General features: G+C 32.4%; 4 protein-coding genes across 4 annotated transcripts; all 4 read right to left on the bottom strand.

Annotated features, from left to right (window-relative positions):
* Positions 1–28,902: 28,902 nt before the first annotated feature.
* Positions 28,903–58,020, bottom strand: LOC143058555 (low-density lipoprotein receptor-related protein 1B-like). The gene is made up of 8 exons (XM_076232050.1): positions 57,845–58,020; positions 40,986–41,582; positions 39,337–39,540; positions 36,291–36,501; positions 35,398–35,586; positions 32,146–32,293; positions 30,691–30,790; positions 28,903–29,107 (listed from the first exon to the last, which is right to left on the bottom strand). The coding sequence occupies exons 2-8, from the start codon at positions 41,509–41,511 to the stop codon at positions 28,968–28,970; spliced, it is 1,518 nt and encodes a 505-aa protein (XP_076088165.1). The 5' UTR covers positions 41,512–41,582; positions 57,845–58,020; the 3' UTR covers positions 28,903–28,967.
* Positions 58,021–60,664: 2,644 nt separating this feature from the next.
* Positions 60,665–68,984, bottom strand: LOC143059671 (perlucin-like). Its single transcript, XM_076233209.1, has 5 exons — positions 68,904–68,984; positions 67,462–67,544; positions 65,399–65,489; positions 61,341–61,572; positions 60,665–60,803 (listed from the first exon to the last, which is right to left on the bottom strand). Exons 1-5 carry the CDS (start codon positions 68,956–68,958, stop codon positions 60,749–60,751), a joined length of 516 nt encoding a protein of 171 aa, XP_076089324.1. The 5' UTR covers positions 68,959–68,984; the 3' UTR covers positions 60,665–60,748.
* Positions 68,985–78,626: 9,642 nt separating this feature from the next.
* LOC143059670 (tRNA wybutosine-synthesizing protein 5-like) lies at positions 78,627–96,403 on the bottom strand. The gene is made up of 7 exons (XM_076233208.1): positions 96,251–96,403; positions 84,504–84,661; positions 83,740–83,809; positions 81,863–82,045; positions 80,680–80,767; positions 80,048–80,164; positions 78,627–78,914 (listed from the first exon to the last, which is right to left on the bottom strand). The coding sequence occupies exons 1-7, from the start codon at positions 96,344–96,346 to the stop codon at positions 78,655–78,657; spliced, it is 972 nt and encodes a 323-aa protein (XP_076089323.1). The 5' UTR covers positions 96,347–96,403; the 3' UTR covers positions 78,627–78,654.
* Positions 96,404–103,241: 6,838 nt separating this feature from the next.
* Positions 103,242–137,055, bottom strand: LOC143059799 (uncharacterized). The gene is made up of 22 exons (XM_076233358.1): positions 136,925–137,055; positions 133,325–133,381; positions 132,725–132,760; positions 128,931–128,981; positions 128,106–128,153; positions 127,349–127,420; positions 126,427–126,507; positions 125,303–125,347; positions 124,374–124,400; positions 123,629–123,676; positions 123,334–123,423; positions 122,620–122,694; positions 122,153–122,188; positions 121,087–121,137; positions 118,379–118,441; positions 117,448–117,549; positions 115,428–115,475; positions 114,451–114,498; positions 113,995–114,057; positions 106,614–106,703; positions 104,893–105,037; positions 103,242–103,453 (listed from the first exon to the last, which is right to left on the bottom strand). The coding sequence occupies exons 1-22, from the start codon at positions 136,929–136,931 to the stop codon at positions 103,270–103,272; spliced, it is 1,467 nt and encodes a 488-aa protein (XP_076089473.1). The 5' UTR covers positions 136,932–137,055; the 3' UTR covers positions 103,242–103,269.
* Between the last annotated feature and the right edge of the window lie 7,124 nt (positions 137,056–144,179).

The raw sequence follows: 144,179 nt of genomic DNA, 5'->3' as shown, positions 1-144,179 counted from the left end.
CCATGATGCGAACAGTCATCTGAAGATTAATTTTGAAATACCTGACATTGTAAAGTTCGACTACAGTAAAAGTTGAAAAATGCATTTTTTGTACAAAAAACACTACATTTTGTTATTGAAATTGTGGTTGCCAATGTTATCATAAACTATGTTTCAATAATATCCTACACATATTTTATTATATTTCATCCAAGAAAAGAGGCTGATTTTTCAAGTTTTAAAAAATCAAGGTGCTGCAATATTTTTTTCCATGTGTATATATAATACAGCCGTGCGTAAGATGGGTCCATTAGGGTTGTTAACTAAGCGTCTTTTTGAAATAAGTCACTAGCCTATTGCAAATAAGCAGTCGATGCTCAACATAAGAATACAACGACTCGCAACTATGTGAGTTAAAGAACATAGGTTGTTAACTATGCACTATATAACCGACTTCATCTAGTCAGCCGTTTAACAAACCTCATCTTCACAAAAGTACAAATCGGTCTAGGTGTCTCTATAGAAAAGTTTGTTAAACGGATAAAATATTTCGACGTAAATTCGAGAAACGATGCTTGATCGTTGTTCGTTTGAGTGAAACTTGGATTACAGTTCTGTTTCAACAGAATAAAGAATTCACGTTTATTCTTCGCATCATTTATGTTTTACTTGCCAATATGACTAAGTGCCGCCCAAGACCAAGAAGTTGTGATGATCCAGGTTGCTTTTCATTCCATATTCAAGTCAAGCATTTTCATAAAACTATGGACGGAAAAGATTACCGAATTCAACAACAAAGAGATCAAAGTACTATGTATAATACACTGCGTTGATGTCTACTCTATCGATCACGTAAGATTTGAGGAAACTCGAGTTTTTCTCGATCACTGAGATCATACCATGATGGGGAAGATGAACTAATACTTTAAAGCCAAATATATTCGCACTTGCGTGATTGGTACTTTAGATGATCTCTTAACCAACAAAAACACCACCAAACAGAGACCGACTTAGGACATGTGGCCGCAACTTATAAGAAATATGAAAGATAATAAGGTGAAGTGTAACTTGTATGCAGACATACTAATTATACAGCAGGGTCAGTTCCGCGTGATTACCAATTCCAGAATTTTAACAATGAGGAAAAACAGGGTTCCCGAACTTCTGAATACCGCGTATCGCATCTATAATCGTATAATTGGGGTGATGTAAATGATCTCTTGGAGGAATGGAAAGGTATTCTCAGTCATTTATTTCTTGGTTCAAACAATAAGACATGGAGTCACAACCTCTATTTTCAAACACAAAGGTTCGTGGTTCCATCTCCGTTTCTGGGAGACAATTTCAGGGACCAAATTTTCGGCTCATCATTCACACCATTTGCGAGTATTATCTTCTGGAACAACGATAGTCTGTCGGAAGGATACGCGACTGATCACGTGTTAAAAGAGAGCCATACCACTTGCACGTAAAAGACAACTTGTTAGCTTCAAAAAAAGAGCAGGCTAATGGCGCTACAAGGCAGCACTCGCACAATAAAAGTAGAAAGGGGTATGATTACTAGTAATTTAACTCATAATAACTTGTTTCCGAAATAACTATGATTAAACTAACATCTCTAGAAGGTCTATATTCTTGATGATTCTCCAAGACTGTAAAGGTTATGAGAATGTAAAGGTTACTACTTGTAACCAATGATTCAGCGGTTTTCTCTGATAAATCAGAGTAACTACTATGAATATATGCTGCATTCTATTAAACAAGAGATGTCGACGTGCATCAATTTAATTTGCGTGCATGCCGGTGCTATTGAGAGGAGTGACTTGCGGGTACACATTGTCTGTAGGTGAAATTATGATATGTATTCTTAAAAAAAACGATAGTATTGACGGGTAAGTTATAACTAGATGATTGTGAGGATTGAATAAAAAAAATATAATTTGACGGATTTCTTAATCTTAACGAACATTTACGGATTTGTTTGCTAAATCTCTTCCACCACCTTTTTATAAGAGGAATCTTCTGCAATTTTATCATGATGACCTATATAAATGTCATTTTTTGTGAGTATGAATCTAAAATTTCTCAATTTTTATATCGAAACTATCCAGTTATGTATCCAAAATTCTTCTAAAGTCTTGTAAGTGCTCGTTCATTTCCGGAACAAATGGCTTTTAGCTTTGTATTACTTTTCCTTTCTTAAAATAGAAATAAAGGACTTCTTAACTATGTGAGAGATGTATTAATCATAGAAAGATGTCAAAGTGACGTGACATTACATTGAGTGCGGCACATAGTAAACGCCATGTGTGTGGTATTTACGAGAGGTATGAGTATGATGCAACGTATTACCCTCAATTTTTAAGGTTTCAATATCTACTCTAGTTTGTCTCAACACATCTCACTCCGTGAATCTATTCAATTTCTCTTTCTTGTTCTTCTTGTTTTGCTTACCAAACATTCATCACCTGGATCTCAGCTGCCGTTTTATTTTCGTGAAGTTAACAAATCAATGGTTCTGCATGTTTAAATTTGTGGTCATACTTGTCCAGCTTGTTCATTATTTTATTTTCACGTTCTTTTATTGCTGCATCATATTTTATTTGCATCCATTTTATATCCGTTTCATACGTGCTTTTGAATGAACCAACATTTCATTACAGAATCCGAAATGGCCCTCAGAGGTTTCAGGATGGTGATATTGTGGTAATTCATGTTCCAGTATCTGAAGAAACTATTCTTGATCGTCCTTTTTATCAATGACCCTTTCTGTTGTTACTTTCCCTGAAAAGTATTATTCAAGTTGGATGGCCGTTTCCGATGGATTTGGGCTCTTTTTGGTGAGTCGTCCAAGTTCGTCCCAAAGATGTCCCATTGGCGATAATCTGAAGACAATACTGACCACGGCAACACTCGAATGCGATTATTCTCCAAAATTCATTAAAATGTGTTTACAACGGGCGTTTTCTATTTAAAATGTAGTTTAACGATGCCTTCGGAGAAACGGGAGAACTAGTGGAGCCAGAATTTCGTTCCTATACCCTTTTGCATTTAGGTTTCCTTCACTAATGGTCAGATCGGGGCGTTCCTGGTAGGTTATCCATCCCATACCATTAATTCGCCACCCTAAAGCCAATTTGTTTCCTGTACGCACGCATCAAAAAGCATGCCTTGTACCTGCGGCAGACCATGTCTCTGCCATCGATAAATGTCAAGTTGAATTTCGATTCAGCGGTAAAAAGGATTAGTCTCCATGTAAGTCTATGTCATCGAATCCGTACCCTCTCCATTCAACTCGCGACATCCTTCGATTCTGCGTAAGGATAGATCAGTTCAACGAACGACGAGCTCTTAGGCTGCCCAGATGAAGTCGGTTACAAACTGTTTGCGCATATAGCCTATTTCTGTTTCTTCCATGAGTTTCTCCAAATCGATTACGGAGATAAATAATGCGGATTTGCCAATCTTCACATAACTTCGTTTCATTTGAGTTGAAACCTCGGGGACGTTAAAATGTTGTACCAGTATCTCTAACACGAGTCTTTATCGCCTTTCAAAGTCATTCTAGAGACATTAAATAGTGCTCGATACATTTAATGATCAAAAGGACAACTCAGTTCCATCTCTATAAAGGTAAATGGTTGAAAAAATGCGTATTTGTTTGAAATCGGAAAATGGCGTAAAGTTATCTTCGAATTTAAAAGAAAATACTAAATGATCATAAATAGATTATTCAGGTCATTAGTTTTAATCGTGAAAATATTACAAACTAATATATTAAATATATTTTACTTAAAAAGCAAAGTAATGTTTCTTTTTTTATATATACACATGGAAAAAAGTATTGCAAAATATTGATTTTTTAAAACTTGAATAATCAGCCTTTATTTTGGATGGAATATGATAAAATATTTGTAAAATAATATTGAAACATAGTTTATGAAAACATTGGCATTTTAACGAACAAAAAATGTTTGAAAAAAAAATATTTATCTAACCACAATTCTAAAAACAAAATGAGGTGTTTTTTTGTACAAAAAACTGCATTTTACAACTTTTACTGTAGTCGAACTTTACAATGTCAGACATTTCAAAATTAATCTTAAGATGATTGTTCACATCATGGTTAATCGTTATACGCCAAAGAAATAGCACTTTGTGCGCAGTCTCCATTTAAACGGTCAACCGCCACTTAACGTCTTATGATTTCTGCCATAAATCGACTAATGTGTTGCTTAGGTAGCAGCAACCATTTCTGATGAAGGGCATTGTTTATTTCATCACGTGTTTGGACTGGGGTGTCCTTTTGTGCAAATTACGCCCAATAGTGTCCCATACATCCTTGATATGGTTCAAATCCGGGCTATGATTGGACCAAGGAAAATAAACAGAATTCCATTTGAACAATGGATCTTCCTCCACGATGCTTATTTCCAATTTTGGCGAGCTCTGCACTACATTGGATACGGATAACTGTGTGTCTGTTCGTAAGCAAACGTCCCTGAAATGGTCTTATCGCACAATAACCAGAAGGAATGATTCAATCTCGAACAATTATTGTTAAAAGGCACCTGTATGCCCACCCCTCTCTTTTCAGGATTGTATTGTATGCAATGGGTTTCTTTCTGACTAAGCTTCATCATGCTTGATTTTCCCTAGCAGGTGGCATAGGGGGTCTTTTTGGCCTCGGATAGTCTTTTATATCGTGTATTGCCTGATTTTTATTCTCTAAACGACTAATAGTGGGAAAGTGATGACCGACAATACGTACAGTTGTCACAGCGACATTCCTGCCTCTCTCATGCTGATAATCTACCATCTTGCTGCGGTTAAGAGTTGTGGAGGACCTATTTCAAGGTGTCAATCACATAACTTTATAAACTTGGTTATTTAAAGTGTTGAAAACAATGAGGATGAAACACATGTTTTGCTGTGTACGGGTACAGTAGCTGCATGTGCAGATAAGAACTTATCGAGTCGATAATTATTGATCAAACTCAGGTGATATTTAAATAGTGTTTAACTAGTTCTATTTTAACAAATTATATCATAAAAAAATAAAGAGTGTTTTTTTAATTTCAATTCCAATTTGGTTATATACCAGTTGGCAATCGCACTAAAGTTTTTTTTATCTTCGTCGTTTTCTTTTCGACATACCCTTGAAAAAGAAAATCAGCCAGTAATCAGCATTTTTTTATCAGTATTTACATAACACATTTTACAAAATACTTTTTTCCATGTGTATACATGTACATCTATTTTTATCAGACAACACCCGCACGTGGACGAGGGTACTTATACCGTCTTTAAGGTTGTGGCGCTTGTATTGTCATTGATAAAGTTAACTGGTCTGTATGTAGTTTTACTATCATACTTTTTTAACAATGCAGTATTCTTTGCTGATTTTGGTTATCTGGTACAAAACCTCCGATATGAAAAAAACTTTTGAAAGAATAAAAAGTAGACTGTCTTTTAAGTATGTAAGTGTATATAGAACTTTAGGTTATATACCAGCTGGTATTCGCACTAAAGTTCTTTCATCTTCGTCGTTTTCTTTTCGAAATACCCTTGAAAAAGAAAATCAGCCAGTAATCAGCATTCTTTTTATCAGTATTTACATAACACATTTTACAAACTCTTTTATCATGTTATTCGGATGGGGAAATTATGACTTTATATAACAAGATTTTGAAAATTAGTTTTTACTGACTCTGATATGTTGGTTTTTTTTTTTTTTTTGGTTTTCGCGTTCTTGTCTGACAGTTGAGTTTTTATTTTTTTTTAATTCCTTTCGACAAAATTGAACATAGCGCCTTTTGAAGTCTTTCGCAAACGATACGCCTGTTTTCCCTTCACATGACATTCATTGATATATTGTAGACTAAATAAATATAAAATTAAAATACTGGTATCTTTGATGAGTTAAAACTTAAAATGCAACCTCTGAGTCGATGCCACTGCTGGTAAAGATTTATTTCCCCGAGGGTATCACCATCCCAGTAGTTGGCACTTGTGTGTTGACTTGGCTTATCATTAATATAATCTTATAAATTAACACCGCTTTGAATTTTTGAAAAAAACTAAGGTTTTTCTACACCAGGAATAAACTGTCTTACCTGTATTTGGCAAAACTGCTAGGAATGTTTGGTTCTCAATGATCTTCAACTTCGTCCTTTATTTTGGCCTTTCAACCATTATTTTGATTCGAGCGTCACTAATGAGTCTTTTGTAGACGAAACGCGCGTCTGGTATTGAGGATGAGTTTTTTTTGTTATGCCGCTGCTGGGTGACCCCCCTAATTTTTTGACATTTTGTTCAAATTTTCAGGTCTAGTTTCAGATTTATGAACATAGTGCCCTTCGATACCTAGCGGAAAAGAAGCGCATGTTTCTCCTCTACAAGACCTTTATAGTCATACCCCGTGGCACTCCTCATTATTTTTCTCTAGAAGCCCTGGAATAGGCCGACCCCCCTAATTTTTTGACATTTTCTTCAAATTTTGAGCTCTTGTTTCAGATTTTTGAACCTAGCGCCCTTCGATACCTAGCGCAAAAGAAGCGCCTGTTTCTCCTCTACAAGACCTATATAGTCATACTCCGTGACACCCCTCATTATTTTTCTCTAGAACTCCTGGAATAGGCCGACCCCCCTATTTTTTTGACATTCTTTTCAAATTTTGAGCTCTAGTTTCAGATTTTTGAACATAGCGCCCTTCGATACCTAGCGCAAAAGAAGAGCCTGTTTCTCCTCTACAAGACCTATATAGTCATTCTCCATGACACCCCTCATTATTTTTCTCTAGAAGCCCTGGAATAGGCCGACCCCCCTAATTTTTTGACATTTTTTTCAAATTTTGAGCTCTAGTTTCAGATTTTTGAACATAGCGCCCTTCGATACCTAGCGCAAAAGAAGCGCCTGTTTCTCTTCTACAAGACCTATATAGTGATACCCCGTGACACCCCTCATTATTTTTCTCTAGAAGTCCTAGAATAGGCCGACCCCCCAAATTTTTGACATTTTTTTCGAATTTTGAGCTCTAGTTTCAGATTTTTTAACATAGCGCCCTTCGATACCTAGCTCAAAAGAAGCGCCTGTTTCTCTTCTACAAGACCTATATAGTAATACCCCGTGACACCCCTCATTATTTTTCTCTAGAAGTCCTAGAATAGGCCAACCCCCCTATTTTTTTGACATTGTTTTCAAATTTTGAGCTCTAGTTTCAGATTTTTGAACATAGCGCCCTTCGATACCTAGCTCAAAAGAAGCGCCTGTTTCTCCTCTACAAGACCTATATAGTCATACCCCGTGACACCCCTCATTATTTTTCTCTAGAACTCCTGGAATAGGCCGACCCTACCCCCATTTTTTTTAACTTTTTTCGAATTTTGAGCTCTAGTTTCAGATTTTTGAACATACCGCCCTTCGATACCTAGCGCAAAAGAAGCGCCTGTTTCTCCTCTACAAGACCTATATAGTCATACCCCGTGACACCCCTCATTATTTTTCTCTAGAAGTCCTAGAATAGGCCGACCCCCCTAATTTTTTGACATTTTTTTCAAATTTTGAGCTCTAGTTTCAGATTTTTGAACATAGCGCCCTTCGATACCTAGCGCAAAAGAAGCGCCTGTTTCTCCTCTACAAGACCTATATAGTCATACCCCGTGACACCCCTCATTATTTTTCTCTAGAACTCCTGGAATAGCCGACCCTACCCCCATTTTTTGGACATTTATTTCGAATTTTGAGCTCTAGTTTTAGATTTTTGAACATAGCCCCCTTCGATACCTAGTGCAAAAGAAGCGCCTGTTTCTCTTCTACAAGACCTATATAGTGATACCCCGTGACACCCCTCATTATTTTTCTCTAGAAGTCCTAGAATAGGCCGACCCCCCTAATTTTTTGACATTTTTTTCAAATTTTGAGCTCTAGTTTCAGATTTTTGAACAAAGCGCCCTTCGATACCTAGCGCAAAAGAAGCGCCTGTTTCTCCTCTACAAGACCTATATAGTCATTCCCCGTGACACCCCTCATTATTTTTCTCGAGAAGTCCTAGAATAGGCCGACCCCCCTAATTTTTTGACATTTTTTTCAAATTTTGAGCTCTAGTTTCAGATTTTTGAACATAACGACCTTCGATACCTAGCGCAAAAGAAGCGCCTGTTTCTCTTCTACAAGACCTATATGGTCATTCTCCGTGACACCTCTCATTATTTTTCTAGAGATGCCCTGGAATAGGCCGACCCCCCTAATTTTTTGACATTTTTTTCAAATTTTGAGCTCTAGTTTCAGATTTTTGAACATAGCGCCCTTCGATACCTAGTGCAAAAGAAGCGCCTGTTTCTTTTCTACAAGACCTATATAGTGATACCCCGTGACACCCCTCATTATTTTTCTCTAGAAGTCCTAGAATAGGCCGACCTCCCTAATTTTTTGACATTTTTTTCGAATTTTGAGCTCTAGTTTCAGATTTTTGAACATAGCGCCCTTCGATACCTAGCGCAAAAGAAGCGCCTGTTTCTCTTCTACAAGACCTATATAGTCATACCCCGTGACACCCCTAATTATTTTTCTCTAGAACTCCTGGAATAAGCCGACCCTACCCCCATTTTTTGGACATTTTTTTCGAATTTTGAGCTCTAGTTTCAGATTTTTGAACATAGCGCCCTTCGATACTTAGTGCAAAAGAAGCGCCTGTTTCTCCTCTACAAGACATATATAGTCATACCCCGTGACACCCTCATTATTTTTCTCTAGAAGTCCTAGAATAGGCCGACCCCCCTAATTTTTTGACATTTTTTTCAAATTTTGAGCTCTAGTTTCAGATTTTTGAACATAGCACCCTTCGATACCTAGCGCAAAAGAAGCGCCTGTTTCTCCTCTACAACACCTATATAGTCATTCCCCGTGACACCCCTCATTATTTTTCTCTAGAAGCCCTGGAATAGGCCGACCCTCCTAATTTTTTGACATTTTTTTCAAATTTTGAGCTCTAGATTAAACAATGACATAAAAGGTGCTATATTTTACAGGGTAGGACTACTGTTACATACGTTCTAAATTGAAGAGGGTGCATAGGTGGCCCTACACCTACAAATACTCCGTTGATAGATGCATAGTTATTGTGGTACTGAATATTAGCCTAAAAAGTTATGCGACTTGTTAAATCAATAGATTGGATAAAAACCATTTCAAAATTGAGTTTAAATTGCTATATTTTAACTGATTTTCTGCCTTTTTAAATATTTTTTTATTTAACGGCCGTTGTTGTCTTATTCTGTTTTTTGGTTTCTCGATATATCTCCTTATTGTTCGCTGGCTTATTGTTCGCTAGCTATTGTTCGCTAGCTTCTGCCTGGTGATTGTTATAGTGTTTCTATAAATTTATTTTGGAAACTGCCTTTTTTATTATTGTCAGTGTAACATAATTCATCACAAAAGTCTATAAATGGAGGTTGGATATCGGCAATTATCAGATTACTTTTTTTTTAATCAAAAAGTAAAATTCTACATTATTTACAAAATTCATTTTCTGTCTAATTTCCTAATTTATTTTATTTTATTTTTTGTTGTGATATTGTGGCTTAACATATCTGCAGATTAATCATAATATCTCCAAATGATATTATTATGACAGTTGCCTAAAATACAAGAAGCCCTAATGTTAATATGCACATTTGTAAAATGATATTGAAAGTTTGAATATTGATTTTTGTCGTATATTTGTGAATGAAAGAATTTTTATATATAAAAGTATAACATGTATAGATAATCCGGTGTTCTACACATCAATATTGTAAAATTTCTTCCGCTTGCCACAATGTGAATCTTCAGCGAATGGGCGCAGCGAACAAGCTAAAAAAGCTTCACATTGTGTCAAGCGGCTGATATTTTACGATATCTATACGAAGAAAATCCGACTATCTGTTTATCATTCTATTTCTGGTCTTTTTCCCCTTCCCTGAGACGGGTTTACGCTGACCGAAAGCAAGCTTGATAATGCTCAGACATTGTGACGTCGCTGATAACTTCTCCTCAGTCATTTTGACGTTCCTGATAATGTATGATCTTGTCTAACACCCGTGATACAAGAATTACAGAGTGTCTGAGCAAATATATAGGCATTGGGAAAAACAATAAGTTTTAATATAGAACTAAATGGGCATACTATTGGTTTTGTCATACCTTCTTTTCATTCCTAGGTGAGTGTTTGATAATATAGTAAAAGTTCCAATAACTATCAAAAGTAAAAGCTATCTGAGCACTTCAAAAGTTTCAAATGTAATTATTATATATTCACTGCTGTTTGGGTTAGTTTTTACTTCTAATTTATTTATTTTTTATTTGTTTTGTGGGGAGGGGATTGGAGCTTGAATACCGAATTGATTGTATCAAGAACATTTTGAAAAAATAGCAGACTGATGCCACTACAATTCAGCACTCGCACCCGCAAAGTGGAAAGGAATTAATATAAGTTGCAATACCTTATTTCCCAATCCACTATGAATAAATATGTTTAACTAAGAACGTTTTCTGATTCGATAATTTTTTTCAAGATATACATAAAACAAAGGGAAAGCATCGTTAACTCATTCAATGTAAGGCAAGTATTTCCCGCCACATTGACCCTCGGCATTTCTGTTATTGGAGTGACATTTCTTCTCAGTTTGCTTCATTTTTTCCATTATATTTTGTTGGTCTATTAATTATTTCTTTACGTTGGCGACTAATTGATTGTTATTTGCCGATTTTTGTTCCATGATTCTTGAGTTTTTTCCCTCAACACTGCTTTCCTTTCGTTAGTACTGAATGCATACAAAAACGTTTTATCTACCGTTCAACTTCAAACAAATCTTTTGTTTAACAAGAAACACATAAAACAACTTATTAAAGTGCCAAATCATACTCATTATGGGTAGCTGTCTAAACATACAAGAAATCTTACATTAGCAATATAAATGCCAGCATACACAATTTCAATGTCCCATGGTACTCCCTGAATACTCTCATAGTGAACGTTCATCTGTAAATATACATAACGTAAAGAAAACACATTCAACTCAGATAAAGCCATTCCAACCCCAATGGTATAGAAGATACTTACCAGCACGTTGTGAATTTAGCAATATGAAATCACTTTCTGACTGATTTAGATAGTTAAATTTTTTGTCAGATGTTTTGAAACGAGTTTGCTTTTTGTTGTAGTTCAGTGATTCTGTTGTTCCTTTGTTTTTCTCTTATAGTTGGTGTGTTTTCCTCGGTTTTATTTTGTTATGCGGATTTGTTTTTGCTTAATCGAATTATGACTATTGAACAGTGGTATACTGATGTTGCCTTAGTTGAACCATGCTACATTTTCTAAATCTATACGAAATCTATTTTGAAATGCTCGCTGGTGACATTTTAAAGCTACAGATAAAAATAAAAATGTTCCACCGATTTTTATTTGTACTCATTTCCAATATTTTAGAATTGTTTTTGTTTTTGAATTTGACATTCACTTAATATGAAATTTAAAAAGGATCCCAATTTTGTTTGAACAATTTTGGGTTTTGTTTATTATAAAAACTGAAAAACTGGTTCTTAATTTCAAGCGTCATAAAGGCTGTTCTGTCTTTTCATTTTAAACGTTTTTAAATACATGTACACTCATGCCTTATTTTCTTATTAATTCAATACGTGGTTACAATTGCCCTTATTACTACTTGATTTATTTCATTTGACTGGGTTGGGTTTTACCCGCATGCTAGTTATAGACCTATAAACAGGTGTTTTTGGATAAACTCATTTTAGTTGACTATGCGGTATGGGCTTTGCTCATTGTTGAAGGCTGTACGGTGACCTATAGTTGTTAATGTATGTGTCATTTTTGTCTCTTGTGGACAGTTGTCTCATTGGCAATCATACCACATCTTTTTTTTTTATATCATCAATGAATTGTCGATTTATGGTCATTGAGCCGGTTAAAATATGTAAACACTATATGTGTATTCGTAAAATAAATATTTGAGACATAGTCGTTTATTTTCTTATAAAGCGGAGTTTAAAAACATTTAAAAAAAATAACAGTTTATAATTTGTGGATATAAAAGTAAAACAGCACTTGCATAATCTCTATGTGTTGTTATTCTATAATGTTTCGGTGACACTGATAGGCGATTAGAATTCAGTAATAGTCATGACGACTATCATCTTTATCACACACATGATAAAATATACTGTCCTTATGCAAATTGAAATGTTAGCTCCGCCCAATCAGTTGAAAACACGTCCTTGTGCAAATTGAAATGTTAGCTCCGCCCAATCAGTTGAAAACACATTGGTAATACTTACATCATTTATAACATAAGCGTAGTATTCCATGATGGAATCAATTGCTGCCATGTTCCTTTCAGTTTCAGTATTCCCAGTACTTTGGTTATACCAGCTATAATATAGAACTTGTGTTATTGTGTGTAATGTTTTGTTACTCTGTAAGAAAATAAAGTTTACTCGTGTCGAACGGGACACCAAAGTAGTGCATACGCTTTATAAGGCAATATTATGAATTTTGCATTTAGTATTTTGTTCATAATTGTCTTGCACAATCATGAACATATAAAGATAATTTTAATTGAAAAACAACCCTTAATAGATATGTCCAAAATCAGATGGATTCACTTTTGCAGAGTACATCTTTTTACATAAACACTTTATTTCGAACTGTTCATTATTGAAAATTTCCCCGCAAAGTAAAATCTTCAACTAAAAAATTCTGCAAGATATTTTTTATTCAATTCTATCATGTTTTATAATCAGCGTACAAAAATTGTAAAGGGGTACTAGCTGTCAAATTCATGTTAACTGATTTGACTCAAGTTCTGATATTTGATTTATAAAAATGTTTATTCAAACTATAAAAAGTCTAAAATATACAATAAACATGAACAGGATAATACGTAGCTTCGTTTATTGTTCGCAATCTAATTAACTGTCGAGTTGACTTCTATAGTTATACGATGACCATATTAGCGATGTAAACATAAATATAGATGTAAAAAGATTATGCGCACTTGTGCTATTGGATTTTTCTAGCTCTGTTTAATTTCATATTATAGATTAAAAATAAAATCACTAAAATATTGAAATCAGAGGAAAATCAATTCGGAAAGTCCATAATCACATGGCAAAATCAAATAACAAAACGCATCAAAAACGAATGGACAAGAACTGTCATATTCCTGACTTGGTACAGGCATTTTCAAATGTAGAAAATGGTGGAATGAACCTGGTTTTATAGCTAGCTAAACCTCTCACTTGTATGACAGTCGTATCACATTCCATTATATTGTCACCGATGCGTGAACAAAACAAACAGACACAAAAAGTATATGTTTATTATCGATTTTACCTGTATAAGAATGTTTTTTTTTTGTGGATCGAATCAGTAATTCAAATGATATACATTTGTTTCACTTTCAATGTTGACATTCTTTTCCTTTAAATAACTTTACACAACGTCATATAATTCACGTGTTATCCATCTCTAGGTAAGGGGTTAAATTGGATTTCACATGAATCCGGATTCAATTAGGTCGAATTGTTCACTTGCAAGTGAACAATTCGTCATCAATTTTCTTAGGTTATTTCGACAAAATTTGACCATACTGGCTGCTAGAAGGGAATAATTATTTCACTTTCATCAATGATTTAACAAAAAAAAAACATATATTAGTTTTTTTTATATTATTCGCAGCTAGTGCCCCTTTAAGACTCATCTTAGAAATGTCAAAATGAACACATAACACGAGTCTAGCATACAATTTAATCTCATATTGCTAAAGTTTTCTTTAAATTATTGAAAATCAAGAGTTTGAATAATAACCAAAAAATCATATCTTAAATGTTTTTATCTATACGTTTTTTAGATACATAGGGGTAGTGTGGGGTATTTATGCAAACTTTTTCATTTTGCTTCTGCAAAAATATGCTTGTTTCTATGTCAGTAAAGAGTAAAATAAGTCAAAAGCCGAACTCCAATGAAATTTCAAAACGGAAAGTCCGTTTCCAAAAATCAAAATCAAAAGCTGAAACAGATCAAACGAACTGATAACAACTGTCATATTCCTGACTTTTATTTTCTTCTGTAGAACTTGATAATTAAACCTAGTTTTATAGCTAGCTAAACTTCTCACTTGTGTGACAGTCACCGAAAGTTCCATTATATTGACACCAATGTGTGAACAAAACAAACATGATAGGTACAAATTAAAAAATATCATTCTTGCGTATAAATTCAAAAATGAAAACTCAATAAAAAGTCGTTTGCGGTGATACCTTTATTTTGTACTTGCGTTTTTGGGAACATGCGGAAAACGAACAAAATATATAGTGGCCTAGTTAGAAAAATGCTTCTCCTTTAATTTAGGAATATGTAATAGTAATAAAAGTTCCAGCGTTTGTGTCTTGTATACATTTTACAATAATTGGTCCTCAACGATCTTAAACTTAGTACTTTATATGAACTTTTTAACAACTTATCGAGCGTCACTGATAAGTCTTTTGAAAATGAACAACATTTGAATCCTGGAAACTCGTATCTGGCGTACAAAAGATCAATCATTGTATTGAAGAAAGGTTATATATATTTCCTTTTAATTTAAATGAAATGGAGACTAAAACTTTCTATTTATGTCAATAGTACAATTATAATAAAAAAAGTACTTACTATTCATAAATCTCGAAATCGATACAGAGCAGGAGTTCTACTTTGTAATGTGTTGTTGCAATAGGGTTACTGCCCACAGCTGTTCTTGATCTCTTTTTATCTTGTAATAACACATCTTCTGAAATATATAAATGCAGACTTTTATCATTATGCTATAAAAAATGTGATACAGGTTAAACAGTTTATATATTAGATCAGTCTTTTATTAGTTGGTTTCTTACAAATCATATTTAAAATGAACTCATCATATATGCCATGATTAAAAATGTGTACGCCAAACGAAAAATCCGTCAACAAAACACATCAGTGACGTAGAGAAAAAAAAGGCAAGAATGCCACATAAAGTAGTAAGTTGAAGTGCATGGAAGACCATAGAAGATTGAAGATTAAGGATGGTCACAGTGGTTCATTTTTGAAAATCATTGTAAAAATGAAAATTATTTTTTTCGCACTTTTACACGTTGTCTATTTTGTTACTTAAGTATTGTTCATGTTACAACATACCTGGAATTTTACGAGCATCGTTTCCAAAATCAAAAACCTGTTCCTCCTGAGGTATAAGGTGGTGATTTTCTGCATCTGATAGATTTCCTACAGATCTTGGTTTAATCACATGATGCTGTCCGTTTAAAAAGATTCGTCCATTCTAAAATATTGCATAAATATAGCACCTTAAAGGAAAAGGACTAGGTGCAATGAGGACTTTATTCAACCAAAATTTGAACTTGATTTCAAAGGGATTGCCAATAATGTCTGTTTTTAAGTTGAGGTCATGCAACATTAGTTCGACTCATGATGTCACAATAAATGGTGTTAAATTGTGTAACAATGGTGTAACAAGTGTTGTGAAAAATGCATGGATTTGTCGCAATTTTCCTAGATATATTAAGAACACTTCAAAGTTTCTAGTTGACCACAATTTATGTGTATATGGCCAATATCTTTTGAGTAAATATGTGTGTGGTACCCGTACTAAGTCTTATGTGTGTTCAATATTCAAATGAATAATTTCGATAAGGCCACCAAACTGACCCAACATCTAGCTAAAATCTAAATAAGAATTTAATGATAATTATCGCAATGAATCATAATTAAATGACTTTTGTTGATCATTTACGTTCGAACGTTCTATTCATAACGTCACAAAAACCTTTTATTAAAATTTTCAACGAATGTTCTTTGAAAACGATTGAACTTTATTTATTTTCTGACAGAAAACATAGAGTGTATGCGTCTACAAAAAAGACTTTTTCACAAAATGTTTGTTACGGCATTTTATACATCTGCCTTGACTATATTTTCAGTTTATCGACGCCAGCGCTAAATGTGTCCTATGCCTTAGCTTTGTGTAAATCCGGACGATTGTCAATTTTCGCAAATGTCTCTTATTTTTGAATTATTTGAAACACATTTTGATAATAATAATAATAATAATAGTAAAAATTTCCATAGCGCCCTATATAACAATAAAATCACTCTAAGGCGCTTTACATATATATATATACATGATAAAAATATATTAAGTTAACCACAAAACAAAATGAAATAAAAAATGTTATGTTTAAAAGAACTAAAAACGTATATATGAAAGATATATGAACATAAATAATTATATTGATAGAAAAATAATAGAATTAAAATCAATAATAAGTACAAAAAAAAATAAAAAAAAAATAAAAATTAAAACATAGAAAGCGAAAATATATTAAAAATTTAGCAGAAAGATTATAATAAATAATTGAAATGGTCATGAAAACTTTTGCTAGAATAAAAATTGTACGAAGAAAACAAAAGAACAAAAATCACAGCACATTTTCAAATAAAAGGAATAAGAATTAAGATAACAGCTTATTAAACGCAAGTCTGTAAAAATATGTCTTCAATTGTTTTTTAAAACACTGAACAGATTTAGAGTGACGAATTTGTACAGGTAGATTGTTCCATAGGGTAGCGGCAGCACGATTAAATTGTCTTTCACCGTACGTTTTTGATAAAAACTATTTTAGAGGGTTGTTGCTCACAAGGAAGCTATTAAACCAAGAGTTCCAAAGGTGAAGTTGAAATCATCCCTTCGTAAATTTTACGGACGCCATCACGAGTTGGTTGACCGTTAAGAAATAACCGTTTCACAAATGATATCGGATATGTTCCTTACGTCGTTACTACAATCCCCTTCCCTTTCATGAATGTGACCTACCGAATTAGACTATTTACTGGATTTGTTATCACATAAGCAACACGACGGGTGCCATATGTGGAGCAGGATCTACTTACCCTTCCGGAGCACCTGTGATCACCGCTAGTTTTTGGTGAGGTTCGTGTTGTTTATTCTTTAGTTTTCTATGTTGTGTCATGTTTGTTTGTTTGTCTTTATCATTTTTAGCCATGGCGTTGTCAGTTTATTTTAGATTTCTGAGTTTGACTGTCACTTTGGTATCTTTCGTCACTCTTTTAATTTTCTTCAATGTCTCTTTATCACATTAAAGTATTTTTTCATCTTCATAATAGTGCCTTCATATGGTCCATTCTGAACATAATACTTTGTCATTTGTTTGTGGAACATTTATCATCTTGCATCTTTGGACAGTAAAATCTTCAAGAATTTTGATAATGCTTAAACGGTCTTTCAGTATGAACTTTGTAGATATTTAACGACCAAATATAAGCCAATACTACCCGACCGTGTAACACCTCTTATTCTTATGTCCTTTGTCGAAGAAAAAAAACAGTTTTTGATTTTTACTAAGAATGGAAAACTTTCTTGAGACGCCTGTGCAAAACGGTGCAGTTTGAGCAGGTTCAGGTAGCACACATACTACCATAACTTACCAATATATATTGACATTGGTCTTGAAACTCATTTTCTTTACACTGTACACCGATAGAGGCCAAATGGTTTACATCTGTATAAAATACTACTTCCTGAAGAAAAACGCAAACATAAAACATTAAAAAAAGTTGTAATATGATTGCAAATGAGACAACTCATCGCAAGGGACCAAATGATACAGAAATTTTCAATTACTAAATGTCACCGTACGACCTTCAACATTGAGCAAATTTCATACCGAAAAAAAACTCCCGAAATGACAAACGTAAAACAATTCAAACAAGAAAACTAACGACCAGAAACATGTACAAAATAATGAACGAAAAACCAAAACGATATACAGAACAAACGAAAACCACTAAATAACAGGCTCCTGACTTGGAACAGACACATAAAGAATGTGGCAGAGTTTAACATGTTTCTTAAACAAAACAAAAGTGAAATAAACTCGAATGAATTCGACCTGTTTGATGGCCATATTGTGCATTTGAAAGGTTTTTGTCGTGTATATATATGGTGAAACTTGAAGTCCCTGTATTTGGCAAAACTTTTAGGAATTTTTGGTCTTTAATGCACTTCATCTACTAACTTTATTTGGCCTTTTTAACTTTTTTTCATTCGAACGTCACTGGTGATTCTTTTGTAAATGAAACGTTCATCTTGCGAAAATATACAAAATTTCAATCCTGGTATCTATGATGAGTTTAGAATCATATTCAAAACAGTGTAGTTGTGGCCATTGATTGACAACCTTAAATTATCCCATTGACTGGGGCAGATTAGGTGAACGTGTTTCTGTAACGACAACTGCTCACTACTTACTTATTACAGAATTTAAACTGTGGGGTCACCAAAGGTTCTTAACGCCTTTAATTTTAAAATAGTTCGAAAAATTAATCAGGAATAATCGTGTTATTCCTGATTAAATTTTCTAATTTCTTTATTTAGTTGAGAACCTTTTGTGACCCCACAGTGTAAGTGCCTTTAACAAGTACATAGTGAGCAGCGGTTGTTACAGACAAACATTCACATAATCTGCCCCAGTCAATGGGATAATTTAAGGTTGTCAATCAATGGCCACAGCTACACTGTTTTGAATATGATTCTATTAACATGTCAATCGCACAAACGTTATGAAATCAACAGTCATATTCGCACAAATGTATGTCGGTCAAATAAACATAAACTCTTAATCAAAATAAAACAATAATAAACTTTTCCTTATCATGGATAAATCTTTGGTCATAATGTAACACGATAAGAAAATGACAGGACATTATGCAATAAATATAATTGTTCGTAAATTAAAATTATAAAGAATTATAAAAACATGCTCTCATTCATGCAAAACTTTTACTCAATATTTCAAAATTTCATTAGTACTTCATAATGAAAATGGAACTATTAAAGAGATGTTAATTGCACTTACTTTTTCAGGTCTTGCTGCTTGCTTGACGATGAAACCATTCTCGTACATGTATAATGGCACTGATGTTTTCACGTTTTGTTTTTTTAAGTTTAATTGAAACTTTTGATCTTTTAAACCTAAACTGAATTTTAAGTCGGACTTGAAAATATTTGTGTCTCTTCTCTCTCGTCTATTTACACTTGCTTCGTCTATATATTGAATAGATACTGATTCTGAAATAAAAAACAAAACTGTGCAAGTATCTTCTTAACTTTGACAAAGAATTGTCTAAAATCAAATTTTACCGGAATGAATTGCATTGTTAGTTTAGTTTACATCAAGAAAGACAGAAGAAAAGCAAAAGATACCCAAGAAACATTCAAACCCATAAGTCGACTTACAACGCCATTGCTAAAAAACGAAAAAGACTAACAGGCAAACAAAAGTACTCAAAACACAGAATAGAAAATAAAAGACTGCTCAACACATAAACTGGTGTTGATTTCAGGTGCTTCGGAAGGGTAAGCCTGTTCCACATGCGTCGTTTTGCTCATGTTAGAAAAAAAAGGTAAAAAGTCAATTACAAACTTGATGTTGAAGAAAGGCAGACAGCAAATAATCAAATGTTAAAATACTGCTACAACTAAACAGAAACCAACTTTATAACTTTAAAATGTGAAACAAGAGGTTATCTTTCATAGAATGCATAAACTGATAGCACTGGTTATTGAAGGAGATTTCTTGTACAGTACATCAGCAATAGAATGAATCATTTAAAGCACGTTAGCACATTTTGTCCTAGCTTGGCGTAATTTATACCATTGCTTCGGTTGTAATCACGTGACAACTCCGTCTGCACTGTGCCCAGCGACCTATACTGACTGACTTTAAAAACGCAACATTCATTTTGTTGATTTTTGTTTACTAAATCATGTTTGATTCTCATACAAGTACTTTTCATGCTTGTCATACTTCTTTCTCTTTTGAAAAAATTAACATCTGACTTATCTGTGGTTATTGAACATACCGGATTTTTGAAGTCGCACGAATTTCTTAAAGCGAAATTTGGAACCAATAAAAGATTTTTTCAGTTTTGTTTTGCTTCATGAAATAGTTCTTTTAATCTTTGGCCACACTTAAATCAGTTTAAAAATGTTTCATCTCCATATTGCCAAGACTGGGGAATAAAAATCTGAATCAGCCCATATGAAAACTGCGAACAGAAAAAACGTGACATTTTACAACCATAAATTTTGACTTCAGAAACTCGTTTTATTGTCCTTCCGACAATGATATAGGTAGACGGGAAATATTGCTGACCATCGATGACCAGATTAACATGTAGTGACAATGCAACGTCAAAATAATTTGATTATGCAACGTCATTTGCGATTCGTGTTTACAGCCGCAACGTCAACTGCTAATCACATTAACGAATGTCATTGCGCACAGATTCATGCCATAAATGTATCCCAAAAACTAAACTGCTCAAGAATCGACTGAAGAAAAACATCTGCAGCTCAAAGTTTAAACCGCATAATTGCCAAAACCTATTGTAATGGATGGAACAAAGGCAACAGTAGAAGGTGTAAAACAGAACCCAAAACATGTCAAACAGAATTGGTTGACCTTTCTGACAATAATTATGGCGTTTTTACAGGCAGTCATAGCTTTTGACGGTTGTAAATTCATTCAAATACTTAAAAAGAATAGTGTGTCTAACGTCGGTCAGTATATTATATCAAAATGTGATCATACAAAGATAGTTAAAGCACATGTAAGTTCGTTGTTTAACGTTAAAATCATTCTTACGTGAAATTAATATACGTTAAAATGTATCTACACAGATTTCAATCAAATCTGGTTTCCCTTAAATCTGTGTTACCGTAATCTCGTACAACCTTTATAACTTTTTAACTTAGAAACAATCAATATATCACATCTCTTTTAAAAGATCTATACATTCATGTTTTAAGAAAACATATTGGTATGTCCATAAAATTATTCTGAATTCTGAAATAATACTATACACATGGAAAAAAGTATTGCAACACCTTGGTTTTTCAAAAATTGAAAAATCAGCCTCTTTTTTTGGATGATATATAATAAGATATTTGTATAATATTATTGAAACATAGTTTATGATAACATTGGCATTGAAACGAACAAAAAATGTTTAAAAAAAAAAAGATTTATATAACCACAATTTTAATAACAAAATGAAGTGTTTTTTGTACAAAAAAATGCATTTTACAACTTTGACTGTAGTCGAACTTTACAATGTCAGACATTTCAAAATTAATCTTCAGATGACTGTTCACATCATGGTTGATCGTTACACGCCAAAGAATTAGTACTTTGTGCGCAGCCTCCATTCAAACGGATAACCGCATCTTAACGTCTTCTGATTCCTGCCAAAAATCGACTAATTTGTTGCTAAGGTAGCAGCAACCATTTCTGATGAAGGGCATTGTTTATTTCATGATGTGTTTGAACTGGGGTGTCCTTTCGCGCACTTCCCGCCCAATAGTGTCCCATATATGCTCGATATGGTTCAAATCTGGGCTACGATCCGTCCACGGAAGATGACCCGAATTCCATTGGAACAATGAATCTTCCTCCATGATGCTAATTTTCAATTTTAGCGAGCTCTGCACTACATTAGATACGGAAAACTGTGTGTCTGTTCGTGAACAAAGGTCTCCGAAATGGTCTTATCGCACGATAACCAGTAGCGATGAGTCAATCTCGAACAGTTCTTGTTAAAAGGTCCCTGTATGCCAAACACTCTCTTTTTTGGATTGTATTGTATGCAAGGGGTTTCCTTCTGACCAACCTTTTTTATGCTTGATTTTCCCTAGCAAATGGTATAGAGGGTCTTCTTTATTTCGGAAGGTCTTTAACATCGTTTAGTGCCATTTTTAATTCTCAAAACGACTTCTAGTGGAATGGTGATGACCAACAATACGTGCAGTTATTACAGCGACCTCCTGCTTCACTCATGCTGATAATCTGTCATCTTGCTGCAGTTAAGAGTTGTCGATGATCCATTACAAGGTGTCAATCACATAACTTTAAAATTTTGGTTATTTAAAGTGTTGAAAACAATGAGGATGAAAACACCTGTTTTGCTGTTTACGGGTACAGTAGCTGCATGTGCAGATAAAAACTTACCGAGTCGATATTTATTGATTAAACTCAGGTGATACTTAAATAATGTTTAAGTAGTTCTATTTTACCAAATTATATCACAAAAAAATAAAAAGTGTTTTTTTAATTTTAATTTCAATTTGGTGTTGCAATACTTTTTTCCATGTGTATATATTAAAAGATGAAGCCAAAAGGAATATATGTGTGAAGTAACTCATTGTTTTCTAAATTTGAACCAAACTAATGCCTATATTTAAAGCTATATGATGCTTTAAATTTAAAAACAAATTATGAATACATAACATTTTACACTTACTGGAAAAGAGTAAAATTTCAAAATTGTTATTAAAACTTTTTGATACCAAAATACCATAAATAGGTTTAAGAAGATCTGGTATGATTGACAATGAGACAACTCTCCCTCTAAGTCACAATTTATAAAAGTAAACCATTGAAGGTCAAAGAACGATCTTCAAAACGGAGCCTTGGTTCACATTGAACAGCAAGTTATGAAGGGCCCCAAAATAACTAGTGTGAAACCATTCAAACGGTAAAGCAACTTTTATTTGTACTGCCTGACCCAAAAAACTGATCAATGGTGCTCGAATTATTATATCTTTTAGGGGCAAAGAAAGTTCGAAGTTCGCGAACATTTTTAACCCAAAATTCTAAAAACAAAATCCAAATACATCTAAAGTAATCTATTCATAGAAGACAATTATTAGTATTTCGAAATATTTTACGTTTTGTTAACATAAAGTTAGAATAATTAAAATTTCAGTTTAACTCTGTCTCATCTTGGGTTATTTTGTGTGAAATCACCGTTTCATCCTGTTTCTTAATCTACTTAATTGCAGCTACGACGTGAAATATCATCATTAATCATCATAATCAATTTATACCCGGATTCGAAAATCAAATCCTCTTTGAAAATCGTCGATATTTAAAAAAACCAATAACGCTATTCTACAAGTTTTTGATTTAAATAAGTGGGTTTTAGTTTGTTACGATTAACTTCAAAGAATTGGAAAGAAATTACAAATTACAAAAATATGGCCATCTTTGTCTGATTTTATTTCAAGGTGCGAATCCTTGTACGTGTGTGCTTTAAGATAGGCAAAAATAACTAATCGTGTCTTAATTCACTTATTTAAATGTCATAATTTGTTTTTATCGCACCTTATAATGGAGTTCAATGGTATATGTCTCTTAATTTCAGATAAATGTCGTTATAAAAATTGTTATTACAATATACATATATTGATGTATAAGTTAGACTTCCTCTCGATATTGATTCATCATAATTAAAAACGAACTTTTCTGAACTAAATTCCGTTACTCCACCATTTTCTACATAAGAAAACGTCTGTACCAAGTCAGGAATATGACAGTTGTTACCAATCAAAGACAAACTGCCAAATATTCAGATTTAATTTTCTGTAATAGGAAGGAACTCTGTTACCAGTTTCAATCTCACATTGCTTATTGAAAATATGGACATTCAGTTTAAAGTGACTTATAGGTCCAACGGGCCGGGTGTAATTTAAATTAACTTTTGTATTACTATTATGTAATATTATTATTATCTTCTTTCTTAATAGCTTACTTACTGTTACCTATTCTTTTGATGGGTTTAAGCTTTTGATTTAGCCATTTGACTAGGGACTTTCCATTTTGAATCTTCCTCAGAGTTCGGTATTTTTGTGATTTTGCTGTTATGCAACTATTTAACTTGTATGCATGTATTTTTACTTGAATGGAGTGTTGTCTCATTAGCACTCATACCACATCTTCCTATATCTATATATCGCATGTATCTTTGTTTTAAAGAGTTAATTTATATGTGACATTTCTCTCCAAAACTTATAAAAAGAGAGTATTAAGTCCCAGGATTTTTTTAACTTGCTAAAATTAAAGCGAAATGAATAAATAAAAAGAAATAATATATTAGACAAACAATACGTAATGTCATGTGATGTCATGATTACGTTAGAATATGTGCACATTTCAGGAGAAGAAAGTTGTAAAATGTGGGATTTAATTATATAGTTTTCCCTCCATAATCTTGTGGAAAACATGTACTGCTGCCTTATACCAACAAAATAATTTCTAATAATTTTTTTTCTATGATAGATTCTACTATTGCATCATGTGTATACCAGATTTTTACTTTCGATACATTAAGATTACGTTATATAACATTATAAATCTGCCAAGATTATACAAATGTATATCGTACAGGATACAACGGTTTCTCTGTGACGTCACCAGTGGGTCCTTTAAACATAGGAATCAGTTATCTAACAAATGACGCATGTTGTCATTCCATGCACTCATTTTAATTGAGCATTTCTAAAACAAATTAAAGCGATAAAAGTATACCTTAAAGAACAAATCTCCAAAGAACCAAATGAATTAATGTGGATTTGAACCGATGATAGTAAGATTCTTTAAAAATACAAATTCTGATCTTTTTAAGTACAAGCCGGGCAACAAAGTAATTATTTAAATATAAATACCAAGTTCAATATTCATACAAAACGAATGCATCCGAATTATGAATAAATTAAGGCAACAATAGTAAATCGAAGTTTAACTTTAGTTATTCGACTAGGAAGATACATTCCAAGGTAACAAATAGAAACAAGTGAAAACACATAAATACCAAAAAAACTAAATTTGGTGCGTAAACACGGATATCTTCTTCTGTTATACATAAATTACCCAAGAAAACATGTCGCAAATAAGGAAATAACGATAATTTTATAAAAGAACTAGATCGTGTTTTTGATGATTTGCGTATGGTTTGTCAATTAATAATTATCAATTAATAAAGCTTAGTATCATAGACAACATGATCAAAGTTTTATAGAAAATCACAACGACCATAAGAGCTACCTTCCCGTATTTATAAAAGAACGAAAAAGAAAAATGAAAACAGAAAAGAAAGCACACTTAACTTTTCTAAAATAAATAAAAATAGACATTGAGAAAAATAGCATCGTAACAAACAAATATCCCAATAACTAACGTATACAATATTGGCGGCTTTTCGTAAAATCTATATAATCGTCGAACTGTTAGGTACAATCTTGTTCCTCACCCAGGGAATTTATTTAGTCTTGTTTCGAACTCTAAACTATTGTATTGATGTTAAACCTAAAAATAACAACAGTGTGATATTCCTGACTTTTTTTACCACAAAAGTATTAATATAAATGTCAATTCAAAACAGATGAATATGAAAATGAGTCAAGTAATATAAAACAAAAACAAATCATAAAAGAACAATTCCTTAACTTGTTTGTTTTAAAAGATGGTATCATTGATAAACACAGAGTGTGACATATCATGTGTAATATATAGAATATATTTTTGTTTTAATATTAACTTTATCACGGTAAAATATCAAGTGAGCCCGAAAGTTTGTTACATTGTGTGCATCACTATTCAATGAATGTGTATGTAGATAGATGTTTTTGTGTTCTGTTAAGTTGTTCCTTTTAGAACTGTTATACGATAATCCACCATTTTCTACATTTGAAAACGCCTGTACCAAGTCAGGAATAAAACAGTTCTTGTCCTTTCGTTTTTGATGCGTTTTGTTATTTGATTTTGCCATGTGATTATGGACTTTCCGAATTGACTTTCATCTAAGTTAAGTATTTTTGTGCTTTTACTTTTTTCAACCTATTTGTATTAAAGGGGCACTAGCTACGAGATATATAAAAAAATCTAAAGTCTGATTTTTTTTGTTCAATCAATAATGAAAGTGAAATAGTGAAATAACAATTCACTTTTTTTAAGCCAAAAAGGTTAAATTTTGTCAAATTACGTTAAGAAACATTGATAATTAGTTATTCACTTGCAAGTGAATGAGTGGACCTTTTTTAATCCGTATTCATGTGAACTTCAATTTAACCCCTCGCTAGAGATTGACAACGCATGCATTGTATTACTCAATTTATTTCCCTTGATTGGGCGGAGTTTATCCAGTTCGCTCATAATAAACCAGTCCATCTATAGATAGGTGTTTTAGGATACACTCATCAATGCATTGTCCAGTCATTCTTTTGTAAATTCCTTTAACGTCATTAATAGGTGATTAGAAATCAGTAATAACTATAACGGCAATCATCGTAATCACACACATTTTCAAACCGACTGTCGTCATGGAAATTAATACGTAAGCTCCGCCCGATTAGTTGAAATAACATTGGTAATACGTGTGCTGGTTATTTAGAGAAAAAGGATGTCAACAATGAAAGTGAAACTACGGTAAATCATTTGATTACTAATTCGATGCACGTAAAATCATTCTTATACGGTTAAAAGCAATGAGAAACATCTTTTTTTAATCTATAAAATAAAATCAAACAGACCTATAAAAATCCAATTGCTCGTGTTGGTTTAATCTATTCATATCTTTATTTATGTTTACATCGCTAAAATGGTCATCTGAGATCAAATCGATAGTTAATTAGATGGCCTCTGGACTAAATTACACACGAAACGAACCTATATATTATCTACCCCATGCTCTGTAAACTGTTAATTTTAGACCTTTGATAGTTTGGATAAATGATTTACATTGTTATAAATCCAATATGAGAATTTGAGTCAAATCGGTGACCATGAATTTGACAGCTAGTGCCCCTTTAATTATAATCAAGATAAAATAAATAACTATTTATACATAGAATGAAATTCAAAACAGTGTAGCTGTGGCCATTGATTGACACATTAAAATCATCCATTGACTGGGACAATTTAGGTGAACGTTTGTATGTAACGACCAATGCTCACTATGTACTTTTTAAAGACACTTAAACTATGGGGTCACCAAAGGTTCTCAACACTTAAATAAAGTAATTCGAAATATTAATCAGAAAAAAACACGATATTTTGATTTATATCAATTATATAAATCAAAACACAAAGGTTATTCCTGATTAATTTATAATTAAAGGCGTTAAGAAACCTTTGGTGACCCCACAGTTTAAATGTCTATCGTAGGTACGTCGTGAACAGTGGTCGTTACAGACAAACGTTCACGTAAATTGTCCCAGTCAATGGATGATTTTAGTGTGTCAATCAATGGCCACAGCTACACTGTTTTGAATTTCATTCTATATATTATCATCAGACACTGCAGTTGTATATTATCTTTGAATGAAATATAAAATAATTTCTATACAGGGCTATTTTCATTAAAAAACATATTATCTTCAGAAACTGCAATTGTACACTTACATTGAATTAAATATGAAATTAATTCATAAACAGGGCTATTTTCATAAAACTAAAAAATATATACACATTTTTATAAGCATTTGAAATCTTATATTTAAAACAAATAATTATTTTTTGTAATGGAATTGAAAAAGTTCAAAGATTACATGATAACGCAAATAAGATACATCCTGTCAGTACATACCTTGTCGATCTATACCAGTATCTTTCGTCAAATTTATTGAGATACAACAATGTATCCAAGTCAAGAATATCTGAACCAATTGTAGTCTCATTTTTTTCTTTTGGAAGTGTAAACCAATACGAGTATATTCTCACTTTTAATTTTATCAAATTGAAGCTTGATGTTCAAATCCCATGATTTTATAACGTCAAACGTTAGGGTTTTAATGATGCATATTTATATCCATGATCGATTTCATCATAACTGAAAGGGATGTTTTTCTTTTAACAAATATATTATATTGAGTCGTTTAACATTTTTCGTTGTTAAATCTTTTTAAAAGCTTTTTTTATCAAATGTAACAAGATTTTATCTTTTAATCATACTTAGTATTTGAAGTGGTGAAATTAATTAAGAAAAAAAACGCATTTCCATGGAGGTAAGTAAAATTTATTTTTTATTGCATTACTTATATGAATTATGGAAGTTATTAAAAATAACACGAAAAAAGGTACGACCAAGTACGTGTCGTCATAATAAGTTACGGTTTAAGCATAAATTGTTTTCGTTACATTCCAAATTTATAAATAATTCAACAACGTCGTATATATTTTTAATGCGTTACCAAAGAGGGACGAAAGATACCAAAGGGACAGTCAAACTCATAAATCGAAAACAACGCCAAGGCTAAAAATGAAAAAGACAAACAGGCAAACAATAGTACACACAACATAGAAAACTGAAGAATACGCAACACGAACCCCGATTAAAAACTAGGGTTGATCTCAGGTGCGCCGGTAGGGTAAGCAGATCCTGCTCCACATGTGGCACCCGTCGTGTTGCTTATGTTATAAAAATTCCGGTAAATAGTCTAATTCAGTAGGTCACATTCATTAACGGGAAGGGTATTGTTATTACGACGTAAGGAACATATCCGATATCATTTGTGAAACTGTTATTCCATAACGGTCAACCAACTCGTGATTGCGTCCGTAAAATTTACGAAGGGATGATTTCAACTTCCACCAAATGTCGCAACATGGAAATATGACAACAACATTTTACTTGCTAAGAGTTATCTGTCTCATTTTAACCCTTACTATTGAAAAGGCATTTAATTTTGATTAGAATATTCTTAGGCTTTTGTAAACTTTGAAATTAGTTTTTAGGATATAAAAGAAGTAACAAATATGATGGATACACTTGTAATATAATAGGCGTTCGTACAATCTTAGTGTCGAATTCGTTTAGCGATAATTGAGCTTCATTCCTTTATATATCTGTAACGTTCCGTCCTTTTGAAAAACACCATAAAATATTACAAAAATCGAGACAACACCCAAGGGTTCAAATCCAAAGATTGTACTCACCAAAAGGAATCAAATAATTTCGGGAATGACAAAGAAATAAAATAATCATGTTTAGAACTTTATTTTGTACAATATCAAAAATAAAAACTGTGTTGATATTTGGTAAACTTTCAACGAAAACAAATAATTAGCAGCAAAGTAACTGTTAAAATCGGTAGGCAGTTTCCATAGGAAACACAAGCTCCGTTTCGTTTGCTCGATTTCTCCAGTTTCTTCGATTTTTCCAGTCTTATGGTATAATGCGATTTGCCTGAAATCAGTTAAGTTAAATTAGCATTAAAAAAAAACATCAGTGTACATGTACAAATACACTGTAATATAAATTAAAGTGGGAAGTATAATTTTTCGATATCGTCTAGAATACAAACCTCTTTCAGTCGTTCTTTCCCAAATTCATGTATTTGGTTTTCATGTTACATTTGTTATTCTCGTGGTGTTTTGTCTGATGATTGGTCTGTTTCTGTGTGTGTTGCGTTTCGATGTTGTGTCGTTGTTCTCCTCTTATATTTAATGCGTTTCGCTCGGTTTTGGTTTGTTACCCCGATTTTGTTTTTTGTCCATGGATTTATGAGTTTTGAACAGCGGTATACTACTGTTGCCTTTATCTTTCGGTTATTTTTTTCGTGTTTTTTTTTTTTTTTTTCCTTTTGTTTTTTAATGCTTTTCAGCTTATTATTTGATGTGGTCTTTCAACTGTTTTGATTCGAGCTTTACTGATGAGTCAGATGTAGAAAAAAACGCGTATATGTCATCCGAATATAAGCCTTGTATATTTGATGAGTGTTTACCTTATTCGAAACCCCCACTGGAAGTCCAGCGTATTCATCAGAACTCGTTATCTGTGTTCTAGTAAAAATAATTTATTTTGAGGTGTTTTAATTGAAATTGATCAAAATTTAATACCTGCCACGGAACTGCCAGCAAAGATTATTAATTATTTCAAGCTTACGATTGAAATCGTGAAAAAATAACGTGTATGTGTACTTATTTGTAATTTTTGGGATTGCACATGACGGTGTGAATAAAAGTCTACTCATATAAATATATCAATTTGGAAGTGTTTGTTGGGTTATTTCAACATAATGCTATTGTGCTGTGTGTCAAAAATGGACAGTGTGCCATCTAAATGGGAAAACACGAGAAACAGGACAATGTTTTAAATTCTAAAATTAGAATAGTAAATATAACAGAAAAGAGTGTTTAAATTTGGAAAAAATAGTTTCAGAGAAGAAGTTTAAAATGGAATGTTATGTCGCCATTTTTGCCATCCGAACAATATAAAACACACTATCTAGCATATGAAATACAGCGAGGTTTTCAAACTTTCAGAAGTATGAACAGTACCACGGAATTTTCCTGTACTTTGAAAAAGTATATATATTATACAGAAAGTTAGGTTCCAACAACCACCCACAGGTTACCTACCTTAGAAAATAGGGTCATTATTTCAAATGGCTCGTTTGATCATATAACTTATGTATGTAAAATTAGAATAGTAAATATAACAGAAAAGAGTGTTTCAATTTGGAAAAATAGATATTATAAAGAAACTTAGGTTCCAACAACCACCCACAGGTTATCTACCTTAGAAAATAGGGTCATTATTTTAAATGGCTCTTTTGATCTTATAACTTATATATGTATATATTCCTACGCGTTTCTGATTAAGGTAAATTAAGAAAAATACTCTCAACGTTAAGTTTTATTAAAGTGCTTATTCATTTTAATGTCTTATAAACAAATATTTTTTTCCGATAATTGTTGTATAATGCATTGCATGACGTACATGTATATATTTTTTTAACAGTTTACGTAAAATATATGCAGTTATACCTTTTTGTTGAACATCCTTATGAAATACTTTCAGGTCTGTAGCAGGTGATTCAATCAATGATTCTATAAATGAGGGTTTCTTCCCGTTCTTTAAATCAATCTGTAATAAAAACGTGCAGGAGAAAGGTGTATTTAATAATATGTTATATTATTATTTAAATGCGTTTGACAGGACAAACACTATTTTGTTCCTTTTAATGTAGCAAACATGTAAAATCCTATATATTATATACGACTGATTATCAGTAACTTTAAATCATCGCAAATCCGTTAAGGGAACTTTAACTATCTTAATTGCTGACCATACTAAAAGAGGGACGAAAGATACCAAAGGGACAACCAAACTCATGAATCTAAAACAAACTGACAACGCCATGGGTAAAAATGAAAAAGACAAACAAACAACAGCACACATGACACAACATAGAAAACTAAAGAATAAACAACACGAACCCCACCAAAAATTTAGGGGTGATCTCGGGTGTTCCGGGAGGGTATAAAATATATACTAATAAGAATAAGAGTGCATTACTTCTGAATCATTCATACATAAGTAAAAAAGAAGCTTTACATAAAATATATGAATCGACAAGACATAAAAACCCAACTATTGTACATTATTCAATATCATACATTTTTTTGTACAATAACAGACAATAAACTTAATATGTACTGATTTAACGAAAAGATGAAGAAAATTCCTAAATCGTGAAATATCATAGGGCTGATCCACAACGACGCCATATGTAATTCACCAAACAACAAAATTCACTCAATAAATGTAAACTTAACGAAATAAGTAAGGACAACTGTGGGATGAAAAGGCATAATGACAAACAATTTAAATTCATTTTGATTGAGCTGGGCGACGCAAGAAACGAAAAAAAACAACACAATATGCTTTGATATAAATATAACGTAAGGATCAATGAAGCCCTAACTGCGTCCGCCATAGTTTTGAAGAAACCTTATTATTTACAACTCTTTGAATAGATATAATTTGACTGTCCATGTTCATTACCGTTGTAAAGTTCCAACAATTATAGCGGAAAAATAAAAACGCGCATTATCTGAATACAGATATAACGTGAACAGAAAACGCGTCATATACATATATGTGTATATAATTAAATTAGATGTATGTTTCATTATAATACTTTATTCTGATTGGCCAACTGCACATCACATGTTATTCCTTTAACAATTGCATCACTCAATAAAAATTTTCATTCATGATAACACGTGGTCACACAATAAAGTGCACAGGTGAATTAAAATAAAAATAATTATATAAAATTCGTGTTATATGATCATAGCTAAAAAATGTAATTATAAGTATTGAATGCTTCATAGGGTTGTAAAAGCGTTGACCGTGCACTTCATACAAAATGTACTTCGGTCAATGCTTTTACACCCTAATGACAAAAAGAAGCATTCAATTCTTAAATAATATACCTTGCCTATAGACTTTGTGTCCCGATCAGACCAGAACAGATTTGTTTTATACACCGATAAAGCCAATGGTTCTCCAAGATAATTTGGATTAGTAACTAAAATTTGGAAGTTTTGGCCATCATAATCAGTACATTGGAGAGACTCGGATCTGTAAATAAACATAAAAGTTAATATACAATAGGAAAATAATACATCTATTTTTATTTCGAAATATTATGGTCGGCTCCATTGAAAAACAACAAGATTTAAAATATTTCTAACGAACAAATATCTACTAAACAACACGATGTATAAATTAACGAATTGATATGTCTACACTTGAAACATAAAGATACATAAAAGCACAATTATCCCAACATTTATCAATAAAACGCCTATTCAGACCAAAAAGAAATATTTGACGAACAAATCCTAAATTAGCTAGCATTTTAAATTATACTAATAAATGTAAAAAGTTGAATTTGATTTACTACAGTGTCTTTACCTGTTAACAATTTGTTTTGACAGATTTTGAATATTTGCTGTAAATGCTCCTACAAAGATCTAATGTATTTAATAATATATTCTTTCATCGTTATTTTTTTACTTATATTTCTAAATTTAGGCATTTTGTAAAATGACTGAATTTTTAGGCAATTTATAAAATTCCTAAACTTAACATGCATTATACAAAAGACTAAAAATATCTAGTCATTTTGTAAATTTTTGCTGTTTGTTTGCTTCAGTCTCACATATGTCATGAATTTGAAGACTTGAATATTTGTATGGGTTATTTCTGTAGGGGATTGACTCGGTTAAAGGACAGAAATGTCGACTGCAGCTTGCAATTGAAATGAATGTATTTTAGATAGGGACAGAAACTTCCACATGCAGAAAACCCATGAATAAAAATAATAAAATTCTTAACGTGCAGAAAGTGCTGCATTTAACTTAAATATGGCAATATATTTAATGTTCCCTTTCAGAAATATTGAGAATTTTAAATTGGTACATCCACATCGAAACAAACCCCCCTCTACAGTATTCATGTGGTGTCGCCATACAAGACTGTGTTTTATTGTGATGCAAATATATGGATAGGATACATTTTTCAATCAAGATATGAAGTGGAGAAAACTGAATTTTGTTAAAGATTGTAAATTTGTTTTTATTTTTTTTTTTTTTTTTTAAAGACAACATTAGTATACCGTTGTTCGAAACCCATAAATCAATAGAAAAAAACAAATCCGGGTTACAAACTAAAACTGAGAGAAATAGCAGTTGAAATCATAACATTGTTGATAAAATAAAGTTAATGACCCGGGTTCAAATTATTATTGATAATTTATGTCTTGTTTTAATAGGTTGTTTTATATAAAAGTTTTTTGAAATTTTTTGTTTCATATCAAAGTACAAATGTACTTAATTTTTTTTTTTAAATATCAAAGTACAAATGTATTTAATTTTTTTCTTAAATATCAAAGTAAATTTTTTTTAAATTATTTGAAGCAAAATAGAAAAATATATTTTAGATATTATTTTCCATTTCAATACCATCCCCTAATATAGGTGATCATAGGTCTTAGTTTAGATAAGAGTACAATTCCAATTGTCGCTGCGTGCAATTAAGTGATGTAACATGTTTTGCTGTATAATGTGTGTTGAAAAAAAAAAATTTAAACTATCGTCAAACAGGAACGGCTGCAATAGAGTATGAATTGCTAACCCGCTATGCCTTTATCAAGCAGCAGATCTTCAGATTCTTTCTTTGAATGGTTATAAGACGTGCTTCGGCTGTTTGCGATGCAGATAGATTATAATTGTAAAATATACCAGTTTAAATGCATTTTTCATTGGTTTAACGTAATTATTTTTTTTTATTATTCACATTTTCCCTACAATGTTAATGTACCATGGCAAAGGGCAGTTACTCTCTGTTAAGAATTGGAACCATGAAAAAAAAATACCACAAATCTAATTGGGTAATGGATTACAAAATGTAAACGATCCTGGTAAACGTATCGATCCTTTAAATAAACTTGTTCTATAAGGTTACCAATTCAACACTGTAATTAGATCATTGAATATTGTTTTATTGGTATTAATATTGATTTAATTATCAGTAAATTAAAAGCAAACTAAACATATAAGTGGTATATACTTCTACACATTCATTGATCTGAATCTGACGATATCTGTATCTTGACATTACACAAACTCATGTTTTTCTCTGACTGTTTATGACGTCTTTACACTAAATCCATTGGATGTTGGAACGGTATGTACTAATTGATAATTTAGTCTTTGATGCATGGCTTTTTTAATTAGTTTTTAGTGGCTTTGAACTAGCTTTTAGTAACTGCGATTACTCTCAGGTCTGTATTTAGTGTCTTTTTGTTGCTGGGATATACAAGTACCCGGGCTTCTTCCACTATGTGTAGTATTTGTATTTGTATCCATCTAATGATTTAAGCCTTTTTCAACGGAGTTTTAAATTTCGTTCTTATGTTGTACTGTTAGGGGAGGGTTGAGATCTCGCTAAAATAATTAACCCCGCCACTTCCTGTATGCATGTGCCTATCCAAAGTCAGGAAACTGTGATTCAGTGGTTGTCGTTTGTTGATTTGTTACATATTTGTTTTTGGTTCATTTTTTGTATATAAATTAGACCGTTATTTTTCTCGTTTGAATTGTTTTATATTGTCATTTTGGGGCCTTTTATAGCTGGCTATGCTCATTGTTGAAGGCCGTACGTTGCCCTTTATTTGATAATTTCTGTCATTTGGACTCTTGTGGAGATCGAGTCGTCTCATTGGCAATCATACCACATCTTCTTTTTTATATTCTATATAAATACAAAAAAAAACAACATATTTAAAAAAAAAAAAAAACAGAAGTGAAATTAAAATCACTGCATGTTCTATTTAATCGCATTTTGTGAACCATTTGGAATACATAGAATGAACTGCACGTTAAAGTCTGTTACGAATCCTGTCTTTTCAGTAATACTCATGAAAATCCTATTGTGAAAGATAACCAGTTAAGTGTTGGAGAATATTTGGCTACAATTTGATTAAAACAGGTCGATATATCGATTCATGATTGAAATTCAACTTCATCAAAATCTACCTCAACCAAAACCTTTGACCAGAAATGTGACAGATGGACGAGCAGATGAACAAACGGACGAACGAACGAACGAACGGACGCACAGATCAGAAAATAAAATGCTCATAAATGGGGCATTGAAAATATCTACAGACATGTTCTTACCGAGCATCGGTCCAGTAAATTTTGTGTGCTTTCATATCTAATGTAAGGCCTTTGGGTCGACCCATGTTGTGTAACTCGTCCTTGGAAATGTTAAATATTGTAGATCTTTCATTATTCTTTAGATTGAATCGTTCTATACAAGCACCTGGAGCATAGAGGTCACCTTCAGAATCTATCCAAAACAAATACCTAAAACATATACGTGGAGAAAAGTTTTTAGTTTTGTTAATAAAACAAGACGCTTCCAAGAACCTGTGTCACTCGCCTAGGTTGTGATTATCTTTAATAATGGACTATTTCTAACATCGTGAACTAAAATAACATTTCTAACATTTTTTTCTTTAGTTTGTAACCAAAACACACAAAAAAACAGTGACAAATTATCATTTAAGGCAATCACATCTAAATAGAGTCAACTATCAATTTCGTAATTAAATTACTTTATTATAGTTCTTGTGTTGCTGATCGTTTTTGCTGTTTAAAGTGGTCATCTATCTTTTATAGATTTCAAGATAGTATTTTAAATGCCGCATGACCCTATGTTTTAATGTTGAAAAATATATGGCTACATATACACATGATACATGTTTACTTTCATGAATGTTATATGAAAGCTTCTAATTTCTAAAGATAAATCAGATATGAATTTTATTCAAGAGATCAGCATAAAAGTCAATATGAGATTTTTTAACTAAATTTACTCCTAGAACAATAGTCTATCTCGTTTGCAGTAATTAACTTTTTGCGGAATAAGTCAGTTTCATTTTGTTTTCTATCTTTCTTCTTTACCATGATCATTATCATTTTAGAGAAATTTTCCAATCTCTTTAAATCATATAGAATTAAACTGATGTGTTCCAAATAACGTTAATGTGAAGCGTGTGTAACCTTACCCTGCTATTGGGTCTATAACGAGGAATTTAGGAACTTTCCTCACATCACTAAATGTATATATAACTGTTGGGTCGCTGCCATCTAATTTTGATGCCTTCAGACTTGCTGGATAAGACTCTAACCATAATAGATGCCGAGTTATCCAATCAACGGTTATACTCTCAACATTTGCTGGACTCGCGTCTACTATCTCTCGTATATCTCGAAATACTGTTAATTAAAAATATACTTTTAAACAGAATTTTAAGTGTGAAACTGATATGTTTAATTAGTAGGACACTATAACAGTATCGTTTAATGTCAATATAATACATTAAAGATTCAAAAATTCTTTTTTACCACACGTCTCTTTCAAATATATCTATTAAAGTGAGGCAAAGAGCAGGATCTGCTATATAGGTCCCTAAAGCTGTGGCGATGCAGGTAAACAAAACAGTTTAAATGTATAGATGACTATGCGGTATGGGTTTTGCTCATTGTTGAAGGCCGTACGGTGACCTATACTTATTAATTTCTGTGTCATTTTGGTCTCTTCTGGAGAGTTGCAATTATACCACATCTTCTTTTTTATATGGAATATTTTTTCTACTTAGATTAACTTTAAAGTGTATTGGTTAAGTGTTGGAATATATCAATTGGTAAACACATTAGCAGCACTTCAATAAATGTTTCATCGTCACAGTATGTATATTTCGGGGCTCGCAAGTGATAAATTTAAATGCAATTATATCCACTTATTCCACCCGGATGTTTGTTTCTTTCTGCAAATTGTAACTTAGGGAAAGTCAGATGAATGATGAGTGATGCATGCTGGGGTTTTATAGACACTATCGTGGTTTGACTGACCGCTATAGAGTATCTATGTCGCAGATGACCACTGATATTACAGTCCCAAATGTAGTAGCTACAATTGTGTCTTTTTATTATATCGCCGAATGTGACTTATGAACGAAGTTTGAGTTCGAATAATCAACGCTCTGGGTGTCGCTAGAGGTGCAGGATCGACATCTTACCCTTCAACAACAACCCGATGTTTTTATGTTTTTATTTGATTGGGTTTGTATTTTAATAGATTTTGTTAGGGGGTCGTCAGTTTTCTGTTTTCTGTGTAGTATTTTGTAGACTGTTGTTGGTCTTTTCGTGTTGAATTTTTACATTGTTTTGTCTTTTTCTTTTTTTCTCGATTTATGACCTTTTAATAATTTTGCCCTTTCGTCTCTTTTTTATCCCGACAGTGCCCCAGGATCACTCCATTTGCCTTTTTGTGTGTGAGACTTTGGAGATTGATATGTTAAATATGCGTATACATTGATTTATGTGATGCTAAACTGCTAAAATGTGGATAGACATTTTTGAGGTCATTTCGAATATAAAATGTCGAATTTAAAAATTTAATCTGAAGATTGAGATACGTTATTCTGGATTTCAAACTCCGAATCATAAATTATCTTTTTGGGCTGGTGCAGTGTCCACCGTCTTCAGTGGATCAATTGCTGCCTTTAAATAATTGTTATTATAATAAGCAGTTGTAGGGGATTGGGTTTTTTTTTTCTATTGAAGTCAATACGTTTTACTTTCTTAAAAAAAATCTATCATTTATTATAAAAAAAAAATTCTATTGATAACATTACCAGTATTTGTTAAATATATTACATGTTATAGACGACATTTGCGGTATTCAATCTGGAGAAGTTGATGAAATGTGTTAATTTAGCTTTGAGCAAGCTAGTAATTTTAAAATATTAAGACGGTAACGAAGGTGCAGAATGTACTTTTAATATATTTGATAAGATCAATTTAATTTATTTTCATAAAAAATATTTTAAAAAGTTTTGAAACTATCTTTCCATAGAGATATAATCAATCATCTCCTGCATGTTTGAAAGTAGTAATTAACTGACTTCAAAAAGATGGAATGCACTTCATCAAATTTCTTTTTTGTATCCAATTATTTTTCTAAGTGGTATTATTTTTTTGCAACTAATTTATCTCAATTGCAATGGTAGTCTGCACGTGTCTGCACGTGCATGCAGCGAATGCCTTTGGTATTAATGACGTTTGTCGTAAATTGAGCGAAAAGTAATTTATCAAGACGTTCCGTGTGTAGTCTCTTTAGCGGTATGGACGTGTTAATAGATATACTATTATCTCAGTCATGCTGGGTATTCTCTATATTAATGAACGCTCAAACACTTCATAAAACATCACAGCATTTCTTTTTATCATTTATATATATATCACTTTTTAATTTTGATATGAAAAAAAAATCTTCTTATTTTTATTTCCAATAACCTTAACCTTGGAATGGATCTTGAATGTAAGAATTTAAAATAAACGTATGTATTTCAAAAAGTAACAATGTTTTACTGCCTTCATGTAAAAAGATGTTGCTTCGGGTTTTATGTGACTGTTACGTTAAATCGGCTTAATGTTTCGGGTTATTTTAAATAATTTCAATTTATTATGATTTAAAAATCCTTTGCATATATACTGGTTTAAAAGGCCCTTTAATAGCCTCAATTCTGGTTCAGTACTTACTGCTTCAAAAAGGAGGTTTGGCAAGGAGGCCAGAAACGCTATTTTGCCACCCGTTTATTTTATTGACTATTTTATGTATTATGTCTGTTTAGTTCACGCATCATTGTAAATATAACGGAATTAATTGAGACTGTCAGCAAAGTGAGAGGTTAAGCGCTTTAAAACCAGGTTTAAACCATCATTTTCTACATTTGAAAATGCCTGTACCAAGTCAGGAATATGACAGTTCTTGTCCGGCATTCGTTTTTGGTGTGTTTTGTCATTTGATTTTGCAATGTGATTATGGACTTTCCGATTGGATTTTCCTCTGAGTTCAGTATTTTTGTGATTTTACTTTTTAGACGATTTCCTACTTTTAGCATCAAAGGAATAAAAGCAAACACGACACAACTTGATACAGTGATGACGATAACCTTAACTACATTTGGTCAAATGAGATATTTTAAATGGTTATCCAACTTTGACAGTGGAAACGAGATAATGACAATGGGTCAGTATAAACCTTACCGTCTAAAGTTAGTGAAGCTCTTTGTATTCTGCCGTCGCCCTCCTCTGCCCAAAATATTAACTTTTCTTTGTAATAAAAATCAATGGATGCTCCTTGTTCTAACCCTGTGTGTAATGGGATCGTATCCCGTATCGGTATGTCATACAGTAAAATCTGATGCCATGTTGATAACAGCAATATTATAGGTTCACTGAAGGTAGTATCTGTAAATAGGAATATTTATACTTACAATTCAAATTCAAATATTTATTGTCATATAAACTCTGAACAATAAGTTTGTGAAAACTTATATCAACATACACAAAATACATTTAACAAACAAAACCATTTTGAAAAATATAACTTTTTTTGTATAAGGCTGAGAAACTGGGGAAGAACGAGGTTCTACCGAGCCCTTTCCCAGTTTTGCGCAGAGTACAAAAAAGTTTATATTTTTATGACATTGACCTAATATTGTATATAATATTTTGCAGACATTTAACCTAATATTGTCCATTTATGAACTTCTGATTGTTGAGAAAGTGTTCCATGATGAAATTGACATTATACAAAATATAACTATGTTACTATATTTAGAAAATAAACACAACTAGTTGCAGTATAAAACAAAATTATTTACATAGAAAAGATATTGTGACATTAGCAATCACGATGAGCTGCAAGAGAACTTTTACCGTTCTTTGTAGAATTACGAACCTTAACTCCATGATGCAAATAGGTAAACTAGAGATCTGACTATAATTTATTGTACACATAGCTGTTAAATATATTGTTATAGTTTGATTAACAGCTAGAATCAAAGTTCAACAGCAAGGAAAAACAAAATTTCATATTGGTTTCTTACAAAGTTTAAACTTTTGAGATGCTTAGGTCTAACCTTATACAACTCAGCCAACAACTTCTTAAGAGCTAACTAAAGTCTAACCTTAAACACCTTACCTACAACATCTTCTTAAGACCTAACTAAAGTCTAACCTTAAACAACTCACCTCCAACAACTTCTTAAGAGCTAACTAAAGTCTAACCTTAAACAACTCACCTCCAACAACTTCTTAAGAGCTAACTAAAGTCTAACCTTAAACACCTTACCTACAACAACTTCTTAAGAGCTAACTAAAGTCTAACCTTAAACAACTCACCTCCAACAACTTCTTAAGAGCTAACTAAAGTCTAACCTTAAACACCTTACCTACAACATCTTCTTAAGAGCTAACTAAAGTCTAACCTTAAACACCTTACCTACAACAACTTCTTAAGAGCTAACTAAAGTCTAACCTTAAACACCTTACCTACAACAACTTCTTAAGAGCTAAATCTGACCTTAAACAACTCACATACAACAACTTCTTTAGAGATAAGTCTGACCTTAAACAACTAACATCCAACAACTTCTTAAGAGCTAATTAAGTCTGACCTTAAAAACAACAACTTTTTTAGAGATAAGTTTAACCTTAAACAACTCACCTCCAACAACTTCGTAAGAGCTAACTAAAGTCTAACCTTAAACAACTCACCTACAACAACTTCTTAAGAACTAACTAAAGTCTAACCTTAAACAACTCACCTACAACAACGTCTTTAGAGATAAGTTTAACTTTAAACAACTCACATACAACAGCTTCATAAGAGCTAAGTTAAAACAACTCACCTACAACAATTTCTTTAGAATCAACATCTTTGTAAGAAAATAACAGGTCAGTGGAATCAAATCCGGTGTCATTAGATTCTTTCAATGGTATACACAGATTTTCCATGTCCTCTTCCGTCGGTTTTTCTGCAAACTTGCTACATTCCAAATTTTCTGGCCACTTGTATCCATACGATAGCATACGCTTTTCACACTTAGTTTTAGTATCCATACACAGATCTCTGCATGGCAGTATAAATTTATCCAGATCGTTGCAAATTGGAACGTACAATGAACATAAAAACTTTTGTAGATTTTCACTGCATTCTATCTGTATCAAAGGATCGAAATGGTTTAATAGTTTATCTATGCTGTCTTGGTTACGATGGTTAAGTGAGTTTGGTAACTTTGTATAGTTATACGGCATACTTTTACAAAACTTCACTGTGATAAGTTCACAATTGTCCGAAACTGACCTTCCCAGAGTCAAATGTAGAAACGTAACAAAGATACAAAGTAACAGTATTGGTTCATCGTAGTATAACATCTTCCTGCATTTCAAATAAACATCATCACTGTCTTCGCTGCTGATTAACAAATTATTCTTTTCATCTAGATCTGTAATATTAGATACATTAACACGTAAAACGTAAGACACAGTCACAAGAAAAATGATTAAGGAATCCTCAACCGAATGAATAGTTAATATCAGATCAGTATACCATGTTATCCAATTAATGTTTCTCTGTAGAAATTAATGTATGGAACTTTTTAACACTAAATATAACTCAGCTTATGACTTGATGGTTAGATATAGCTAACTTTCCTATTGAACAGCAATTTATTAATTTTGAAAACCTTAATGTCTGAATTTTGTACGCCGTCTATTCCATTTTGACTACATTTGCATTGATCAATAGTTATACGTCTGCATGATTACAATGTACCAATACCAATATCACAAATCTACATCAGATGATAGAACATGAAAGAGCGGAGAGAGCCAACAGCGACAACTTCCGCTTTAGTTATATGCTGTCTGTTTTCGCAATTGTGCACGAATTCACTGGTACTTTTGGTTTTCGATTCGTTAAAGATTGAAGTGGGATGAAGGTTTCATTTATTGCTTAAGTAATTAATTTTATATCAAAAGTTAATCACTGTGTGATAATTGGCCGCATGCCACCATGAATTAAAATCATCTTCTGTAAAACTCATTTTATGTGGGTTTACTTTAGCTTGATTGATCGTTGGGTGTCCCCTTTTTATAAGAAAGTGCAAACGTTGTATCATCAAAAATAATTCTCGCTGATGGCATAAACATTATAAGCGCATTGCCAAAATATGTAAAGAACTTAGAATTACATGCGAATACTTTCACATATATTTTTTTAAATCAATATACCATTCATTGACTATCAATCAGCATTATTTTTATGGAATTTCACAAATTATATAGGACATAATGAAATACTAGTATACAATTATATCGTAACGACAGTTGTATCATACACATTTGAGAAATTTTTTATAAAGCAGTGTACCATATTAACCTACTAGTATATTTTCTCGTTTGAATTGTTTTACACTGTCATTTCGGTGCCTTTTATAGCTGACTATGCGGTTTGGGCTTTGCTCATTGTTGAAGGCCGTTAGGTGACATATAGTTGTTAATTTCTGTGTCATTTTGAATGGTCTCTTGTGGAGAGTTGTCTCATTGGTAATCTTACCACATCTTTTCTTAATAGTATATGCCTTTCTGACACAATATTTTATGAAATTCATATTAAACACTTTTGTGATTAAATAACTGTTTATTATAGCATGTTAATTCGAACGTTACTGATGAGCTTTTTGGGGTTTGAAATGCGCGTCTGGTCCTGATATATATAATGGGTTTATTTACAGCATAAACATGGTACAATGAGAAAACTGGAGACCAAGACTATCGTCTTTTCAAATTAACTTTGAATGCTTGAGTTGAAAAGCAAGAGTAAAAGAAAAAGAGTATAAATGAACAAATTTTTAAAGGCTGAAATAATCGTGTAAATGTCTTCTTTTAAATGATTAAATGGGCTTTTGTGTGACCCATCTCGTAAAAATCCGGTGATCACAATCCGCATGGATGTCCTTAAAATAAACTATTATCTGAATTTATATGTTAAACACGTGCTCAATTTCCATGCTTTTTTGTTGATTTTTTGTCGATTGTTGACAAACAGGTGACAATCGTTAAACTTTAGCTTCAAAACACGAACTTTAATAACCTGCCATATTTTCACAACAACACTGACCGATTGAAAAAAAAATTGACGATTATACGAAATTTACACGAAAAAAAATGATAAATTCGTGCACAGAAGACTAAGTTTATGATGTTTGTATGCATTGGTTCAAGAATTGGAAGAACATTATTTTTCACCGGTCACTCGTTTCTTATGACTTTAAATCTTTCTTTTGAATATATTCACTTATTAAAAGTCGGCGAAGACTTGTACTAGTTACTTTTCACAGGGCGAAATGAACGTGACTATGTACTCGAACAATCAAAATGAACGTATATATATATATATATCATGTTGTTTTTCGTTTCTTGCCTTGTACACAAATCAGGCCGTTAATTCTTTTTGTGTTTTTGGTCTTTGTATTTCTGTATAACTATTGTTAATATAACATAAAGCCTGTTTCATACAAATCATATCACAATTTTGAAAAATTTCAGTCAGGCAGTAAAGAAATAGAACCAGCATTTTATACTGAAAATAGTTTCAAAAGTTTATAAATCTCTCAAAAAAATACTTTGATGCTCATACATTTACGAGAAATGTAATAATCATTATAATTTGAAAATAAGAAGATTCTGCATGATTTCCAATGAGATAAAGATTTACCCATAGACGCAAAAAAAAACACTACAGACCGAAGGACAAGGACGATAAAACAACATCTGAGCATCGTAAAGCCTATAACAATAACCAAAAACACATAACATCTGAGCACCGTAAGGCCTATAACAATAACCAAAAACACATATCTTGTAGTAACTGTAGATAACTGCATGCAGGCTATAATGCATAGTGTCCGTAAGCTATTCTTAAGTTGTTGGGTTTTTTTAAAACTTTTGCCGATATGAATTATTGAATAATAAAAGAATAAAAGAAAATCCGAAAAATCACGAATATTCAGGTGTATCATTCTTTTCATCTCAAAAGGTAGAAAAAAATAAACAAGCACTTTAAACATGACATATTTCTTTGGAATTGAGATATACCTTAAAGGCTGAAACTATAATGGAATAGAGCATGGAAATAAGGAATGTGTCAACACAACAATAACCTGACCAAAGGGCATGCAGAATGAAATCAGCTCCACCTGGAGGCGGACTTTTGTAGACCCCTAAACAATAATGCATACCAATTCAGCAAAAAAGACACCTCACTAACTATGGTATATAATAATCAAAAATATACAAATGAATAAAAAAAAATAAAAAAAAATAAACACACAAGACAATCAAGGATAGAGGTACCTTGGGATTGGGCGCATTAATTCTGTGTGGTTTAACCTGTTGTGTGTCTCAGCTCTTCTCTATACCTCTAGACAATGTTGAATAAGCAAACACATATTATTTGCACAGTAAAACTCAGTTTAGAAAACATTTATTTGTCAGTCTATGGAAGAAGCGAATCGATAAAAACTTTTCGTATATCACATAGCGATATTGTCTAATATCAATTGTAAATATGCAGATGTTCCATGCGCAAAATGTTGTTTTCGGCAACGAAAAATTAAGAAAATACTAACTTTATAACTTATTGTTCAAATATAAACAACAATTGAGTCTAAATATACCTTCAGAAGTTAGTTAGAAGCAAACGTTTATGTCCGTGTAAAATTTGAAGTGCTGTTTTTTCTTATAAACATAAATATGCAAATGCTATTAGTTCTAATGTCAATGCGATACTTTTAAAATATCATAGCGGAATTTGAAGTGCTGTGTTTTTTTTATAAATATAAATATGCAAATGCTATTTAATTTAGTTCTAATGTCAATGCGATACTTTTAAAATATCATAGCGGTGTTTTTGTTATATCAATATTAGTACTTATTAGTATTAATATTTGACTGTTGTACCCATATTTTGATAATTTTACCTATTATGTCAGTTTTGTTAACGCATCGTTGTAAATATGACAGAATTTTATGAGACTGGCATACACGTGAAAGGTTTAGCGCTATAAAACCAGGTTCAATCCACAATTATTAAAATTTGAAAAATGCCAGTACCGATAACAATGTCGTAATCAAATAACTAAGTATTAAAATATATATCATATATATAACATTTAGCAAATTTTATAATGAACGCACCGAAATAATATATATCTGATTATGCTCGCAACGCACGCATGGAAGACTTTCTTTATTAATAACTTTTACAATGAAACTATTTTGTCACAAAGATGAATCATACACTCTATAATGGTTTACTTGAAACAAATTATTACTTTGATGGAAAGTTGTCTCATTTGAACTCATGCACCATCTTCTTATATCTATAAATCTTTTAAATTTCCCCTTATGAATAACTGCTTTCAAGTCCTCCAAAAACGGTCTTTTGAGTGCTGAATCTTTTGTAAAGTGCAATATGAACTAGCACACTTCTATGTTAATAATAAATACATTTTCTGTTTGACAAGATTTTTGATTTTCGTTGTATCTGAAGTTGTTCAATTTATAGTCTGAGGCTACTCAGTTGGTATCTTCAAAGTTTAGTTCGGGACATCAGCGTTTGTACATTTTAATTTGTTTGAAATATTTATTTTACCCTTTGAATATTCATTGTAATTTGGAGCTGTATTGGATTGGATTGTTTGAATGAATGTTTTTCTTTTCTTTTAAGGAATGATAGTTTTTATAGGCTATAGCAGTGTGACCTCAAGGGCGGGTCCAGCCGTTTTCAAAAGGGGGTTTGGATATTATTATTTGATATAATAAAATATAGCAGTATCTTTCACTTATAGGTGATTTTGACTTAACAAACAATTGAATTCATCTCAATTGCATTCCACTAAATTTGCTACATGATATTGTTTTAATGTGTGCATCTACAAATGATAAATCGTGCATTTATGTTTCATTTATTCAACAATTCAATTTTACACCTTGCTTGTTATTACATAAAATAATTCATGGAAATTATACAGCAGACGTATGTCGTGTTGTCACCCTGTTTTAAGAAGAGTCATTAGTTTATACCGAGAAATCTGCCTTTCTTCGTACAAATGGTGACATTCGTCTGAAATTTCCCACAATACAACTCGTTGATATAAGACAATATCGCTCGTTGATATAAGAAAAGTTTATATCGATTCGCTTCTTCTATAGACTGTTTATGTACGAATACCATCAAAATCATAATACTACTCTTCTTGTAGGTACAATCATCATCCGAAAAGGATCACTTTTTTAAATACAAACCTGAGAATTAGTCTGCATTATTACATTAAGTAATTGAGTATTCTAGACACAAATTGTACATGCGATGAATATATGCATGGCATCGCTAAGTCCTTTTAAGTCAAAATTGACCCCACTGTCAATCAATTAAGCTATTAAGATGTAATGGACTGTGTTTGACATCTTAATAATAGAAAGTTACAAAGAGTGTGAGGCTCCATTATTGATTGGCTATGTATATGAAGAATTGAAATTGACTGACGGCAGATATTTCTACAGGAGACAAGTAACGAATATCTAATCCAGATAACGTTGTTTTCGTATAGCTTTTAACCCCCCTCTTACATTCAAAAGTTGATATATTACTACATGTACGTTTATAACCAACATAGCAGCAAATCACATAAACTACCAAAAATAGTATCCAAAACTTGTGTTTGAACGAGGTTTTTGTATCTAATTGATCATAGCACACGTGCAAAAAGTGAAAATCAAACTCGATAGGAACATCTGTAAGACATAATCTCTCTAAAGTTTATTAAGCTATTACCATTAAAAAAAAAAATACAATACAACTGCACGTACTGATCTTTAATGTAATCATATAATACATTTTCAATTGTAAACTAAACGTTTTGTATTCTTTTTCAAACTCTCAATGGTAATGGATAAGAGCATATTGTGCTTTGGTTTTATGGCTTATCTTCATATTGGTTTGCTATACTGGTTTTTGGATAAGATAAAAAAAAAAGCTCATAGACCATTTAATCCAATCGCATGCAGACGTACAGTGGCTGCACAAAGATATTATAATAGGTTCTTTGGGGATAATTCCCTATATGAATACATTGCTATCGTTTTGGTGGAGATATGGTTATAAAATACTTGCATAACTACAAGCGTCCATTACAAATCATAAAATATCAGCAATCTTTCTTCATTGAATGTATCGATTTGATTGAAATCAAACTTATAGTTTAAGTGATAATTTACTGTCATAGAGAAACTGTGTTTAATTGATATGTTCATGTATAGAACATATTACTTTACATTTTGTAAATTAATTTATCCTCTTTTTTCACATTTTGGTTAGTACATCTCTACGTCGATCTTCTACTTATTTTGTACGAAATGCATTAAATAAATTGTTTCCTGATCGAACTATACATACAAGCTTTTTGGCTGAGTTTTATCTGATTTAACATAATTTTAGTCTCAGTGTGTCTGACTACATTGTTTTCCCATTAGAGGTGTTATATATTTCACAGTGCAGAGAATATGCGGTGCCGTGCACTATTATATTATATTGTTTGTGTTACTTAATAACGGATGTCATTTAAACATTAAATATTTTGATTTAGATAGTGAAATTATACCTATCAAAAACCTATCAAATTTTCTCTTCAGTTATGACAGTCTATATACTGGTCACCAAATAGGGTGGGTGCAGTAATAATCAATTGAAACACCTTCTCCTTCATATACCCATATGGGTTTTAACGCTTTAGCACATCGAAGGGAAATTTCTGTTCATTAGAAACAACTGATAGGGCTAAAAAAAAGCAAACACAAGAATGTGTCCGTAGTACACGGATGCCCCAATCGCACTATCATTTTATATGTTCAGTGGACCGTGAAATAGGGGTAAAATCTCTAATTTGGCATTAAAATTAGAAATATCATATCACAAGGAACATGTGTACTAAGTTTCAAGTTGATTGGACTACAACTTCATTAAAAACTACCTTAACAAAAAACGTTAACCTAAAGCGGGACGGACGAACTAACGGTACAACGGACGAACGGACGCACAGACCAGGAAAAGTAATGCCCATAAATGGGGAATAAAAATCAGCCACCTCAAATTGATATTAGCATCGGTAGTCATTGTTGTTGTTGAATTATAAATCGAATTAACACACTAGAATTTGAATGAAAAGTTCAGTAATTCGGTAAGATTTTTGAAAGTATTTACGACGGGCGACAGACGATGATGAACGCCAAGCGATGGCATGAAATTAGGATCAGCTGAGCTGAAATATATATTTTTTCTGTAAATCCATGCAATGCAAAACAAAATAGGGATAAAATACTGATGACAAATAAATCAATCAATCATTATGAATCTATCATATGTTCTGGAAGTTCAATACGGCATACACTGTATAGTAACAGCCGAATTTGTCCCCCCATATAGAATTGTTACTTAGCTTTGATGACAAATATCACACAAAACATTACAGTGAAATACATTTATAACGTTCGTTGAGCCAGTTTAAGAACCAATAACAGCTCTGCTTTTGTAGTCTAATCGAAAACCTTCTCAAAAGAAAATAATTCGAACTATGTAGATATACATGCTGAGATATTATTGAACAAAAACATACAATAGCACTAAAACAACACGGCGTGTTCTCTAAAGTCTGGCATCAACACTGTACTCTAACATACAAAATCATATTAGATATGCAATTACTTTGTAATGAAAGTGGAAATTTATCTTATCGTCGTTTAACATTTCATCTCATTCAAATATTATACAAAAAATTAATATTTATTGAAAAGCATCCAAAATTTGAGTATATTAGATAATCACGATCTCCGGGTGTTAACCGTAAGAGATGCTGATGATGATACTATAGAACGAGCAACATTTTTGTGATTAAAATTTATCGAATTTTTAGAATCGTATGCAACCAACATGTATCAATCGACAGATATAACAATTTTGATGAAGAGTTAACCATTGGATGTGCAATTATTCATATTTAAGTCTAGAATATATGATTGTTGCGAGCACTCTCAAGGCGGTACCGTACCATGTGTCTTACTTCTGTTTGTTAGTTGTTTTTAAAGGGCTTTTTGTCGATCTCATGAGTCGAGCCTTTTTTTAATTGGTATTCATACTTGTTTTATATATAATGATATAACACTATTGTCCAGGGTTAAGAAAGTGCGCAGATGCAAAAAAAAAACATGTTAAATACCGCCGCATTCTGGTCTGTAGATGTCTGTCCCTATTCCCCTCTTTAAAATGTGAAAATCTAGCCGTTTATAGTGCACAAAGCATCTTAAAACTTAAATAGTCGAGGAAAATACTCATCAATTTCTTTGAAGATGGAAAATCAGAAAACCGTAATATTTAATCAGATGGTCAACTACAGTGCATTCAATATCGATATAAGATATCATGAAGCTATAAGAACATGTAATGACTATACCTGGATACGACTCATTGAAAATGATAGAATACTGGTAATTCTTCTACCATCAAATCTATTTCGTGATGAAAATTCTTTCAATCTTTTAAATCAAACATTTATGCTCCGCAACGATTTCACTTTAATTTTCAGGATATTGATCAGAATTTCCATTTCAGTTTATTTTTGGAGTGTCCCCGCTGTGATGGTATTTTTGCTTTTGCATGTATTATGTTTATTCAATTGATAGAAATCTAGCTGAGACCCTAAAGTTGGTCTATCAAAATACTACTCAATCAACTAATATGGCTTCAAATGGTTGGTTCAGTCTTGTGTATTGGAAAGTATTTTATAGATGGGTTGGACTTAAAGACTTATCGAAATAGGAGCTGTCTATGCATCGATCCTCCCGCAGTACTTCGGCCAAACCAGTTAATATAACTGAGTTGTTTCATCCTTTGTTTCCTTAAAAATGCCCCGCAATCCTTTGAAATCTAGGTCAATTGACTTGAATTTATCTCTAACGTCAAGATGTTAGTGAAATGACTTTTAAAAGGGGCCTTTCAAAATACGTTGATTTTGACGGTCCAATTAATGCGGTCTCTAGTAACAGACAAGCTGATATTTTGTTATTATGTGGCACAGTAGTATTTTCTGGCACATCAGAGATAATGATAGCCTATTTAGAATTTTCACCACTTTCCAACACTGCAAAAAATTCTACATTCACAGTTAACTGAAATACTTTCATTTTACTATTCAGAAATGAATTTGAATGTGTATCATCACCGCTTACTTTTTTTTGCTATTCTTAAAAACCTAAGGCCACTTGTGCTTTTAGGTCTTTTATCTTGCAGTGAATACAAAATTCTCAAAAAATCTCAAAAATTACTTTCATCTGTATGTAAAATTATTTCATATTTTTCTACACCTGATTCATCCCTCAGTTTGGGAAAGTATGTTCTGTTGATACTGTATTTTTTGTCCAATCACACTGTTCAGATAAATTGACTTAGGTACACAAAAGAGCAACCTTAATTCTGGAATGCAAATACTACCGTGCTACCATTACTCGTTATCATTTTTGAAACGTTTTAGAAATGGAAACTTAATTACCACTGATACAAGCTAAAAACCTTAACTTGTAACATTTTTTCTATTTATCAATAAATTTAATACCTACTAGATTTAAAGTCTTATCTTTAAACTTGAAAATATGACATAACATAGATTCTATTCTCAAACTAGAAGAAAATTCAATTCAAAAATGCATATTAATTTTCTGAATAAATTGGCAGGAAGTCCCCCAAAATGGAAATGACCGAAGAATATTAATATTTTCTATTCTTTGATTCAAGTGAACACAGGTTATGTTTTTCTGGAGATTGATTAGAACAGCTAATTGAAAAATGTATTTATTTCATTTTATGAATGGTTATTTTTTTTTTTTTATTAATCATATTACATTGTATATATTTTTGGTTATGGGTAAGGTTTAAATTGAATATTCTTGTCCGTACTTTTGGTTTTTTTCGGTTGTATCATCTCTTCAACGTTTGTTTCGAGCATCACTAAAGACACATTATTTGCCGGTATTTTTTATTTCCACATTCATATTGAGGTTTCATGCTGAAACCTAGATGTCAATTTTTGTTTGAGGACACTTGGGGCGACTATATTTTTGCGTATTTAAATGACAGAATTTCTGACGTTGTCATAAAAAATCTAACTCAATACCATCTTTTTTACTTATTGTTAAAAGTGGCCTATAATTGGATTTCTTATTATCTCTTCATTTTAAATTTCGTGGATAGTTGTCTCATTGGCGATCATACCACATCTCTTCGTGAGAATCCCGTATAGAGAATAGTATAAACTGGTGAAACAACTAGGTTATGACTATTAGCATTATATTAACAACTTGGCAAAGGAAAAGCCAACGGGGAAATGTTAACTTTAACAAAGTCTTTAATGTCTCGCTACTAGTTGTATCTTCCAAAAAAAATAAACCACAAATAAGGCATCCCCAAAGCATCAATTTGACATCTTGAATCTCACACAATCATAACGTAGAATCAGTTCAAATTCTACATGCAGCGAGTACTAAATAGTAATAAGCAATTCGTTGGCATTCAACAATAAAAAAAAATAACGTACAGTCAACTATAAAAGGTATGACACATATGGTCCGAGACCACAATTATTTCGTAGTGCATTTCTTTTAGAACATAAATGAAAATAAAAAATATCCCACCTGCGCTTTCTCAAAGAAACTTTTACACTGTGTTGTACTACTTTTGGGACAAATTATCAAAATTATAGAAAACTTCATCGCCTCAAACTCAAAATATGGACAATTTTATCTTTAGGGCGTCTTGAAATCTTTTGACAGCTTCCGAAGTGCTATTTTTCAACCTTTTTCACCTGGACCAAATCACTACTTTCCTTTAAAATTCTGGACCCATTTTTTTACAGTGTAATTTCACCCCCCTACTTGCAATTTGAGGCATTAAACATGGAGAAATAAATTTGGAAGGGGTATAAAAATTAATGGCAAGTAACCCACTGTCAACACTAGGGACTATATTTGTGGTCTCGGACCATATAAAATGATTCAAAGGAGAAAAACAGCGGTCTTACGTATTACAATAGAATTTAAAAAAAACACAACCATGACAGACACGAACCAATTGAAATACAAAACGTTGAACTGAATTACAAGCTCCTGCCTATTGACAAGTAAATAAACAATGTGTCGGGGTTAAAAATGTTTGTCAGCATTCAAAACTCTCCGATACAAATTTGAAAAGTACAAAAATAACGCCAGACTAGCATTAAAAATATTTCTATTGATTGGAAGAGAGATCATTAATCTCCCACGTCATTTTAGAATCATGTATGTTCCGTAAAAACACTAATGTAGATACAGCGTTTTCAGTTGGCAAACTAACAAACTGGGAAACAAATGTATAAGCTAGACAAATTCAGTCAAATACATGACTCTCATAAATTTTAGGAAAGTGTAAAACTGTATATTGTTAATGAGAGAAAGACTTTAACCGCCGGGATATAAATTTGGTTGATAACTGTTTTGTAAGTATGTCTTTCACGTCATCAAATACTTAGCTAGCGCCTATTGCCAAGGTATGCAAGGTAAACTTTGTAAAGCATTAAGTTATCTGTTTTGTCTGTCTGATACGAGTAATTACCTTCATTGACAATTGAGATAAGAATTTATGTAATGTGTGCGAAATAATTAATCCTTGATCATAAATAACATAAGATGACATAGTATTTCCAGATATAATATCAACGCGAATAATACACTATAGATGCCAATAAGACAGCATACCAATAAAAAACTAGTGTCTCCACGTGAGCCCTACTTATACATACTAGACAGTAATGTCTTGTAGAATTCGTACTAGCAAAGACCTATTTTTAAAAGTTAAATACTTCTTGGGTGCCAATCTTAACATTAAAGTTTAAGAATGATTTTTATTTCGGTTTTGATCCCGGGATCTGTAACATAGAGAGCTGAAAAATTGCGCCTTTGCATAGAATCTCTAACCGTAGAGCATGCATTGTTTTCCAAAATTACACAGAAATGTTCCAACTGGTGTTTGAATCTGGGAATACTGGCAAATAAACCATCACGCAAAATAATCACCTTACGCTGGGGGCGGGTGCCAAACTTAACAGTATAGCTTGAATTTTCACTTTAGTTGATTCCGAGATCTGTAACACCGAGAGCCACCTCTCTGTCACATAGGCGAAAGTGCAGCTAATGGATGGCGGAGTATTTTGGTATATTTTGTTACGGGAAAACACTTTTTGCGAGATCTATTTCTGATGGTGGTTGTGTGAAACAAACAAGTACTTTCGGGAGAGTTTGGCTGTCATAATTGATGATTGTGTTTATATGTTGTATGTTTGCTTTTTTCTCTTATTATTAATATATTTTTTATTTTTTTTACTTGTATTGTATATGAGGGCCTCGGGGAAGATTAGTAATTGTAACTACCTGTGTTTACCCTCTTTAAATAAAGAATTTATTATTAAGTCTTTCCACTTTTCTGTGGAAAGGCTTATTGTTTTTCTTCATATGGTACTGTATAATTAAGGCGCTTTTACATTTCATCCTGCTAAAAGAGGGACGAAAGATACCAAAGGGACAGTCAAACTCATAAATCTAAAACAAACTGACAACGCCATGGCTAAAAATGAAAAAGACAAACAGAAAAACAATAGTACACACGACACAACATAGAAAACTAAAGAATCAACAACACGAACCCCACCAAAAACTAGGGGTGATCTCAGGTGCTCCGGTAGGGTAAGCAGATCCTGCTCCACATGTGGCACCCGTCGTGTTGCTTATGTGATTACAAATCCGGTAATCCGAACCGGCGAAGTAAGGCGAACCATTTTCTTTGTAAGAGTTAGCTCCCTATTCACTGTTTACCATCAGAGTGCATCTCCTTCGTAACCAAAAAGATATTGACAAAATTCTTTTTACAAATTGTTCGTTACATCCTCAGGAATTTTTGGCTAATTTGGATCGAAGCGATTGGATGAAATTTTATAGGAGTTATCTACCTTTACAGAATAAATTTGTCGGTATGTTTTTTTAACTCATAAACCGTTAACCGTATAACCCTGGAATGTTCTTATTTGAGTCCCCTGGGTCCTAACTTAGAAAATTAGGTCAAGGTCAAAGGTCAAGGTCAAGTTCTCAATGTTGACTTTTCCTTTTTTCGGCATTTTCTCCAACACCTTTAAAGATATGTATAAAAGAACAAGTGCAAAACGTTTGCTTAATTGTAATGTAGATTTGTCACATTTAGTCTGAAACAATCGTACGGCATCTTATAGGAGTTAGTGCCCCTGAAATGTGTAATTATCGTGTTTATTGATGTTTACTTCAATTTGGTTCATTATATAGCCATACGACCTTTACCAAAATGTTGAGTGACATATGACCTTGAAAAATGTCAACCGGAAGTGACCTTGGAAAAACCGAAAGTAGCCATTTTTGCACATTTTTCATGACAAAATACTCGGAATCCATATATTTTTTCATATAGATACATAAACTGATTACTGAAGACTAAAAATGACTTCCAACAAACCGGAAGTGGCCAATTATCTCCAATTCTACATACAAAAGTATATAGAAACTATATATTTTTGAAATCAGTGTGAAAGAAGCTATCAAATGAGACCGGAAGTGACATACATTTCACCGGAAGTAGCATATTATCTCCCTTATTTAACTCAAAATTATAATAAAACAATTATCTATCGCATCAGTATGAAGAAACTATCTTCTTATCAAAATTTCTTTGATGTGGAAAGACTTTCAATTGTTCTCTGAACAATTGGTTTTTAATTATTATTATTATTATTATTGCAACATGCCATCATGAATGTATATTGCTCGACAATAAATAGACACATAGGGGATGTTAGAGTCAGGATCAAAGCCTTAAATTGTATTTGCCCTATCGTAAGAATGTATTCTAGTTGCTTCGATTTCTTTTATTTTATAGAATAGGAACTAGCAACTCCTGGCAGATTGATACAACTTCTGAAAATTATATAAACTTACAGATGTTGTAGTACATTTCACACTTATCTTTATGGATGCTCGTTTATATTCATTAAATTATTTTTTTTTTGTACTAAAAATAACGTAAAAGTTAAACCAAATGGGTTGTGATTATCTACAAGTTCATGATAAAGGAAAACTTTTTACATACAATCATTCCAATTAAAAACCGTCAACTTTCGACTGGAAAAATCTAATATTTTAGCAAATGGAATTATTGTTAAATATTGTCTTATAAATAATACAATTCTTATTTCATACACGACAGTAATACTTTACTTTAATATTTTTTAGCACATGCATATTTCTATTTATGTTACTTTTGGATAGTTTAGATAATTTGTAAATGTTTCCATGAGTAGAATATCATATTGCATAATTATTTGCAATTACTTTACCAATAACAATATTCCTCAAAGGGATTGTTTCACCCTATTTCGCGCAATAGCCCATTCATTACACGATAAAACTTGGAAAAAGAACACTTCGGTTTACAACGTAACCATTAATAAACGACATTGAGCTATGATAGCGAAATTGCTGCTTTATGTTCAACATTGAAATGATCACTAAAGCTACATCGTACACTTATAATGTCCTCATACACAGATTAATTGCGGAAAGACTATCAATAGCCTGTCAACACCGAGGTTGTGAGTTCGAATTCCGCACGTGGGAGCTGCACTCGACTTAATTGTCTAAGATTGTCAGTTTTCCTACCGGAGTTTGACTATAATGTTGAAAGTGGTGTTAATCAATCAATATTTACGTTATTTTTTAATTTTTTTTAATTTCAACTTTTTTTTTCGTGATAAATGGTATCTTTTTTTTTCTTTTATTTGATTCGCTCTCTAACAATAAATGGCTTGTTCAATTCGCCCCTGGTTCATGCGGTAAGCTATAGACCGTGTGCATTTGAAGATTGAATAAATAGTCTGTTTATGTACTTGACGTTTCTCGGAAAAAATGTTCAAACGAACAATTTATTTAAACGCGTCGATTTAGTGTAACAGCATTTGACTTGTATATGTAATATAGATTAATTCAAAAGTATTGATAGCTAATCAAATGATGCAGTGTAACTAGTAACTGTACTCTGCGCTGTTGCTTATTAAGTGCATCCCAGTTCAATGCTGTTGACTAAACGAGACAAACATTTCATATATGGGCATGACACTTAAGATACAAGTTTGAAAGGCTGAAAGGTTCACACGGTATGAAATTACCAGATGAAGTTTGGTGCCATGTTTCAAGAATCTACAACTTGTAGTTGCGAAGAAAAATGCGACGGAAAGAGGTTACGCGCGGACAGACGGAAATAAACAGTATACCAATCTACGAGTTGGAAATTAATTGTTACAGTAGATTACTGGTTAAATACAAGAGAAAATAATGTTTTGCATTCTAGAAACATTGTAATTCTCAACTCTACTAATCAAGTGTATGCTTAGTGAATTGTGTCTGTTAGCTTTGAAGCATTACAAAGAATGCAAAGTCTTCACAATGTTTAGTTCTTCACCTTGAGCCTCAAAGTATTGTCTGACAAAAGATTAAAGGGTTGGTTTAATTGTTTAATTTATTCTCTCCTTGTGATAAGCACTGTAGTTTTACAGAAGTATCACTTCATGGTGATCGAAATAGCTGTGCAGATATTGTGCAGCAAGTCTTTGTGTTTGTCTTACTGTATGTTCAAATTAATCATTTTACAAAACTGATTTGGTTCTTTATAGAGAGGGATAACACAGTATCGTAGCAAAATTAAATAATGAAAAATGATACGTGGCAATACATTGTAAAGACCAAACATATCAAACAGTAGTATATACTATAAACCTAATTGTTTTACACTAGTAGTTTTGGGGGTCCTTTAAAGCTTGCTGTTCGGTGTGAGCCAAAGCTCTGTGTTGAAGGGCCGTACGTTGACCTATAACGGTTTACTTTTATAAATTGTTACTTGGATGGAGAATTGTCTCATACCACATCTTCCTATATATCTCATGATATTAACTTAAGCTTGAGTAATACTTGTATGCAAGGTGTAACAATTTCACTTCAAATCAATTATGTTAGATATGAAGGGATATTGCCCAGAGATATTGCCCATATTCTTTTTTTTTAATGTGTGATGATGACATGTCTGCATATCGCCAATACATTTGGTGATCTCGCCCGTTCTATGTTAAGGAAAATATGGTAGCATTATAAAATGTTAAAAGGCGCAACAGTGTTCAGTAGTGTTGTTGTATTTCATTTAAGTTTCAACCTTTTGGTCAAGAAAATATAATAATTGCTACAAATAAAAACCGATTTTAATCAAACTTTTAATAAAGGCGAAACATTATTTCATTATATTATCAAGGTGACACAATATTTCATTAAATTTTAATTAGGACGACACGGTATTTCATTAAATCTTCATTAAGCCGACACAATATTTCATAAATTTTAATTAAGGCGACACAATATTTCATTAAATTTAAATTAAGGCGACACAATATTTCATAAATTTTTATTAAGGCGACACCATATTTCATAAATTTTAATTAGGCGGCACAGTATTCCATTAATTTTAATTAAAACGACACAATAAATGAATCTAGTATCTTACCTGTTTATCTGTCCATGCATCATCTTCGTGTTCGACAAAATGAAGCTTTACATTAAAGTCATTTGGCAGCGTTAACAAGGTTTAAAATTCCTAACGTGTTAAAAATACTTTAGGAAATAACTCGCACGTGTCAAATTAATTTCGTTGCATATAGACGTTAATTATATTTGCATCAGGCAATTGATGATCAGACATCACACAGTAGCTTTCTAAAACTGCCCGACTATTGTTATCATTAAGTAATGAGGCGTTTTATGAAGAATAACGGTGTCTTATAATAACTACATTATCATTATCCTATTGGTTTTTGGGGTATTAACTTCGCAAGACATAGGCTTTTATTTTACTACGAAAAGGCGCACATAGTGCATCAAATCAATTTATATGTTTTTTAATAGTCGTTTTAGACAATACTATAATGTTGTGTTGCACATGATTTTTGTAATTTAAAACATCAGTCATCAGTAGCACTTTTAAACAAAATCTTAGTTTATTATGATAAAACTGTAGTAACAATTCAACTGTCTAAAAAAATCTCTCTTATTGCTACCTACAATCAATATCGTCACATGTAACTCTATCAGGTTAAAATTATCTTAAAGCAGTTATTGTTATTCTTGTTGGGTCCTATTGTGTAAAGGTCCAAATATTTGGTGCTTCGTAGTACTACTATTGACATTGGAATTCCAGAAGGTAAAGAATTCAGAAATTTGAATATCGGTTAGGTACTTCTTTGATTTGACGATAGAAATAAAAGAATGAAATATGAAGCTAAATTGCCAACATAGCATAAGAAACAAAAAATCATCATTCATGTCAAATCTAGAAAATCAACTGGGCTGGGCATTCCGAACAATGATCATGCTATACTTTGATTGAGAAAAAGTATAGTTATGTTAGTCGTCCGTATATATGTACGTAATTATATTAAAAAAAATGTGGTATTCATCTCCACCGTAGACCAAATGACACAGAAATTAACAGCTATAGTTCACTGTGAGGACTCCAACAATGAACAAAAGCCATATCGCTAGTCAGTTATAAAAAGACCCAAATGTACACCATTCAAACGAGAAAACTAACTGTCTAACTTTTGTACAAAAAATTAACTTGGGACAGGCACACACATACAAAATGTGGTGGGGTTAAACATGTTACATGTAACAGGATCCCAACCCTCCTCTAACCTGGGACAGTGGTGTAATAGTACACTATAAGAACGAACTATAAAAATCAGTTGAAAAGGATGTTGGATGTGTACGGATTGATATTTAGTCTTAGATGCATGAATTTTTTATTAATTGGTAGTGGCTTTAAACTAACTGTCAGATTACTGCGAGTACTCTCAGATCTGTTCCTAGTGTCTTTTTGTTGTTGGGATGTACAAGTTCCCGGCCACGTCCACCTGTATTTTTGTCCATCTGATGAGTTAAGCCTTTTTCAACTAATTTTTATAGTTCGTTCTTACGTTTTACTGTTATACCACTGTCCTATGTTATGGACATATTTGTTTTTCGTTAATTTTTTGTACATAAATAAGGCCGTTAGTTTCCTCGTTTGAACTGTTTTACATTGTCATTTCGGAGCCTTTTATAACTGACTATGCGATATGGGATTTGCTCATTGTTGAAGGACGTACGATGACCTATAGTTGTTAATTTCTGTGTCATGTTGGTCTCTCGTGGACAGTTGTCTCATTGGCAATCGTTCCACGTCTTCTTTTTTATATTACCTCATCAGATGGATACAAATAGAAATACATCTAACCAAACACGTTGACGTTACCGGGTACTTGTACATCCTAACAACAAAAAGACACTAAGTTCAGATCTGAGAGTACTCGCAGTTACTGACAGCCATTTTAAAGCAACTAACAACTAATTAATAAAATCATGCATCTAAGACTAAATTATCAATAAGTACACATCCACGTAGTTTGTTATTAATTTATTATTAAAGCATTGATAGGTTACATAACTTTAATGATTTTAACAAATAGTTATGGATTGCAAACTGCTTACTAGTCATAAAATAATTTACAGAAATAGTGAAGTTTCACTTTGAAGAGGCGATGAAAAATCACTTAACTACGCGTGAAGTAGAACATTACATTAAATACAGATTCCATAACTCAACACAAGTATGTGAAAAGTTTTTACGTAAGTTTGGCTCCGTTTTTTTATGTTTTTTTTGTGTTTTGGTATTGAGTCATGATATAAGTCGAGCAGTTAACTAAAGCATGAAAAAATGTGTCAAAATGGCAATAATGTATTTGCTTTGAAATTGTAAGTTTATATCAAATCTAATTGTTAGTAAGATGTGTAATTTTTTAACATGACATATGAATAAGTGGAAGGGCTGAACATGCAAACAGTCCATTTTTGTTCATGAACAAACATTTTTTTAATCTTCCTGAAACCAAATAATGTAAAGAACACTTGGTGTTGTCTTTGAATGTATACTTGATGAGATTACTATAATGGACAGCTTGTCTTCAATTGTATCATCCGCTCAGTAGAATACTGACATGTTGTTATATAAGATACTTTTTAGAAAATCTATTGATGTATTCGGAATTTTTAAAGAACCTATGGTATTAAACAACATCATGCAAAGTTGACCAAAGGTGAATTTGGGCTATCTTTTTTTTTGCCATAGAACTCGTAACATATTTGCGTGGAAATGAAAACACTAGATACATGTTTCATTTTTAAGGTATGAGCATTCCTGATAAAGTTTAATCCGGTAAAGAGTTTTTCGATGCATAAAAATTATAAGATTACTTTCATGATGATTTATACAGACATCTTTCCAAAAAAATAGAATATCTAAATCATTTTATTGAACTCTAGGATATTTGAAGTTAACATTCAGATAAAAACAAATTTAGTTTTTTTTTTGCATTCATCCTATTATTTGTTCAGTATTTACTGCCTCTTTTCCCCATGGAAGATCTACCCTGAAACCAGAATAGCATGCATTAATTTTTACACAATGCATTATTATTATTTTCATCATAATTATTTTTTGTTGTTGTTTTACGTTAACTTTTTATTTAAAATTAGAGCACTGTTTACAAGATTCCGTCATTGACCAAACCAAATGTAGGTTGTTAGACTGATCGTTACTAGTCTTAAAAAAGAATCTAGCCTTTGGGAGCAGTCTTGCTTTAACACGAAAACGTGTAAATTTGCTCAGTTCGGTGCATCGAACCATATATCCCAGATCACCGATATACACCTATCAACAAAAAACCAATAGTTTACCGGCTATAGACAATAATAACTTCGAACATTATTTAAAGCTACAATTTGAAATAATATATCAGCTAACAAGATGTACATACTCAGTTAAAGAGTAAACACGATATTTTAGAATTTATGTGGTGTTTCATTATACGTTTTATACTATCGTTTGTGGTAAAATTATTTTCATTTTTTGTTCAGTTAAATGCGAAGTATATAGGACGTAACTTATAAAAGTAAAACAAACTTACGGTCTTTCACATAATGGTACTGCTAGTTTAGTGCATGTATTATCATCCCATTTAAAATCCTGGTCTTTTTCCATACCAAGGCAATGTTGGTTACTTGCTGCGGCGCCATTATTCGGTTCATTTGGTGCCCATCTGAAATACGTTATCTTTTGGAACGTTTTTGCCCACATCCATTCGCCTTCATTAAGCATGTCTGTGCCACCTAGCCAAACCTCTCGGGTTGGTAGGCTAGCTTTATGGCATAAAGAAAAAAAACATAGAAACTTGTTCAGATAAGAAAACCTTTAACATAATATAGCAAAGTAATCTGAAAGACAACAGTCAATAATTACAACAACATAATTACATACCTTTCATGGGCAAATTTCATAGGAGGTCATAATTTGATTAGGAAAAACATGTATTGTCATGGACGGTATTCAACAGTAAAACGTTGTCATGTACGTCTTGTATTTTGCAGTAAAATATTGACCTATTGAAAAAAAATCATAGAGAAGAAATCTGGTCCTGAACAGTATTTCACATTATTCAATATAAAAAAACAATATAAAGTATTAACTGTGAATCATACTTTGAATGAAATTATGTCAGGAGTACAATTTAGGTTCACTTGAACTGAATATTAATTTTTCTTTAGTAAGCCACGAACATACACTTCACAGCTTGTCTTATCTGGGTACCAGTCATGAATAAAAAATAAAATTCTATGTTTAGGAGTAGTATATAAAAGGTTATTTAGAATTTGACTGCAGCATGTCTTAAAACCCGCCCCTGTTTCATCAGCAAAAAGTTTACAAGCAGTATTTCCTATACAAATTGCGCTGCTGCAATTGAAGTTGTCAATCATCGTTTGAATACATATATTTTAATTTTACAAAGTTTGTGACTACGTCAATCCAATAGAAATAAACAGAAATTATAAGTCTACAGTAACTGTTGTAAAAACATTTTCACATTTATTTCAACACAACATATTTTTTAACAGACACAGTATGCTTGATTTTCTAAATGAATGGTTTGCTTATAAATTATTGTTATTATTTAACGTCTATGGTGATACTATTAACCTGACTATAGTGTTTGTAAGACAGACTCGGATTTCTCTTGAACTGAATTTTAATGTGCATGTGCGTATTGTTATGCGTTTACTTTACTACATTGGTTAAAGGTATAGGGGGAGGGTTGAGATCTCACAAACATGTTTAACCCCGCCGCATTTTTGCGCCTGTTCCAAGTCAGGAGCCTCTGGCCTTTGTTAGTCTTGTATTATTTTAATTTTAGTTTCTTGTGTACAATTTGGAAATTAGTATGGCGTTCATTATCACTGGACTAGTATATATTTGTTTAGGGGCCAGGTGAAGGACGCCTCCGGGTGCGGGAATTTGACGCTACATTGAAGACATGTTGGTGACCCTCTGCTGTTGTTTTTTATTTGGTCGGGTTGTTGTCTCTTTGACACATTCCCCATTTCCATTCTCAATTTTAGTAATTACTATATCAAGGTCACACCAGACACTCATTACAGATAGCTCTGAAAAAGTAAAATAACTAAAATACCGATTTCCAAGGAAAATTTAAAACAGTAAGTTTCTAACCAAATGACAAAATCAAAAGCTCAATCACATCAAACGTATAGATAACAACATATTCCTGACTTGGTACAGACATTTCCTTATGTAGATAATGGTGAAAAGTAAAATCACAAAAAAAACGAACTAGGAGGAAAATCTTTGGACTCTTTTTTTTAATTCAGTAATGAACATAGTTGATATACGTTTTCAACATTTTAAAGAACATTTTATTTTTAACAATAACCCTAATAAACCTTTATCAAACATAAACTAAAAGAACTAGCCAAGGAATTTGTTTTTGTCCCAGCCGATTAAGCAGCTAATAATATTAGTATTGTTTGACGTAAATTTTACATTGAGGTTCTACAAATAGAAATCACCAATTCACCAACATTCCAACTGACTCCATTTTCAGAAAACGACATCTGTAACAAACATAAACTTTTAGCTACCGCTTCACAAGCAGAACCAAAAACAATGAAAATCCCAACTATGTATTGGCCTCCGAAGCTACACAAAACACCTTACAAATATAGATGTATTTCGTCTTCAAGCCATTGTTCCACTACTAAATTATCTATTCTTCTTACCAGTACACTTGGTACAATCAAAAACCTGATAATAAATTGTTCAAATAAAACCTTCGAAAACAGTGGAATTAATTACTTTTGGAGTGTCAAGAACTCGTTGGAAGTACTTGATAAGTTGCATGCTTATATTGGTGATTTTGAATCTGTTCAAAATTTTGATTTTTCTACCCTATATACCACATTGCCTCACATTATCATTAAGAAAAAATTCACACACCTAATTAAATGGGCATTCAAAAAGTCGGAATGTGAATATATATGTTCAAACTCTTTTAGGTCATTTTGTAGTACCAATAAACAAAAAACTATGTCATTTGGAATGCTTTGATACTATTTCTGCCCTTGAATTTTTACTAGATAACATTTTTGTTCGCTTTGGAGATTTCGTATATCGTCAGGTTATCGGAATTCCTATGGAGACTAACTGTGCACCACTTTTTTGTTTTGCTATGAGTTACAATTTATGACAAAAATCAGCAAAGACCCTTCGAAACAACTTCTGATACACAAATTTAATAATACTTTTAGATATTTGAATGATAGTTTGGCTCTCAATAATGACGACTTCAGAATGTATACTAAAGAAATGTATCCTGTTGAACTTACTTTAAATAAAGCTAATACTAACAATGACCACTGCCCTTTCCTCGATAGTGATATCTATATAATTAACGGAAAGCTTAATACTAAAATTTATGATAAAAGATATGATTTCTCATTTCCTATCGTTAATTATTCATTTTTAGATGGTGACGTTTCCTTGTCACCATTTTACGGTGTCTATATATCTCAACTTGTACGATTCGCTCGTGTATGTAACACTGTTTTAGAATTTAACGAGAGAAATGTATATATTAACGAAAAATTATAACACCAGGGTTTTCGATATCACAAACTAGTCAAAACATTTACTAAATTTTATCATTGGTATAAGGACATCTTTCGTAAATATAGCTCAGCATGCAGACTTCTTATACGTTCGTTATTTCACATCCAATATTTTATGGAAATATTCTTTGTAAAGCACAAAAATGTCAGTATTCACCTCAGAAGCTAACATAACCTTTAAATAGACTTATTAAGAAGGGATATAGTTACGATACTGTTGTCAGGTCATTAAAGATTGCATATTTTGGCGTTAATATTGATTCAATTATAGGGTCTGTGCATCGGAACTAAACCAGTTGTTGGCATGAAACGGGTTATGTTCTTCTCATATATGTTATGATGGTATGATACTTAACCACTAAAGGGAAGGATTGTGCCTGATATTCATGATGAAGACATAATCAGTTTAATTGAAGTCTGGAGCTGGCATGTCAGTTAACTGTAGTCTGTTGTTATTTATGTATTATTGTCCTTTTGTTTATTTTCTTTTGTTACATCTTCTGACATCAGACTCGGGTTGTTGTCTCTTTGGCACATTCCCCATTTCCATTCTCAATTTTACATATGTCAACAAATAAAAACAAAATGGCATATACTATATAGCTAGTACTAGCAAACAAAGCAAATAAGTAAACAAAACATAAAAGACAAGAATACAAAAAAAAATGACCATAGCACAAATACACATTGACAATGATGTACAAGTACCGAGCCATGTCAAAGGACTATACAAAAACGACTAAACAGTAAAGGTTTATAATCTACAAAGACCAACAAAAGAACACTTTAATACGCTATTAAGATATAGTGAATAAACAACTGCAAGGAATCCATACTTTAAGATCATCATATACATTCTTGAAGTTGAGATGGAATATTTACCAACAAGGTCTTAGTATCTTCCGAGGAATTTATTCTATGGTTCTGATTCTGTCTTTTAATTTTGAATAACAATTGTCTCATTCTTATTCTCTGTTTATATCAGTTTACTCGATATTTACTGAATTACCTCCAAGTCTTCCTAAGAGTCCTTTTATATACAAATCCTTCTGATCATTTTCCACTGTGGCCAGACTAGCACCAAAAACTTCACAAAGATGCTGCAAAATATCAAACGAACGTTCAATAAGATGAATAAATGCCATTACTGGAAATATTTTTGTTTTCTGTTTTCTGTCTTGTGCAGTAATCATCAAATAATGGAAAATATCTCAGTTCTCATTTATTTCCGTTTGTGTTGTAACTGACCCTTCAATGTAAACTATGGCAAATACTTATTCAAGAATTGAATGCTTCTTTTTGTAACTTCATTGGGTTGTAAAAGTGTTGACCGAAGTACATTTTGTATGACGCGTTTCATTCTACAAATGTGCGCACGGTCAACGCTTTTACAACTCTATGAAGTTACAAAAAAAGCATTCATTACTTATAATTACATTATTTTTTTCATGAAAACACGATAGTTATCAAGTCTTTATTTAAATTACCTGTGCACTTTATTGTAGGACCTCGTGTCATCATGAATGATAACTTTTATGTAATAGTTATACACCGAGGGAAAGGTGTGTCTGGATAAGAAACCCCGTCGGCCGGAGGCCGGAGGGGTTTATTATCTAGACACGCCGTGTCCCGAGGTGTATAACTAACTTACACCCCAGTCTTATCTTTATATTGTTAACATTGATTATGAAAAAAAAACGATAGCATATATTTTATTGACAATATCAAACCATGATTTATAAGATTTTTGTTTTATTACATGACACCCCACTAGTAACCTTTTTCTTGGTTATCTTCGTTCAAACTTTGACAAGTGAGTATATTTTACCAATGTCAATGTTGTTTTGCATATTCCAACTAAATCCGTGGGTTAATATGGATCAGCAGGTCAGGGTTGACCGTATCGTGTATTCCTATTACCAACAAAAAAATACGTCATGCTCCTTGTACAGTTGTATGCAATTGTCAATATGGAAGATAATCGGACGACATTTTTTGGCAAGCGTTGAATTTGGTAGACGAGACAAAAGATAAAGGCAATATCATAACGCAAAGTACTTACCTGTATCAGTTTACTAAAGGTATTCAGAACTATTTTTTTTATCTTGCGGTTTTATAGACACCCCCCCCCCCCAATAAACATTCATATTCGGACCTACAAAGGGATAAGTGTGTCGGCAATAGAAACCCCTCAACAGAAAGGGGTGGGGTCCCGATTATTCAAATACATAAATCTTATAAATCGGGTCCAACCCGCGGAACCCCTACCCCGGATCGGCCACTGGATAACTAGAGGGGGTCATAGAGTTAGAATCCTCCCTTTTTATAAAAAAAAAGGTCAACGCTTTAGAATTGAGATATGTGACTGGGATAAAAATATTACTTTCGGCAAAGAAGTAGTTAAAGGATTATTTTTGTATTCAAAATAGATTTTTATTTTTTTTGCTATTAGAATTTCCTCAAATGTTTATTTTTATATCTTAAAACATTTTACAGTGAACACTTTTAGTAATTTCTTAAGTTCATGCTATTTAAAGAATAATCAATTTCTATTGTTTCGAATAACAATGGACTTTGTTCGCGGGATCAAGAAGCAGGGGTTTCCAGAAACCCCGCTCGTCACACTCTGTGGTCAAAATCCATTGTTATTCGTAACAATAGATCTATTCAATTTACACGTGTTTCAATAATACAAACTTTGAAGTTTAACAATAGAACTGGGGTGTAATGTGTAATGAAGTTGATTAAGGAATAACGCGAGATTGCAGTGTAGCCAATCAGAATAACGTATAATAATGAAACATACATCTAATGTAATTATTAATGATAAATATAAGTATCACAACAAAAGAATGTCTGTATATCAAGGATTATATGTTTTTGATTTATGTTTGAACACATTCCCGACCTCGTTTGTATTTGAAAAATTGTGAATACTTTTGCATACCTTTGCATTTAAAAAGGTTGTATTATCTCTGTTTCAACAATTTATTAAGAATGTTAGGTACTAAGTAGTTGTAAAATGATAGAAGTTTAAATCATAGCTCGCGACAATCGTAAATGAATGCGTACCATTGCTTCAGACCATGTCGCTGTTTGTGGAAGGAGAGCATAGCAGGAATCCTGGTGATGAAAGAAACCTGGTGGGCATGACCCTGAAACTTATTCATTAAAAAATATATCCATAACTAAGATATTTTTTGCAAAATACTCAAATACAATCTGATAAATTGATTATCTGGTTGTCTGCATATTGATATTGCAAAATATCAGATGCAAGACACAATATGAAGCTTTTTTTAATCCATTCGCTACACTCACTTGACCAAAAGTTTGATATAACAAATATGTTGTTGTCACCGCAGATTAAATTTGGTAACTGTGTTGAACAAATCTATCCAATCGCACTATAGACACAGGATACAACAAATACAATTTAGTCTGCCTCTTGACTAACATCTAGAAATTGACAATGAAGGTCGGTTGAAAACAAAAACTTATAACAAAAGAGATAATTTCAGCCTCCCAATTGTGAACTTTCTATTTCTATGTAGCAACATTCCAGCATCGACTGCATACGGAGTATAAATCACCTAATTGATACGATATTCCCTGGCTTGTTTTTCCTACCATGATTTCCTTGAAAAAGGCTTGCTGCTCACAAGGAAGCTATTAAATCAAGAGCTCTAAATGGTGAAGTTGAAATAATCCCTTCGTACATTTTACGGACGCCATCACGAGCTGGTTGAATAACCGTTTCACAGATGATATCGGATATGTTCTTCATGTCGTAACAACAATCTCCTTCCATTTTCACGAATGTGACCTACCGAATAAGACTATTACCGGGTTTTAATAACATAAGCATCACGACGGGTGCCATATGTGGAGCAGGAACTGATTACCCTACCGGAGCTCATGAGATCACCCCCTGTCTTTGGTTTGGTTCGTGTTGCTCAGTCTTTTATTTTCTATGTTGTGTCTTGTGTACTATTATTTCTCTATTGGTGTTTTTCTTTTTAGTCATGGCGTTGTCTGTTTATTTTCGATCTATGAGTTTGACTGTTCCTTTTGTATCTTTAGACCCTATTTTAATATTGTGACTCGCACTTAAATCATACAATATCAATATGCAGACAACTAAATAATCGGTATATATCCATCGTCCTTCTGCTTTGTACTAGATGGGAAAAAAATAATGCTAAGGCTGGATTTTTTAACGAATTGTTCAATCGGTCTTTGTTCACGAGTTAACGAGGAAGCAGCAAAAACACATTTTCGAGTCTATGTTTAGATCTGGTCGGGGATACAAAAAAGAACACGACCTCCTGTTCCCGTGTCGAGCACGATACTACGAAACCACAAAGTCGTAATCTCAGATATAAATAGTATTTCAGTAAGTATTTGATTTATAAGCATATAACAATTAAGTTTAAATTGGCGATAAAATATTATCTTATTATCTTTTATTATTAACACTTTTATTATTAATATTATTAATTTTTAACTCTTACCATACGTAGACATAAATATCAACAGGGAAGCAATAACAGTTTTAAATGCCTCCATATTAACAGATATACAAAATGCATATGAATTTATCATATGAGATGTTGTAGCATTCCATTTCTTCTTAGTTTTATCTGGTATTTTCAACGAGGAACATGTATTTGAAGCGTCTATGCAAACAGGTTGACTGCGTTACAATTTTTTATCAAGTTAGAATCGTATTGCAGCTACGTGAATTTACACTAATTGTGCATGCAAATTACATAGGCCTAGAATTTATGTTCTCATTTTTTCGATTGAAATCGAAATATGTTGACAAACTAAAAGTTAAAGTTCGATTTTTTACAGTATTGACTTTTATTTTGTTTTATATATTGATAATCAACGTTAAGAAAAATAACCTCGATATATAACAACTAGAATTTTGACATTGAATAAATGAGTTGAAGTTCCACAATTTAACTTATGAACACATCTGGAAATACCTACTCTTTAAAGAAATTAGACGAATAATTTTAGTCAGTTCTAAAGTTTTGAGTAAAATTCTGAATGTTCATGGAAAAAATCATAAATAGAGTTCTAAAGTTGAACATTGATTTTTGGATTCCTCTATAACATATTTCAGAGGCAAAAAGAGCAAATAACTCTGGAAAAAAATTGGACCCTTTTTATTTCATTGACAAAACACCTTTAGAAAAGTTACACCCACAGTTTTGTAAATATACACTTGGTATAAGAAAACCTCCATAAGATTTAGGTGCGAGCGCTGATCTGGGGAGACTTCCTCTGGAACTAAATTTCAATCTATATTGTATCTTATTAGATTATATTCTGATGAAACTAATCCTCTTTTAAAAGGATCCTTCATTTTGTCTCAAAACTAATTAAGACCCATCAGGAATTCATTCTTGGTTCTCATATGTAAAACATGTAGGAGAAGAAACTGGTATGAAATTGGACACTTTGAAGACATATTCCTCACAAAAGATAAAAAAATAAAATCGAAGCGTTTTTATGGAAAGCTAGTAAAAGATAAAATATCAAATATAAAGGATAACAGCAAACTCACTATTTATAAACATGTAATTATAGATTATCATTGATCATCTTAACGAGATTGGTTTTCTCGCTTGAGCCGGGACGGCGAAAGCGAAAAAGGCAATCGAGTTGAGATGACCAATGATAATCTGTTTATCGCTATTTTACCTATGACGACGTTGTCAATTTCATGTCAATTTCATGTCAATTTCATTAGCAACGCTACGTGCCACCTTAGTTTCTAGCGATAATTTTCTATCTCATGCGAGTAGCATGATATGAAAATTATCACAAAAAAAGATCAAAGGAAAAATTCACAAAAAAGCGATAAAACTAAATAATACAGAAGAACAATATTTAACTTGCTCAAAATTTGAATTTAGAAAACGAAAGTTAGATTAAGTGGCCATAATCTATTAATAGAAAAGGGAAGATACCTTGAAATACCAAGAATAGAAAGATGATGCAAAAACTGTAAACAAATTGAAGACGAAATACATTTCTTTTATATTGTTATAAAAACCACAATAATAGAAAAGTTTATTTTGATTTTTTTATAAATGAGAATATGCACTTCATAGGTTTTAATGACAAGGTTAATTACATATATACTCAACCAAAGATCACACATTCGGGTAACTAAGCTAGGATCCTTTTTAAAACAGTCTATTGAACTGAGGACAGAGGCCTCTTAAAATATCTACTTCTATTATGATTATTAATGATCTTGTTGTTATTTTTCATTTCATTTTGTTATGTTCTGTCACATCCTATAAATATGTAGTTTGTGGCAATAAAGATTTGAATTGAATAGAATTAAATTATTTTTTGTTCTTATTTGGTCCAGACTTAGAGAGTTTATTCGGCTTAATCAAGAACGTGTGAAATTTTCATGAACACATATTTGATAGCACAGTTAATATATAAAGTATATTGTAGTTTTGTTACCGATATTTATTAACCCACCCCCTTTTTTATCTTTCTTGCAGACTTTCAAAAGTTTAGTTTCTTCTAGACTAGAGTTTTCTGATATTTGTATTCTAATAATTTCTAAAATTAATATTGTAGCCAGTGATTTTCAGTATCGCTGTAGATGCCGTTGTTTCTTCACTTTTGACATTTGTCGATTTTATTGCTATTTCTGTATACATTTGTTCATTCGTCTTTCTGTCTTTGGCTAGTCGTTACCATTGTCTAGAAGATTTTGTAGTTGTTTGCATGGATGCAGGTTTAGTTTTTTTCTGTATACAACCCTTGAACACCTTCTAAGTGTAGTCCCTTGGTGACAAATATAATTTACGCTATACATATTGTTGGCTAAAAATAAGAGAAATAACAAATATTACCGAACTCTCAGGAAAATTGAAAACAAATATCAAAATCAAAAGTACACACACTCATCAAACGGACAGCATAAAAGGGCTGATCAAACCTGACCTATAGCTAGCCAAACCCCGACCTGCACGACAATCGCACAATATTCTATCATATTGAAAACGATGTGTGAACAAACAAACAGACATTATAGGTAAAAAGGTAAAAAAAATAGTGGTACAATTTCACAATCCAAATCACTATAAACATGATAAAAACAAACACATATGTCAAAAAAGAAAAAGAAAAGGCATATATACTAAGCACGTAAGAAAGAAAAAGACAAGAATACAAAAATGTACCATACACCATAACACAACGACGGGAAGCACAAATACCGAGCCAAAAATAGACTTACAGCAAAAGTAACGTCAGTACCTATAAACTATAATTCAAGACCAACGTGTATTATTTGTGAAGTAAATACGGAATATCTATAAACAAGGTCCTGGTATCTTCCGATGATCTTTGTTTTAGAATAAGGACGAGACGTTCTTTGACATATTCCTGATTTATTTTATTTATAACAAGACGACCGGTTGTGTTAAATAAACATTTATTATGTACTAGTGAGTTTCAAAGCAACTTTGATTATTTCTACACTGGCTAGCGACTTGTCAGTTATTTCCTAATATATATGCGGGGTTTTTTTCTTTTTTTAGACAGCGATGTTCTTTTGGCACAATCATACGGTGTCATATATCACAACTCGTTTGTTATGCCCGTGTGTGTAGTGATGTCATAGATTTTAACAAACGTAATCAATGATTCAATGGTAAATTATTAAGTTATCATAAATTACTTAAAACCTTAACCATGATTCAAGTAAATTTAGTTAATAGTCGAGTTGTGTGTATTAAAGACAATTGACAGTTTATATCTGAATGGCAGTTTATGGAGTAATTGTTTTTTTTCGTTATTTTTCTCAACATTGTTTTCTTTGGATGAGAAAATAAAATTGAAAGATACTTCAGTAATGGGAATGTTGTACGTCGCAGCATGGTCGTTTTATAGTATGCGAGTTGGAATGATAAAATATCGATATATGAAAGCTCCCACAAATCCAGATATAAATCAGGAGTATATCGTAAACCATCCTATCACAATAGACGTAGCTTTTAAACGTGGAATGTTAATCGATCAAATGTCAGGAAAACTTTATCTTGCCTCAATAAACATAACCGAAGGTAATTTTGCCACTTCTAACCAAATTGTTTTGTCCGTCCTGAAAACCGACAATATCTTAGTGTATCCTGTACTTTGTTCTCTACATAGGCATATACAGCTGACATTGCAAGGAATTCCAAAATAAGGACCAAATATCAGAAAAAAAACAAGGATGGAAAGATGCCTCATGCGTTTGATGTTGTATTTTCTCCAAATGATATATATTGCGTTCCAATACCTGTAGGATACGAATGTTCTGTAACACAGTTAAATCTAAAAGAGAAATATTACGATTCTATTCGTTTTCATCCATGTGTGTACGCACAATTCCTCCTTTGTTTTGGATATCATAAAATTGGGAACCAAAAAGAATTTCAAAACTTTTTAGAGCAGTTACAGTCAACTGTTGAAGATATGGTAAATGGTTATCAACGATATCGTGCTTATAACCTTCTTGGGTACTGCTATTATGTGAGTGGCAACTATCAACACGCATTTAGTTGCTTTAGGGAATCCATCACCATAGCGAACAGCAAAATGCAAAATGCAGCGATTTACCACTTATGTATACTGCTTATGTGTATACTGACCGAAATGAAGGAGTTGTCTTTGAACAAAGCAGTCGTGAAATTCTCTCATAATGTTGGAATATAGAGGATAATTTCATCGTCTCAACATGACTAGATATTGCAGATCGCAACAAAATAGAAACAACAGATTATAATCAGTATAAAAAACACTTTCACAATAACGAAAAATTCTTTGAAGTATTACTGTCATTAATGTATTATGCTTGATTTTCAGAAGTTGACTGACACTTTAAAAACATATATTTGATTCACGGACCTTGAGTGCCATTTTATATCAACATAAATTTGATCCTCGGACGTTAACCGTGGCGCCACTTTGATCGATATATATTTGATTCTAGGACGTTGGTAGCCTCTTTGCTCAACATATATTTGATTCTAGGACATGCATTGACCGGCTCTTTAATTAACAGGTATTGGATTCTAGGACGTTAACCACCACTTTGATCAACATATATTTAATTCCAATATTAATTGTGTGCGTTATACGTGGGTTTCGACAAATGACACCTCATCAGGTGCAAACATGTTATTGAAATCAATATTTACGAAACGTTGAATAGCAAGAAAAGCTTAAAGTCCAATCCAATACTAATAACCATCCGATTTAAGGATGCCTATGTCTACGAAAGATATTACATTTACACAAATTGAAGTACATTCCTACTAAAGGTGTTAATAATATTTTCAACACCAGTGTTTATTACGGACATAAAAGGTCTCACTATTGATGGTATACAAACTTTACGTGAGCTTTCGAAATGGCTGCTGTATTAAAAAGTCTTCTGTCAACTGTAAAACAAAAGATGTATTCACTTTTTTACGTATTTATTATGTAAAAAATAAAACATTTTATAATTAAATGCCTTTGCTTTATTGAATATTATTCTTGTATTCTTTTTAGTTAAGTTTTGTTAGTTTTTATATGTTTTATTTACGAAAATTATTAATCTATTACTATGAAAAAACAGAAAAACAACAGATTTAAGGATAAAACTTGCAGATATCAAATAGGAGTGGTTTTCTCCTTCGAGACATTTGGTATGTTCCTTAATGAGTTAAGGCCAAACAAGTAATAGTGATAGGTTGTAGCTTCAGATAAAAATAAGTTTCAAACATGATATCAAGTACTCTGAATCATATTAAAATGTATGGGATAAAATAGGGATGCGAGACGAAGGTCGTATGGGAAGAGATAGTCTGTTTCACTCTTTAGGGCCAGATGATAAATTTTATGGAGTTCGTACCTTTATTTATTGTTATTTCGTTTACCTCTTTTAAATACAAGTCATTGTCGGTTTTTTGTATGCTATTCTAATATGACGTGCTTCTTAAGCTTTGTAAAGAAACCATACTTTATTATCCAATAAAATTAGTTTGCACATGCGTATATTGACTACGGCAGAAAAATGAATTTCGTCAAATTGATATGCATTTAATGTATTTCCTTAAATTAAACCACTTTCAAACACTAAAATGATACACATTTTGTTACTTATACTTTTACAATGACAACAATGTGTTACAATTCGTAATTGACATATTTGACCTAGATACCGCATCGTTCATGTTGGCTGTTCTAACTTCAAAACCCCTCCCTCTGAAAAACACGTTTCATCTCTCCTTTTAAAAAGGCATGTCATTGTATAGAATAATTTCATTGAAACATATGTTCCGATGATAAAATATAAAATCAAGTATAGGTTATTATTACTGTTGTACTGAAATGACAAAATTGTTTCATATATTTCTGATAAAATGGATTAATTGACCCTAGCAGGGAATCGAACCCCATTCTCCTATAAAAAAAATAGGCGTAATTACCAATATACCACCAAGGTTTCCAATCCATTTTACAAATGCAACAAGATTGTCACCCAGTATTAATTTTAATCATCATGTAATACAGCATTTGAAATCGTCAGATGCACAAAGGCGTGCCCTTTGATCAACTTTACAAGGTGTAGCCACCGCAAGTATAAATGGATCTCTGTCAAAGGGCCCCTCCTTCCAAGTCTCAAATGTCAGCACAACTTTATCAAGGAATCCTCTATCAAATATAAACATATTTACCAATGCTACACTATTAACCGGCGAAATATTTACGATTAATTTAGTAAAATAAAGACCTACCCGATTCTCCTTGTGCGTCCACCGCCATTGACAACTGACTTGAAAATGTGAGTGTCAGAAATTGACCTCAAAGGAAAAGACTGTTGTAATATAAATTTTCTGTTATATTGTGACTCAAATATTGTTTTAGTTAGGCTGATAAATTAATTTGTTAATTTCTGTTTCAATTTTGAATTTTAGAAACCTACAACTTTGCGAAATTAAACTGGTTTGAACTAGTTGGATAAAAATCGACAGCGAGGTTGATGGAAGAGCCTACACGAAGATCGTACACTTATACACAGCGAACATAGAAATTACCGTAATTGTCCTAATCAGAATCGAAATAATTGATGCCAGCTATACTTTATTTTAGTTTTAACATGGGTAGGCATTATATTCGTGTTATTTTAGCCCTCGCTATCGCTCTGGCAAAAATAATCACGAATATAATGCCTACCCATGTTAAAACTGCAATAAAGTATAGCTGGCATCAATTATTTCTTAATTTGTTTATTCCGACATTCCACTGGTAAATATATTGAAAACATTTTTCTTTCCGACGTAAAGTTATTATCAAATGTCATCAAAACCTTAGAAAAATTTACAGAATATGAATCTCCCTGTTTGCAGACAAATTCTTAGCCCATAGCTACAGATCAAAGTTTGGATTGATGTAAAATACATTTTGTTTGTAAAATTATTTCTCGAATCAATGAAGAATGTTCAGCACAAATAATGGAAAAATGAGATCATTCCAAAAGCCTTGGATAAAAAGCTTCAGAATAAGAGATAGAAATTCCATTTATTTGTTTCCTGGCATTTTTCAATATCACAGGAACCATAACTGCTGAACAGTGAAAGTGAAGATCGTCAATATCAAATTTGACCTCCATTTTGTCATCAGTAACAACATATTAAAATTTGAAAAGCTTTGGTTGAATGTTTCATTAGTTAATGCAACATGACTGGAAACACCATTTTTCAATCTTTCAAGAACTATAACTCCTGCACCATTTGTGAACCGAAAAAGTGAAAATCGCCATTATTGAACTTGATCATCATCTTGTCATCAGTAACAACTTATTAAAATTTTAGATTTGGTTGAACGGTTTATAAGTAAATGCACAGACACCATTTGGCGTCCGCCCGCCCGACCGCCGTACATCCCAAAATCAATAACCGACATTTTTGTCACAAAAATCTGGTTCAAAATAAGAGGCTCATAAGAGTTTGAATCATTCACTTTTCAAATATGTATCTTGTATTGCAAATCATTTTTTCACCTATTGATTATCGTTTTCGAGTTCAACACAAAACACTGGATATTTAAGATTCATCCAATGTTTCAGAAATATTTTTTTTTTTTAGATCTTGTATTGTTGATTTATTTTGACGTTTATATTTTCTGTACCAAATTACCATATAGTTTTTGAAAAACTCAAATCTTAAAAATTGCTTTTTTATCGTAGTAACTGCTATACAACAAAGGGTCACTTGACGGTACTACATTCATCATTCATCGACTTATCTATTGGTATCTAGTGATATTTTAACAATTTAGAGGTTCTCTCTTTCTTCTAGGGATAAAATTGTTCGACCATAATGCAAAAAGGACAAAAATCATTTATATTCAGGGGCAATAATTCCGAAAAGGGTAATTTCACCTGTAATGGCATATTTGTAGATCTAATTGTTATGAACAATTTTACTATCCACCGTCTCTCTTCTTTTATTGTAATTGAGATTATAACACTATGTTGACTGTTGTTCCCCTATTTTGACATTTTAACCTATTATGTTTTGTTCATCGTTGTCAATATAATGAAATTGTATGTGACTGTCAAACAGTGGGATGTTTGCTAGCTATAAATTTAGGTTTAATCCACCATTTTCTACATAATATGCCTGTTTCAAGTCAGGAATACGACGGATGCTATCCATTCGATTAATGTGTTTAAGCTTTTGATTTTGTCGTTTGATTAGGTTTTCCCGTTTGGAATTTTCCTCATTGTTCGGTAGTTTTGTGATTTTGCTTTTTATCTTCTATACTATCTAAAAAAAAAGTAAAATCATCTTTAAATGACAATAAAAGGTCAATTGAAGATTTCAGCAACGTTGACTTCTTCTAAGATCTTAATGTATTAAAAATGATAACTATCAGTAATTTCTCTCACTATCTCTTAAAATTTCTACAAAAATCTTCTCTGATGCCACGAACTCCTAAGGTGTTTTCTTGATTGTGCCATATGGTATGATTCCCAAGGAAATAACTCTCCATCAGAGACCAAATGATGTAGAAAGTTCACAACTATAGGTCACTGTTCTGATTTCAACAATGATCAACACCCGTCCTGTATCCAAGCTATATAAGTCCCTGACATGTAAAACAATTCAAACGAGAAAGCAAACATCCAGATTTCAATACTTAACTAAAAGTTTGTAAGAGTTCCGCACACCCATTGGCTCGCATTTTTTTGCTGTTAATCCCAGGCACAACAAAATGAGGAAATAAATTGATAAAAATATTCCTCTTCATAGTAATTTTTTATTGTAAGAAGCTTCTGTCAAAGTTCGATAAAATAATCCAGGATGGTTTTTGAATCTAATAAATGTTTTAAAACTTGAACTGCAGACTGTAATTTTTAAGGGAAGAAAAAGTAAGTCCATTTATAAGTAAAATACAGAAAAAGAGGTACAAAATTTTAACAAAAATTCCTTCTATATACTAGCTTTCAATTATAAACAAGCTTCTGTGCAAGTTTAGTACAAATCCAGGATAGTTTAAGAAAGTTATCAAATTTCAAAAACTTTAACCACAGAGTGAATTTTTTCGGACATCGCCGCCTACCCCACCAATGATAACGGAATGTCTGGACGCTTTTTCGACAAAAGTCAATGGCTCGTCAAAAACTGATGTGACTTACGGTAACATACGACAATCTCTGAATTACAAGCTCCTGACTTAGAACAGGCACATATCAGAATGATGTTTGGCGAAACATGTTAATGCATGTTTTACTAGACATTTTTCTTTTTAAACTATAGCTGTTCCCATATTGGGACCAATACCCCCTGTAAATAGATTTAAGTTGATGTAGTAAAATTCATAATTGAGGCAATGGATTTTTTTTGATTTTTTTTTTCAGCCATTCATTTTTTATAATCAATGCAACTGTGTTAAATAGGCACATGGCTAATAACAGTCCAATCTGAAAGAAATATGCTGACACAGGAACAAAGTCTGATGATTTCATACTGTAAATTCAGAATTTAAAGGTCAAGGTCAATATAATGATTCTGAAAAGTTTTGTCAATCTAAGAACTACTGTACAAAAATTTTGCACTAAAAACAAAGCATGCAATTGAAAATTTTGGTTAAACAGAAATTGATTTGGGTAAAGGAATGTTTATTATCTCCATAACAATCAGTCAAAACAAAGTCAGTTATGTGTAAAACATTTTAATTAAATAGCTATGGTGGAAATGACTTTTGTAAACATTTCCTTTCTATCCTTGTAATAAGCCTCCTAGCATAGAAATCTTTATAACTGTCTGGTAGTTCCTCTAGTGCTTTCATAGCTCTGTCCATGATCTGCATAGCTCTACTAGCAGGCGTTAAATCTTTGTTACCATATGTATCTTTGTTATCATACAAATTGTCATCTAAATGTTTCCAGAACACATTCACTGCTATACCAAATTCTAAGGCTATCACATTGTGGAACCATAGTGCTGAAAGATAACAAATAAACTAAAATTATACTAACAAGTACTTTCCTGTTGTCAAAGCTGGTACAATAGGTATCGGCATGGGATCCAATTCTAGGTAACCAGTATATTTTTAGCTAATTTTATTCATCTATGATTTGTAAGATATTGTTTGGAGTGAACAACAGTTCCATATTTTGTTTTTACAGACAGACTTAGAAGCAACTTAAAACTTATTATAAGTTTCTTGATAGTAAATTTTGTCTAACCATTGTGTCCACAATAAATAGTCACAAGTCAATGTACCTGACATATGATTTGACAAATTAATATTGTTAAAGGGGCACTAGCTGTCAAATTCATGTTCACGCCATCTAATTAATTATCGAGTTTACCTCTAAAGTCATCTGATGACCATATAAGCCATGTAAACATAAATATAGATATAAATAGATTAAGCAAACTCGTGCTGTTGGATTATTCTAGGTCTATTCAATTTCATATTATAGATGAAAAATAAATTTTTATCATCGTTTAAACCTGTATAAGAATTATTTTTGTGTATCGAATCAGTCAATCAAATGGTTTACCTTTGTTTCACTTTCAATGTTGACATTCTTTTCCTTTAAATAACTTTACACATACAATTCATGTGTTATACATCTCAAACTGAGGGGTTAAATTGAAGTTCACATGAATATGGATTCAACGAGGTCGAATTATTTACTTGCAAGTGAATAATTCATAATCAATGTTTTATATCTTATTTTGACATAATTGAACCATAGTGAGCACTAAAAGCGAATTATTATTTCACTATTTGCATTTTATTAATGATTGAGCAAAAATAAAATATATTTTTTATATATCTCATAGCTAGTGCCCCTTTAATGATTACATCCCTTGACCATTTGATTAAATAATTAACCTCGTCTTTAATAAAATTGAGTGAAAGTAAAGTGAAGAGAGTTGAAAAGCTACAAGTTGTAGAGTAATTGAAATGATCATTAATAGCACAAAATTTATATAAAACATCCAAAAAGCTTTTTACACCCCAGAAATATTTAATTTCATTTTTATAAAATTGAATAATAAGTTCTGTATAAGTAGGCAGTTAAATTACAGACATCTTTATTCATTTTAATCTACATTCTTACCTGGAATGAATAAAATATCCCCAGCTTGTAAAACTCCTTCATAACGAGTAGCATTGATAAAGTTTGGATATTTCTCTAAGTCAGGGTTATCAATATCTAACACCTCGGACTTGTCTCCTGCAAAATACAAAACAAAAATAATAAACTGTTCTCACAGAGGTATGTCTTGTCTATTTCCTATTTTCAAAGTGCATGTTGAAATTTTAAAACAACAATACTTTAATAAGAAAGTTATGCAATTATTTAAAATCAATGAACAATGACTGAAGGTACATTTCCATTGTAATGAGATATGGGAATGCTACTACAACTGCATATCAAATTTCATTAGCCTACCACGAGTAAAAATAACTATTTTTTATTTAATCTTGAACCTCTCCTTTTACAGTCAAGTATATGAATGTGTTTATCTATGAGAAACCTTAAAGAAAGAGGAAAAGGTGTAAAATAATATGGGAACATGGTTATTGGTTTTATGAAGTAATTCTGCATTCTATAAAACTGTATTGTGATGACAAATGGGAAAGTCGCTTTGAAAACAAATATCAATCTGACCAATAATAGTTTTCTATTGATAAATACTAAGACAGAACAATAACATAAATATTTGTGTTCGACATAATTCAGCTCACCATTTAAGTACATATAATTAGCATCTTGTGGACTGAATAGCACAACTCTTTTTGATCCTGTCACTTGAATTAAAATATTATCCATAACCTGTAAAATATAACAGAATACACTCATCTTTATACACATCATTCCAAACAGAGTTACAGCTTTTAAGTCATTATTAAAACAGAGGCTAGCTGAGCTTTTGAGTAACTTACTAGTATGACTTCCTTCTCTCAAATTTGAAGTTATATAAAAAATATGACTGCTTTCTATACATTTTACATAATAAGTAAACAATAACAGAAGCTAATAAATGCTCAACTTATTCCTCACTGTTTGTGTATACAAATTTTGAAGGGATTACAGACAAGAGTATAACTCATGTTAACAAACGAAATCAACAGTATTTGAAATTATCCAAATGAAAGTTATTTGAAACTAATGTTTAGAGAAGGGTAAGCAACTTCAGTGATATAAAATTAATACTCATCTACACAACCCATAAAGGCATAATTCTGTACTCTTTAAATATTTCTTTCTATATATAGATAAATTATTCTACATTTTGTTGTTCATTTTCTTAAGTAACATTTTCAATAAATTTTGAATGCTAGATATTCATACAAATGTAAGACACAGGTGAAAATGGACTGAATGCACCAAATACACAAAAACAACTGATTATTCTCAATTTTATCCCTAAAAATGAACAACAAAAAACATTTGATCTTATTTCTTAGAAGTTCTTGATAAATTTGGAAACTTCTCTGATTTTGTTATGGGACATAATTTGTAAAATTAATCAATTCAGAAAATATAGACTAAATATGTACTGATGTCAAAAACTAAACATTTTGGAACCTGTTAGTTATTTTAGTTTGAGTCATGAAAACGTAAAAACACTTTTGTGAGTGTTACATATATATATTAACAAAACGGTACCGTGAATCCATTACTACATTTTTTGTACCAGTTGGATACTTATTTTGGTGGTTTTCATTGGAACAGCTGAACCAAGAATATAAATGTTCAAAAAATAACAAATTTCGATTGCTTTGTAAACAGACATTGCCAAAAACAAGAAATCAAATATCCATGATAATGTTAGTTTCACTCAATCCACGAAAATTGGTACCCATGAAAATAAATAATTAATCCACAGTATATTTTAAGGAGAATACCAATTATGTGAGTATTTACATCATAATGAGTCCACAACTGTATACCATTTGATGATATTCTAAAAACACTTGAGAAAAAGCGATCTGGACTGAAGAATGGTGGAATACTGATGTCTTCTGCTAATTCTGGAAATTGTTTATTTATATCTGCTATATCTGTCCTTGGATTATCTCCAACAGCTCTCAGATAATACTTCTCTGTCTGAAATAAATATATACATGTGTCCTATCATATATTGTGTGTAAGAGTTGCAATTTTAACATGATATCAAAACAGTTTAGATGAGTTTGTGAAGAATACACATAAAAATACAATAAAGGAAATTGTTCTAACGTCAATTGTGATATTAATTTTCAAAATATCATTTTATTAATGAGTTTATTTGAAACATGTTGGAAAAACTATATGATGCAATTCAATGTTTTATTAAAGTCTCATCTCTCAACAAGTACAATCAATCTTTATACAATAGTAACATTGTAAAATAATACTAAATAAAATGAGAGCCATTCTATACAGAATTATAAGAGACTATTAAAATGCATAGATAATAATAATACATAATATGAAATAAAATACTATGTACAATATATAAAATTTCTACGTCTTATTAAAATTAAATGACAGGTTTTGGCAAACACACGAATCATATTTACATCTGAGAATAAAAACACTAACTTTTGATTATCATCTAAAGTATTAAAATTATCATTAAAAGTTTCAGCAACATGATATAAATGATTTCTAAAATCGTCATAAAGAGGACATCTTAATAAAACATGCACTTCATCTTCAATAAAAACGTCACATATATGGCACACTCTATTTTCTAAAACAATATTTTCATATCTCCCTGTTTCAATTTTAAGGGGAGCAACACCACATCTAAATTTGGCGAAAGCACTTCTGTGACTGAAGGGTAAAGCTATTTTGCAGTATTCCTCTGGTTCAAAATTTTCCTTAAACAGTCTGTAAGTTCGTAGCTTATTGCCACCTCTACCCGATATAGATTTATCAGAATGCAAAACAGCATGCCAATTATCGACATGTTTTCTATGTAATTTTGACATAACATTTTTTATAACATAGTTAGTGTCCATATTTTCAAGACACGATAAATGACTTAAATTTAGTTCACAGAAGGTTTTCTTTACTAAAAAATTCCAGTTTTTAACACACTTATGCTTAATACTCATACTATCAGCCCACTTGTGAACTTTTGCATTTAACCGGTTTGAGCTCATGTTATTTAATCTACACCACAAACGAATAATACTTTTCCACTGCTTATCAAAAATAGGTGTTATACCTAAGTCTCCAGTAACTGCAGCATTTGGTGCATATTTTCCTACACCGAGAAAAAATCTATAAGCCCTATTATGAATGGAGTTAATACAAGAATATGATTTTACACCCCATATACCTGCTCCATATTCTATTATAGGACAAACCAAACTTTCATATAATTTTACAAATACATCGAAACAAACACCACCTAAAAGTTTACACTTGGCTATTACCAACCCTAAAGCCCTATTTGCTGAAGATGCAACGGCTTTTGCAGTAACATTATAATCTAAATGCTCGTTTAACACCAAAAAGTGTCATGAATTACTAACATGATTTAAACTCTTCATGAATCCTCTATTTTGATTGTTGTTCAGTAGAAGAGGTAACCAATCAGCAATCAACTCAATTTTATCTAAATAGGTAAATCACAAACAAATTCTGAATCATTTTAAAATAGAAGATTTTTCATTGTCTATGCATTCAAGCATTAAAAAAGTACTTGTAGATCAGTGGAGTATGACTTCTGAATTATTCAGGTTAATAAAAATGTAGCTTCAATACAAGAGAAAGTATAATACATCTCCTTGTATACATAAATACCTTACTTCTGATATAAAGTATTCTGTTTGTTTATCTGCTCCTGCTCTCTTTACTAATTCATTGAATGGCAAAGATCTGAAATACATAACAAATAACTCTTTCACAAGACCCTGAATTACTTTTGGCTTTCAATTACTTTAGAGGACTTTACATTTTCAGATTTTACTTAAGGGAAACTTGCCATTATGTCTGTAAAAGGATATTTTCATCTATTTTATGTAAACAAAATATGGATTATACATTTCATAACATTACTCAGGTAACATCTTTTGTATTATTTCAGATTTAATGGTAAAAAAGGTAAATTTTTAAATATTCTAAAGAACACATATTTTTTTTTTTTTGGGGGGGGGGGGTTACCAACAACAACAACAACAATTTTTATTTGTCAATCAAGACGCCCCGAGGAGCAGTTACCATTGAGTAGTTTTTTCATCCATAATAAACAACACTCATCAGAAATCATATTTGTCTTCTTTGTTTTTTAAATGACATAATGCCCACAATTGTCTTATGTTTACATAAGATGCTGGAATCATATTGATAATGTCCTACTGGTCATTATAAAAAATTACAAAGATGAAAGGATTGTTTTGGTGAGTTTTCAATAAATATTATTCTTACAATAAATAATGTCTTAAATTGAATATCTGTTAATTTTGCAATATATTATAATGGAGATCACTGTATTCTATTTAAAGCTCGGACTACATAAAACTTATTTTAACTTAACATACAATACAACTATCTCATTAATCTATATATCTACCTGTACAAAAAGTTTTTATTGATGAAATCCATCTGTGGAGTTGGTGATACATGTATTTTGACTTCTTTACTTCCTCCCTTCTTCCCTAGATATTCCATGGACTTCCAACAATCAATACATGGTCCGATGTCTTGTCCCCGTATAATTACTGGCAGTCTCTGCAAATTATATACAATGCATATAAATAGATATCATATTTATATTTAAAACAGAGTTGACTTTTCTTAACCTGTATGTTAATTATATTAATATGATTCATTTTCTTAGGAAGTCTTTTGATAGGCTTAAGCAAAATTCACAATTTTTAGGTCATTGAATGTCTATGTTCTAAGAAGTCATTACTTGGTGCGAGTTCTTGTAGTACAAATATTATTTGGTACTCACACGATCCTTTTGTCCTAAATATATAAAATCTATGTTGTGATTAATTATGTTCATGCATTACTTTTTACTAAATGTTGTTGTTTAGGATAACACCAAGTACCATGCAAGATGTTGCAATGGTATTGTTTTTTCCACTGAAGGAAAGTACATTGCACTTATATATCTGGGTGGCATATTCCATTTGGTTTCCTGTGTACAAATGTACCTTTTTATTTAGATATTTTTGTAGTTTCAATCTTTGTTGGTTAATATTATATGTGATAAGTGACGAGTTCTCTCCATCAACTACTACTGCTTGTAGGTGTTAGACCCCTTATTACATTGTACGCCCTCCAATTTGGAATGTATGTGAAAGTAGGCCTACTCAGACAAAAAATAGTGCATTTGATGTCATATGCATTATTTTCTCAAACTTACTAACAAATTTGCAGAAATGAAACTTTTGGTGAAAGAGAAATAAATTAAGACCATTTTGAATCAAAATTTACTTGTCTATCAGCATGATCAGTTTGCATCCAACATTGACGATTAATGCGCTCAATAATATACTAATTTAACATTTTAAGATTTCCAGAAAACCAGGGTGATTTTTAGTGGTACCTCTATTCGGAAGACCTCTTCTTTCTTTTAAGATTTAAAAGGTATGTTGAAAATTGGTATTTTGAAAGCCTAAGAAAGGTGATACCTGTACAATTCAAGATATACTGGTTTCTATAAAGTTAAACTTAAGGACTTAAAGGAGGCTCGAGGGTTAAAAAAAATCAGCAAAAATAGAAACATTTAATGACATTATTTCGGTTTTTTTTTCATTACAAATTTTATTTTTTACACTATGTCATGTTAGTTGTTACTTGATGATACTGTACAAAAATCAACCAAAAAAATTAATTTGTTTTGGTCCCAGATGACTTTTTAAATTTTTATATCATTGAAAAGCTCCAAATTATCTGCCTTTGGTGAAAAAATGCCATTTTTTTGCATAAAAATTGAAATAATTTTTTTAACTCGGTGACATATATTTTTTTATTATTTTTTTCAAATGAACTGAACTTAAACTTAATTATTGTAAAATTTAAGCAATTTTTTAAATTTAGTTCTTTTTTTATTTTGAATTTACCTTTTTTTCTCCTAATAGTACAACAGAAAAAAAAGTACCTCAACAAAAATGCATGCTTTTTTTAAAGCCTTTTTTAAAGGCAGATTGTGAGCTTAAATGATCAGTGACCCCATATTTTTATTTAATTTGTCTGTTAAGTATAGGATAAAGTTTTCTTATAGAAAAAAATAGCGAAATCCTATATTTAAAAAAAAAGGATTCAGACCCACGAGCCCCTTTAAGATAAAATATTTAGAAAGCTGTGAAAATCGCTAAATATGGTTGAACAGATAGAGTTTTTAATTGGTGGTATGACATCTGTTTCTGATGTGACAGGACTCATGCATCTATCATCCTATTGACATTTCATATGATTCCTAGTTTTCAAGTTTATAAATGAGGAGACTGTGGCTGACCTTGTCAAACACATGTCAAATGCTATAAAGAAATTCGTAATAAGTATGTCTGTTTGTTTGTTTACCTGCATTCATGGGGTTAATGCTGTTGCCTACAAATACAATAAGTAGGGTTTCACAAGATCATTTAGAGCCAAAGCCATGTTGTAATGGGTACAGAGAATTTGATGTTGATCCGTGTGATAATGTGCTATATGAGTTTGCAGCTTGTAGTGACGCTATTTACCAACCATTGTCAACTGCAGTGCACACAAAATAGAGTTTTTAAACTGGTTGGTCTTACTATTTGGAACTATGACCAGTTATGTTCCTCAGCAAAAGGGTATTTACCAGACATCAAGGATAACCATATCATATCATATATTGCCAAAGTTTACTATTCAGTCACCTCTCGGCTCTCGACAGGACAGAGTCAAAGGGGAATGAAGAATGAAGAAAAGGATCTGGGAGTAACTTTCGAGTCTAATTTGAAATTTGAAAAATATATAAGTGATATTTATAACAAAGCACAGAGAGTGTTGTCTCTTATTCATCATTCTTTTGATTACATGGATCAAGATATGTTTCTTACTATTTATAAATCAATAGTACATCCGCTGCTAGAATATGCGACATGTGTCTGGTCACAGTATCTTAAAAAAGACATCTGCAACTGGAATCTGTACAAAGAAGGGCCACAAAACTGGTTAAAAATATTTGTCATCTTAATTTCAGATTTTATGAGGGCGCAAAGCGCCCGAAATGAAATATTGATTATATGATAAGATTAGAGTGAGATATAATAATGCATTGACCTTCTATTCTAATCAAATAACAGCTCTTTAAAGTACACCCCTGAATAAAAAATGTTACAATCCAGGTAATACCTTACTGTGCATGCCCATAGGTAACATCGTATACCTCGGGCTACAATAGATTGACTTTCAATGAAGCCAAACCGTAAACCTCAAACAATTATGTTTGATATAAAACAACAAAACCAATATCTGAACCAATGAAATATCATGTTCTTGTTCAAAAGATCTGATACGAAAGTAACCGATTCAGTAAACAATGGATATAGTTCACCATAGACATATTTCTATGCATCTGGATAATGAATAAACAAATTGACACCCAAAATACTAATTATCAGTTCACTAAGCAAAAAGCAAAATCCAATATCTGACCAAACATCTGAATACTGAACTGTTTGGACTGAATAGATATAAGGCGGTTACTTAAAAAAAAAAAAAAAATAACCAGGCCCGTAGCCAGGAATTTCCAAGGGGGGGTTCGTTGGACTCATGAACTCGACTTTAACAGTCACAATTTGAACAAAACGTTGACTTTAACAGTGCTTACTTGATTTCAAGGGGGGGTTCGTCCGAACCCCCCGAACCCCCCCTGGCTACGGGTATGATAACTACAGGAAATAATCATTTGTATTATCAAATGTACATCAAAATATTTCACAGAGTATACACGTTAAAGTCAGTAATTTCTTTATAGTCCACGAAAAAACTGCATACGAATGTTCTATATCATATTCCGCCACACTGCTACAAAACTGCAATTATTGTTTGGAATACCAGTCATATTCAAGTCCATCCAACTCTATCCTTTCTGAAAAATTTAATGATATAGATGTATATTTCAAGTTAGCATTCGAGAATAAACATTCTGTGTAATATTTCATATTTTATTGAATACTGTTTAGAAATACTTACATCAAGAGTCGTCTTATTGTTATCATACCACATCTATTTGCAATGTATTTAATTTCTCTATAATAATGCATTTGGGTGGGATGGGTGGGAAATGCATTATTATATCTCACTCTAATCTTATCATATAATCAATATTTCATTTCGGGCTATTTGCGCCCTCATAAAATCTGAAATTATATTTCTAAGATTTTCGTGAGATATAATAATGCACGTTTAAAGCAAGCTTACCATTTCTAAAACTTTATCTGCAAAACCCGCTTTTTCATTAGTCCTAAAATAAAATTTATTAAACGTTCTAGTGTTGGACCAATCTGCCATGGACATAATATCATCCATACTGATGCCACTCATCGCTGCCTTGCTAGTTGAGACCATGCGACAAGAATGTGCTTGAAACAATGAGATGTCGATTCCTGCCTCCTTCACAACCCATTTAATCCAATTTCCAACTGTCTGCGAAGATAGACCTTTAAAAGGTTTCTTAGTTGACCTTAATAAAGGATCAGGTTCATGTTTACTAACAGGCCTTAAATGTTCCGTTCTCAATTCATATTCATGTATACAAGAAATAACACATAATTTTTTCTTTGAAAATTTGCAGTATTTCACTGATCTGTTATTGCAATCTTTTTGTGTTTTAGACAGACCCGGTAAATGAAAAATTATACTACTTTTGTTTCTGGACATGAATCTTCTGTCTAACCTTGCAATTTCAGATATCCTTTTTGGCGCTGCCAAAGCCAATAAAATTGATAATTTTTTACCTAAAACTGAAAAATCAAGTTTTTTGTTTATTGGTAAAGCGGATAAATATTTAAGAACACTATTCAAATCCCATGAAAATTGGTATTTTGGTAAAGGTGGGTTATTTTGTAGAACACCTTTCATTAATTGTTTTACTATAGGTAATTGACCAATTGGGACACCATCGATATATGGCAGGACTGAAGATATGGCCGAACGGTGAACATTTAAAGTTCTGTATTGATACCCCTCTTTATACATCCAAGTCAAAAAATCTAAGATAGCGGCCAAAGGTGCTGAAAAGGGATCAATTTCCCGTGAGCTACACCAGCTAGACCACTTATTCCAGGCACTGTCGTAAGAAGATCTTGTTCCCGATTTCCAAGACCCAAGGAGTAATTCTTTAGTTTCCTCTGAAATTCCAATTGAGTTAAATGATCTCCGGAGACCGTCCACCCTGCTAGTTTTAATGTTTTGTTCAGAATCAGTGGGTGTGGCTCTTTCATTGGAGACAATACAGTGTTGTGACTCATGGGAAGTAACACTGGATAATCTACTGACATTTGAAGTAACAGAGGGTACCAAGCCTGGGATTGCCAAACTGGAGTTATCAGAATTATCTGACTGTTTTCCTCCCGAACTTTCGCCAGACACGTACTTATTAGACAGAACGGGGGAAAAGCATAACCCTTTATCTCTCTCCAGGATTGGAGAAGGGCATCTACCGCTTTCGCTTGGGGATCTGGCTTCCAGCTGAAATATTGATTCAGGTGAGTATTTGACCTGTCTGCAAACAGATCTACATTGCAAGGACCTATGCGTTTCATGAGACTTTTGAAAAGTATCGGACTTAACCGCCAATTGCTGAAATCCGCATAATGCCTGCTTTCCCAGTCTGCTATAACATTGCTTTTTCCTGGGATATAGTCCGCAGTGATTGTTAATTGCCTTTGAAGACACCAATCCCAAAACTGATTTGTTAGGGAATTTAGTCTTTTTGACACCGTTCCCCCCATTTTGTTTACATATACAATTGCTGTTGTGTTGTCCATTTGTATAAGAATATGCTTGTTTTGTAGATTTTTGGCATAAGATTGTACTGCGAACATTGCTGCTTTTAGTTCGAGTTGATTTATATGGAGGGATTTTTCCTCGTCTATCCAAAGCCCACCTATACTTATCTGTTGACATGTTGCTCCCCATCCCGACAGACTTGCATCCGACTGAATGGTTAAATGGGGTTCTGGTCTTAGTAACGCTTTCCCGTTCCAAGACCCCAGCTTGCTTACCCACCAATGCAACTCGTTCTGAACTTCCTCGTTTAACTGGATTTGGTGATCGTAATGGCCTCCCAAATGCAGGGCTTTTGTTTTCAATATTTGTAAACTGCGATAATGCAGAGGACCTGGAAGGACAGCTTGATTGGTTGCTGTTAACTGACCTATCAACTGAGCTAAATCTCTTGCTGACACTTTCTTGTGTTCTAGCATTAATTTTGAACTGTTCTTTATTTTCTCTACCTTCTCTTTCGGGAGAGACAAAGTCAACAACTTTGAGTTTACTGTATAACCCAGAAACTCCATTGTTTGTGAAGGTTCCATCACTGACTTGTTTGTATTGATCAGAAAACCTAAGCCCCTTAATATTGACAAAACTGTTGAGAGATCTGACAAAATTTTCTGATTTGACTGATTCATTATTAGAATATCGTCTAGGTAAACTATCAGACGTACACCTAAATGTCTCAATAAAGTCATGGGAACCTTCATCAGTTTTGTGAATATTCTTGGGGCTACTGCAATCCCAAACGGGAGGGACCTGAATTCCATTATTTTTCCCTGCCAAAAAAATCTGAGGTATTTTCTGTGTTCTTTTGCTATTTGCAATGTCAAATATGCATCGGTTAGGTCTATTTTTACCATCCAATCGTTCTTCAAAAGAAGATCTTTTAACAAATGAATTCCCTCCATTTTGAAAAGTTCGTAACGTAAAAAAACATTTAGGCCTTTTAGATTTATAACAGGTCTTTGACCCCCTCCCTTCTTTGGTACCAGAAAAATGTTGCTTATGAACGAATCCTTTGTTAGGAAAGACTGTGTTATGGCCTTCTTGTTCAAAAGTCCTGTTATTTCTTTGTTTATCAAATCCTGATTCTCTTGATTGAAAAAGGCTTGATTTGGTATTTGATTTTGGAAAGGTGTTGCTAAGAAATCTAATTTTATTCCTTTTACACACTGGAGAACCCAAGGATCTTTTGTAATTGAGTTCCAATTCTGTAGGAAAAGACTTACTCTTCCCCCTACAGGAATAGAATTTTGATTGATTATGCAATTCATTGGTAATTGGAAATAGTTTTGTATATGATTGAAAGTTTTCTCTTGACCTACCCGTTCTATCGGTTTGCAGGTTTCTTGAACACTTGGTTGTTCTGAGGTTGAGTCTGGATTTGGTTCTGGGTCTGGTTCTGGCGCTGATTCTGGCGCTGACCATAACTGTTCCCCTGTCTGTTCTGTGACTGGTTTCCCTGCCAAGGTCTCTTCCCTGAAACTTGTGGATGGAGAGCTTGTCTGCCGCCCACAGACTGCAGGTTGTTTGTGGGCCCCTGCTGAAAAAACTGATCATTTTTTCTATTAAAATGAGGTTTACCAGCATGTTTTTTCTTGTTAGAAAACAACAACATTTCTCTAAGTTCTTTGTTATCCTTGTTTTCTTTAGCCAAAGACTTTAGAAACTTATTACCAAAAAGTTGACCCTTAGATTTTGCCAAAGTTTTCTTGCCTTTCTTCTCATTTAAAAAATCTAGACTATCTGGAATTGTTTTAACTAACATTGCTTTTCTCCTGTCAGTGTTATAAACATAGTGAGCATTACCTGCTAGCACAATAGCCCTCTGTGTTAACTGAATTACATCAGAAGGGTCCATACCTTGATTATCTTTCTTAATCCTATGTGCTTCAGACCATAAACGGGACAGAGGACCCATAACATCTAGAATGCGTAGCTGTGTGTTAATTTTACTTCTCTCTAATCTAGCATTCCATTTTCTACCTTGAAAATAATTTTTCTTAAAAAATCTATCTGTTTCAAGAGCCTTTAATCCTTTAGACGAAGGAATAGGCCAATTCAAAGACATATCTTGTCTCGTCTTTTTACTTATACCCTTTAGAGCATACTTCTCTATATATTTGGTTACATGAGATGGTACTTTTTCTTTTTTATCTTTAGACAAAGAAGGTTCTGGGTCAAACGCTTCATTGTCTTCTGAACTCTCTGATTCAGAGTTACTAGAAGATGATTCACTGCTACTAGTATTTTCAGAGGAACTGCTAGAATGATTAACAACTTTCCTGTGTTTAATCTTACCTTTTCTGCTAGGTATGGAGTCGTCCCGTTTCCGTTTAGGGTTTTTGGTATCTAGGTCAGACCAGCTCTGTCTGACATCTTCTTCTGTCCCGTCGACTAACGACATTTCATCATCTTGACGAGAAGAGATATTTCTCCTCGCCTTGTGAGAAGAGCCCAAAGACTCGACTACCTTATCAGTTTCTACCGCCACTGCGGTAAAACTTACATTTTCATCAATGACCCTATGGTCTTCCGAATCAAGTGCACCGCTCTCTCGAGACGGTGTAGCCATCCCTAACGGAATGTCATTGAGTTGGGCGTTAGCCATGCTAACTAAAATAATAAACCCACTAACCTTTAAATAATTTGGAAAAAAACGTCTTTACTCAAAGAGAGCTAAATTGAAAGTCAATCTATTGTAGCCCGAGGTATACGATGTTACCTATGGGCATGCGCAGTAAGGTATTACCTGGATTGTAACATTTTTTATTCAGGGGTGTACTTTAAAGAGCTGTTATTTGATTAGAATTGAAGGTCAATGCATTATTATATCTCACGAAAATCTTAGAAATATAATTATGAAAACAGGCTACGTTCATTGGGTTTGCCAACCTTGGAATATCGTAGGGATAGGAATGATATGATACAAGTCTACAAAGCTTTGCATGGTATAGATGACATCGACTGGATGAGCCTATTTACTTTAGCACCATCTAATTATACTAGAGGTCACTCATTAAAACTTTTTAAAAAACAGTGTAAGACCACACATAGACTAAATACTTTTTCAATTAGAGTAGTGGATCAGTGGAATAACCTGTCGGATTTAACAGCGACGGCAAAGACTGTGAACAATTTTAAGTCTACATTAAATGGAGAAAATTGGAACCCATATAAATTCACATGTACCAGTGATCGGGAAGGACGTGCGCCCTGCGCCTATAGCGCATATTGACAAGAAATGGCGCATACAGTGACAAATGTAAGCGCCCACGTGGCGCACGATTTTTTCACTTCGTTTCGAAATGTTTAGATATTGTCAAATGAATTTCCGATCGTGTTCCGTGCCGCCATGCATGTGTACACAACTGTGTAATGTTCCTCCAATAATAGGAGCACCTATATATTTTTGGGACGTCTCGGGTGTTTCCCTATCATAATAGAACCATGCGATTTAACGTCTCGGTGTTTTCCTATTGTAATAAAAGAAACTTGCGGTCTAACTGATAACCCGAAAAACGTAATTAACCATCATTCATGATATATTTGTTTATAAACAACTTTAAATTTGTGAAATGTGGCTAGTACAGACGAGATTTAACTCTAATAATAATCTCATTTAGTTTAGCTTGCTATTATTTCGATTGAAGAACCCCAAGACTTTTAAGGAATATAGTTTTTGTCTCCATAAAAGACGCCCAACTGTTCTTGTCATTTTTTGGTCTTTGGCTCGTTTTCACATTTTGTAAACATGACTTCAGCGATTTGTTGTTATGTTCTATGAATTAATGGTACTCTATACTGTTATTCTTGTCACCATGATGAAGTTATAATAATACAAGAAGTGCAGAGGAAATGCCTGAATTGTCCTGTGATACGGAACGTCTAGAATAAGTATGGTATCGACGAAGACCCAAATTTAATGTACAAAAAAAAACATGACCATGAACAAGGCAACAGTACCAGTTTGAACATTTTAAATAAAGGTTGACTTAAATATTGTTGGGGTTGGAAGAAGTTATTGTATATTCATTGAAATTGAAATTATAAAATCACAGGAACAATATCCATGATTTTATTTAAAATCATAAAGGTAAGTATCAACACCCCTTTGCCAAAATATACTGATAATTTTTTTTTACAGAAGTCAATTAAAATGGCCCACTCATTTGACAACATGGCCCATTATTTTTTAAAATGGCCCATTGAATTTATTTTTGAGGGGCCCTGGGCCCATAGTGAAAAAAACCTTCCAGATCACTGATGTACGTGTTAGTGTTTCAGCTGCGCACACCTAAGTAAGTACTTTTTGATAAGTGTAATATTATATATAAATATATTATGAGATGAGAAATCATATATACGACAATCCAATATGAGGGGTCAGTAGAAGCCTTTGGCTTATGTAACGACCCGAAGATAAAGGTATAAAGGTATAAAGGGAAGCCTGGACCGAAGACTGGATCATAAGCCTTGGCCAGTAAATATGATTAGCCATTTGAAAAAGTTAATTGATGAGAGATGGCTAAGTATTCAGTATAGTGCTGACAGTGTGTGACAAAATGTATGATTTTAAAAGTAGCTGTTTCAATCGTAATAACATGATTTTCTGAAAGGAGAATGATTCTAGTTTAGGGTTTTACATGTAAAAAGATAGTTATTTAGTCAGAAAACATAAAATTAGACCTAAATAGCATGTTGGACAGAGGTTATGTTGGACGTAACAGGACATTGAAAAATGAATATTTTCCTTTTATATGAAGGCTTTGTTAATAAATATATTAATTTTTCTCTGACAGTTCATAAGATCTTCAATTAAAGTATATCATTTTGTTAAATGTTTCAAAAACTAACTTATAAGTTTGAAAAATCTTAAAATATGTCGGACAAACGGGGACATTTTTGGATGAGAATTTGTTCCATTTGCATCATTCAAAGTCAAAAACAAAATCAAAACTTTGCTGTTTATACTAATATCTACAGCTGGTGTTCCTCAGCAAGAGGTAAAATGGTTCATTATTAAATAAATGGATAAAATAAAACCATAAAAAACTGTTGGATGAACAGCGTACAGAATTCATTTATTGTTGGACAAACATAGGACAGATTATATTCCCTGTCGGACAAACATAGGACAGAATTCATTATTTTACTGATCCTAATGGCAATTTAAAAATGGGCACCTCTTCAGAAGAGACGAGGAAGGGTCTGAGAACTATTTTTAAATTTACGTGGACTTGCTAGTTGTTAACAAGTTTTTTTTTACTTTTAAAAAGCTGTTACGTCCGACATTAGAGATTTTGTCCTAAGGTTCGTCCAACAGAACATTATAGGACTCTTGTTACGTCCTAATTTTCAAAATTATGTCAAATTTACACTGTCATGACTGTCAACAGTTTAAAACCTCTTTATTTTTCATATATACGGTAGTATTTAAGGTTAAGTTATTGTCAAAGTGGAAGTGAAATTGATTCTGTGACTTGTGGTAGCCATTGTAGAGAATATCTTGGATGTTGGACATAACATTAATTCGGATGTAACTTCCATCTCTTGGTTGGACAGAAAGAGCGTTCACCCCTTCGATGTCGTTGACCTCGAATAAAAAGGAACAGTTGACAGCAATACCAAATGCGCAATGCGATTGTCTTAAAATATGTTGTCATAAATATTAAAAAAAACTTAAACCGAGTTGGCAACTTGCAAATGAAAATTGAAATTTTCGCCCGTAACGGTTGGACAGATTTTTCAAGAGTAAACTTTAATGACAATTCCTGAAAAAAATAAAAGTTTCTGCTGCATCTTCATGATGAATTATCACATTTTAGTTAATAAGCTGAAGCCTCAAGATATTTTGTGCATTTAATTGCCCTCTATTGTTACATAACTTATATTTCATTTTCTCTTAGGAAGAAGACAGAAAATGTTAGTCCGACAACATGACCATTTAAAATTGTTTTTAATCCTTATTTTTCGAAGATTTTTCATGTTTTAGTGTCCTAAACCTTGCCAACCCTATTGTATTACCTGAAAATCCTTTTTACCTAGTTGCCATTCATAAAAAAAGGTTTATAAAACAATTTTGATTTTGGGTCATTCGACCATGTCACAAAATAAGCATGCACAAAGCAGGGAATTCAACACTTCATTTATGAAATACTTTATTCAGCAATAAACTTTTCATATGAGACTGTTTATATTATCTCTTCATTATGCAGTGGATTGATTAGCTACCTGCATTTAAACTCCAAATAATTTAAAATATGAAAAAAATGCATTTTTCTTGGACACCCATTGAAACAGCACTTTACTGAATACTTAGCCAGATACCATTACCTTAGGATAAATCTCGTTGACAAACTGATTTTGTGTTACATTAGTTAAGACAGAAACTTGTATTTTCTTTTGACAGGAACTTGTCGACGAAGTCATTTTCTGTATTGGGAAGTAAATGGATAGGGGAATGCAACCAGTTTTATGTAACGCATTATTTCTGTTTCTGTACAGGTATTTTCCTTCGTTAAATATCGGAGCACTCCATCTTGGTATAAAGGTTAAAATGCTTAATCAGATATTTACAGTGTGGTGGGGTGCTTAAAATTAAATTTATATACAGGTAAGACCGTAAGAGTGTGAATTTTAAAAACAAGTGTTTAAAATTTTGTGCTATTTACATCATTTATACATTTTCTAACTAAGGCAGCTACCATTTGATTTTTAGGGGGGGGATGTAAAATGTCGTTCTGCATTTTTTTTTAGTTTAAAACCCTGTCCTGCCTTTTTATTTTCACTCTTTTCGGTCTTGCCTTTTTTTCTTAGTTTACCCTGACTTATTTTACATAAATTGTCATACAGCCTTTTATTTGCCAGGTTGCCCATCTTGCCTTTTTCAGTTTTGAAAAATGTTGTCCTGCATTTGTTTTAGTTTTAATCCCTGTCCTGCATTTTTTTTAGTTTTAATCCCTGTCCTGCCTTTTTATTTTTCACTCTTTTCGGTCCTGCCTTTCTGTTTTTCACTCTTTTCGGTCCTAGCTCCCCCCCCTAAATATCAAATGGTAGCCTCATAATTGGTTAAATTACGTTCAGTCAACATCAGCAGACCACCGGAAGATGTACTAGTACCGATAGCGTATGTCTGTTAGTTACAACTACACATCAGCTTCGCCTATTAAATCATTGTACCAGCTTGAAAGGAAGACATGAAATATCTCAAAATATATTAACAGTTTGCAGATCTTCAAAAACTTCAATGACAATGCAGACAATTGAAGAGTCAAGGCCATGTGTACGGTAATACTTTACAAATCCTTGGTCACAGTCTGCAAGTTTGATACGCTTTTCCGCACACAGACTTTCTGTTTTAAGAATAGAAAGATATACCTTTAGAATCACTACATATAGTTGAACTACTATGTATATATATAGTAAAAAGATAGTATCTGAGAAATTGACCTAATCAAGAATCTTAATTGAACAAAGTCTTTGATCATTCATTTGATTCATGAAATTTGACGCCGAGGTCAGGTAAACCATGTCTGACAAACATTTAAGCTTTGCAAGGAACCCATGTACCAAATATAGCTATCCTATTACTAATGATGAAAAATATCTGAACTTATTAAGCAGTCACTGAACCATGTGAACCACGAAAATGGAGTGTAAGACTACAGATAACAAAAGGGTATGGATCATCCGGGTCTTATATGTACCATCTGAAGTGTAACGCATGATATAATAAGCTACTTTTTTTAGGAGGGACAAAAAAGGTTCTGCACTGATTTGTCTAAGTCTTTGTCGATATGAACATTAGTTTGCTATGTCGATCTGGCGATAATCACGACCCAATCGTAACTACTCGGCCATTCTCGCTACGCAGTACATTTCTTCGTGCAACCAGAAAGGCCGAGTTGTTCCGATTGAATCACGACCAGCAAGACTGAATGGGTGGACTGACTCATTGAAGGATTGTATTTCTAGTATCAAGTCCTTTCCAATGACTTCCAAATATTTGGCAGTTATATAATTAAAACGGGAAAATGTATAACATGCCGATTTAACCAACATACTGACCATTAATTCATACAAGGAAATACAAAACGTCCCATTATTTATAAAACAGGTCAAAAGTGTCGCGACAGAAAGCTATCTAAGTTAGTGACAGCTGTTGATTGTTGCCAGTAGTTTATCAAGGATGCATTTCATGTGCAAGAAAATGTGACAGCTCGAGATGTATGTGACGTCAAATGTCCAAGACATTCAATATATGACGGCAAGCCATAATGACCGTTACATTTGGGACCCATTGAACAAAAATATTACGCTGTTTAATCTTCGATCTCTTAATACAAAGAAATACAGCAATGATGAGAAGCTTGTATACATTAAAACATGGACATATGTGTACCTCCAGCACAGCCGATGTGGACACCATTTTACTCGATTCTAAAGTCCCTGACCAAACAATACCGTACGTTTAAGATTTAGAAATTTTTCGAGTTAAAACAATGTTTACAGTGTTTCAGCTGTATTATCAACGTTGAAATATAAGCCATTGTCCCTCCTTCGTCTGAGAAGATTGTTGACGAAAAGGTTTATTTCAAAGAAAGTGTCGTCCCTTTAAGAAAAAAAGGCTCATCGTAAGATACCAAGACATTGTCAATAAATATTTCGTATAAATTTTACAAATAATACATGGTGGCCTTGAACTGTAGATGATATGTACTGCTGTATGAATTACGTGTTATAGTGTTCATTTTTTTGTATTTGTATATGTTTTACCTTTACTGTTTGGTCCATTTTTGGTAATATCATTTGGCGTGGCTCGATATTTATACATCCTGCCATTGTGTTATTGTCATTTTTGCATTCTTGGCTTTCACTTTTGCTTAGGAACATTGTTTATATAGTGTCTACATGTAATCTTATTTCTCTCTGATGAAAAAGTTTTTTGTTTTATAGTGCTCAAGATTATCACTCAAGTTTGACTGCTCCACACTTATTTAAGACATTTGTACCTGTTATGTCTGTTTGTTTTGCTCACAAATTGTTGTCTATACAATTGAATAATATTCGACTGACACAAATAGGAGGTTTAGCTAGTTGTAAAACCAGGTTTCATCCACCATTTTCTACATAAGGAAATGCCTGTACCGAGACAGGAAAATGACAGGTATTTTAATTCGTTTAATGTGTTGGTTGTGCCAATTCGTAAAAGACTTTCCGTTCCAATTTTCCTTGGAGTTCGGTATTTTTGTTGGTTTGCTTTTTATTTCATAGGATTTATTTTAACCTTACATTACCTTGCATTCCTAATCAATGTAAGCAGTCTATTTAGTACAAATTGCCTAGGGGTTTTTTTTGTATAAATAATCATAATCAATTGAACAAACGCAGTTACTTGAGTTGTAAAGCAAATGCATTGTTGTCTTCCAATACAGTTTTTAAATGACAAGTTTATGCTATGGCATCACGAGATCGAATCGATTAGATATCATTAATATATCGTAATCAAACCAACTACATTTCAAGTTCTATTACATACTTTTATATGCTCATTTTTTTTTTCTATGTTTCTATGTTGTGTTTTGTGCACTGTTGGTTGACTGTTGGTCCTTTTTGTATTTAACCTTGACGTTTTCAGTTTATTTTCGACATATGAGTTTAAATGTCTCTTTATGATGTGTTGCCTCTCTTATATAAAGTTGACATATATTAAGAAAACACGAATATGAATTCGTGCGACACCGTTATCCCTTTCTCTTTCCCATTTCAATTCTCTGCATGTTCACCGCATTTTATTACACTAAATAACATGCGTGTAAGATGAAAAATACCTCATACTATTTGATAAGTTCCTATTACTGTAAACTTTCAAAATAACATTTAAACTGATAAGAATTTATGTCATTTACAATTGCTTGATCTAACAACACAAACTAATATCTTGGTAGTACATGATATTGTTTATTAGAAAAATAAAAATTATCTTCATAATTTGATCTCTAATAGGTAACACATGAGATGATCAAACGAAATTCTTACAAAATTCTAAATCGAAATGTGAATTCTTCAATTGTTTTGCGCAGAAGACTATTCGAAACTTAATGTTCAACAGCGGTTATTGATTTGGTCATTGCTCACTAGCTTTGTCCTAGTAATACTATTACATGGGACTACGTTATGATGACCGTCATACACGTATCTTTATGTAGGACATTTCGTATTATTTTAGTAATAAGTAAAATGACTTTGAATGAATAAGTGTTTTTATATCTTAGTACACGTTTATATGATGCTGATACTTTTTACTTATGTTGCACTGATGATCCCGTCAAAGAATGACGTTGTGTTTAAAGAAATATAATATTATAAATGGAATAACTCATAAATTTCCACACTGTATTGAGGTAGCGTCTATCTGTTTATTAACATTACAAGATCCAAATTATACGCATGAGCGATAATTTATATTCGCGCAATGTTTTTAACGGCGAAAGTGCCGAAATTAAACGCTCGCGAAAATAATTTGTTTTACAGAATTTTTATTTTTAACATGAACAAGATACACTAACTTTATCTAAGGTCAGTTTCTTTTTTTTTTTTTTTTTTGCATTAGATATGCAACCATATGGTCATTTGAGTACTGGTTTTGATGCGAGGACACAGTTGTAGGATAGATCAGGTGCGATTTTTTTTTGTCTAAAAGAAATGCACTACAAAATAACTGTGTTCTCCGGCCTTCTACAGAAATTTGAAGGATTTATAAAATAACACCTCCTTTTTTATGGATAAAAATAATAGTACATGGCATAAAGTTTTAAGATAACAGGGTTCGTCGTCCTATGTCAAAATAAAAAGATGTTGAATGAAACAACAATTTACCATACAAAAGGATAATATAAACGTTTGAAATTTTCTGAAATTTATAAAATTTTAAGAAGCAGACAATAGCAAGTAAAACATATCTTTAGTGTATATTGTACACTTGGGTATTACTATTCAACTATGTATCAGTGATCGCCAATCGTTTTTAAGATGAAATCGTTGACATCCATGACCTATAAGGCAAAATGACTAACTGAACTTATTTTGAAGATTGTTGTGTTTGATGGTGTAATTCTTTTTTATTTAACTTAATTAAATCGATTGTTACTGGTATCTGGTATGTTTGCTTAATCTGACCAAATATAAGATATCAAACAATACACACTTTTCTGTATCAATCAGTATTCTTCCTAAATACCATGGATGTGCTAAGGATATATCAATCGAATAAAATATGACGAAAACAAATGGTTCCTCTTTCATTCGATTACAGATCGGCATTTACATGAGAATGCCTTTTCGGTACTTTTGGAAAACTTCGACACTTAAATTTTCGAATTCGACTCAGTTTGCGGCCCTAAAACCCCTGCCACGTCTGTAAACTGGACCCCTCTTGTGTTCACTTATAGTTACTCTAATTTTGTAGGGCATTTATCTACACTCCCACCATATGGAGTTAATTAGCAGCTACTTAATATTTATTTTGCAATATAGCAGTTTTACTAATGATGACAAAGAGTACTGGAGTACTCGGTTGCTCGCTCGGAAGGCCGAGTACTCAATTTTATCCCTCGGATACTTGTTTGCTTGTTTTAAATCTCGAGACATTTCTCCTCACATTTCCGCTCACTTAAGTTCCATTGAAATATCCCCTTCGTAATTCTATTTATACTTCATTAAAAAACGTAAATACGTTTATCCTGAGACTTCTATTTAGTACTAGCATGGAAGGATTAATAACTCATCACAAGCCGTAAACTTGCCTTTGTTTGTTAATCAAGACTTCTATGTAAACGTTATTTGTATGATATGAACGTTTAAATTTTAATTCAATTACTCTTTATTTGAAACTTAATTATTGTTTTAGTTTACAGTTTAAAGAGAGGCGAAAGATACGAGAGTGACATTCAAAGGCATTAGTCGAAAATAAACTGACAACTTTATGGCTAAAAAATAAGGAAAACACAAACATACAAAAGATAGTGCAAACAAAAAAAGACAGAAAACTAAAGACTAAAAAACACATACACAGGTGATTTTAAGTCTAGTATGGTTGTTGGAAAATTAATGGACCAGTCGTAATATAGAAAATACCAAATTAACAGGAACAGATGATATATATGGTCAACTTTGTCGGACTTTTATATGCAAATATTTATGGTTTTATGGGCATGTTTCTAATTTGGTTCATGAACACGTACATAAACAATAATTGCTATTATGATAAGTTATTTGTAGAAACAGCCATCGGTAATCAATATTTAATTGACACAAGAAAAGGAAGACCGATACGCATAACAGCTAGAGGATCAAGCTATGTTTGTAGTAATTTGTCTTCGTTAATATGTTTATAAAAGTTGGTAACACCGCATCCAACCTAAAATCTTAACTTATGAATGGACGTTTAAGAGTCATCCGAGTACTCGAGTACTCGCGATCTCCCAGTATTAAATTTCAGATCTTTTGACATCCCTAGTGAATCGTTGAATTTGTACGACTGGTCCAATTAATGCCGAGGTGACATTGGCTACAGCCCATTCCTTCGGTTTATATCAGAAAAATGATTTATTTCTCGCAGATAACGCTAAATAATATACATTAACTCGAAACTGAATCGAAACGACCCTAAAACATCATGGTATATGGAATCGTTGAAACATATTTCCTAATAGTGACATACTAGTAGGTGAAATACGTAGAATCACAATATAAGATCGGAGATAACGTCCTATGTAAAGCAAAAACTTAATTAAAACCTATATACAATTATAAATTTGCTTATATAACAACCTTGAAGTCAGTACATATAACAATAACGTGTATCCTGTTTACCCCTGAACAAAAAAAAAGAATATTGTCTGCTTGACTATTACCGAGCGCCACGGATATATATTTTTTTTAAAGTATGCTAAAAAGGAGGATAAGATAAGAAGCCGAAAGTCAAAGCATTGAACTGGGACCACCATTACGGAAATCAATATATGTAGTTTAACTCAAAAATTTTGCTGTAATTTTGACCAGAGGCGAGTCACAAAATTTTTACATGATTTTATCATTATAGTAATCTCTTCGAATTCGCTAAGTGGTACAAAACTAACAAATCAAAAACAGTCGATTATTGATTTTCCGAAATGATTTACCTGGACTGATACAAAACATGTTCATTTAGGGCTCACAAAGAAGCAAAACAATCCTGGTTGAACAATCAAACTGATAGTAACTTTCTGACAGTAAGTTATGTTGGTTAATTATCATCCGCTGGAAATAAAGCAGAAAAAGCTGGTAAATTGAGATTTCTTTTAATAGTTTCCCTATGGGAAATTGGTGGAAAATCGAGTAGATAATGCCGGTATAAGAGCTGGAGGGTTGTTGCAGTTTGATCCAACACAACAGAATCTGCATGTGTATGGGAATCCAAGATTTCCCTGAGGTAACTGAAGACAAAACATATTACCGGACTGATCTTTGTCCGTACACTCCTGCTTGGATGCACACCTGTAATAAGAAGGTTATTTGGAAAATCAGAGGAAGCGATGTTTATATGAATTATAAGAATATGCAATAAATAAGAATGTAAATGGGGTTACTAGAATAAAGAATAATGGCTTATAATAATACATGTATAATAAATATATAAACAGAATAACTAATAAAGAAGAGATAATAATGGGATGCAACAGTGCAAAACATAACTGCAGAAATGAAAGAATGGGGTTAAAAATTACCAATTACAAAAAAAAGAGAAAAATAGAACAAAGGAATCCATAAGTTGCTGAAAATAACTAAGAGAAAAATATTTTTCATTGGAATTTTATATAATAAGCTGTTCAACGTTTCAACAATAGATTGAGTATTAATAAATTTAAATTGATAATGATAATATTCATTGAAAAATTACTTCCATAAGGGTCAAAGCAACACAGACCAACAATACAATTAAATACAATACTATGGAATACACTATAATATATTTTAAGAAACAAGTTCCATTAACAAAGTTATGGAAAAAAACACAATTATGAATTTGTCTGACATGGGTCTGGCCCCCTCAGTTCTAAAGACTGCTTATTGTAGACACCAATTTGCCGAACAAGTTCAGGTGTGGGATTAAGAATTTGTTTTAGTTTATTTAATACATCAAGATGTTGAAATGATGGTACAGAGTCTTTTAGATCAGCAAAACATTTTGAACGCAATCCTATCTTAACGTCATAATACAAAAAGAAATAAAATTCGTCATCTAGGACTCTACATTTTTTACATAATCGTTGTGCTCGTGGGATGTTTCTTTATCTACCCAATTCAATGCATAGCGAATGATTTTGGCAGTAATTGCTTATTTATGAAATAATAGTAATTCATGTTTACACTTTTTTATTGTTTAAAAGGTACATTAGTATTAGAGTGATTTTCTGGGTTTTATTTCCATATCTTTCAGATTCTTATCTGCAAATGAGTTTCAGGAATAAATTCCTGCAGAATGTAAATTTGAATAAGTTTGTAGTGATTCTTCAACCAGAGGATTAGTATCATTAGCGTTTATTCTAAAAAAAAAACAATACATAATTAATACCTTTTTCTATTTGTCGAAAATTGAAGTCCTTAAATTAGAGTCAATATTACTTAATCGTTTTTCAAATATCATTAATCCACCATGAAGATGCATAGCAATTTTAACAAAAACTGGGTGAATCGCAAGAACCACAGAAAGAGTGAGACCATGTGTGTGTGTATGGGTAGGGTAAAGAATAAAGTATAAGCAAAAATAAGACACTTAAAATTAAATCTAAAGTACAATGTATGATATTTTGTTACGAAAAAATGCACAATATTATTTTATTTTTTCAAAGTTTGGAAATTGTTTATTTTAGTCGAATTTATGTTTCTTTGTTATATTTTTTGTTGAACATTATTTATGAAACGTCAATTCATACTTTCTCTCAATAAGTCTCTCCAATTTTCCCGAATTATTATCATTGTAATCTATTATAGATGTCATGCAGAAATTCTGGTTTGTTCCACACGTGACACTTGCACCAGTTGTGTCACAACTGGTTCCATTGCATTGGTTGCACATATCTGTAAACGGACGTTTATATTATTTAATATAAAAACAAAAACAAAATCTCCCTAAAAACGTAAAAGAAATAATGATTTTTATCAATGTCTTATTATATTTCGTACACTTTTGAATTGTACATAAATAAAATGTCAAGGATCTCATCATCTTATTTTCTGAATTTAAAAGATGGGTAGATAAGAATATTAAGGTTTTAATCAGATTGGCAAAATTACCAAAAACTATCTCTCTCGTGTTTATATTTTTAATGACATGTCTAATAATATGTATTATATTTGTATATCATCTACTTGCCAAAACACATTATTAAGCTGTCTTTAATACTTCCACTACATTACCTCCCTAATCTGTATTGTACAACTTTTAGGAACTGTCGATTTCTAATTGTCATGAACTATGTATGTGATTTGGTCTTCTTATTATGCCGGCGTCACACATTGGAGTATAGACCGGCGTGCACCAAACGTACAGAGATAATTGACAAAGTCGGTATACGTTAGTTGCACGTCAGAGAAACGCTTAGCAATCGTTAAACGCGCATTGCATAAATTTGAAGTACGTCGAAATACAAACTAAAGGTATACGCTTGGTGAACGCTACAACTCGAGGAAATTTTTATGCAGCTTAAAAATTTTCCTCAAGCTCAAGCGTGTGTCTAGCGTATACCTGTACGCTACACGCACGTTATACATACGCTACAGGCGCGTTTAACGCGCTACAGATAAGTTTGAGACACATTTGAGGCACGTTGTATACGCTTCAATCTCGTTCGACTTTAACTAAAACGTATGCGGGTGTGTTTGTAAAAAAACACCCCATAATAGAACTTCCAAGATACGACCGGGACGCGTCTCAAATACGTTCAGGAAACTTATTTCCTTCGTAGCGTACATTCCATCTACGTTAAACAAACGCCAGGCATATGCAACCATACGTTTTTTGAACACCTGATAAACGCTTAGATACGCTTCTCGTACGCCCAATACACGCTTTAAGCTCGTTGTGCTCACGTTCAGATATGATTGACAGGTTAAATGCATCCAAAATTACTAGCGTATTGGCAGCGTACATGATTTTTTAACACGCCCGGCGTACGTCGGAAATATACACTGATGTGTGACGCCGGTATTACTGTTTTGATTCCAGCACTGATGATAATTTTGCAGACAAAACGTGAGTTTGGCGTACAAAATTATATGGATGCTGTCTTGATGAGTTTTTTATAAAGTAAAGTGAAGCATGTTACTCGGAAAAAGAAAGCTATATGTTAAGCTGACTTGCACAGACGGTTCAGAGCACTGGCCACAGTGCAGGTGGCATTATCCTGATCACGAAGCAGGGATTCGAATCCAACTGATGGATATAACAATTGCTCACGAAAATGTACAGAATTATATATTGTTGGACTACAGTTTAGACAATTTTCATAAAAAAATTGATAAAGTTATATACATATATATATTAATTTTAATAGAGAGAGAAGATCAAGTCTGCAAAATTCATTCTTCACGAATGAATAGTGTGTTTTCTCTATATCCATGATATCATTTTGATTATTTTTTTTTAAATACATACGTGGCGGCATTGTTGTAGTAGGAAGTGGAGTAGGCGTTGACATCATTTTTGAATCGCATTTACAATGTGGCACTGTTGACGCAAATTTTGCTAAATAAAATAAAAGATAAAACCAACAAATTGTACGTATAAAATGATCAAGTCTAATAAAAACACGTGAACCAATCATCGGTCAGAACTTTTTCCTGTACTTTCAATGACCATGCAAATTAGTAAAATGGACATCACAAAATAGATCAAACAAAAGCTAAAGTTGAGGATTGCTGCGGTATAAAGGCAATCTGTTTAATTCTTCAGTTTCTGACGATATATTTTTAAAATGTAGATGATATTGTTCAACTCATAATAAACGTAATATTTGAACAGAAGTGTTAATTATGTAAGTTCTGGCGTCACACCATTATAAATTTCAATTTAAGCGTTATGTATAATTCAACAACAGAATGATCGAATGTACCTTATGATATTTAATTGATTTAAAAAGGTAAGTAGAATCACTTAATTGACATCCCTTGGAAGTGTATAACACCTTAATTCTTTTCTAATGGTCAATGTATTAATATAGAATGAGTTTGATTCAAAAATACAATTCTTTGTCAAACATGAGATATTTACTCATGAATAGATTTGTGATTCATGATTTTTAGGAGTATAAACATTTATTACTTATGTCATATTAGAGATTTCCAATAAAATGACTTTACTCGACATAACCGACCTAACTCAACGTATTTCGTCCTATTGCATTGAAGCACGACGGAGGGGAGAATACACTGCATGCATGCTATGCTCTTTGAACACGCATGTTTTGCTGGAATATTCTTTATGTAAAAATCAACCCCAACTTATTTTTTTAATCTTTGAATATTTTGTCATTTAACTTTGAATGATTTTATTGACACAAATATTATAATAGAATAAGTAAGTTAGCAACTTGTAACCAAATACACCCATCATTTCTTGTCATTTCACTTGACCCATATTTTAGTTCTTCTCAAATAATGAATTTTAAAAACTAACAAGACAAAATTTAGCAGGAAAATATTAAAGTAAAGAATTCCGAAGCGAGAAGATTGTCTTTTTTTACAAGTTTACACGTTTAAAGTAAATTCCAACACACCCGAATGTAAAAGGTGTACTCGACTATTTTTTTCAATATCATTTTTCTATAATTTAATTGAAGTTTGATGTGGGCAGAAATTCATATTATTGATATATTTATCAAATAGTACATTTTTTACTTTTTCGTCTTTACGTACACTAATGTAGTGGACGAGGTTTTTGTCCTTGTATACCTAAACGTGAATTCGAGAATACAGGGGTAGAGGGCGTACTCCCTCCTTTCGATCGCTAAATAATTTTGAAAATCTCATGTTTTCCAGAAAATCCATACAAATTTTATGTGTATAATCGTCCAAATTATTTTTCGCACTGCTCCGCTCGTCAGTATAAATTCAATTATTAGAAACTACACCCTCTTTCAAATATCTTTGATCCGGCCATATTCACAAATTATATTGCATGAAAACAAACTTGAATTATTTTCATTTGACTTTGATAAATACTTTTTAAAAACAACAATGTCTGAACATTAGACAATCACATGAGATTTAAAAGTTTAAGACTACATACTGAATTGGATTTTTTTCCCGTGATTTAGTAGCTTGCTTAACACAGAAATGTGATACTGACGTGTAATCTAATGGACACCTGAAAACTACATATAATCTGCTAACAGTTATGATCACTAATGGTCCTACAAACACTCTGCTTTTGACATGACAAAAGGTATTGCTTTTCTAGACTGTCTATGAATTTCTTATACTTAATTTGTGATACGTACAAAAACAAGGTGTAGTATGATTGTCAATGAGACAACTCTTCACAAGAGACCAAATGACATAGAAATTTTAACAACTATAGGCCATCGTACGGCTTTCAACAATGAGCAAAGCCTATACTGCATAGTCAGCTATAAGACGCAACAAAATGAAAAATGTCAAATAACTAAAACGAGAAAAGTAACGGCAAAATTAATGTTAAAAATGAACGAAAACACAACACCAAAAGATAAGCACTGAATCACAGGCTCCAGACTTGGGACAGGTACATGTACATCCATACTAGGACAATGGTGTAACAGTACTACATAATTGATCAATATTATAAACTTGATAATTATTCTCTATTCATTAGTTGTAGTTGTTTTTAAGAAAGTGTTCAGCAGCTGTGAATACTATCAGATCGGTACATGGACTTTATTTGGAAATACTAGATATTGCTGCTTTTATGCTTTGTTTCAGTCTCACGAGTCAATCTCTTTTTAACTGTTTTAATTGTGACATGATCATTTGATAAACATACTTCTAGATCTCTATTGGCTTTGACTTGGACATTTATAAAAACTATGTAGCATAGAGATGCATGCGTAAAATAAGTTCTCGACATAAATTGGCTAAATATCAAATAAGAATTAAGCCACAAGTTATAATACTACGACGAAGAAGCCTCAAGCTATATATTATCCATGTACTAACGACGGAGAACTAGCCTCAAACTACAGTACTTATGATGATGACGATACTGATGTATGTCTTATATCCAGCGACAAATATTACATGTATATTAAGAATGATGAAATGATAATGATAAATGCATATACCTTTTTGTACATGTCCAACACTTAGACTCGCATTTTCATATGCTAGGTAACAAGAGAGCGTAACCAATATATAGACACACTTGTCTTTCTACGAGTAAACCAATATCTGCTCTTATTCATGAATGCATCATGCTTGGTGGAGAAGCCGAAAAATACAGTGTTAAAGTCATTCGATCAGGAAGGGGGGGGGGTCCAAAAAATTAATTGAACCCGTATTCGAGGCTTGCCTGCTACCAGTCAATCCTATATACATTGTATTAGTATATATATAATTATGAGTATAAAATGTTTTGTTTTTTTTCAGTCGTGTATCACCTTCACTGGTGATCCTGTCCATGGATTTGTCGCAGAATTGTCACTTTTATCTATATAAACCTCCAAAGCGAGACAAAAATTGAAACTAAAAAATTTCGATAACTCAATCAATATATGTGATAGCTTTAGAATCCACTTTTAATCGGATAAGTAAGAGTAAAAGAAAATTCCCGTAAAGCTTAAGACTGAAGTGACAATATAGTTTTCTCAAAAATGTAACAAGTATGTAAATTGACAATTTTAATCAGAGATACTTGGGGACAGAATATTTTAGCCAATTAATATGTACTATAAACTGATAGTTTACTATCCACAGTGGTCAATGTTTATATGCAGATTAGTATTCATTACTTGCTAATCAAGTACACCTTCTAAATTACAATCTATACAATGAATTAGTGTGCACATTTATTGACATACATTTTATCAATTACAATATTCTCTTTTTGAATGTTCGTTGACTTTCATTTAAAAGAAAAGTGTATGTCAACTATTAAAATTTAAAGAAGTACAAGACCTGTTATAAAGTTTTTAAAAATATACAAATCCCTTTGGCGTCCGTTTTCCCAGTTCGGAGATTGTAAATTAAGGAGATTAAATGCAGAAAAAGAGAACGCTTGAAATGATGCTTAATAAAGTATGATGCAATCCCAGTTATCAACTCTAACAGAGACACATTCTGATTAACACTTCTGAAATTGCTAACAAAAAAACAAAAAAAAAAAAAAAAGGACACCAATCTGATAACGACAAACAAAAGCAATAAGAGTATCAAATAATAAAAGGTTCATTCAATTTTGCTTAGTATATCGGAAAAAAAAACAAAGTCATGGTCAAAAGCACGAAAGACAACTCAAATAAATCGTATGATAGGTAAAGATACGTATATATGTTACAGTGAATTTGTATAATCAGTGATTATGTAGAATCCCTGAAATTTTCAGGGATTATGTAGAATCACTGGTTAGTTTAGGGATTATATATAATCACTGAAAATTTCAGGGATTATGTATAATCACTAGAAAAAATGTCAGGGATTATGCATAATAACTGAAATGAAGAATTAGTTTCATTTAAAAAGAAAATAAATTAAATTAAATAATTTATTCTATAGAATCATATTAAAACATAATTATTCACATACATTTTAAAATGTTTAGCACAATATGTTAAAAAATTATATTAAAATGTTAGGCACAATGTAATAAAATGTCAAACACTATGTAATAAAATGATCAGCACAATATAGTAATATATTAACATGTTAGGCACTATAAACAATATTTTAAAATGTCAGGAACAATATTTAAAAACAATCATTTATTTTTACAAACTAAATTTGGATGGCACCGACTATTGCACTCTTGTCCTGCTTTTCTACATGCATATCTGTTGGTTTCACATCTGTTTTTACCGCAACATCCACATTTTAAAAAACCCTGTCCTTCACATATTGAATCGGATTTTACAGCACGTCTTAAGGAAATAAAATTTTCAGTACACACATCTGAAGGCACCAAAAAAAGGGAATCAGCAACCTCGAACTGGTTTCTTGTATATGATCCGAGCAGGATACCATGTTTTGTGGCCAAGCGATATCCTTTTTCAGTCTTTTGATGAACGATGGCCATGATGTTTTTTGTGTCTCCCTTTCCTCTGTCAACATGTGGGATTGGTATCAAAACATTACAACCAATGTCAGCCTCCTCTAAAACTTTGTTCGATCTGTTGATCATTCGTTCTGCCTGTTTTTCTGTACACATAGTTGCATTAGTTCTCTCGGTTTGTATTTCTTGTTCATTTGTACACAAAAAGCACAAAACAGATGTCCCATAACCTTCTTCGCCATTTGCTTTACCACAAATAACATGCACTGTTGATGTACAATTTGAACATGAATGTGCATTTGACGCTGGCTTTTGACAAACAATACATGTGATTTCGTCGCTATCAATTGGAATATTTATATTATTGATTTCCATGCCTTCTTCGTTATCACGAAATCCTGTATTGGTAATATCTTTCAGATCATCCTCTGTATTTAAGAGTGAAATTATTTCATCTGGCAAGGAGGATGTTGTTAGGCCAACCTTTGCCTCTACTCCAAACATTGCTTTATACGGTGTGCGTTTAATGCCAGAGTGGTAGCTTTGATGTTTTTGAAATTGGACAAATTTAATTCCAACAGGCCAATCTTTAACACCATTATCCCGCATCCATGTAATTGTCATATCTTTGATATCAGCATTTGCACGTTCGACACTTCCTTGACTTTGAGGGTGTCTTGGCTTCCCGTGAACGATTTTACACTCTGGCCATAAATCTTTTAATTGAGAAATAATACTCGCAGTAAATTCAGCACCATTGTCACTTTGTAAAATGTTAGGGGCACCAAAAAGAAGAAATATATCAAGAATCTGCATTGCAACCTCTGCTGCCCGTTTTGATTTCAGAGGCCGAAGAACCACAAATTTAGTCATATGATCTTGGTAAACCATAATGTACTTAAAATCGTCAAAACTTAATGATTGCATATCAACTAAATCCATTTGTCCACGTGAATTGAATTCTTTGCTAACTATAGGTTTAACAACAAGTCCCTTACTTGCAATTTTACGCTTCTTTAATTGACATTCTTCACACAACTCCTTAAAAAGTTCAACAGCCTCTGTTGAAACATTGGCATATTTTCTATTTGCTTCCTTGATCATCTTGTCACACCCGCCATGCCCTGTTGCAATGTGAATTTTGTAAACAATGTTATACATATCCTCCAGACAAGCGTAGTATTTAATATCATCATCAGAGGAACTGCGTTTTCTGATAATTTTCTGTATGTCTCCACATTGAAGGATTTCATACCTAAAATAGTCGAAATATATTTTGAATCCTTTGGTATTATCAACAATTTAAATAAAACGATTCAAGATAACTACAGGAGAACAAGCTTTACTGTACCTGTCATTTGTGTTATTTGTTTTTCAATCAAACCCCCCCCCCAAACAACAACAACCCGAACCAACCACGCATTTGGTATCCCTTTTATGAGGGGGTACATTTGAAGTGCACATATTTTTTATTTGTAGAAACACTTGAACCTGAGCAAAAGAACTGTATTTATCTGCAGAAAGCTAAAAAAAATCTCCCCCCCCCCCACACACACACACAAATAGTTTACCCGTTTACCCAGGAGACGCAAATCGTAGAAATGGTACATGTACTTTTGATTCTGTAAATCTAGTTATACGAGTATTGCTATTCACACAAAAAATGTATTTGTTCAGATATTTGTTATTGCATGTATTTGTTTTTTGTAATTATGTAAAGAGTGTGATCTGTATAAAAAAATCAAAGTTGAAATGACCCTTTTAACTATTTGAACAATTAAAAAAAACTTACTTTGTCAGCAGATAGTAATAAGCAGGAGTTTTGTCTTCTTTACTTGGTTCTTTAGTCATCAAATTAACAATATCATTGTATTTATTCCTTGTCCATATCTTGCATTTGGTTTTTTCCTCAGCAATTTGCAGTAACTTTTGAGCATACGTTTGATCTTACCCAAGCAACATCTGTGCCTGTGCCATACTTGAGTGTTTGTGAAATAATGAGGTTCAACAATTGAATTAAATATCACTTGAAAAACTGTTCACTTAAGATTAACCTAGTACATGTAGTAGAAGATCAGGAATAAAAACTGTTCACTAAAAACTTTCAAGGAATAACAAACAAAATTGTAATAATTTGCCTATATTTATTTTTTATCAAACAAAGGATCTTTAGATTATTGATAATCCCTGAAACTATATTAAAGAATTGTAGAATAATCATTAAAATATTTATTTTTGTTATCAAACAAAGGATCTTCAGATTATTGATAATCCCTGAAATCATATTAGGGAATTTGTAGAATAATTATCAAAATTTTCAGTGATTATGTAAAATCACTGGTCATTTTCAGGGATTATATATAATCACTAATGAGTTTAGTTATTCTACATAATCCCTGAAAAATCAGGGATTCTACATAATCACTGATTATACAAATTCACTGTAACATATATACGTGGTCTTATGACAGTGAAGTTCAGGCGGGAATCTCATTAATCACGTGATATATAAAACTCACGATTTCTTTCGTTATTCGTCATCTTAGAAATACTTGATATTGATAAAATTTATAATGAATGGGTTTAATAATTTAGGAATACTTAGTTAAAACTAGAGTGACGCATTTAACAAAATTAATTGGTTAGCAATAACCGATCCCGTTACGTGCGTACGTCGAGTTAGGTACGTATGTCATTTTATTGGAAATCTCTAATATATCTTATAATGAAAACTATTCTCCAGAAACTCAACTGTTTATACTAACTTAAAAGTACCAGGTATATCTACGTAACTTACCAAACATTTCGTTAATCAGGTATCGTCTGCAATGACCGTGGGTGTCTGCAAGATGTCGCCAAACTAAAAAAAAGTTACGAACTTAACAACTCTAAGGACGTTTTCTGCAAAATGCTGTACTATATAATCTAACAAGTCTTATAAATGGTAAAATTTGTACTTACAACCAAATACTTCAACGATACACAAGTCATCTCTACTATATAAAAGAAAGTATATACGACATAAAAAAAAATGAAAATCGGAATTATCAAATCCTTCAAATCTATATAAAGGCAAAATACATCGGACGATCCCCAAAAGACGTTAAAATCAGTGTCGACTTTACAACAGTCCTTGACATAGTAGCATCAACCATTGCTATGCACATTATTATGTGATAAGAGGTAACAGTTAAATACACTTCACATGATAAGATGCTGATTAGCAGGCTCTAGATTTAAAATAAATACTTACTGTACCAATGAGAACGGCATACATTTGACAGGAAGTCAGTTTGCATCACTGTAGAACAAAAATAAACATTTCTAGTGTCGTTGAAATATTTAGAATATACTAATAGTGTTATACTTATTTCAATAGTATAGGACAGTGGTGAATTTCAGAATTTTGACAATTTATTGTGTGCATGTTATGTACTGGTACTTCCGCACTTAGATACACAAACTCTACGCAAACTATCTGAAAACAAAACTCATCAAACAAATAAAAAAGGCACATACAAACTGAGAATTTATTTCACAAATAAGCAGAACACATTCCAAACCTAAGCGGAATCCGAACCAAGAAAGTTATGAATAATAGCTAACTGATACAAATTTCATTCGCTTGTGACGTCGACGTCTCTAAATGATATTTGAAACCTGCAAAATTTTAGTTAAACTATAGTCCAACAGCACTTTATCTGAATGTATAATAGTGCACTTGATATTTATATGTGGTACAAAAGTAAGTTTACAGTTATCAGTGAAAAAAGAAATGGTGAATTTATAACGACCTGGATACCAACTTACAACACAGGAAAATTGTGCTTTTTCTGTATGAAATTCGAATAAAGGCCAATGACGCGTTCTAGTTTGTCTAGTTTGTTCAGTTTAGTGTGACTGATTGCAGTATCAAAATGGAATTTCGAAAAATTTGCGAAGGAAATTACCGTCTAGAATTTGCCTCGGAGTTCGGTATGTATGTTATTTCAATTTGTGCTAAAGGGCAAACATATAAATACTTGTATAAATTATGTGTTCTTGCACCTTAAAAGGAGTTTTACAAGATTTGAACATAATGGTTGCCGTTATTCTGATCTATGTATGAACAACTTCTTTGACAACTAGTTTGTCAAGACTGTTGAACATATGCAAAGTCTTTATTAAGACGTAAGAGTAAATGACTGACGTCTAGTACTAACTACATACCTGTTAAATCTTTCGACTTACCTTTCCATCCTTGTGAATCATGTTCACATGACGGCAAGAAAGGTGTGTCTGAAATAACAAAAGTTTGAGTAAGGAAAACAGAATATATATGATCCTTGAGAATCATGTTCACATGACGACTAGAAAGGTGTGTCTGTAGTAACAAAAGTTTGTGTTAGTTAAACATAAGATATATGAATGATGCTGATATTTACGTAAGTAAAAGTATTTTTGTGATAATCAAAGTTTATGATAACACCATATCATTGATCTTATAAGTGTTGGAGATATTAAATATGTTAAGTATGTGACATGACAAAAATTACATGTTTTAATCATAAGCCAATGTTATCATCATGTCTATAAGAGGGTGGTAAAGGGTTATTTTCGTGCAACGTGATCGCCGTTTTTTATTTGACGTTCAACGTGTTTTTACTTTTTTATTTGACGTTCAGTTGTGCAAGACGGGTGCCTCGTTCAACGTGTTCTGCTTATTTAGTTTTACGTGCATCGTGATTTTCAAAGTCTTATTTTGCGTGCTCGGTATTTTTCAAATAAAATTCAAACACTAGGCAAGGATCGTCAAGAAATACTTTTTTAAAAGCCGTAAACCAATTATATCATAAATGTGTATACTAAATCGGGAACATCAAGTAATACAAAGAGTTAATATATACAAGAAGGCAGTGACTCAGTCACAAAAGTTCAAATTAAAGTATTTATTTTTCGTGCAACGTTCATTACAGAAATTATTTCACGTTCAACGTGAAATTATGTATTATTTCACTTTTTTTCGTGCAAACACCCCCCTTTACCACCCTCCTATAACATTCAGATGATTCTATCTTCTGATTTTTTAAATCGTACAGTTATCTAATTTAATTTTACGGTTGTTATCAACGTTGTATGATTAAGGCGGATCATCGGTATAAATTTCCCTTGTTTTGTGAATAAAAAAAAATCTGAAAAAATAGAATTTGGAAATAAAATAAGCGATACAATTGAGAATGGAAATGGGGAATGTGCCAAAGAGACAACAACCCGACCATAGAGCAGACAACAGCAGAAGGTCAACAACAGGTCTTCAATGCAACGAAAATTCTCGCACCCGGAGGCGTCCTTCAGCTGGCCCCTAAACAAATATATACTGGTTCAGTGATAATGAACACCATACTAAACTCCAAATTGTACACAAGAAACTAAAAGTTAAAATAATACAAGACTAACAAAGGCCAGAGGCTCCTGACTTGGGACAGGCGCAAAAATGCGGCGGGGTTAAACATGTTTGTGAGATCTCAACCCTCCCCCTATACCTAACATCTTTTCCTGCTATAGGGAAAACGGTACTATTTATTCTGCCATAGCCGACAATACTAACATTTTCTAAAATACCACTTTTTATAATAAAAACTTGGATAAAACAGTTATGTGTGGTGTTAGTACTTTATTATTCTGCTTTAAAAATTGAAGCCAAATAGTATCATGACCAACTTCCAACGGAACTTGTTGATGTTATCCATGCCCACCGTCATTTTTCCAAAAAATTATGAAATTTTAGAAGTCTTTTCGAATAATTCTTAAGAAAATATCAATAGGTTTCAAAATTCATATAGTAAATATACACACTGCAGTTATTCATAGATAATTAAAATGAAAAAAATATATTGTACCCTTACATCCAATCACAGCGCTCCTAGGTCGACTTCCTTCACCTGTCTTGGGTACACAAAAGGCCAACCTAATGCTGGTAAAATGTAATAGTACCGTTTTCCCTATATTTTATCGGGAAAATGCAAATAAGTACTTATTTTCCGTATTTAAAAACAACACTTTAAGTGTCAATCCGTCTCCAAATTTGCAGATTTAAGTAAAGAACTAGAACTATTGTGTAATGCTATTTTTTTGTTTTTGATACTTTTGTTTATGTCACAAGTATCATTTTACTTATATGACAATAAAAGAATTTGATATTAAACACAATCGGACATAAACAGTAATTGTTTCTGTCTTATGTGTATGTACATAAAAGAGTTTGTCTTACCTCTTTTGTTTAGGGATCGACCAACAAAACTAACTCCATGTCCAGTTTTAGGAGGTTCTTTATAGTAATGACAATCACAACTGAAATCGTCGTTTAACTGATCTGGAAATAGCGTACACTATTTTTGATGGTCCTCATATTATAAGTCATAACAATTTTTGCATTGTTTTATTTAAAAAAAAAACAATCATAGAATATTATACATGTACATTAATATAATGAGATAGGTCCACTTTTTAACTTGCTCTATACATATACATTTACAGTGACGAAGATACAACTTTACAACAGAGGAATTGATTCCGATTTTCCCCCGCTATGAATAATCAGTTTTATATGTAGGGGCTAGCAACGTTACAGCAGCAACTTCAAATGAATTCATCTCAATTTTGATACTATATTTCGTGAGCTTGTGTTTCCTAATTTCCTTAGTGTTGCAAAAATTAGGTGTTTGGCAAAGGATACAAGATAGGACCAAGACAAGCCGCAACTACAAAACAACAAGACAAGACACAAACGATTACCAACAAAACATGATGCAAACACATAACAAAAAATCAAAAGAGAGGTGAAAGATACCAAAGGAAACTCACAAGTCGACAATACACTGACAATGTCATAGCCAAAACAAAAATAAACAACAGTACACAAAACACAAGGCATAGAAAACTAAAGACTGAGCAACACGAAAACCCCACCAAAAACGGGCGCTGATTACAACTTATCCAGAAAGTGCAAATAATAACAGTGTTGGTACTTTCAGTAATTAACTAAATAAAAGTAATAGTATGTAAAACAAAAATATGGAAAGGATGAACAGAATGTATTTTTTTGTTAGTCTAGTAAGTACTGTTAAGATCTAAATGACCGTTTCATGAAAAAATCTCGATGTTAGCGTATTCTTAATTTTAAATATCTATGACCAACCTACCTAACATAAAGTTTATAATCCAATCCTGGCAGACGGCTGGTTGTGTTGCTAGATATTTCCATACTAAAATGTAATAAAGATTTTGGTAAAAAAAAAGTGCATTAAGAATTTCAGAGGTTGACTATAGAACAAAACATTGTCTGTTAATATGCAGGTCACAAAACAAACAAAGATAAAAAAAATCAAAGCACTTTATAGAAAAATCTTCACATGATGCAATAAAGCTTGCGTTCTTTTAAAGGTTACATAATTTGAGATATGTTAAATGATTTTCTATAAGTATAAATCGGAACGTTTTGGTTTTAAAAAAATCAATGCCATGTAAATTATGAACTAAAATTATGTCTTGACACATTTTTTGTCGTTTTATTAGGAAGACAGTTGACTTTGGGATGAACATGAGCTATTGATAATGACAACACACCAGTTATTGAATTTCACTGCAACGTAAAGGCTTTATTATTACAAGTAATGCTAAAAAACGTAAAAATCATCAACGATACCAGACAACAATGTGTTACGATACTCATATTTCGTCTACATAAGACACCTAGGTGAAGCTCGAATAAAACAATTTAAGAGTCTTAAGGGTTTAATTAGGTGATCTGAGGTAAAATGAAATAAATCAAGAAGTCAAAATTGATACTTTAAGCTGGAAGAGTAATAGTTCAGGATCAAAATAAGCCAAAAATATTGATAGTCATGGAGCTTATCGAAATATTCAATTTATAAAATATGGCGGGAAAAGGCTGTCTCGGACGTTTACCTTATATTTGTATTGGTATTATTTGGGTCTCAAATCAAAAGAAAGAAAATCAAGAATCTGCTTAAATTTTGTCAAATGACTTTTTATGAGCTATAATGTCGTATGTTAAAAGATAAAATGGTGTGATGTGTCAAAATATTTTACCTTGTATCGTATGGAAAAACACCAAGGATTCCGAACATTCAACACTTACTCCAAAACCTCACCTAAGTACATCCTTAATCAAACAAAAAGTTGGAGAGCATTGTGTACCAACCATTTTGAAAAAATGGTGCAAATAAAATGGCTTAGGCATAACGTTTTCTTAATCGGTCAATACTGTTGGGTTATGTGAAACACTAAAGTTTTTCTACCGTCAGAAAAAAAGTGACAAATGTTTTGAATTACCGATTTTTAAAGTTTAACAACTTGGTATTTTATTTGGCTTGATAACTATATACCCAAGACTCGTTGACAAGATCATACTTAAATCGATTTATATCAAAGGTACCAGGATTATAATTTAGTACTTCATCCGCGCGTTTCGTCTACATAAGACTCATCAGTGACGCTCATATCAAAATATTTATAAAGCCAAACAAGTTCAAAGTTGAAGAGCATTGAGGATCCAAAATTCCAAAAAGTTGTACCAAATACGGCTAAGGTAATCTATGCCTGGGATAAGAAAATCCTTAGTTTTTCGTAAAATTCAATGTTTTGTAAACAGGAAATTTATAAAAATGACCACATTATTGATATTCATGTCAACACCGAAATGTTGACTACTGGGCTGGTGATACCCTCGGGGACGAAACGTCCACCAGCAGTGGCATCGACCCAGTGGTGTAAATAGTTATCAAAGGTACCAGGATTATAATTTAGTACGCCAGACGCGCGTTTCGTCTACATAAGACTCATCAGTGACGCTCATATCAAAATATTTATAAAGCCAAACAAGTTCAAAGTTGAAGAGCATTGAGGATCCAAAATTCCAAAAAGTTGTGCCAAATACGGCTAAGGTAATCTATGCCTGGGATAAGAAAATCCTTAGTTTTTCGTAAAATTCAATGTTTTGTAAACAGGAAATTTATAAAAATGACCACATTATTGATATTCATGTCAACACCGAAATGTTGACTACTGGGCTGGTGATACCCTCGGGGACGAAACGTCCACCAGCAGTGGCATCGACCCAGTGGTGTAAATAGTTATCAAAGGTACCAGGATTATAATTTAGTACGCCAGACGCGCGTTTCGTCTACATAAGACTCATCAGTGACGCTCATATCAAAATATTTATAAAGCCAAACAAGTTCAAAGTTGAAGAGCATTGAGGATCCAAAATTCCAAAAAGTTGTGCCAAATACGGCTAAGGTAATCTATGCCTGGGATAAGAAAATCCTTAGTTTTTCGTAAAATTCAATGTTTTGTAAACAGGAAATTTATAAAAAAAAAATGACCACATTATTGATATTCATGTCAACACCGAAATGTTGACTACTGGGCTGGTGATACCCTCGGGGACGAAACGTCCACCAGCAGTGGCATCGACCCAGTGGTGTAAATAGTTATCAAAGGTACCAGGATTATAATTTAGTACGCCAGACGCGTGTTTCGTCTACATAAGACATCATTGTAAAGCAGATTTCTTGAAGCGTTAGATTGTTCTGCCACTAACAGGGATCGTGATTTTGATTTTGATTTAGATCGTCAAAAGACAAATTAGCTAAGATAATGACAGATCGTCACTGTATCTCATCAACTTTCGTCTTTTACATCTTTTAGGATCTATGAACATTGTTTAACATCATATATGAAAAAAAATGTATATATTGTGTAATGAGATTAACTTCTGATTGTTACCTATCTTAGTTGTCAAATCTGTGTAAATACATGTTCAAACCATACACTTTTACTAAAGCATTTTTGTCACTAGAAGCATATGGATTTGACAAAATATTACCTGAAAAATGTGTCATACAGTTGTTTGGGATCAATCCATTAACATGTAATCCTGTGAAAAGAAAAAAAGATAATAGTGTATTATTACAGTACCCTTTGGTAGCCAATCTCAAATGTCAATATCTCAAGTAAACTTTCGTCAGCAATTCAAAAAGTGAAATTGTCATATAATGTTCAATATATAACTTTTACGTTATTGGATACAGTAAAACATCGAATGTATTACCAAAATCTAAATGACGTTATATCAGAACAAATATAGGTAATAATTTAAAATCAATAATGATAACAAAAATTAGGTAAATTGGAATAAGTAATTTAAAGATACAGTTACAGTTAGGCATTAGTTTCCGGATTTGTTTTGTTCAAATCGATTTGTGACTTTTGAATACAGGTATACCACTGTTGCCTTCATTAACGTAACTATTAATGCTGGGAGTGTTTTTTCTGCTGTTTGTATTTTCCCAGAAGTGTGAGTCTGTTATAATACGGGACGGGAACCTCAAGTTTGCTTTGTTAGGCATCTTTGGGTACTATGTAAAATGTGTTTACAAAAGAAATATTGTGGACAGGATATTTTTCACCTAAAAGTGATTTGTTAGATTATCAACGGAATCAAAATGGACATTGAAATCTAAAATGTAAATGTCAGTTGTAATTCCGGTGATGAGTCTAATACGAACTCCAATTTTTTGTATCGTTTTTTAATTATTGGTTTGGTTTTATTTTTGTATTCCAATTTCAATGGAAACCGTCTCGAGTTATTTTTTTTCTGTTATCTTACATTTAATTTTTTTTTTTCATAGGAATGGTCAGTGGCTTTTAAAATGAGTTTTGACCTATTGTATAATACTACTATTCACGAGACTTATTTTGACGTTGTAACATCAAATCGGATATGCCGGCTACTATTTATCCGATAAAAGTGTGGTTTTAAGGGTATAGCTAATCAATTAGGAAATAAAATTACTCTCGACATAATACATGTTGACAAACGACATAATAAGAAAATAAGAATTTGTGCGAAAGTAACATCTTTATCGTTAGCGTACAATGCATGTACTTACTGCTAAAACCACCATATTTAAAACAATCGGCTGGAACTGCAAAGGATAAAAATACATTACTGGTTATAATGAATAATGTCATATATCTCTATAATAAACATTCATGTAAATTGTTGGATACTGGCACATTATATGTACGTTAAACAATTTGTTGCTGTAGAAATTTCCTTGTCTTCTTTGGGATGAGTATTCCAATTTGATCTGTTAGGGATTTGTGAAACCGATTTTGTCTTTGTGCAAGTCTAAAAGGGCATTTGATAAATAAGAATTGTGGAAGCCACTTTTAAAGAATACAATTGCTCAGAAATTCATGTTGCGAAAATAAATGCATTAACTTTATTTTTGCTCAAAATGTTGGTTTCGTGTTTTAAATACAAGTTACGTTTGTTACAAAACAATTTAATAGAAGAGGAAACATAGACCATACATCAAATTAGTGTATGTTGGTTTCTACATTTGAGTATTACCTGTTTTTAGTCCAAAAGACGGATAGCAAAAACATCTGTCGTTCTCGTATTGTTCTAAAGAACCATTAAATCTATCTGGAAAACAAACCCGAAATCGTGAATAAACTCTTCATCTCCTTGTTTTTAAATCAAAATTAACGTTTCAAATAAAAGCATAAATTATGAAAAATTAAGAACACACAAAATAAAATTCTCATTTCAAGTCCAGTGTAGAATATAATTGTAATTTAATTTCTTTTTAACTGTAAGTTTTATATATGTTTGTATTAAAGTTTGTAGTTAACAATTATAAAGTGAAATTTATCTTTGAGAAACCCTATTCTTAAAGATATTAGTATACCAGGTAACCTTGTTTGTGAAAGCTGTAGTAAAAAAGGTTATTATAACAGCCTTATACAAGTAAATCAATTATCAGAAACTAAGATGGATTGGTGAATTTCCTTTTTTTTCTGTTTGTGTCTGAGTTTTTTCATCTTTGCTTCCTATGTATTTATACATCTTAGATGTTTCTCTACTTATATGTCTGATCGTGATAATAAAGGGCTTCTCATGGAATCACGTTTGTCGTACAGTACACATTGACTTATCTTTACATCTTTTTAAAAATATCAAATATAAATCCAACCCATTTATGTTATTTTGTTCTTGACAAATACCGATGGTAAAGATACATTTTACAATTGTGTTATAAAAGTTCATTAGTGTTTTACCTACCATACATCTTCTTCACGATCGTCGCTTGACATGACACAGGTTGTCCTTCCACATCAATGTCCGAAGGACAATTTTTCAAGCTTTCCCACACTACAATTATAAATTGAAAATTGATACAGATAGGATTTTTACCATTCCTTAAAACTATGATAAACTTGGAATAAACGTTTTCATCGTAGGCGGAAGTTGATAAAAATGAATCATCAAGTGTTACTAGTAACTAAATTCATATCATAAAGACAGCCTTTAAATTTTGCCTTAAAGCGAATCATAAAATCGTTTGATTCACACTAACCTATTTCGTGAACAGCGCATGTATCGTTTTCATATAACACTTTCAGTTCTGAAAATATAGTTATAACATAGTTGTAAAACATAAACTTTCATTGATACTGTGTGGTTAATGTGCTGACTTTTCCGACTTATTTAAATAACGCACTACATATTTATGCTGAGCTAATTTTGACCTGAACACATTCCACAGTCAATATTAAATCTTTCATGTGTCTTTTTGCTGCTGTTCATGGAAGATAATGACCTGGTATTTAGTATAAGTGATTGATTGTGTTTTGAAATATAGATAGTCTGTTCGTTTCTTTTCGGCCTTGTTTATATTAGCTGCTGATAGGAAAGATTGAACCGTGTGATCCTGTCTCGATTAACATATACTAATATTAGTTTTAATCCTGCAGACATCATTTTGACTCGATTAGACAGGTCAATAATAATTTTATTCGAGTTTTCAAGCTCTACAACTGGTTCATTGTAACTATTTCTTCAAACGTGAGTGTACCATCTCCGTTGGTTGAAAACGTTTGATTTACTCATTGTTTAAGGATTTACCCTTTGTTAGCTCGATACATTTTGTTTTACTTTTGTCACACTTGTAGCAAGTATTTTTACTAAAAATTGATATAATGCATATGTGGAAACAGTTTTACGCAAATTATCTAGACATTAGATATACTCTGTTTCCTCAGTCAGTTACACATAAATGTTTAAAAGGGTAACATTTGTTACTAAAAAATATAGAATCATACCTTGGCAGCCTTTGTAGTGAAAACATTCTGAAAATTATAGAGAGAACAATGAATATGAGATAAATATTTGACCCGATCATACATTTTGGCATAACGAATGAATCTGTCTTTAGGTTGCATTTCTGTAAATATTGACAATGCAATTTCCCATAGGAACTCCTTTTACGGCTAAAACTCTACCAATTTTACTATGAAGTTTTGAAAAAAATCTTATCCTAGAATTGAAAGTTCATATGCACCACAATTTTTTTCAAAGGTCATAAAATAGGGCTGTGCGGCATATTTTCAACGTTTATATTCCCTGAACTTCTCAGAGTTTAAACTTACACTAATTTTCTTAACTACCCCTACCTCGAATGAAAGGTTACCACAGATTTCAATGTAAACAATATGCACGTGTTTATTTACTGGTAACATTCCCAAGTTCTGTCTCTGCGATATGGAACACAGAGAGCATAACTGGGAACCAGTATGTAAACAAAATTAATTTTCTATGAATATTCAATTTCTCCCCAAAAGAGGCGTGTTTTGAGAAACAGCTGTATTTACAAAGTGCAACCTTTAAGGATTTTCTACAAAATTATACACTTTGATAAGCATTTTTTAAGTGATCGAAATAAAGATGGTAAAGAGGACATGAGAACGTTTTGATTATTTCATTATATATCTTATATGTTCAATTGTATCTGATATTATCACTTTTCATTATTTGTACCAAAAAAAATAATTTAGAAAATGTCGAAAAACATTAATTCAAGAAAATCTATTCACCAACATTGTTGAATTAGAGTGTTGTTTTTAATGAAAAGGTATTCATATTGTTTCTGTTAATCTTGTTTTTAAGATATGTATTAATAAATATGTTTTGGACGTGCAGCATTCATTAGGTGCTTCTTTCATTCAATAGTTACAATAAGCAAATTCATTACCTGGTGCTACTCCTTCTAACACTTTCTTTGTTGTTTTCACTGCACCTGAAATTGTTTACTGTTTATACATAATTTCAAACAAAGATAATATGTTCTATATATATTTAACCATTATTTCAACAACAACTGACTAATAGATTAATCGGATGGTGGCTGCTTAACTTTCCGAAAGTCTTACATGCATCTTCAAGATATGCTCATACAATATAAATATATACGTCTTCGTTCTAGTTCGACGCTATCAGTCGTAATTTTGTATATTCCAATTGCTCTGAAAAATTACAATACATTCATGGCTTCATTTCTCGCCGCGATATAGCCTTTTTGTGCTAATGCGGCGTAAAGCAACCAACAATCAATCATTTCTCGAGGTTCTTTTTTTCCTTTTTCATCATTTTAGATGATTTCTCATATAGACACAGCATATACAAAAATAGAATAAAGAAATGGTATGTCAAGGCAAAGCAACTGTAGGATATCTGCAAAATAAATATTGCAAATGTCATTAACTCTAACAAAGAAGGCACAATTTCGTCAAGTCAATCCCCTGGTTTATATAACGATATTACACATATAAAAAACATTGTCACAGAAGTTGTACTGTATAGTGCAGTTATTGCCGACTAGATTGTACAATATAGGATTTGTTAATGTTAAAAAAATCTCCCCTTCCCACCCCAAAAAACACTAGAGGATAAAAGTTAACAATACTATCAAAGAAAACCATGAAAATACTGTAAACGTTGCACAAGCAAATCCATTTCACCTTATATGGTTGCAATTTTAAACACAAATTCAAAGCTGCTCGAACAAATTTCTATCATACTTATTTATCTGATAAGTTTGTGAGAGTCTGCATTTTAGTGATATATAATTAAATAAAAACGTGTTTATTGATTTAGTTTGAAAAGATGCCAACAAGTGCATGACTTAACTTGGTTTTGGTTAAATCAAATAACTATATATCACCACTATGGACTAATGTGGTAGACGTTGTTTTTTTTAAGTGATTAGAAAAAACTAGATAAAACACATTAATGCATACTTGTTCTAGATTTGTTTAATGAATGCTTTGTCTATTTTTCTATATTTATAAATATGAATTACATAAACTAGTTCCCTACCTTTTAGTTGTCCATTGTCGGACCACATATAGGGTTTACAACTACAGTATTGTGATACCGTACTGCCTTGGTCATATCTGTCTATAATTGCCAATAATATACGTGATTTTAATTATACTTCATAATAAAATGACAGATTTTATTAGTAAATATGAGGGTTAAATTTTACTCTTACATATAATTCAGCAGGTAACGATTGTTAATGCTCCTCTCTCAAACAAACCAATAAAAAAAACTTTCTGGCAAAACGAAAATCAAACTTTTAAAATACACTATCATAAACTTTCAATTCTTAGAAATAACTAAAGATGAACAAACATACACAGAATTAATTTATTCTGAGCCTCTTTTCAAAATTGATTACGTTAAATTTGAGATTGCCGAAAATGTTGATCAGAGAGAATGCAAAAAAAAGGTACAACATATTCTTATTCGTCAACTTACTAGTTGGAACGAGTTTCTATTAACCCCAAATTTATCTACAGCTGCATATTTGCCGTATTATGTCATAATGAGCTTGTTTAAGACATTTTGAAATGTGTTTCATAGATTAAATACACATACTGGTTTTACACTAGTCACCTTTTGGGCCCGTTATAGCTTGTTGTTCGGTGTGAGCCAAAGCTCCGTGTTCAGGACTATATTTTGACCTATAGTGGTTTACTATTACAAATTGTGATTTGGATGAGAGAGTTGTCTCAATAACACTCATACCACATCTTCTTATATTATGAATTCTACTGATCAATTTCACTTAAAGATAAAAATATTATACTACAGCACATCGTCACTACAAAACAACTCAAAAAGTAAATGTTTGGTTGTGTAACTATAAAAGATATACATACTTTTGTGATAGATCTCTTTCTTACAATTTATAAACACGATATGTTTTTGACAAAGATTTAGTTTGACAGTGTACCTGACATTACGTTGATTATGTTCTCTCGACAACGCCAGTTGGTATTGGTTAACTCCTGCAGATGATGCCAACCTGTGGAAATATATACGGTTGTTTTTGTAATACCAAATACACATATGTCTGTTATATTAGTTTTTTGTAAACTGTTTCGTTATAAGAAATGCCGTTAGTTTTCGTAATTGAATTATTTCATATTTTTCATGTCGTGCCTTTTATTGCTGACATTACGGTATGGGTTTTCCGCATTGTTGAATGCCACGGTTGTCTTTAATTGCTAACATTCTCCTTATTTGAATTTTGGTGGATAGTTGTCTTTTTAGCAATCGTTTCTTCTTTTTTGGAAGTCCACCCTATTTGCAGGGTCACCGTATTAAAAAAAACTAGTTTTAGATATTTTAAAAAATGAGTAAATTTGTTTTTATAAACTATTAAAAAAAAAGGTTTAAATCTCCTTATTATTATATAGAAGAATATCTTAGAAATGAAAAAGTTGACATAAGAAACATGATTTATATGCTGATGATGAATAGTTAGTTCTAACTAGAGGATAACATTGTTCAAGATAGAGAGATTTAGAATTTTGTATAAAGACATCATAATACCACCATCTGCAGCCCATTGTACAGAAGGACGAAAGCTAAAGTATCATGCAAGATTCTTTCTTTAAAAAAATATATTTGAATCTGATTAAGTACAGTATAAAGTATTCCGAAAGCCAGTAAAATAACTTTATGCTCATCATAATACAAATACCTACTTATATGATGTGGTTCACAAGCATCTAAACCTTTTATGATGTATAAATCTGCAATTGTGAAGAAGATATATGAATATTCTTTTCAACGCTGGACAATATATTTCGTCTTGCACAAAAAATACCAAACGGATAACAACACTCATCAGTCTGTAACAAACTGAAAATTCCCTGACAAGAACGAGAAACGACAAAAAGACAGGTTATAAAACATAACAAAGAAAAAGCTCAAGATTAAGCAACCGTACTTCTGATAAGTAAGTGTTACATTTTGTGTAAAATAGCACCAGTTTTAGAAAGTTGACCATAAACTGATATGTTAACACGGTACAATAAAATATCATTTGTTAGATGTTTATATGGAATATTTTACCTCTATTAAAATAGAATGTTATGTTGTTGATACAAAAGGTTCATTTCGATGAGTTTTAATCCTAATCATTTTCAATCTTTTCAACATTGAAACAATAATTGTTTTTCATAACATCAGTTTTCAATTACATATCCATGATCAATACTTTGACCTCAGCTACAGGTTTACAGATTTTTCATTGTAACTGCTATGTATATACATTACTGAATTAAATTAGTTCTTGAATTTAGATAATCCGTTTAAAGTTTTTTATTTGTATAAAGAATGTACATGGAATTTTCATCATCAAATATTATAAAAAGGCAGAACCCTAAAAAGGCTCAGAGGCAAAATATGACCCAAAATATGAATATAATCGTAGGTATTTTTCTCATTGCTCAAGTTATTTTCAATATTAACATTTTTAAACGAAATGAAAAAAAAACGTATCAATTTGTAAGCTAAAAAGACATTACGTTTGAAAGATTCCAATCTAAGACATTCAGGATCTGCAGTTGTATCTGGTCCTGAAAAGAAGATAGAACATTAACTTTCAATTTATAATTGCGAATTGTTGACTTTGATCACTATCTACGAATTTAAACAAATTATATTGCAAAATATTCATTTTCTTAGGTTTTTTCAAAATGTATACATCGCAAATTCATGCAATCTGATCTTTCTAAAATGCATTATATACAATGATTTCAAAAATATTTTTTACTGTATGAACAAGAGTTCTGAAGCAGAATTTATCCATGTCCAGTGCACGATGATTATTTAATATTGTAGCCATCGCTATAACTTCAATGTTAACACGATATTGTATCAACATCGTTTACATTGTTTAAACCCTTATATATACTATTTACATCGTTGACATCGTGAACATGGCGATGTATACAATGTTAACACGATATTGTGTCAACATCGTTTCAATCGTTTGAAGTCAAATATATTGTTTACATCGTTGACGTCGTTAACATCGCGATGTTTACAATGTTAACACGATGTCGTGTCAACATCATTTACATTGTTTGAACACTTGTATAGTGTTTACATCGTTGACATCGTTAACATCGTGGTGTATACAATGTTATAAAAATGTGTCGTGTTTACACTGTTTAAATTGCCATATTAACAATGTAACACTATTTTATGTGAAATTAGAGTTATAACATCACATTTGTTTAGGATTAGTTGCTTTAAAAACAATTTTATTAAAAATTGTAAACATGTAATCTACAGACTTTATTTTATAATATTAATGAATTTTTTTTTAAATATTTTCAATATCACAATGTATATGATGTGAACAATGTAAATATGAAGGTATAGACTTGGTACACATTACTTATACGATGTCGACGAAGTAAACGCTATAAGGAGAATATTGTCAAGATCACAATGTAAACGAGGTTAACGAGGTTAACAGAAAGTTATAGAGTCGATATACAACGTAAACACGATGTTGACACGATATTGTCAACTTCGCGCAATGTATACGATGTTAACGATGTTAACAGAAAGGTAAAGACTAGATATACAATATAAACACGATGTTAAAACGATATTGTTAACATTGCGATGTATACGATGTGAACGATGTAAACAGAATGGTGTAGACTAGATATACAATATAAACACGATGTCGACTTGATATTGTCAACATCACGATACATACGATGTTAACGATGTAAACAGAAAGGTAAAGACAATATATACAATATAAACACGATGTTGAAACGATATTGTTAGCATCACGATGTAAACGATGTTAACAATGTATACAGAAAGGTATAGACTAGATATACAATATAAACACGATGTTGAAACGATATTGTTAACATCACTATGTAAACGATGTTAACGATGTTAACAGAAAGGTATAGACTAGATATACAATATTAACACGATGTTGAAACGATATTGTTAACATTGCGATGTATACGATGTTAACGATGTAAACAGAAAGGAGTAGACTAGATATACAATATAAACACGATGTCGACACGATATTGTCAACAACACGATGTATACGATGTTAACGATGTAAACAGAAAGGTATAGACTAGATATACAATATTAACACGATGTTGAAACGATATTGTTAACATTGCGATGTGTACGATGCGAACGATGTAAACACAAAGGTACATAACATATAGGAAGGATGCAATGAAAACATAATAACGACACTATAAAGTTGACATTGCGATGTTGACAATATCGACAAAACATCGTGCACTGGACATACTTCAGGGCTAGTACAGAAGGGAGAAAAGAAATTATCCCAGTCTTTTAATTTCACCTTTCGGTATATTGATGATGTACTGTCTCTAAATAATAATAGATTAAGTGATCACTTACATTTAAAATATCCAAGTGAACTTGAAATTAAAGATACTAGCGACACAGATAAATCTGCTTCATATTTAGACCCTTTTCTCGAAATGACTACTGATGATAGGTTGAATACCAAACTTTATGACAAACGCGATGATTTTAATTTTCCTATAGTCAACTTTCCATTTCTGTGTAGCAACATCTCAGCGGCACCAGAATATGGAGTATATGTGTCTCAATTGATACGTTACTCGACAAAAGAGATGATTTCAGCTTTCCAATTATGAACTTTCCATTTCTAAGAAGCAACATTGCAGCAGCACCTGCATAATGGGTATATATCTCCAAATTGATACGATATTCCCGTGCTTGCATTTCCTGTCATGATTTTCTTGATAGAGGGTTGCTGCTCACAAGGAAGCTATTAAACCAAGAGTTCCAAATGGTGAAGTTGAAATCATCCCTTCGTAAATTTTACGGACGCCATCACGAGTTGGTTGACCATTATGAAATAACCGTTTCACAAATGATATCGGATATGTTCCTTACGTTGTAACAACAATCCCCTTCCCTTTCATGAAAGTGACCTACCGAATTAGACTTTTTACCGGATTTGTTATCACATAAGCAACACGACGGGTGCCACATGTGGAGCAGGATCTTCTTACCCTTCCGAAGCACCTGAGATCACCCCTAGTTTTTGGTGGGGTTCGTATTGTTTATTCTTTAGTTTTCTATGTTGTGTCATGTGTACTATTGTTTGTCTGTTTGTCTTTTTCATGTTTGGCCATGGCGTTGTCAGTTTATTTTAGATTTATGAGTTTGACTGTCCCTTTGGTATCTTTCGTCCCTCCTTTATTCTAGAGCTAGCTACGTTGATTTTGTTGAACGAGAAATACTAATTTCTCAAAAGTTGCTAAGACAGGGCTATGAATCAATCAAATAAAGGTCATCACTCAAGAAATTTTACGGTCGCCATCATGAGCTGATTTGCCAATATGGCAAAAGTGTGTCAGAAATCATATCCGATATTATTCCTCAGTCAAAATTTCCTTCCATCATTACCGAACTGAACAAAGAAATAACACTACGGGTGCCGTATACGTTGCAGGAAATGCTTACCCTTCCGGAGCACCTGATTTCACTCCCGGTTTTTAGTGGAGTTCGTGTTGTTTCTTATTATTATTTATAACTGTTGATGTAAATGTCCTTTGGTTTTGTGAGTCTTTGTTTACTCCTTGGTTTTGATTGTAATTGTTTATAGTCCTGGTATTTATGATGAGTTTATTTACAAATTAGGAACACATAAAGTCAAAATAGTGCATGCTTTTCATAAACAGTAGAAATAATCCGATTACGTCCATGGTTCGCGACACGATTTCGACTGATGATCTAATATATACATAATCAAAATGTCTTATATAGCAAGCAAATTACAAAAGATTGATCAATGACGCTTGAATAAAACAAGATGTTTATAAAGCCAGTTAAAGTACCAAGTCGAAGAATATTGAGGAAGAAAATTCATACCGGTTTTGACAAATACAGCTACGGTAATACATTCCTGACGTAGAATTTATATTATATTACCATACCAACGCTCTTACTCGACTGATGGCTGTGCCAGTTTCTCGCCTAGAATCTACTAATCCAAGGCAGCACTCGCACCCGCAAAGTGGAAAGGGGTTAATATAAGTTGCAAAACTTGTTTCCCAATCCACTATAAATAAATATGTTTAAACTAAACTAAACTAATCCATTAGCATTCTAATTATTTCCAGTTATATCCGTTTATTATCTATACAATTTGAGGCGACACTGGTACTTATGTTTCATATGTATCTTTGAAATAGGAAATGAAAAGTTCGCCCCTTTTCATATGTTATTCCTCTTTTTATTTCTTTTTTTAATAAATTTGACTTACTTGATGCAATTTGTTGCCAGGAATCCGTTGTTGTGGCTGAAAAGTAACAAACTAAAAGAGTCAGAAAGTTCACTTCATATTACTTCCGCAACACATTCACATTATCTTTGATAAAAATAGGAAGCTTAAAATCATATATGTCTTTTATGTTATCTTTCGTTCTATTTATTTACACATTATCTTTGATCAAAATAGGAAGCTTAAAATCATATATGTCTTTTATGTTATCTTTCGTTCTATTTATTTTCGATGTCCATCAACATGATCAACACGCCCTTATACAAACTAAAACAACATTGAATGGACAATTCCAAGTATGTCATTGGTTAAGGTTTTGGAAAGAATCGGATTACAAAAAAATCAAATATACCAGGCTTAAAAGATTTTGCCCGAACTCACAAAGATATTAGTTTGGAGTTTCAATTATTGGAAATGGTTTGCAGTCGCGAGAAAAAAACAGTTTTGACATAATTTTTACCGAACATGATATAATAATCAAGTTATGAAAGCGCACTAGTTCTGTTCAAATTCAAGCTTAGTGGTTTTGAAAGGCGACATATTTTACTATAAATCATTAAAGCAAATGTATGTATACGTTACCACTATGAGTCAAGCCAGCAATGGACAAAATGGCAAACATCTGGTAAAATTCCATCCCTTAAAAATAAACACAAAACTCCATCTTCCAAATCAATACCATTTCAGTAAAATAACAAAAAACACAGAGGAAGTGTCAATTCTCTGAATTTTTAAAAGATATGTTTTAAACAAATCTTGTATCTATACCACATACTCACCATTATCATGTGACATCCCATAAAACATGTCTAAGACTTTGATGAGAATTGCTTTGTTTGTTTTCAATTTTTATCTAATAATGAACAAGGAAGACATTCCAAAGATGACACTTTGATGTTGAAATTTCAATATGTGCAGGTATTGCACATTCACACTTTTATGAAAATATCTTCACAAAGCCCAAAAATATCGGCATTCACCTCAAAAGCTAACTTAACCTTTTAACAAACTTATTCAGAAGGCACATAGTTACAGTACTGTTGTCAGGTCACTTACAATGGCATAGATAGATAGATAATTTTATTAACCAATCATGGTGCCCAAAATTTGAGCTATACAATCAAATGAATTACAAAATAAAGCACAGAAAATGATTAGAATGATTAAAGTACATTTGAACAAAAAACCACATGAATACACATTTACACTAATTAACCTGATATAAACCAAGTTATTGACAAAACATAGTTGTTATGGGTGCCACTGTGACCTGGAGAAATTACATAAATCTTTATAGTTCTAGGTCTATGGGAGACAACTCCTGATCAATTTTATTTCCTATATATATATTTTTCTTCTATTTTTTTTTTCAAACAACAATATTTTCTATAACTTTCTTTCGTTCTTCAAAAAGGGAGTGCAATAAATAAGATAAGTTTGAAGTAACAAACAAATCTTCAGATGAAAGAATCCAAACAAATTTCATTTCATCAGATAATCTTGAAAAATTTTTGAATTTTGAATTTAAATTAGATAGATGTTGAGATCGAGTATCTTTTAGAACAGGACATTTTAAAAGAAAATGTAGTTCGTCTTCAACTGCGTTCTTACATAGCTTACACTTTCTGTCTTCAGCTTTAATTCCAATATACCTCCCTCTTTCGATTTCAAGATCATGCATATGTTGGTATTGATATTGGTTCACTTATAGTTTTCTTTGCATCGGAAATAAACACCTCTATTCTTAAACCTGTTGTTGGTATGATATGGGTTACGTTCTACTCATATATTTTTAAGATAGTATGATACTAAATCCCTAACGAGAGGGATTGAGCTTGATTTTCGTATGATGAAGACGTAATCTTTCAATCAGTTTAGAATCATATTCAAAACAGTGTAGCTGTGGCCATTGATTGACAACCTTAATATATCCCATTGACTGGGGCAGATTATGTGAACGTTTGTCTGTAACAACCGCTGCTCACTATGTACTTGTTAAAGGCAGTTAAATTGTGGGGTCACAAAAGGTTCTCAACACCTAAATAAAGAAATAAGAAAAACTAATCAGGAATAACACGATGTTTTGATTTATAGCAATAATATAAATCAAAACATAAAGTTATTCCTGATTCATTTTTCGAACTATTTTAATATTAAAGGCGTTAAGAACCTTTGGTGACCCCACAGTTTAAAATCTATGATAAGTAAGTAGTGAGCACTGGTCGTTACAGACACACGTTCACCTAATCTGCCTCAGGCAATGGGATAATTTAAGGTTGTCAATCAATGGCCACAGCTACACTGTTTTGAATATGATTCTATTTGATGTCTGGTGCTGGCATGTCAGTAACTGCTCGTAATCCTATGTTAATTTATGTATCATTGTCATTTTGCTTAGTTTCTTCTGTTACCTATTCTGACATCGGACTCGGACTTCTTTCAAACTGATTTTTACTGTGCGTGTTGCTGTGTGTTTTTCTTCTTTGGTATAGGGGGAGGTTGGATCACACAAAACATGGTTAACCACGCCGCATGTTTGCGCCTGTCCCAAATCAGGAGTCTCTGGCTTTTGTTAGTCTTGTATGTTTATTTGTTTTTTAGTTCATTTATATGTTTTGGAGTTAAGTTTGACGTCAATTTTCACTGAACTAGTTCACATTTTAATTTAGGGGTCAGTAAAGGCCCACCTCCGAGTGCGAGATTTTCTCGCTGAGTTGAAGACCCATTGGTGGACTTCGGTTATTATATGCTCTTTTGTCGGGTTGTTGTCTCTTTGATATATTCCCCATTTCCCTTTTCAGTTTAATTTATCATCTTTGAAATGTTGACTATGTGGACCTAAACATTCATTGGGGTATTTTCTTCAAAACAAATTGACTAGACGTGTATCGAAGCTGTCTTACTAAACAACATGAAAGAAGAAGAGTTAGATAAGTCTCTTTGAAAGTGGAGGGCAATATTCTGAATTTAAGTGTCGTGAATGTTTTTGTTATAACTAAACATTTTCATTTCAAGACTTCAAGATTAAAAGACTTCAAATGAAATCATTTAAATGGAAGTTTCTTAAGCCATCAAGACGTGAAAAAGATAATTGGTCAATACCCTAAACATTTAAATGAAACTTTTTTAAACAATTCTTTTAAGTTATAGCACATGCTCATCAATTCCATGTGAAATCTTATAAAACTTGTGTTAGACTTTGATAATGATTTGCTTTGTCTGTTTTCGCTTTGATGTATTATCTAGTTATGAGTAGGAAGACATCCTAAATTACACCCTTTGATATTGAAATTTCAATAGCCTATTAGGTTTTCCGACTTTGAAATGTTTACTGTATCAAACAAATTCAATCGGAAATAAACGTTTTCATTATGGTTTTCTTTTCTAAAGAATGACTTAAGTGGACGTATTTTAAAGTGAACTAGCCAGCTGTCTTACTAAACAAAATTAAAATCTGAAGCGTAAGAAATGTTGCTTTAAAAGGCAACAGTAATATTATGAATGTAGCTGTCGTGATTGCTATTTTGATATAAACGTCTTCATTTCAAGACTTATTTATTATGTGTAAAAACTTTGTTTATCTTTAAAAGTTTCATGTTGAAATATAGTTGTATATGTAGGTATAAATGTAAATTTCACAATTCATATGTCAATGTGTAGACTAGGTCATATTAAAAATCATTCAAATGAAATAGTTTAATGCCATCATTAGACGCGAAAAATATAATTTGTTGGAGGATACCGTATACGGTGCAGGAAATGCTTACCCTTCCGAAGCACCTGATTTTGCTCCCAGTTTTTAGTGGAGTTAGTCTTGTTTCTTATTTATTATTTATAACTGTTGATGTAAATGTCCTTTGGTTTTGTGAGCCTTTGTTTACTCCTAGGTTTTGGTTGTTATTGTCTTGTTGGATAGTGGACACTCCCAGATATGACGCCTTCGATGCATATTTATGGTAAACTATCAAGAACACTAATAATCAAAAGTAAGGGGTGTCCAAAAAGTGCATAACAAGAATATACATATCAAAACTTTGTTGATAAGAGTTTATATCAAAAGATAAAATGTCATCTTAGCTGAGATTTGTCAACACGTGTGTAAAAGTCATGGCTTAATGCGGAATCCTTTTATAGCAACAACTTTAAAGCAATGAATAAGTTTTATAAGTATCAAGAACTTACTTGACATGGTTTCACGTATTCCTGATGTCTTTATCTGTTGACGTCTGTATACACTCGTGAAGAGATAAGAAACATAGACAATACATTATAATACTAGTATTGATATAAAAATAAGGAGCTGGTATGATTGGTAATGCGACAAATATCCACTTGATTTCAAATAACTTTTGAACTACTTGCTTCTGACTTGGCACATGCACAAAATAATGTGACGATGTTAAACAAGTCTGTGGTTCTCCCTAAACCTGGGAGAAAAAGGCTTAAAGGCATACTATACAATTACAGTAGGATAAAAGCACGTTGCTAACGCAAAAAGGGTTGATTTTTTTAGTTATCAGTTTGTTGACAGATTTCTTTTTAATTATTAGCTCGGCAACTAGTACATCGTCTCCTCTGGGTTTTAGAATAATAGAAAATGAAATTCTAAGGAAAAATCAAAACCAAAGTCTCTTAAAAAATGGTAAAATCGAAAGATCAATCATATCAAACAAAAGTTAGACCATCGACATATTTCCTTATGTAGAAATGGTGGATTAAACAAATGATATTTGGATTCATTATGTAAGAATTTTGGGTTATATAGTTTCTATGAATAAAGCACAAATTATTTTCCTTTAAATTAGATTAATATCCAAAAAATCTGCTTGTGTTTTATCGTTTCAAACAAAAAAATTGTAAATGTCTGTTCAAAGGAACTATAATTTTGAATACATGTAAAAAATTTCGATCCCAAATATCTCTAAAAGTAGCACATGACGGTGTTTTTTTAAATTAAATATTTAAATTGTCTTGGTGAAAAATAGCTTGTATGTAATATGTTTAAAAAATTCCTCATAGAACATGTAGAATCATCATTCCTTTATTTTAATTTCTCTCTTTCTTTTAATTTATTTTTTTATTTTAGGTATCAGAGTCTTATTTTAACTTAGTATAGTAAACAAATATATTATTCTACTTTGTTGGCCTTCCAACTGTTTTGATACTTTTCTATTGTTGAGTCTGTGAATATATAAGAATCCAGCGTCTGACGTGTAAATCATTAGCCTGGTATAAGTGATGTAATTTCATTGTATGATTCTTTTTCTCTCTTTATATTATTTTATACTGGTATCTGTCGAATGTTACTGTAATGAGGTATGCAGCGTGACACATCATGAACACCTAAGTATACTGGTATGGACTGTTGCTCGCCAGCGTTTTGTATACTCTGATATTAATGGAATATTTAATGTCAAAATGCCATTATTCTGTCATATACGTAAGTAAATTGATACTCACAGGTTACTATACTACACCAGAAATGCTAGTATATTCTAGCAGATATACCTATAATAACACATACTCTTTTTTAAGTATTCATCTATATAATGCATCAATGGAAAAGGTATTCATGAGAAGCTCCAAGAAGAATGAATGCATCGCTCACTTGCTATTTGTTCAACACAGTGAATAATGTTCCTGCCCTGACAGATTAAAAAAAAACCTGAAAGGCGGACCTACAAATGATGTAAATCATTTTTGAAACGCATTTAAGAATACTTTGAACTGAGTTTTTAATATCCAGCCTAACATGGTTCCTCTAGTTGTATGCATAACAGAAAACAGTACAAAAAATGAAAACAATACGTTATAAGTTGTATGAGTCCGACGGGCTTTTGTGAATTTACCTTCATCAGGAACGATAAAAGGCAAATGTTTTTAAGCTAAGGATGTATATATAAAAAATAAACACTGAAGGAGCTTATAACCTAAAAGGACATCAAAAATTGCCAAATCTATCTTTTTTATATATCATGTCAGTACTGAAGTTCTGACTACTGAGCTGATGATATCCTCGGGGACTGATAGTCCATCAGCAAATGTATCTGCTGTAAAAAAAATGAAAACAACACGTTTTAAACTGTATGTGTCCGAAGCGCTGTGTGGATTTACCTTCATCAGGAACGCTCATAGCAAATCACAAAATTAAACCCTACTCAAATTCCATGCATTGGTAACCCTTATGAAACTGAATTGTTTGCCGCAAACTTGCAGCAGATTTGTTGCAAGCTTGGGGGAAACAAAAAGTTTGCAGGAACTCAGAAAATAGTGTTTGTAGATGTTTGCCGATAGCTGCAAACTTCCGGCAAACATTGCAGCTTTTTGCTGTAAGCTTGCGGCAAGTTTGCAGAAACATCAATGTTTGCCGTAAGATTGACAGAAAGTTTAAAATAATAAAGAATGTTTGCCGCAAGATTGCAGAAAACTTTGACCATTCTATATGTTTGCCAGAACATTGCAGAAATGACACAATATTGACTGGACATGCCTAGTTGGCACTTTGTGGATGCTAACAATTTGAAATTGTGGCTAGGTCATGTTGGTTATGTTTGGAATTGCATTTCACATATAAAAGATCAACGAGGCGTTTTTGTTCAATAAATAAAGGCAACAGTAGTATACCGTTGTTCAAAACTCATAAATCTATGGACAAAAAACAAAATCGGGGTAACAAACTAAAACTGAGGGAAACGCATTAAATATTAGAGGAGAACAACGACACAACATTAAAATTTAACACACACAGCAACGGACTAAGCATTAGACAAAATCCGATGAGAATAACCAATATAACATCAAAAACAAATACATGAATTTGGGATAGAAAAGTACCGTGACACGTCTTATAGTAATGTGAATTCACACTCAAAAATAGAAGAAAACAAACGACACAACAATAATATGGGATAATCAGTATGTAATTTTGTAAGTACAAGTAATTCATAGAACTGCATGTTTTAATAAAATAACTAATGTAATATCATCATACATAATTAAGTAAGCAACTATATATACATGCAAGGAATTGTATATTTAAATATACAATTCCTTGATACATGTATGTGTGATTGAAAAACTTAAGCTATTATAAGTTTGAATTTTGTAACTTAAGTACTGCACCATCAAGACCATGTTTATTAAAGTTAAGTTAAATTATGTAATGCAATTACCTAGCTTTATACTCAATACACATTTGAGATTTATCCTTTTTCATTTTTTAATATTATGTCATTTGAGAATATATTAGTTACATAGTGTGCTAGTGACCTAATACGGTATATATGGGGTCAGTAAATTCCATATGGGGTGAGAGCGAAGAGCGAAGTTCGAATCCCCATGTGGAATTTACTGACCCCATTATACCGTATTACGTCACTAGCACACTATGTAATGAATTTATCTTACCGACTATCTTAAAGTGTAAAATTTAGACAAGTGCATGACCTATCAAAATGAGCAAGTTTTCAATACAGTAAGTATTAACATGATTAAGAAACTACTTCCTTTGATCCTACAAAAACAGATGCCAGCAATGACAACTTGCTAGACTTATATGTGTTTTCTGAATTTATTTCACTTTATCATCACTTTCTTCGTCTGTTGAAACATTCAAGATTTTTTTCTCAGTACTGTTTTGTTTTTCTAAAGGGACGTAACACCACTACTAACCGTTTATGAAATAAGCCCCGCCTCCTCATTTCCCTATATGGAATATAAAGGGACGCAACTTCACTACTAACCGTGTATGAAATAAGCCCCGCCTCCTTATTACTTTATATGGAATATAAAGGGACGCAACGTTAACTCCACTACTAACCGTGTATGAAATAAAGCCCGCCTCCCAACTAACCTAATATTAACTATACACAGTTTCCATGAGGACGCTTTTAACCAATCATATTCCTAGAAATGTATAGGAGGTAAGATAAAACTCAAATGCATGTATGTATTTCCTTGAATTTCACGAGTTTGCAAGAATTCTTTCAGTGACTGTTTGTATTAAAAAAGGAATTGACTTTTTAAAAATGTTGCTATGTAATTTGAAAGAGATACGTTGAATGTGTCTTACACATAATGACATTGGTAATATGTGTAGTTCCTGCAAGTTTGCAACAAACAATTGCCGCAAGCTTGCGGCAAATCTAATTTGCATAATTATTTTTGCAGCAAGCTTGCCGCAAACTTCATTTGCATGGTAAAATAGTTGCGGCAAGTTTGCAGCAAACGTTTGCTGCAAGCTTGCGGCAATGTTTGCTGCAAACTTGCGGCAAATGTTCGCCGCAGGGCTTATTTTTCGATAAGAGAAGGCAAAACCAAAACAACATTGAAATCACATCCAATCTTGAGATAAGTTTCAATTAATTGTAAACAGGGTATTAGGAGTAGGAGTTTCGGATACAAGTTGTGTACCCTAAAATAAAGTAATTGCAAAGTTCATGCTTTGGTAAAGGAAACATTAAAAAAAAGTTCTGATCACAAACAAAATAAGAGTTGCACAATTGCACTATAAGGTTGCGATTGTGTAAAACTGTCCATCACTTGTAATAAGGGTTTCAGGAGGATTATAATGTAACAAAATGAATACAACTAATTGTGTTCTATAATGTGCAGATATGACGAGGGCCATGGTATCCCAAACGATAATCGTGTAAATTAAATTATGTGGAAAAATTGTTCCATAGTGTCCAGTAGTTCAAATTGTTGACACAAAAATTGGACAGTAGTGAAATTCTCGATAATGTTATAAATATGAGGGTTTGATATTTTGCATGTGCACGAAATAAATCAGTGGCATATACAACAAACTGATGTTTACACAAAACACAAACACTCCAGGAAGGTTGCGGATGTCTGGTTTGCGGAAATCAATCCCATTGTCCGTGGTGAAATTGATAAGAAACAAAATTCAGTAAGGTTACATGTGAAAGACCAAATCAGTAAGGGACAAAAATCAACAGCAGTAAACAATTTGATGGACGTCAAGTTGGTTACCTATTACCTATTCCCTATTCGTTACCTATTCCCTATTCCCTATTCGTAACCTATTCGTTACCTATTCCCTATTCCCTATTCGTTACCTATTCCCTATTCCCTATTCGTTACCTATTCGTTACCTATTCCCTATTCCCTATTCGTTACCTATTCGTTACCTATTCCCTATTCCCTATTCGTTACCTATTCGTTACCTATTCGTTACCTATTCCCTATTCCATATTCGTTACCTATTCGTTACCTATTCCCTATTCCCTATTCGTTACCTATTCGTTACTTATTCCCTATTCCCTATCGTTACCTATTCGTTACTTATTCGAGTTTTAATATCCTTCCCCCTTTTTAATTAATTATCATTCTTCTTCTTCCTCTTCTTCCTCTTCTTCTTCCGCCACTTTAAAAATGAACTTGTCCGCAGCATTTCTCCAAAACTACTTGTCAGATTTACTTAGGGTTTCATAAAATGTTAGACTAATATGTCTAGGTGAGCCATCAATCGCTCATTTGTGCATTGGGGTCTATTTAGGGGTATTTTTGGGGGGCAGAAAGAAGGGAGGGGTTTACTATAGAACCCTACGGGATTTTATTTTCTAAAATTTTCAAATGAATATAACTTGAAAACTGTAAGTGATAGATACATGCAGTCTTCAGAAATGATTAAAGGACAATAAAACAAATCACATGAAATATAGGGGAGTCCCTGGGGGGTCATCCCTACCCCCTTCAATTTTAGAATGTGCTATTATCTTGTAAACGGTCCAGATCCCCACCCCTAAACCATATATATTCTTGTAGGGGACAATAAATCTAATCAAATGAAATTAAATGGAAGTTCCCGGGGGTCACCCCCACCCCGTTCAATTTGAGAATGTACTATTATCTTGTAAATGGTCCAGATCCCCACCCCTAAACCATTTATTTTCTTGTAGGGGACAATAAAACAAATGAAATGAAATAAAAAGAAAGTCCCTAGGGGGTCATCCCATCCCCTCTTGTTTGAAAACTTATAAACGGTCAACATCCCCACCCCTAAACTATATATATTCTTGTAAGGGACAATAAAACTAATCAAATGAAATTAAATGGAAGTTCCTGGGAGTCACCCCAACCCCGTTCAATTTGAGAATATACTATCATCTTGTAAATGGTCCAGATCCCCACCCCTAAACCATATATATTCTTGTAGGGGACAATAAAACAAATGAAATGAAATAAAAGGAAAGTCCCTAGGGGGTCAGACCACCCCCTCTTGTTTGAAAACTTGTAAACGGTCAACATCCCCACCCCTAAACTATATATATATTCTTGTAAGAGACAATAAAACTAATCAAATGAAATTAAATGGAAGTTCCTTGGGTCACCCCCACCCCGTTCAATTTGAGAATGTACTATTATCTTGTAAATGGTCCAGATCCCCACCCCTAAACCATATATGTTCTTGTAGGGGACAATAAAACAAATAAAATGAGATAAAAGGGAAGTCCTGAGGGGTCATCCCACCCCCTCTTGTTTGAAAACTTGTAAACGGTCAACATCCCCACCCCTAAACCATATATATTCTTGTAGGGGACAATAAAACAAATAAAATGAAATGTAGGTAAAGTCCCTGGGGGTCACCACCACCCCTTCCTGTTTGAATACTTGTAAATGGTGGAAATCCCCACCAGTAAGCCATAAAAGGTGATATAACTCTATAAGCGCATATGTACCCGTTCCAGCGCTCGGATAATACCCTGCTAAATATTCGTTACTTATTCGCTTTTAATACGTTTGTTGTACGTTGCACCTTTTAGATAAGGATTTTCAATTGTGTTCATATCTCTGGTGGTAATAATGTGTTCTTATAGATGAAATATCCCTATTAGCGCGTATGTACCCGTTCCAGCGCTCGGATAATACCCTGTTACTTATTCGTTCCTTATTCGCTTTTAATGCGCGGGGTAAGTATACGTTGCACCTTGAAATAAATCGTTTTTTAATTGTGTTCATGTCTCTTGGGGTAACAATGTGTTCTTAGAGAAGAAATGACCCTATTAGAGCGCATGTACCCGTTCCAGAGCTCGGTTAATACCCTGTTACCTATTCGTTACCTATTCGTTACCTATTCACTTATCATACGTTTGTTGTACGTTGTACCTTTTAGAAAACGATTTTCACTTGTGTTCATGTCTCTGGTGGTAACAATGTGTAATTAGAGATGAAATGACCCTATTAGCGTGCATGTACCCGTTCCAGCGCTCGGTTAATACCCTGTTACCTATTTGTTACCTTTTCGTTACTTATTCGCTTTTAATACATACGTTTGTTGTACGTTGCACCTTTAAGAAACGGATTTTCAATAGTGTTCATATCTCTTGTGGTAATAATGTGTTTTAGAGATGAAATACCCCTATTAGCGCATAATACCCGGTTACTTATTCGTTCCTTATTCGCTTTTAATGCG

This window comes from Mytilus galloprovincialis, chromosome 14 (assembly GCF_965363235.1).
Source record: "Mytilus galloprovincialis chromosome 14, xbMytGall1.hap1.1, whole genome shotgun sequence".
Classification (NCBI taxonomy): Eukaryota; Metazoa; Mollusca; class Bivalvia; order Mytilida; family Mytilidae; genus Mytilus; species Mytilus galloprovincialis.
Note: the sequence above shows the minus strand (reverse complement) of the source record. Positions and strands in the feature narration are given on the sequence as shown.

Coding starts and splice junctions, on each gene's coding strand:
- LOC143058555 (XM_076232050.1), bottom strand. CDS start 41,511: ATGTTATACTACGATGAACCAATACTGTTACTTTGTATCTTTGTTACG. Junction 36,502..39,336: donor AGCTTCACTAACTTTAGACG/GTAAGGTTTATA, acceptor TTTAATTAACAG/TATTTCGAGATATACGAGAG. Junction 30,791..32,145: donor ACACAAAGTCTATAGGCAAG/GTATATTATTTA, acceptor TTTTTATTACAG/ATTGATTTAAAGAACGGGAA.
- LOC143059671 (XM_076233209.1), bottom strand. CDS start 68,958: ATGGAGGCATTTAAAACTGTTATTGCTTCCCTGTTGATATTTATGTCT. Junction 65,490..67,461: donor CGACATGGTCTGAAGCAATG/GTACGCATTCAT, acceptor GATATTTTGCAG/CATCTTTGTGAAGTTTTTGG. Junction 61,573..65,398: donor ACTCTTAGGAAGACTTGGAG/GTAATTCAGTAA, acceptor TATGCCATAAAG/CTAGCCTACCAACCCGAGAG.
- LOC143059670 (XM_076233208.1), bottom strand. CDS start 96,346: ATGACTTCGTCGACAAGTTCCTGTCAAAAGAAAATACAAGTTTCTGTC. Junction 84,662..96,250: donor TCAACGAGATTTATCCTAAG/GTAATGGTATCT, acceptor TATAATTTGCAG/AGACTGCCAGTAATTATACG. Junction 82,046..83,739: donor CAGAATACTTTATATCAGAA/GTAAGGTATTTA, acceptor TATTTATTTCAG/ACAGAGAAGTATTATCTGAG.
- LOC143059799 (XM_076233358.1), bottom strand. Junction 118,442..121,086: donor CTGTATGACACATTTTTCAG/GTAATATTTTGT, acceptor ATTACATTTTAG/TATGGAAATATCTAGCAACA. Junction 115,476..117,447: donor TCGATCCCTAAACAAAAGAG/GTAAGACAAACT, acceptor TTGTTATTTCAG/ACACACCTTTCTTGCCGTCA.